The sequence below is a fragment of the Suncus etruscus genome, chromosome 15, assembly GCF_024139225.1.
Source record: "Suncus etruscus isolate mSunEtr1 chromosome 15, mSunEtr1.pri.cur, whole genome shotgun sequence".
Classification (NCBI taxonomy): domain Eukaryota; kingdom Metazoa; phylum Chordata; class Mammalia; order Eulipotyphla; family Soricidae; genus Suncus; species Suncus etruscus.
In genome coordinates this window covers 35,831,096-35,971,655 of record NC_064862.1, presented here as the reverse complement: position 1 = coordinate 35,971,655, position 140,560 = coordinate 35,831,096, and the positions used below count along the sequence as shown (strand labels likewise).

The following is a 140,560-nucleotide window of genomic DNA, read 5'->3' as shown; positions in this document are numbered from 1 at the left end:
GGCTGCCACTGCCGCTGCCGCTGCCGCCAAAGTTCCAGGCAAAAATCAGATCTACAATTATACCTGGCAAGTCATCATAACCTGGTGATGTTATCAACTCTTCCACAACTATTGCCGCTGCTCCCCAGGTTCCCTACACTGGAAGTCAACCTCTGCGCACTCACCCTCAGCGCCAGACCTCGGTGGGACACTCCTGCTCATTTCTGGCCTCAACCACGCCCGGTCAATGTTGCTGTTGTCATGGACGACCCTAAATACACCTCTCGGCCCATGTTGCCTCAGCCTTTGCCTTTGCTTCTAAACCGTCCAATTGTGGCAACACCAATGGTCGCTCTGACATCAGCGAGACTGCCATCTATGTTTGCCCTGGACATCATCGTACCCGTTCCTGGAATTACAAGTGTGGAGACGTTTCTGACTTTTTCTGTGCCTCATGGGGCAGTGAAACCACTGGGGATGGTTACTGGAACTCTACTTCTGATTGGAACTACATTACTGTCAAAAAGAAAACTCTGGGTCCCCAGACTGCTCGAGAATGTACTCATGCCTGGTGTAATCCCCTTTTGACCTCCTTTACTGCCAAAGCCCAATACAATTATACTGTTTTCCACTGGTCTTACATGGGGACTCAGACTTTACAAAAAGCCTTCTACGGCTGGACTTCTTGCCACCATTCGCCTTCAACAATCCTTTCCCCAATACCAACATGTAGCCATTGGCACTAATCCCTTCTTTCACCCACCCCCAACCCCTTCTCTGCCCCATCCTTTACCGCTCCCTTCTCCCTCCCCCTCTTCTCCTTCCCCCTTTCTTCCCCACACCCCTTCCCCTCCTTCCACTCCTTCCCCCTACTTTCACCCCACCATGCCCCCTGGGCCCCCTTCCTCGGGACAAATGTTGTTTGATCTGATTAATGCCTCTGCTGTTGCTGTCTGACCACCATTAGGATCACTGTTGGATTTGTTTATCTGATCAACCACCCTTTTATGAGGGCGTGGCTTCCTTCTCTGACAACTTGCTCTTTTCCAATATATCTTCTTCCCTCCATTGGGATTTTAATCACCCTGCTTCCATTACCCTGGGCCAAGTTGTTGGCTCAGGCCTTTGTCTCGTTGGCCCCTTATGCTCCCCCCTCTGGAATTTGAACCTGTTTGTAACACCTCCCTTTCTATCTCTCCTCAGTCCTTGTATCTCATTGCCCCTGCACATCTGTTCTTCGTCTGCTCCTCTGGCCTAACCCCCCACATTATTGTTCCTGCTTTCCTTAAGGATCATGATTATTGTGTCCTCCTTCTTCTCCCCCGTTTCACTATTCACTCCCCAATGACTTTCTCTGGTATCACTCCCCATAGCCCTTTCTAGAGCCCATAGGAAGCCTGTTACAGCCATTACTCTTGCTGTTGTTCTTGGTCTTGTTGCTTTGGGCACTAGCACTGGCATTGCTGTCCTAGTTATTTCTCAACGAAACTTTGACTTTCTCTCCCTAAAGGTTCAGCAAGACATCAAAACAATTCAAACTGGTCTTAATGCTCTTGAGCATTCACTGTCCTCCTTTGTGGAAATGGTTTTGCAAAACCGCCATGGTCTCAACCTCCCCTTTTTCAAGGAGGGAGGAGTCTGCGTGGCCCTCAAGGAGGAATGTTGTTTTTATAAAGATAAGACTGGTATTGTTAGAGACAATGTTAAAGAGCTAGAAAAAAGCCTCGAGGAATAGAACCAAGTCACTAAACAAAGTGAGTCCTGGTACAAAAATTGGTTTTCAACTTCTCCATGGCTCACTACCCTCATCCCCACCATTATGGGGCCCTTATTGGGTTTTCTTTGCCTCATCTCATTTGAGCCATGGGCCTTTAGGAAATTAACAGATTTTGTTAAACATCAAGTAGACAGTGCCACAAAAAAGCATGTAGCAGTTCATTACCAGCAATTGGCTGTCATTCCATCTGAATCTTTAGATTTTGACGAATTTCAGACTCTGTGGATCAGGCTTCTCCCTGGTGGGACCGGCTGCGATGTTGCCCACGACGGGATTTGCTTGGGCCCACATGGTTGATGCAACACTTGCCCCTCTCTCAGATGCCCCTTGTGGCAGCAGCCCAGGTAGCCTAAGACAGGCACATCGCCCATAACTTTGTACTGACCTTCTGCTTTACTATACTAGAGAGGGGGAACTGTAGGGAGCCAGATTCTTCCTCACAGTCTTAGCACAAACACAGCCATCTTATAGCAAACTGCCTTTTTCTAACAGGCCTGTCCTTTAGTTGAGCTATACATTGTGTACGTGCCAACTGGCCATGAGTTGACGCAGATCAAAAGAACCACAAGGTCACACTCTTCTGGCTCAGGACACTCAGATCTATAGATAGAGCATTTGGTGTTACAATAGGATGTTCCTCAAGAAACTTGTATCAGATTAACAGGCACATGCCAAAACTTTTGAACTGAATGCTTGACAAATGTATGCTTGACAAATGTTTGCATTGTCCCCTTCTCCCTTTGTGTAAAAACTATATAAGTCATGGCATTTCAAAAATAAATTGACGCCATAATTAGAATACTTGGTGGTCCCCTTTTTCTCACCCATTTCTTTTTCAGGTGCAGACCATTTCCACGACCACGAATAAACTGAAGCTACAGGCCAGCACATCACCTGGAAGGTCAATGTTGGACAATAGGCAAAGAAAATCTTATGGAAATGATTTCATATACAACAATCTAGTGCAAGGTCTTGTCTAAAATGCTGATTAAAAATGACTACTAACCCGTCAAATTCCAATGAAAACCAACATGCTATAATTTATAATCTCTTACTATTATAATGCCTATATCAAGGACTTGGCTAAATTAAGATTTACAGTCTTTCTTTTTTGGTATAAAAATGAAGAACAAAGTCTTAGAAATTTGCTAGACATTGATAGGTAATGCTATCAGGGATAAAGTCAATAAATTTCTTCCAGAAGAAGCATCACTAATGAGGTCCATTCACACTAAGAGTAAGGAAACATTCTTTTTATGTATCTATAGCTTCTGTTTTATTAGAAACATTAAATGCATATAAATAATACTGAAATTAAATAATATATACAATAATATTTGAATATTCACTCAAATTCCACCTTCTGGTCATTAATTTCCAAAAAATAATATTAATATTTTGAAATAAACTCAAAATACCTGTAATTCAATCAACAATGAGCACGGATGTCTCCTGATTACTGATTTTTTTCCTTTTATTATTGCCCTAGTGAATGCTCTCCACATGGTAATTGATGTTTAGATTCTGGAGCCCCTTATTATTTCCATAAGGGATTCATAATTTATGTCCCCCATCCCCAACAGCAAACAAGAATTCCCTTATTCCACCTTCTCACCAACAACAGATGTCGTCTTATCATTTTGTACTAAATTAAATAAACACACACAGAGAAAAGGTCACATCATACTTATGTGTGTACCTTAAAAATTTGTAAATGTATATGGACATTCACCCAAAACCTAAGAATTCATTTCCCACATGACTGAGGATTTCGACCCAAAGAGCACAAAAAACACCATGCAGTATAGGTAACTGTACCCTTATTTTCAATGCAGAACTATTCACACTAGGCAAAATCTGTGCACAACACAAGTGTCCTTGAATAGATAATTGGGTTATAAAGTTATGTTGCATATACAGTCTAAAATATTTATCAGATATAAGAAAAGACGAAGTCGTGTGATTTCTTGGCACATGGATGAATCTGGAAAGTATGCTAAATGAAAGGAAGCTGAGGGAGAGGGACAGACCCAGAATGATCTCATTCACATGTGAGATATAAAGAAGCATAAGCAGAGAAATAACGAACACCTAAAACAATAGAGCAAAGAGCAGGAGAATTGGACCTTAATACAGAATGTTCCATTGGGTCAGAATGGAGGGCTATAGGAGGGGATCACTATGACAATGATAGGGGGAAGTGTCTCTCTGAAACAGGGTTAGGTGCTTAAAGGACATACATAACACCCTGTCATTAGGTATGCCACAGTGCCTCAAAGTGGGGAGGGGCTGCCAGGGGGGAGGAGAAAGAAAAAGAAAATAGTGCTTTCCAATAGGCTTGAAAGAAAACTGTACTTTGGTGAATTGAAGTGGAAAAGAGGCCAACATATTGGTGCTGGATATCCAACTTTGATTGGATACCTGAAAATAAATCATGAATGATTTTTTCACTCTGTAATTCACTATGATGTAATTAAATTTTTTACTAAGTCTAGCGGTATCATATATATCACAATGGTTACAGTTAATAATAAAGTGTATCAATGATCTATAGTTAATGGACATTTTCTAAGAAAGTCTCTTTTGTGTTTTCATCTCAGAAAATGGTAACTATATTAAAATTTACTTTTATAACAAGCACTTCACTATAGTTTATGAAGCAAAATATTACATATATACCTACCATCTATATAATTTTAAAAACAGAATTACAGGGGGCCAGATTGATAGGACAGCAGGTAGGGTATTTGCCTTGCATGCATTCAATCCAGTTTTAATCCCCAGCATCTTAGATGATCCCCAAACCATGACAGGAGAGACTCTTGAGTGTAGAGCCAGGACTAAGTCCTGAGCACCTCCTGTATGACCTAAAAACAAATATACAAATAAGCAAAACAAAAAGCCAACCAGAAATACATACCTCTATAGTGTGTGTTGAATATAAATGTGCAGCTATTCTGTAAACAATATGAATAATTTTTTTCTTTTTAGTAACTAAATTCACTTACTAAGGATACCACTTATATACATTCTGCCATAGGTAGAAATAAAAAGTTTTCAGGTAGAATTCCTCTACTCTCTGATGTCTACACATGACATGTAATATATTACATTCTTCTCTCGTATCAAAAGTCAGAAGGTAGGGCTCAGAGCGAGAGCACAGTGGTAGGGCATTTGCCTTGCAAGTGGCCAACTCCAAGAACCTCAGTTCAATTCCTGGCATCATATGGTCTCCCTAGCCTGCCAGGAGCGATTTTGTTTTTTGTTTTCTTGTTTGTTTGTTTTTTGGTTTTTGGGCCAAACCCGGCGGTTGTCAGGGAGTACTCCTGGCTCTGTGCTCAGAAATCACTCCTGGCAGGCTCGGAGGACCATATGGGATGCCAGGATTCGAACCAATCTGGGTAGACTGCTTGCAAGGCATACTCAGCTGTGATATCTCTCCGGCCCCACCAGGGGCGATTTTTGAGCACAGAGCCAAGAGTAACCCCTGAATGCTGTCGAGTGTGACCCAAAAACTATACACACACACAGAAGTCAGAGAGTAAATCTCTTGTTTAATGAAATAAGAACTGTGAAAATATTTTCTACCCAATCTTTACTTTCTCTATATTGCTTATAGGATCCTCTTTCCATACTAAGGTAATTTTTGAAGGAAACTTCATGCACACAACCCTGGAGGTAGTCACACTCACTTGAGATTGCAATATTGGATCTATCAGCACCAATGAGATGTGTACTGATTCCAAAAGAAAGTCTATCTTGTACCCTAAAGTTTGACCCAATTCACATATATTTTTGTGTCATTGAATGATCTTTGACTCCCTCCATGAACCCAAAGATGCTTTGTCCATCACAAGGATCCACACTGAAAATGAAGCATTTTACTACTACGGTATTCTCTCAAAAGCTGAGCAGCACGGCACTCATCGCTGGGCGTGGGGCCAACTGGAGCAGGGGCTGGAGCCGGGGCGAAGGCAGGGCCAGCCGCCTCGGCTTCTGTGTCCCTTCCATCCTCAGGGACGGGAGGCAGCCCAGCCTGATGGCAGCTGGAGCAGTGACCCTGAGGTGCAGGGTCAGCCATGGCAGGAATTCCCTCTGGGACAGGACCGGGGGAATGGGTAATAATAGGGAAGGTGAAAGCAGAATTAGAGACAGATAGTTGTTGCATGAGTCTGAGCCTCCGCCTGCAATTCAGCGAGGCAGCAGAGGCATGAGACATGGTTCTGAAGAGCAGATTCCTGAGACTGAAGATCCTCTGCAGGATTAGTAGGGGGAGGATTTGTAGAATCAGAAGGCTGAGAAAGCAGTGGAGGAGCAGAAGCAAGGGAGCGCAGTGGCCAGTCGGGGTGAGGGTAGCAGCCGACTCATCTTCCAAAGTGGCCCCATCGCCCAAATCAAGGGGCTCATCAGGCGGAGGAGGATCAGAGAGAACAGGATAGATCTTTTTTGGAGGAGGAAGTGAAGAGAGTTCTGAAAATGGGGAGACTTGACAGGAGCGACTAACAAGGGTGGCAGGGGGAACAGAGGAGATGAGCGGGACAGGGGAGGGAGAGACAGAGGGAGAAAAGTGGTGGAGAGCAACCGAAAGGAGATGTTTGTGTTTAGGATCAGTCTCTGTGGCATCAATGATGTCGCGAATGAGGCCCCAGTAAGAGGAGAGAATGTTAGAACTATTGTCATCATGAAGACCCTCCTCTGCAAGGAGGAGATTAATTTCGCAGCCCACTTTTTGCCAAGCTTGGCGACTATTCTGGGCTGTTTTCCTGGGACCGCCAATGAAGAACCAAGAACATTTCTCATGAGTAAAGAGAAAGAATTCCAAGAGATTTTTCTTTTTAACTCTTATACCTTTCTCCCTGAGAGTTTGTTTGACGCCAGCTATAGACTGCACCTCTTTAGACAATTCTTGATCCATTCTATCGGACACAATGAAAATTATGTGAGATCTTACCTTCTCCAAGCCTTCTGAAGAGGCCCGTAGGGTACTTTCGGTGTCCGGTGGTGAGCCGTTTTCCACGCCACACGTTGGGCGCCAACTGTGCCGGCCTGCAGCTTCAGTTTTTTCATGGCCGTGGAGAGAGTCTGCACCTGTAAAAGAAATGAGTGGGAAAAAGGGGACCACAAAGGATTCTGATTATGGCGCCAATTTATTTTTGAAATGCCATGACTTATATAGTTTTTACACAAAGGGAGGAGGGGACAATGCAAACATTTGTCAAGCATGCATTTGTCAAGCATGCAGTTCAAAAGGTTTGGCATGTTCCTGTTAATTTGATACAAGTTTCTTGAGGAACATCCTATTGTAACACCACATGCTCTATCTATTGATCTGAGTTTCCTGAGCCAGAAGCATGTGACCTTATGGTTCTTTTGATCTGCATCAACTCATGGCCAGTTGGCACGTACACAATGTATAGCTCAACTAAAGGACAGGACTGTTAGAAAAAGGCAGTTTGCTGGGGCCCGGTAGGTGGCGCTAGAGGTAAGGTGTCTGCCTTGCAAGCGCTAGCCAAGGAAGGACCGCGGTTCGATCCCCCGGCGTCCCATATGGTACCCCCAAGCAAGGGGCGATTTCTGAGCACATAGCCAGGAGTAACCCCTGAGCATAAAACGGGTGTGGCCCAAAAACCAAAAAAAAAAAAAGGCAGTTTGCTATAAGATGGCTGTGCTTATGCTAAGACTGTAAGGGAGAATCTGGCTCCCTACAAGGTGGGGGCGCTGTCAATAGCCAAATAAATAGTAGGAGAGTGAGGAGTTCAGGGTCTTTTGGCAGAGTTTACTGGCTGCCTCAGGTGGGTTTTTTGTTTGTTTGTTTGTTTGTTTGTTTGTTTTTTGGAGCTGGTAGTAGGCTGACAAAGGACTGTCTGCACCCAACCTTTTCACCCCTTTACCCTCCTGTTTTTGTGGATTATTGGCTACAGATAAATATTACCAAGATCTCCCCCCACGAGGGGATAAAAGGATGGGAATCAATTTCTCATTCTAGGAGCTCTTTGAGGATACACAAATAACCAATAAAGGAGTAAATGGGACCCAACACTAGATAACTTCATTAGAGGACCTGCTGTACACAGTATAAAAATGATGATGTAGCTTGAGGTTCATGTCTCACTTCCACAAATGCATCCGTTACTGTGGAAATGGTTGCCGAGCAACAGAGCACAGTAATACTCAGCTTTATCCTCAGACTGGGCTCCTGTGATGGTGAGGGCAGCCTTGTTTCCAAGCAAGGAGCCAGAGAATCAGGCAGAGACATCTGAAGGCCTATGACTGGTTCTACCTATTAGTCCCCACGCACCTAGTAAGGCTTCTGTTAGATTCAGTTGGCATAAATAATGGTGGTAATAGCCCCAATACTACACCACAGGTCAGTGTGACCATTCTCCAGGAATTGTGGACAGTGACGCTCTTTGACACATTATGGGAAGTGAATCCTGAAAACAGATGAGAGACCAAGGTCAGAGTATGAGACAAGGGGCAGGGTGTCCTTTGCATCTTCTCCATCATCCCAGAAAATTCCCATTACCTGTGTAGTAATATAGAAATAGGAAGAGGGGAAACCAGGCCATAGTGAAGACACCCCAATGTTGTACTTTGCCAGATGCTCTTTGCTCAGAAATAGCCTCCAGGCTCTCCTTCTACCAACTTCCACCTGTGGAGGTGGAACTGTTATGCAAATTAATTCCTCAGCTTCACTCAACTGTGTGACCCCATCAGTCACACTGTTATTTGTTGCAAACCTGTGACATGTGCTAGATGGCCCTGGGCCTGGTGGGATATTTTATTGCAGATTATATGCTCCCACAGTGTGGTATACTGCCCCCTCAAGCATCAGCTATGGGAAAGATTTATAACTGCTTGTTTGTTTTTCTAGTTTACAACTGATCTGGAATTTTTAGGCCTCAAAGTAGCTAAATTTATTTCCATGATGCCCCAGGCAGGAACTGAATGAATGTGTTTTGAGAATGAGAATTCTGCATGAATGAGCGCTGTTCTTCTTCTTTACCTATTCTACTTTCATTTTTAATTATATTTTTTATCTTGGGCTTACAATATTAGTGTTAATGGTTTATTATGGGCATAAATCTGACACCAAATCAATCACCATTGTACTTAGCCCCCTACTCTTCTTCACACCCACTCCTTAAACTCAATATTATGTTTCAGTTCCCCCATTATGTTGCTTTGAATTGTTGCTGCTTTGCCGCATATCTTCCTGTCATGAGAGAGAGAGAGAGAGAGAGAGAGAGAGAGAGAGAGAGAGAGAGAGAGCGCATTCTATATTTGTCTCTTTCATTCTGATAGAATTCATTTGGGATGATATCCTCTAGCTCTATCCATCTTGCTTCAAATTGCATGATCTTGTTATGTCTTAGGGCTGAATAGCATTTTATTTTGTAAATGGAAGACATGTAACGATTTTGTCATGATTCATCTGTCGTTGGACATTTGGGATGTTTCATATTTTGGCTATTGTAGTAAATGCAGTGATGAACATAGTTGTGCATATATTTTTCTGAATTAAAGTTTTTGTGTTTTGGGGATAGATGCTAAAAGTCATTGTTGGATTATTTAGGAAGAGATGTATGCCTATGTTTTGGGAAAATCTCCATATTGCTTTCCGAAGAGTTTGAGCCAGATGGCCTTTTCACCAAAAGTGAATGCCTTTGTCACCACAACCCCCCCCCCCAACACTGGCTATTTCCAAAAATTTTGATATTGGGAACTACCATCTTTTGCCATTTTCTAGTGTTTACCAAACCCAAATCCCTTGGTGGGGCCTTACTTGAGAATTTCAGGTTCACTCTGCAACTTATCTTCTGTCTAGAATTCAACTTCAACTTCTTGATGCTTTTTCTGGGGGGTGGGGTTCATACCCGGCAGCACTCACGAGTTACTCCTAGCTCTGCACACAGAAATCACTCCTGGCAAGTTTGGGGGACAATATGGGATGCCGGGCATTGAACCGGTGTCTTTTCTGCATTGGCTACATGGAAGGCAAAACCCTACCACTGTGCTATTTACTTTGGCCCCATTCTTGATGCTTTTTTGAAAGACAGAAAACATATCTGGATACGTGATTTTAATTTTCTGTCTTCTTTGTTCTCAGGCATGTTCTAGAAAGCATTTCTCTCCCAAGAAAAGTTTACTGTGTATTTTCATAATTTTTCTTCTCTCCACCAGAAATGCAAAGAAAATAACTGTCAACTTTTTTGCATATATAAATTTTAACAGCCCATACATATCAACTAATCTTTCATCCAGAAAAGAAAGGCTTTTATTTTTTTCAGGGGTTAAGGTTATCTTTTTCTAATAATATCTTGATTTAAGCACTATGGTTATAAAAACGCTTGTAGTTGGGTTTTAGTCTTAAAAAGTACACCCCCCCATCACCACTGAAAACTTCTTGCCATCAATACCCTCCATCTGTCTCCTCCCCCACTTACCTGTCTTAGAGAGGCATTCTATTTCTCTCAATCATACCATTGTCATGATAGATATCAGTGTAGTTATTTTTCTAACTGCACTCACCACTCATTGTGCTAAGCTTCATATTGTGGGCTGGTACTTCTAGCCCTCATTTCTGTTGTCTCTGGGTAGTATTACAATAATGTCTTTTATTTTTTGTAAAAACCTATAGATCTGTGAGACTATTATCTTTGTTTCTTCCTCTGACTTTTTTTCACTCAGCATAATAGTTTCCATGTCCATCTATGTATGGGAAATGCCATGACTTCATTTTCCTTAATAGCTGCAGAGTATTCCATGGAGTAGCTTCTTTAGTCATTCATCTATTGTTTTTTTTTTTTTTGTTTTTTTTTTTTTTTTGGTTTTTGGGCTACACCCAGCGGTGCTCAGGGTTTACTCCTGGCTATCTACTCAGAAATAGCTCCTGGCAGGCATGGGGACCATATGGGACACCGGGATTTGAACCAACCACCTTAGGTCCTGGATCGGCTGCTTGCAAGGCAAACACCACTGTGCTATCTCTCCGGCCCCATTCATCTATTGTTAGGCTTCTGGGTTGTTTCTAGATTCTGGCTATAGTTAATAATACTGCAATGAACATAGGCATACAGAGGGCGTTTTTATATTGTGTTTTTGTGTTCCTAGGGTAAATATCTAGGAGTGATATTGCTGGTTAGTATGTCATCTCAATTTCCAGTATTTTGAAGAATAAACATATTATTTTTACATATTGGCATTCCCATCAGCAGTGATTAAGAGTTCTTTCCTCCCCACATCCCTGCCAACACTGATGTTCTTGTTCTTTGTGATGTGTTCTTGTCTCTGTGGTATGAGATGGTATCATATTGTGGTTTGGATTTTCATCTCCCAGATGATGAATGCTCTCTAGTGTGAAGCATTTTTCACGTGCATTTTGGCCATCTGTATTTCTTGTTTAAAGGAGTGTCTTTTAATTTCTTCTCCCCATTTTTAATGAGGTTGGATGCATTTTCTTGTTAAGTTCTCTCAGTGCCGTGTATATCTTAGTTATTAGCAACTTATTTGATGGGTATTTGGTGAATAATTTTTCCCATTCTGTTTTGTTTCTCCCATTTTGTACTAGTCATTATTGACTTTCAGATGCAGAAGTTTCCTGGTTTAATGTAGTCCTATTTTCTTTTTTATTTCTGGTTCTACTTGTTTGGACAGTGATATCTCCTCCTTAAAGATGCCTTTAGTCTCCATGTCATGCATGTTTTACCTATATTTTCTTCTATATACCTTATGGTTTGGGGTCTGATGTCAAGGTCTTTAATCCATTTGAATTAAAGATTATAATCTTTGTGCATGGTGTTAGATGAAGATCAGCATTTGCTTTTTTGCATGTGTCTGACCAGTTGTCCCGATAGCACTTGTTGAAGAGGTTTTCTTTGTTCCAAGTTGTGTTTTTGCCACTATAGTAAGATTAATTGAATGTATGTCTTGTGAACATTCTCTGAATATTCAAGTCTATTCCATTAATCTGATGGGCTGTCATAATTCCAATACCATGCTGTTTTAATGACTATTGCTTTGTAACACAGGCTAAAGTTTGGGAAACTGAAGCCACCTACCTTCTTTTTTCCTAAGGGTTGATTTAGATATTCGTGGGTGTTCCAAAAGAATGTCAGGAGTATTTGACCCTCTCTTTGAAAAATGTCACTGATATCCTTAGAAGGATTGTATTACTGTATTTTCTGGTGTATAAGATGACTTTTTAACCCAAGGAAAACTTCTGAAACTTACTCCAGCTTCAGGGATGAGTGAACTGCCCCCCTCTTACCATCGCATTCCATCCAGCTTCCAGGTGTCATCACTCAGTCCTCTGCTTGTCCTGAGTCATCTTTCAGGACACACAGAGGAGCTGAGTTACTGAGTGCTGCATCTCATCCAACTGCCGGGTATGCGGCTTTCTGTTGCTCAGTCCTCTGCGAAGCTTTTATGGGACAGAAGAGATGCTCTGACTCCCTCTAGATGTCCTATTAATCACTGCATCCCAGTCAGCTCCTCTGGGAGGAGCCCCCTCTCCCAGCTCTCAATGTAGATCAGATTAAAAAAATCACAATCATTCACTGCAAATGACAAATATAAAATGATTGTTGGCACTCCAAAGTCTAGCTTTATTAAACATATACTGTTAACCTTTGAAGGTTCTACTCTTTTTTTCTCTTACCTTTTTTTTAATTACCATTAGGTGTGCATTAAAAGATATGTAGTCTATATAGCAAATATAGCCCAATCCCTATATTTTAACAGAAAAGTAGAGGGTCGTCTTATATGCCCAGTCACCTCTTATGCCGGAAAATATGTACATTTGTAAAATGTTTTGAACAGTATTAATGATGTTAATCCTCCCAATCTATGAACCATGTATTGTCTCCATTTTCTTATATACTCTTCTAATTCTTGAAGCAGTATTTTGTAGTTTTCTTTGTATAGGGCCTTCACCTCTTTAGTTTCATTGATTCCAAGGTATTTGAGTTTCTGTGGCACTATTGTTAATGGGATGTACTGTTAAGTAGATGCCCTAAGATTCAGGATTCTTCAGTGTTAATTAATGCAAGTTTCTGAGAAACTCACAAAATATATCAATATTTCTATCTGGATAATAGATTGTTATATATGCTTTACCTCAATCATGTGTATATAGTTTATATCAAATAGTGATTTAGATTTGAGCACTATTCATGAAACATAGAGTGGCTATTTTTGTCATAAAATAGTAGACAAGATCAGAAGTATAGTAAAGGAGGTAGCACCTGGATGTAGTCAATAAAGGTTGACTCCCTGGCACCCCATCTGGTCCTCTGAGCCCTAGCAGGAATGATCTCTGACCACAAGTCATGAGTAAGCAATGAGCACACCTAGATGTAGCTGCAAAAATGAAAACAAAGGAAAAATAAAAATGAAAATCAAAAGGCAAAATGTTTTTGTAGTCGATATAGTCACATAGTTTGTCTGGAATTTCAGAAGGTTAATTTAAATATGATCCTCCATTTCTGCCATTGCATTTTAATTTTCAGTTAAGAATAACCTTATAATTATTATTTCAAAATGCCATTTATTACTTCTATTCAACATAGTACTGGAAGTACTTGCTATAGTGATTAGGCAAGAAAAAGATAATCATAGTAAAAAAAAATAAAGAACTTATAAAAATATCATCAGAAGGAAAAATTGTACATGAGTAACTATGCTCATCCATTTTTTATCCCAGTTTAACCAAATGATTAATAAAGTGAAGTTCTAAAAAGTTATACAATGTCTGGAGAAGCAGAACCTTTATTGAGAGAGATTGGGAGAGACACTGGAGCAGGTTTCAGTAGGTATATGCAGGAGTCAGGGGGGGGCTTGTAACAAGCAGAGAACTTTGCTAAAAGCAGAGAGCCCTGAGAAGTAAGTAAAACCATTTAAGGTTTGAATAGAGACAATGAGAGCCTAGAATTTTAACACTGGAAAATTGAGTCTAACTTATATAAAGTTCCCTTTATCTGTACACTCCGACCTGCCCAAGATGGTTTCCATTATCTGTACATTTCCACCTACTCACGATGAGCCCTATTATATAGGTATTTCTGTCTGTTCAAAGTATCAATGCCATATCTGCATGTGTATGGGCAGATTCTTGCCTGCACAAGATAAGCCTGTACCTCAAAAATGTATTTAAACTGAACTTCTTGCTTCAATAAATGGAATTTTTCTCCCAGCTTTTTTCTGTCTCTGTGTCTATTACTTGTTCTGTGTGTGTCTGTCTAGACTTTCATGGCCCTCTGAAAAATGCCCACCTGAAAGTGTCCCACTGGACACAAGTGTAAATTAGATCATATGCATATCTCCCATTACTTTGATATGTATGGAGGTAGGATGCACTCTAATAACAAGCTGGTGCATAGTTAAAGTATTTCCTCTAGAAAAGTAAAGGGACACCAGGCAGGAAAAATCCATGCCCTTTACTGCTGTAGATGTGTTAGCATCCCTAAGCAAACACCTAGTGGGTTAGATAAATCTCACTAGGAATAAGAGGGTACACAAGACAGACGAATATGAAATATGAAAATGAAATAAACGAGACCACACAAAATGAATTGTATGGGGACAAGAGACAAATTTATGTTTCAGCTGATGACATTTTTAAGCACGAGCTCTGGTATGCAGGGTGTCGTCAGGGAGAACAAAGAGTAGGAGAGCAGTACAATGGGGAAACAGGCCTAAAATCTACATATCAAATGACTAGCCTATAGGTGAGAAAGACCCCTGTTGGAGGTTGATGATGGAATTGTTTTTGGATAAGTAGAAAAACAGGTTTAACAAGGAAACAGGAGGAGAGAGAAAGAAATATCTATGATGGTTATCTAGTTGCTGGAAAATAGATTTTTGGGGGGACAGAAATAATTGTTTACCATCATAGAGCTAGACTCAGAAAAACAAGCTGCTAGCGCCAGGTTATACTAGAAATATGAGTCACAAATAAACTAGCCAGCAAGGAACTTTTGGCGGGCTTTGGTATCGACATTTCTTTGTTTGCAGGAAAGCTGAGGCCGAATTTCTGTACAAGAAAAAGAACAAAATTTAAATAAAGAAAAATGTAATGTCACAGAATTATAGCCAATAATCCACGTAAAGGGTCAATGTTTGACTTCTTTGAACTGGCCTTTTGGCAAATAATTCTTGGGAGGAAAAATTAGACACTGCACCAGGAAGGCAAAAAGCCACGTGTGGTGCGTGACCCCCTAAGTGGGGGGGGGGTAACACTTTACTGCTGTTGAAATAGATAATCTCCAGCAATGATAGGCACCAAAATCCACAAAAAGCCAATAAACAAAACTATAAGGGGGTAAATCCCAGTTCTGTGATTAAGAGGTGCCTGAAACTTGAGATCTTTTCATAGAACATTATCATGGAGCTTGCAAGGGTGGTGACTAACAATTAACCTATGACCTCCAGTTAAGATGGTAGAAATACCATTTCACTAGAAATACTAGTGGAGTTGGATTGTGGAACTTGTAGAGAACTGAATAAAATTCTATTTTGTGCCCAACTCAGAAGCTCATCTCTGTATCTAGTCTTCTGACATGAAGAGAATCTGTTGTATCCATGCCTTTGAACATTACTGGGATTGTATTCATTTACAGAGACTCCTTTCTTCAGATCTAGAAGAGCATTCTTTTTTTTTTTTTTAATTTTTTTTATTTTTAATTATGAGAACAAGGATGCAAAGAAAGAGGACAAGGTAAAGTTACAGTGGAAGGACAATACATAACATAATTCTCAGAAGTCCCCTTGCTGATATCCCAACTTTGAAATTTCATCCAAAGAACATTAAGATTGTAACACACTATAATATTTCTTAACAGCACACAAGGCAATCTAAAGCCATAAAACTTACATAACTCCTTAAACATTACAGGCATAGCATTTTTTTTACATTTCCATATTCATGCATAATAGCTTAAGTTAACCTCAAATCTTAACTGGGTTCTTTTTAAGGATTAGAGTCAAAGGAGCACAGCAAAAATGGTGTTAGAGTGGCAATTGTTGTTTGCATAGGCCCACCAAAATATGAGAGACATGGAAAGAAATAACCTTGGCCTAAATACAAAAAGACCAGACCCCTGAAGGTTCCTGGCACAAGACCAACTCTAGGCTCCAGGCAAGCTAGATCGTCCAATCCAAGACATAGTCTGTAGTGCCAACACACTTATATTTTTCACACAGTCTCTGTTGTTGGTATCAAGCTTCTGTATTTAAGATCCTGGAATCTGTGTATCCAACATTGAAGTCAGGATGTGGAGAGTCCTCTGGTTTCACCTTACAATCAAAGGGCAATGCAGGGAGCCCTGTCTTGTAAGCAAATCGTTGTTGTTGTTAAGTCTTCTCAGTGTTAATGAAAGTCTCTTTTGAGCAGGACAATGTCTGAGCAGTGTAGAGTCTTCCTTGGTAGAGGATTGCTTCCAGGTGATGTTATAGACCAGCCTGGATGTTTTGTGGATGGCTTCGCTGGTTCAGGGAAATGCCCTTTCTTCTGAGGTCTGTGCCAGGTCGTTATGTCAATGTTCAGGGTGTAAGGTCCCTTTGCACTATAAGATTTGTCTGTACCAATCTCTATTAGATAGGATCTTATTTATATGTATAGTATTTTCCCATTTTAATGTGCCTATGCAAAAAAGGAGCAATGCCACATGGTGTTCTTGGCCCATAAGGGGGTGATAAGAACAATTATGGTTCAATCATAAGCATTAATCTGGGGGACTCTTTCTCTAAGATTCCTTGTTAAACAGCTCAAAAAGAGAAGATGAAAAGTGGTTAGAATCGTCACTATATAAGACAACATTTAGTAAGAATTATAGCTGTCAGAGAAAAAACACAAAATATTCTAAAGAAATACGTGTCCATTTTATGTATCTTGAAACAGTTTGGGGTTGTTACACACAATACACGTCTTTGGTCTGTGATAAGGCTTGTACACTACTGATTAAAAAGAGTAATGTAGATTAGAGATGTTTGGGGGGGATAGAGAATAAAGGAATAAAAAAGAGCTTTGGAGCAATGTGGAAAAGGGCACGATACAAAATAAAGATTCTGGATACGTAAAACGTAACATAACAGTAAGGAATACTCTTAATATATGAAGTACGCACGGGGGCGCTAGCCCCCGCGGTTCTGTAGTTTTGGGATGCATAGGGCGGGATTTCTCCCCCCCTCCCCCCAGGGCCCGATTAACCAGGCGTGGCCCTGAAGACCCACCAGGTTTGGGGGGATCCTGGCCCCCTGGACTAGGAGTTCAGCCCAGGGGACCTGTGGCTAGCTGTCCTGCCCAGAGCCCCCAACATACCAGTCAAAGACACCCAGAAATCCTGGCATGTGGAGTGGTCTGAGCCCAGCTGTGCCTCTGTAGTTTTGGGATGCATAGGGCGGGATTTCTCCCCCCCTCCCCCCAGGGCCCGATTAACCAGGCGTGGCCCTGAAGACCCACCAGGTTTGGGGGGATCCTGGCCCCCTGGACTAGGAGTTCAGCCCAGGGGACCTGTGGCTAGCTGTCCTGCCCAGAGCCCCCAACATACCAGTCAAAGACACCCAGAAATCCTGGCATGTGGAGTGGTCTGAGCCCAGCTGTGCCTCTTAGAAGAGCATTCTTAAACACATGGGCTGGTGCTGAAACACAGATAGAAAAAGGTGGAAAACTAGTGGTTTACCCTCTTGGTAGTATTGCCATACATAGATCTACATTCAGGAGGGCTGCTCTTTCAGACATAGATATTTAAAAAAAAAGTTTGAATACACTGATTTGTAATACTTAAAGTAAAGTCCAGCTTCTAAAAGAGAATTTAGAAAAATATGATAGCTTTAGGCTTTAAGAATCCTGTTACTGTATCTGTACCCTGATTTTCATTGAGCTGCAGCTGAGCTAATATCCTACCTGTATATCTTCTAGATCAATATCACTTCTATACAAACCCTGTCAAAGATTTGAGAGTAGAACTTACATCAGGACAAGACCAAAAATAGAGATTACTAATGACATAAAGTGACTGGGAAAGCAAGGACCATGAAATTTTCTATGCAAAGGAAAGTTGCAGAGCTTTGTCCCATCGCTCAGTTCAGCTCAAATTTTATGCTATATTCCAGCAGGTACCTCTCTGTTGCCTTCATTTCTTCCTGTGTTGATACTAGACTTCTAATCTATGTATGTAACAGTGTCCAAATACCACAGATACCACAGAACTCTGATTAAGTTCTCAGATAAACCCTTCAGTCTACAATTTCCATATAAAATGTTAAAAGCATAGAATAGGCACCCAACTCAATACACAATAATTTTAAACAAAATTAGGAAACAGAAACATGATACCAATAATGAACAAAATGAAATCTCAAGGAAAATTTCAAAAATGTAGAATTGAGTTGAATTTACTAACTCTAAATGACCAAAGAGTGACAGCAATTCAACAGTAAAGTTATTCAAAAACCTACTGCTTGTTTTATTTTTGCCCTACCCACTTTTTTCTTCTTTCCTTCTAACAGAACTGCATAACTTTGAACCACCTAGTTCTACCTCACAAATTGGAGGAGAAATACGGGAGGGTACCAAGACCAAACAGTCGTATGAGCATCAAGTAGAAATAAAAAATGATCAGACTTAAACACCATATCCAAAGCCAATGACAACAGAATTGATACCCAATCTACAACAAGCTAGACACAGAGGGGACCACTTATACTACCAGCCCGGGGGAAAGGGGGTGGGGGTTATGAGATGCATGCTGGGAACAGGAGTGCAGGGAGGACAACATTGGTGGTGGGAATACCCCTGATTCAATGTCACTATGTTCCTAAAATATTACTGTGAAAGATTTTTAATCCATTGTGGTAAAAAAAAATTTTCTCAAAAAAAATGTAGTACTTTGCCAACATCTTAAGCAATATGAGGAAAGTTGTCTTACATAATAAATTGCTTCATCAAAAGAAAAAAACCTACTGTCAGCAAGGGCAGGTTTTTGTACTGGTTCCTCATCTGAATGTGGCATGGTGCCCCACACCACTGTACCATAACAAGCAGTAGTAATCAGCCTCATCCTCTGCTTCAGCCCCTGAGAGTGTGAGGGCAGCTTTGTTTCCAAGGAGGGAGCCTGAGAACCGAGCAGGGGTCCAGGACAGTTTTTGGTTTGTGTTAAAAATGAGTGTTCTGGGAGGTTGACCATGTTTCTGCTGGATCCAGTATGGGTAGTGATTATTAGTGACTGCGCCAGTGCTGGAACCACAGGTGAGAATGACAGTTCCTCCTGGGTTCACGGTCAGTGAAGGCTCCTGAGTCACCACAGCCTGAGAGTTGGACCCTGAAATAGAAACAGACACATGTGAGGAAAAAAGACTGAAGTCAGAGACAGAAAAATCCCTTCAAAGGCTGGTCACTGAAAAATCCATGAACCTGGGCACTGAGTAAAGAGGAAGGTGAGAAGGAGGAGAGGAGTCCCACTCATGGTGCAGGCTAAGACACTCTGGGCTCACAGCTGGCATTGGACCTCTGGGGCCTCTTTTATGCCCCTCAGACTTTGGGGGAAGGGTATTTTGTGTTTGGGTGTGCTTGTTGCAAATCTAGCTCTTTAGCACACTCCTTTACCCAATCTGTTTCTTCAATGCAGGTCAAACTCTGCTGTGATAGGGGAGACTCCTGTGGTTAGAAGCTGGGTGAGTACCTTGGGAGGAAACACCTGTTGGCACTTTTAGTTCAGACCTCTGAGCTTCAGTCAGGCTGGGGTTCAATCACTGTGAATTTATCGTAGGCCTGTTCACTTCCAAAGCATCAGTGCCCCCTGGTGACAGCCTCCAGATGTCAATCACGTATTTCAATTATTCAGAGCAAAAGTTCCTTTTGCAAATAATTTTTTTTTTTAAAGATACTCAATTTGTCACATAAAACTAGATTTTTTTTGTCACACCCGGTGGTGCTCAAGGGTTACTCCTGGCTCTGCACTTAGAAATCGCACCTGGCAGGCTCAGGGGACATTATGGGATGCCAGGGATCGAACCTGGGTCTGCTTCGTGCAAGGCAAATGCCCTACCGCTGTGCTGTAACTCTGGTCCCCTAATTATGAATTTCCTAGTTCTTTTTATTTTAGAAGCCACTTCCATGAAGCATTTTGGATTTTTAATTAGTACCTCAGATACTAGCACCATTATTCAGGCTCTTACCTTTGCTAATTTTTGTTGCTACTTCTTCACTTTTGGCCAATATCTTGTTCATAGCTGAAATTCTGCCTTGCACCCATTTAGCAACTTTTACATAATTTATCTTTGTATTTTTAATTTTGTTTTTAAAATATTTTTATTGACTTAGACTGTCCAACCAAGTGACATCATACTTTTCATAAAAAATCCTTATTTTGTGGTGGTGAAATTATACAGAAATTAAAATGCCTTCCTTGCATATGGTGAGCAAGATTCAATGCCCAGAACTTTGTATAGGCTCAAGCTTGTCAGGAGAGATTCCTGAGCATAGAGGAGTAAATCTTGAGTACTTCTAGGAGTTGCCAAAATTTTTTAAATTCTATTCTAGTACTGAGTACATTACAAATGTTGGTTGAGGAATCTTAAATATAGCCACCAAAAAATATAACTAGTTATTTTTTCACACATGTTTATGATTTTTCCATGTGTTTGTGGTGTGAACTTTATTTCCATAACAATTTGACATTTATAGGAAAATATGCATACATTTTATAGGTTTATTATATATTATGTATAATCAAGTATGAAATATAAATGTTACAACCTAGCACACTTGATTGTAATATAAAAACTAAGAATTTACATTAATAACATGATTCTAACAAATATAATTTATGTATATATATAAATAAGTTTTTTCCACTACATTCTTTGTTAATATGTGGAATTCAAGTATTATTACATTGAACACTTATTTATCATTTCTTATTGAATTCCTGTAAGTTAGACAGTTTTCAATCTGTTATTCTCAATGTGATTTTAAAAAAGACTACCCGTATTTTCAGCATATAAGACGACCCTTCAACCCATGAAAAACTTCCTAAAAGTCTTAAAAGTAAGTTACTTCTTAAAAGTAAGAGGGGGCAGATCACTCGTCCCTGAAGCTGGAATAAGTTTCAGCATGCTGTATACTGGCATTTAAAATGACTCCCGACTTTTAGGAAGTTTTTCATAGGTTGAAGTGTTGTCTTATATGCCAGAAAATACGGTATATGGTATTTTAAAGAATATACAGAATTAAGGGGCCAGAGTAATGCTACAGAAGGTAGAGCATTTGCCTTGTATGCAGCCTACCTTGGTTCAATCTTGGGCATCCCCTATGATCCCCACAAGCCTACCAGGAATGATTACTGAGCACAGAGCCAGGAGTAAATCCTGAGCCCATTGGTGTGTCCCAAAACAAAACAGAAAAAAAATACAGAATTTAGTTTTGCTATTTCCTCTTATTACATGGAGATTCTGATTTTAGATGAACTTTAGCATAAAGGTGAGATATTTATAACTTATCACACAAAAGAAAAGAAATGGGGATATGGCTCAGTGCTAAATTTGCATGCTCTACACACACAAGCTCAATAATCCCTGAATCAAAAAAATAAGAATGAATATAAATTCTGAGAGTGATTTCATCACTCATGTTATATATGATCACATCAGTTATTTAGTATATATTTTTCTTGCAGTTATAATTTCTCCCCCTTTTCATTATTTAATTGTTTTCTGTGTGCTAAACTTTTTCAATTCTATTAAGTGTGCAGTGATATCTAATTGATGTTTTACATTATAATTTACTAATTTTATAGGACTTAAGCTCATATATTTATTTCAATACATCACATATTGTGATTATCTCATGAAGTTTCTGATTCATTTTAATAAAATGATTAATATTTTAATTTTTTATTGTCTTTTTTGCTACTTCTTGACTACATATTGGTAAATTCTATAGAGATTTGCTAAAGAATTTTAGATATATTTGTATTTTATTCACTTGTCTTCTCTATGAGTGTTTTTTGTTTGTTTTGTTTTGTTTTGTTTTTGTTTTCTTGACCACACCCAGTGACACTCAGAAGTTCTCCTGGCTATGCGCTCAGAAATTGCTCCTGGCTTGAGGGACCATATGGAACTGGGGGATTGAACCGAGGCCTATCCTAGGCTAGCATGCATATGGCAGATGCCTTACCGCTTGCACCACCACTTCAGTCCCTCTCTATGAGTTTTTATATTTGTGATTATTTAAAAGGAACCAGAAAGTGTGACATTTGTAGGCATTTAGATTCAGTTCTTTCAATCAGTTAAATGATATCAAATATGAATTATTTGTTCTGTCTTCATTTGTAAAGGTATTCCTGGATTTTCCTGTATGTGGTGTCTTTCATCACAATCTTTCTATTTTGAATTGGCTATTATGTAAGCTTTCCTTCAAAATTGGGACCAGAGAAATATTATTAATCAGAAGCGATCAATAGAACACAGAAAGTGTTTCTGTTTTTGTTTTTGTTTTGTTTTTGTAACCTAGCTTTGCTCTGAACCTAAGTACAGCCATGACAGGCTCAAGTTTTAGGTTCAAAGACTAGACCCAGAAGAACAGTCAGTTCCTGAAACCAGACCATAGAGTACATGCTAGGAAATACAGCAACAGACAAGTGGCCAGGCAACCACATGCTGGGTCTAACAGCTGCACCCTGGATCTGGAGACCCATGATTTCCTTTCACTGAGCCTACAGCGCACCCTAGACATTTGTCTGATGCAACTTTGGACTAAAACCTATAGTTTAAAAAATCAACTACCCAGAGGCAGGAATTCCCTAAATTCTCTATAAAAAAGATTCTGTGAATCCACCTAGGGTCATAATTTCTTAGTAGGTGGTCAACCACAACATGCTGGAAATAAAAGCTCCCTAGCTTTCTTGCAGAGGTGTGTCTATCTCCTTCACTCTGTGAGATGGGTCTTGAGTCTGCACTTAACAGCCCTGATTCCTATGATTGCTATTGTGATCTTGTCTTCATGAGTGAGTCATGTAATTGTGCAGGATCCTGGGCCCTACTTTTCGATATCTTGTCTTAGAACCTGGGGTAGTTGAACTGATGTTTTCTGTTGGATTCTGGTGACAAAGTTGGCAATGTGAACTCAGTTTATTTATTGTTATTACTTAATGTTAATACTTTACTGTTATAATCTACAATTAATATCTATGGATGCACGTGAATTCACATATTATTTATTTTTTCTCCAGTCAGTTGAGATATTGATGTCTCCTGAATTACTAATTTATGGAAAAAAACTCCTAAATCCCAAAATTTATTGATGATATCAGGTGAAGGGACAGTGACTGCACAAATCCTCAGAGAGTGTCTCCCAGTAACTGTGTTAGAAGCCCCCTTGATAAGAGGTGAGAGCTCTCAAACCAGAGTAATCTTATTAAGAGACATCCTTTAGTTGCTCAACCCAGAGAGATCCACCTCAGGTCTAACTTAGAACAACTGCAGGCAAGATTCTTCTAGGTGATATTGCAGCTCTTCACATCTGATCATGCAGGTTACTTAGCTGTATGCAACTTCCTGACCTCCCCCTCTTCAGCCTGGATATTCATTTTGAAAAGAGGCACATTATTCAAGTATTATAGGAGCTGAATTTGAAATTTATTGCAGATTGAATGCCGTGGCCACATTTCCATCTTAATACAAGAAACAGAAACCACAAGATAAATTCTGGAAAGGCAAATGCAGATATTTTTGCTCATGGTAAATCTAAATATTTTGACATTTAATCAGCACTCTTAGGACACATATCTCCATTAGTTTTTATCTCCAAAGAAAATTTAATAAGTAAGTCAGTAAAAAAGAAGATTTATTTTTACTTTCACTGGAAGATTTAGGTTAAGAATATAATTTTTTGGAAGCCTGGGCTTCTCACATATGCTTCAGCACTTTTCATTGTCTCCTTGGCCCAAGGTTATAGTCTTTAATGATGCCATGGGTCCACTGAATTAGTCAACTCATATTGATATATTATACACCAATAGAATGAAATATTTGAGTTTTATATACCAAAAGAGGCAAAGGTGGCTTTCTATTTATTATGATTCAACATTATTTTTCTTTTTTTCTCTCTTTTTTTTTTTGGGGGGGGGTCATACCCAGCAGTGCTCAGGGCTTACTCCTGTTTTATGCTCAGAAATTGCTCCATATGGGATGCCGGGATTTGAACCACCAACCTTCGGCATGTAAGGCAAACGCCTTACCTCCATGCTATCTCTTTGGGACCCTCAACATTATTTTTCAACTATTAGAAAACAAAGGAGCTGGAGCCATAGTACAAAGGTAGAGGGATTAACTTGCACCTGGCAGAACCAGGTTGGATCCCTGTCATCCTATATGTTCCACCATCTTTCCAGGGCTGATCCCTGAGCATAGGTGCTGGAGTAAATCCTGAGAATCACCTTGTGGTCCCCTTCTATAAAAAGAAAATTAAATACATTGGGTCAATAGTAAAATTTAATTTTTTGTTTATTTTCATTGGGGGGGCACACCCAGGGTACTCAAAGCTGACTCCTGAGTATGAACTCAGGAATAACTCCTGGTTGACTCAGGTGGTGAAGGTCCATATGGGATGTCCAGGATATAACCCCAATTGGCCGCATGCAAGGCAAGTGCCCTACCTGATGTTCTATAGCTCAAGCCCCTAAATCTTAGTATTAGGGTAGTGGAAAAGTGGTGCTTCTTAAGGATCCTAATGAATGGCACAATCAGAAAATCTGGTTGTGGGGGCCGGAGCGACAGCACAGTGGTAGGGCATTTGCCTTTCACTTAGCCCATCCAGGACAGACCTTGGTTCATTACCCACGTCCCATATGGTCCCCCAAGCCAGGAGCAATTTCTGAGCACATAGCTAGGAGTAACCCCTGAGTGTCACAAAAAGAAATAAAAACCAAACAAATAAAAATCTGGTTCTAATACCAAATGGCAGAATTTAGCTCCTCGATTAGTGATTAGTCACTGACTAGTACTTGTTAATGGAGAAATTAAAGAAGGACTTGAGAGGGTCAAGTGTCATCAGAAAAGACAGTTTACTCTCACTGCACTCAGCTAGCAGGTCCAACACCCATATTCTGAGGATACTACATTGACCCTGCCTGGCTGCATGGCATCACATGCTGCAGAATCTGCAATGTCTTTACAAACACATCCAGAACATTCCTTTGATATTTCTACCAAAAAAGAGGAGAGAAAGCATGTTATTCTGACTCCCTGGAAGCAGGGTGTCTCACAGGCAACTTTTATCTTGATTAAATCTGTCACTTTTTTCAAATGTTAGTCTTTGTCCACTGTAACCCTAGATATTGCATGTGACATGTGAGGAGACAGTAAGAGAAGCAGCAGAAAATGCACCTGTTGATGGACATAGAAACTATTATGCTGAGTGAAATATGTTAGAGGGAGAGAGATAGATACAGAATGGTCTCAGTCATCTATGAGATTTCAAAAAAAAGACATTATTATAATAATTCACAGAGACAATAGAGATGAGGGCTGGAAGGACATGCCCACAGTATAAAGCATATCACAAAGAGTGTTAAGAGCAGTTAGAGAAATAATTACACTAACAACAATCATGACAATGGTAGTGAGTGAGAAAAATAGAATGCCTCTCTCGAATACATGCAGGTGTTGTAGTAGGAGGCAATGGAGGTGAGAGTGTTGCACTTGAGAAGGCGGGTGTTCTTTTTATGGCTGAAACCCAACTACAAAACATGTTTGTAATCATTGTGCTTAAATAAAGATATAATAATAGTAATAGTAATAATAATAATAAATAAAAATAAAATCTAAGCAAAATAAGAAAAATATAAGGTTATCTTAGGATCAGAGAGGCAAATGCATCCACAATCCAGACAAATATTGAAGAATTTTCTAATAAAATAAACTTGGTGATTATTTGAGGAGATGACTGCTAAGAGTAGAACTGAAGGTAAAGGACAGTGTCTCCAGAAGGCACATTTGTATGTGTGTTCTGATGGGACTAGAACAGAGCAAGGTTCTAGAGAAGATATTAAGCAAGAACAGTAAGGGATCTGAGTTCAGGGCAGGGATACTGGGCAATCTTGTGAGGATTATGGTTGCTGCATGGGGCCAATGAGATAACATAGGTATTAAGACATTTGCCTTGCAAGAAGTCAAACTGAATAATTCTGGAACCAAATGTGGTCTCCTAAGATCCACCAGAAATAAGCCCTAAGTTTTATGCCAGAAGTCAACTGTAAATACAGCTAGTTCTGGCCATAATTCACCCTTATCCAGAAAACTAATCATGTATATTGGCTTCCCTTTATTCTTTTAGAGTCTGTTTTTTGTGTCACACTTAGTGGTTTCAGAGAACAAGTTGTGTACAGGATCAAACCTGCAGTTCCACTATTAAGCATTTCCTCCAACCCTTTGAACCATCTAACCCAAAATTTATACTAATATTTGCAGATTTGTCACTGTCATTTCAGATATATCTTTTTATAGATTAATTTATTTATTTTGATTTTTGGGTCACCCCTGGCAGCATTCAGGGGTTATTCCTGGCTCTACGTTCAGAAATTGGTCCTTGAAGGCTCAGGGAACCAGATGGGCTGCCAGAATTCAAACCACTATCCTTCTGCATGCAAGGAAAATGCCTTAACTCCATGCTCTCTCTCTCTCTCTGGCCCATCTCTTCTGATACATCTTAATTAAGATGGTGGTCTCCTTTTTAATTAGATTTTTTAATTATTTCTATAAAATTTCTATTTTGTTTCTGACTGCATTTAATTCTTCCTCTTATTCTACTTTATTCTTCAGCGTTGGGTAAAATTTAAACTGGAGTGTAGGCAAATTTCAGACTGATAACAAATGATTATAGGCACCAACGTCTCTTCATCTATAAATGTACAACTAAATCAAAAGAAATAAAATGTTGGCTTCTAATGTTGAGATAGCTGGAATAGTTCTAGGATAGAGAATGACCAGGGGATCATTTAGACTCGCAGTGGTCCTCAAACTATGGCCTGCGGGCCACATATTATATTTGTATCTGTTTTGTTTCTTCATTGCAAAATAAGATATATGCAGTGTGCATAAGAATTTGTTCATAAGTTTTAAGCTACTCAGGTAAGCTCCTTCTTCCTTCCTGATGTGTGCTTGCAAAGCTATAAATTTACCTCTCAGTACTGCTTTTGTTTTGTCCCATAAGTTCTGATAGTTTGTGTCTTTATTGTCATTTGTTTCCAGGAACCTTTTTATTTCCTCCTTGATTTCATCTCGGACCCACTGGTTATTCAGTATGAGGCTGTTTAACTTCCAGGTGTTAAAGTTTTTCTTCTGAGTCCCTTTGGAATTCACAAATAATTTCAGAGCCTGTGGTCAGCGAAGGTAGTCTGCAAAATTTCTATCCTCTTGATATTATGGAGGTATGTTTTATGTGCCAGCATGTAGTCTATCCTGGAGAATGTCCCATGTACATTGGAGAAGAATGTGTATCCAGGTTTCTGGGGATGGAGTGTCCTATATATATATCTACTAGGACTCTTTTTTCCATTTCTCTCCTCAGGTCTAGTATATTCTTGTTGGGTTTCAGTCTGGTTGACCTATCCAGTGTTGACAAAGCCGTGTTGAGGTCCCCCACAATTATTGTGTTGTTATTGATATTATTTTTCAGATTTGTCAACAGTTATATTAAATACTTTGCTGGTCCCTCATTCGGTGCATATATGTTTAGGAGAGTTATTTCTTCCTGCTCTACATACCCCTTGATTAATATAAAATGTCCATCTTTGTCCCTTACAACCTTCCTGAGTATAAAGTTTTCATTATCTGATATTAGTATGGCCACTCCAGCTTTTTATGGGTGTTGTTTGCTTGGATAATTTTTCTGCAGCCTTTTATTTTGAGTCTATGTTTGTTCTGACTATTAAGGTGTGTTTCTTGTAGGCAGCAGAAGGTTGGATTGAGTTTTTTTTATCCATTTAGCCACTCTGTGTCTCTTAACTGGTGAATTTAGTCCATTGATGTTGAGAGAAAGAATTGTCCTGGGATTTAATGCCATCTTTATATCAAAATTTGGTGTGTCTTTTGGTTTGTCTTGTCTTAAATTAAGTCTTTCAGTTTTTCTCTTAAGACTGGTTTTGAGTCTGTAAAGTTCTGAGCTGTTGTTTGTCTGTGAAACCATGCATTCTTCCATCAAACCAGAAAGTGAGTTTTGCTGGGTACAGTATTCTAGGGGAAGCATTCATTTCATTCAGTCTTGTCACAATATCCCACCACTGCTTTCTGGCATTGTGTGTTTCTGGTGACAGGTCTGCTGTAAATCTCAAGGATGCTTGCTTGAATGTAATTTCCCCTTTTGATCTTGCTGTTTTCAGAATTCTGTCTCTATCTGTGGGATTCGTCATTGTGACTAGGATGTGTCTTGGGGTGGTTTTTCTGGGATCTCTTTTGGATGGTACTCTTCGAGCATGTAGGATTTGATCACATATATTCTTTAGCTCTGGAAGTTTATCTTTAATGATGTTCTTGACCGTTGATTCTTCCTGGAAATTTTCTTCCTGGGTCTCTGGGACTCTAATGATTCTTAAGTTGTTTCTGTTGATCTTATCATAGACTTCTATTTTCATATGTTCCCATTCTTTGACTAATTTTTCCATTGTCTGTTCATTTGCTTTAAGTTTTTTTCCCAATCTGTTCATACTGTTGTATTTGTTATGTATCTCATCTTCCACAGCACCAAGTCTATTCTCAGCTTCTGATACCCTGTCCCAGAGCTTATCCATTTTGTCATTCACTTCGTTTACTGACTTTTTCAGGCCTGTTAGTTGACATGTTATTTCAGTTTGGAGTTTTGTGATTTTTTTTTTTTTTGGTTTTTGGGCCACACCCTGTGACGCTCAGGGGTTACTCCTGGCTATGTGCTCAGAAGTTGCTCTTGGCTTCTTGGGGGACCATATGGGAGCCGGGGGATCGAACCGCGGTCTGTCCTAGGCTAGCGCAGGCAAGGCAGGCACCTTACCTCCAGCGCCACCGCCCGGCCCCGGAGTTTTGTGATTTTTGTCTTCATATTTTCTTGGTTCTTATTAGTGTTATGTTCAACTCAATCCATGGTTTCTTTGAGTTCGTTGAGCATCTTCCATATTGCTAGTCTAAAGTCCTTATCTGAGAGGTTGATTAGTTGGTTGGTCATTATCTGGTCATCAGAATTGTCATCTTCATTCTCTATGTCTGATGCTGGCCTGCATTGTTTCCCCATTGTCACACTTGTATTGTGGGTTTTTCTACGTGTTGTGGTGGTATTCATTGACTATATGATGCAGGCAGCACACTCCTCTGGCTCCGCCCTTTCTGGATGGGCCAACTTGCCTCTAAGGGAGGGGAGTCCTCCGTGAATGAAGCCTCACACAGGATCAAATCTTAGGCCTGAGCACACAGCAGAGAAGACAGTCCGGAGAGAAATGCTTGCTTCTGTGATCCACCACAGTTCTTAGTGTGATTTTTTCTTCTTGTTGCAATGGTGTTCTTTTCTTAGAAAGAGCGCATGGCCGCGTAGCAAAGCAGAGCCAAAGTGCTCTGCTGGAGCCTCTTTTCGGCCCACTCCCAAGAGGTTCACGCAACAGGATAGTAGACAGACACACACAGGCAGCACTCACAGTTTTTCACAGTAGGGCCCCACTGGGGAGGCATAGTTTCATGGATTTTCCCAGCCTGACATCACAAATAGAGGACCCGGCTTCTGCAAAGCCTAGCCAGTTTTCAAGTTATGGAGTCTCACCCTGGAATTGGCCTCTGGGAGAGTGAGTTTTCTGGAGCCTCTTTTCAGCCCACTCCCAAGAGGTTCACGCAACAGGATAGTAGACAGACACACACAGGCAGCACTCACAGTTTTTCACAGTTTTTCACATTTGGGCCCCACTGGGCAGGCGTAGTTTTGTGGATTTTCCCAGTCTGACGTCACAAAGAGGAGACCCGGCTTCTGCAAAGCCTAGCCAGTTTTCTGTTCATAAGTTTTGTTTTTATTATAGTCAGACCTTCCAATGGTCTGAGGGACAGTGAACTGGCCCCCTGTTTAAAAAGTTTGAGGAACCCTGATAGAGGGTAAGATAAACAGTAAGAAACTGAGTAGTGTTTGGTTTTTGGTAACAGATGCTAGGGAAGTCGTTAATCTGGATTTGGAACATGCTTGATTGGGGTTAGTCCTTATTTAATCTCACGAGGCATGATTCTCTGTTTCTATAGAAATGCATTAATTGTATTTTACTATGGGAGACTTCCATTGAATATTTTTCATATGATATTCCCTAATGAGCTAATATATATGATATTCCTCTATGTTATTGCTTGCTATCTGAAATCTTGTCACAGCCTTCAACTATAACTTGATTGGTTATACTCCATTTTAGTATTCCCAGATTTAGCTTATATTTTCTTTCTTTCTTTCTTTGTGAAAGCTTGAGTCATTGATGTTATTCTGACAGAATCTTAAACATAAATTCTTTTTTTTTTTTGTTAGGTTTTTTGTTTGTTTTTGTTTTGGGGCCACATGCAAAGACACTCAGGGGTTACTCCTAGCTTTGTGTTCAAATAGCACTCTTGTCAGGCTTAGGGGATTACTTGGGAAAATGAATCAAATTTCAGTCTTCTTTGTACAAGGAAGAAGCCCTATTCATTGTGCTTTTGCTCTTGTCTCATCAAACATACATTTTTATAAAAATTTTAGAGAAATATCCTTGCTCTTTAAGCTGTAGATTTAAGCTTAAATGATCCAGAGAAGATCAATAAACTAATGTTAAAATATTAAAGACCCAATATCACAAGTCAGGAACCTCGTTTTGCTGCAACACCTTTCCGGATAAGTTTAAGGCTGACATCTCAAGCCTATTGGAACTGGAGGCAGATTTCCTCTCTTCAAGTTGGGACCCAGAGCCTCCACATCTAACCTCCACCATATTGTCAAGCCCTGCACCACATGTCCTGACCTTGTCTTCTCTAATCAGCAAATTTCACACTGCTCTCACTTAGACTTCCTGTCACTAAGTGAAGGCAGAGAAGTCAAAAAGCAACTCAGTGGCCCAGACATCACTGGCACTTACAATTGGATTTGAGGATTAAGATAATGCATCTGTAGAGGGAGAGATTTTTTTTTTTAGGAGTAATATGCTTGCCTTGCAAGTGTTAAACCCAGTCTGAACCCCAGCAGAGCAAATGGACTTCAAATCATTGATCTGAAGTTAACCTTGATCACTGCCACATGTCAACCAAAATTCAAAGAAAGTAAAATCACCATAAAACTTTTGCAAAAAGATTATGTACATTAAAGAAAAACCCAATGTTCTGGAACTCATCTTGAATTTCAGAAGAAGAGACCAAAGCTCTTTTCAGATTTGTATGCGATTCTGCTTTGTGCAGGTTAGGTGTTTGCTTATGCTGAATTTTATTTGTAATCCCTGATGAAAAACACTAATACAAACTTGCACACCTCACTATGATGGCAAAGGTATTGATGACACACCCTCATGAGTGACACTTGTCACATCCTTCATGTTGCAAGATCACAGGGATCCTCAGATTACCTCCTTGACTGAAATGTTTGACAAATGACTCAATATGTTTCATAGCTTTTCTCCACCAAAGTCTTTGTTTGCCAAAATACAAAGGACTCTTGTGTCATTGCAAATATTCCCTGAGGTAAAGTTAAATATTGATTTGAAAAGAATTCCATTTCGTCATATGCAGAGGATTTTCACAATGGTGAAATTTGTCTTTATAGTTCACCACTGATACTGTACTGTTTCTATCTAGTGCAAGAGCTTTGTTAGAAAAATCATGACTAATGTTCAGATGTTCTTTATTTTATGCTTTATCAAATATCTGAGCTTTCAAATCATCGAGGAATCCTACTTCTTGTTCACTTCTCTAAGGACTCAAAAACAGTATTTTAAAAAATAGTCATTTCTACTCCTTTGCTTATCACAACACTATTCTCTATAGCCCAAATCTAGAAATAGTGCATGACCCTAAGAACAATTGAGAGGATAATAAATTGTGGTATATGAACAAAGAAAAAAATGGGTGGGGTGGCTGGAGAGAAGAGATAGCATGGAGGTAGGGTGGTGGTTCAAATCCCAGCATCCCATATGGTTCCCCGAGCCTGCCAAGGGTGATTTCTAAGTGTAGATCCAGGGGTAAATCCTGAGTGCTCCTGGTTGTGACCCAAAACAAAAACAAAAACAAAAACACAAATAAATTGTGGTATATGTAAACAGTGGAGAGTAAATTGAGAGTTGAAACAGTGAGTGGTGTCCAAGAATGGGAATAATGTGAAACAAAACCATTACTGTCAATCAACAAATAAAGGGGGGTATGTAGGAGTGGAAGGATGGTTGGACCTGACAGAAGTGATATAGGGAAAGGTTTAGACAGTTGTGGGGACTTTGGTTGTGTGCAATAATTATTCACATTTTAGATTTATAGTACCACAATGTAAATTTAATTATAAACCTATTACTTAAACTAACAATGCTATTTAAAACCAGTTCAGTAAAATTAAAGAAAATAATGAATTTGAAGATGTACAAAAATTCAGACTAGATCACAATGATATAGATAACATGAACTTCATTGACTAAGGACAACAAGCATTTAAAAAAGTATCAGCAAAGAAAATCATGACAATAAGTGATTTTATAATAAAACAATTTAAAATAAAACAAAGCAAGCCAGAGAAATATTTTGAAATCTATACAATGAGACAAAGACTTATAGTTAATTTACAAGTTACTGAAGAATATGAAGATTATAGGATACAATAGCCACCCACTGAGTGGGAGAAACTATTCACCCAATACCCAGTAGATAAGGGGCACTGATAGAACTTTACAAGAAAAAAACAACATCTAATCCCATCAAAAAATGGGGAGAAGAAATGGACAGACAATTTGACAAAAAATAAATGCAAATGGCCAAAAGGCACATGAAAAAATCACTAATCATCAGGGAGATGCAAATCAAAACAACTATGATGTACCACCTTACACCACAGAGATTGGCACACATCACAAAGAATCACATTGCTGGCGGGAATGTGGAGAGAAAGGAACACTTTTTCACTGCGAGTGGGAATGACGTCTACTCCAACCTTTATGGAAAGTAATAAGGAGATTCCTCCAAAAACTGGAAATTGAGCTCCCATATGATCCAGCTATACCACTCCTAGGGATATACCCTGGGAACACAAAATACAATACAAAAATCCCTTCCTTACACCTATATTCAAGACTCTGGAAACAACCAAGATGCCCTTCAACAGATCAATGGCTAAAGAAACAGTGGTACATATACACAATGAAATATTATGCAGCCGTCAGGAGAGATGAAGTCATGAAATTTTCCCATACATGGATGTACACGGAATCTATTATGCTAAGTGAAATAAATCAGAAGGAGAGAGAAAGACACAGAATAGACTCACTCATGTATGGGTTTTAAGAAAAATGAAAGACATTCTTGCAATAATTTTCAGAGACAAAAGAGAGGAGGGCTGGAAGTTCCAGCTCACTTCATGAAGCTCACTACAAAGAGTGATGAGTGTAGTTAGAGAAATAAGTACATTGAGAACTAACCTAACAATGAGAATGAACGAGGGAAGTAGAAAGCCTGTCTAGAATAACAGGCGGGGGTGAGGTGGGGAGGAGGGAGATTTGGGACATTCTGGGTGGGAATGTCATACTGGTGAAGTTTATATGACTGAAATCCTATCATAATTATGTTTGTAATAAAGGTGTTTAAATAAAGATATTAAAAATAAGATTATAGGTAATTTGCCTTATGAAAATGACATCCTCAAACTACTACAACAGTATTTTTAGAATCATAGTAAAATGAATATATTTGATAAGAGATTTTTTTTTTTTTGGTTTTTAGGGCCACACCCGTTTGATGCTCGGGGTTACTCCTGGCTAAGTGCTCAGAAATTGCCCCTGGCTTGGGGGGACTGTATGGGACGCCGGGGAATCAAACCGTGGTTCTTCCTTGGCTAGAGCTTGCAAGGCAGACAACTTATCTCTATCACCACCTCTTCAGCCCCTGTTGATAACAGGTTTAATACCTTTCTTTAATGGAGTAATGGTTCAAAATTTAAATTCAATGCAGGAAACATATCAACAATGAACTTTGTGTAAGATAAGTTCATGTGACACACGGGAACGGTTTTTGCCTCACTTCTCCTCTGCCTGTGTCACTGTGGATTACACATAGCTACTCCCACTGCCTTAGGGAACCCCACAATAGTAGTCAGCCTCATCTTCTTCCTGGATGTTCTGGATAGTCAGGAACCGATCCGGGCCCGAAGATGAGCCTGAGAAGCGATCTGGGATCCCATCTCCCTTGGATCCTACCAGACCACTGGTACCCACACTCATGATATATCGGATGCCTTTTCCTGGGCTCTGCTAGAACCAGTTCACATAGTAACTACTGTGGCCACTGATCAGGGTACAGGTGAGCTTTACTGAGGTTTTCAGGGTGGCAGATGCAGAAGGTGACTGAGTCAGAGACGATTGAGAGAGGGACCCTGAAAAATATAAACATTTATTAAGTGCTTTTAGAATAGCAGCCACAACGAAAAAAATAACCACTTTCTGCTGAGTGAAGCAGTCAGTTTTGTATAGATTATCATAAAGATAAACTCCCTCACCTGTCCAGTAAATAAGGGTGAGAAGAAATAGTGGAATCCAGGCCATGGTGCAGACCTGCAGAGCTCTAGTGAGACAGATATGCTCAGGTCTCTTATACTTTCAGGCTCAGGGGAAAAGGCCCATCCATGTAAATGTGCACCTCCCCTCTGGCCAACTAACCTCCCTCCTGGTCCGCTTGTGCCCTCCCAGTGTCTTGGCCTTACATCTTGTAGCACTGCCTCTGAGAGGGTCTTGAAGGAAAATACTCATGGGACTAAACAGCAACCAGTTGCTGGGTTCATTGAACACTTAACTTAGCCCAGATGACAGGTGTTTGATTCAAAGGCCAAAAGCCTCCTACTCACCCTAAGCAAAGGTGCACAGCGCCCCCTGCTGCACAGATAGAGAATATTATGACCTGAATAAGTCCTTGTCTCTGAAAGACATTGACCTCTTCTGATTTCTTTACAAGGACACAGACCCAATCCCTCTCCACACTGAAATATCCTGTTTATCTTTCTATAGTTTTGTTTCTCTGAGCCTCCACCGCAATCAACAACATTTATTGCAGGAATGTGAGGCTTCATAAAAAAGGAATTAAGTGTAGGTATGAACAGTGAAAGGAAAGTTTAGACATGAAATGAGTTCTCTGGCTCTTCAGCAATCAGATTTTTCTTTTTCTGCACGATTTTTACTTCATCTATGTAAAATACTGTACTGGGTGTTTGGGAGAACAAATGAAGGATATCCTGGGACAGAAACAACAAGAATGCTCCTGGAAAGATAGGTAGGTCAAATAATCAATTAGGGTTATATAATGAAGAAATATAAATGGCCAAAGGGCACATAAAAATGCTACACATCACTAATCATCAGAGATATGCAAATCTAAACTAGAATGAAGTACCACCTCACACCACAGAGATTGGCACAAATCACAAGAATAAGAACAATCAGTGCTGCCGGGAATATGGAGAGAAAGGAACACACATTCTCTGTTCAAGGTATTGCCATCTACTCCAGCTTATATGAAAAACAATATGGAGATTCCTTAAATGACTGGAAATTGAGCTCCCATGTGATCCAGCTATACCACTCCTAGGAATATACCCTAGGAACACAAAAGCTCAATACAAAAATGCCTTCTGCATACCTATATCCATTGCAGTTATATTTACAATAACCAGTTCTGGAAACAACTAAGATGCCCCAAAATTCAGACGAATGGTTAAAAAACGGTGTTTTATATATATATATATATATATATATATACACAATGGAATACTATGCAGCTTTCAGGAAAACAAAGTTATATAATTTTCCTATACATGGATGGACATGGAAACTATTGTGCTGAGTTAAATAAGTCAGAGACAGAGAGATAGATACAGAACAGTCTGAGTCATCTATGGGAATTCAAAAAAATAAAGGACATAATTATCATAATACGCAGACACAACAGAGATGAGGGCTAGAAGGACTGGCCCACAATATGAACCTTACCACAAAGGATGGTAAGAGCAGTTAAAGAAATAACTACAGTAACAATTCTCATGACAATGGTGATACTGAGAGAAATAGAATGCCTCTCTCAAATCTAGGCAGGTGTGTTGTGGGATGAAGGTAATGAGGAGCATTATTGGCATGGGAATGTTGCACTTGAGATGGCGGGTGTACTTTTTATGGCAGAAACCAAACTACAAGCATGTTTGTAATCGTGGTGCTTAAATAAAAATATTTAAAAAATAATAGTAAGTAAAATATAAAATCAAAGCAAAATAAGAAAAATAAAAGTTATTTTAGGGTTAGAAGCAGATGCATCCACAATCAAGACAAATATTCAAGAGTTCTCTAGTAAAATGAACTTGGTGATTATCTGAGGAGGTGACAGCTAAGAGTAGAGCTGAACCTAAAGGATAGTGTCTCCAGAGGCATATTTGTTTATGTGTCCTGATGGGACTAGAACAAAGTGAAGTTCTAGAGAAGACATTAGGCAGGAACAGTAGGATTCTAAGTTCAGGGCAGGGATACTGAGCATTCTTGAGAGGATTATGGTTGCTACATGGGCCAATGAGATAGCATAGGTATTAAGACATTTACCTTGCAAGAAGTCAAACTGAATGATTCTGGAACCAAATATGGTCTCCTAAAATCTCCCAGAAATAATCCCTAAGTACTGAACCAGAGTCAACTGTAAATACAGCTAGGTCTGGCCATAAACCACACTTATCCATAAAACAAATAATGTATATTGGCTTCCCTTTTCGCTTTTTAGAGTCTAGTTTTTGTGTCACACTTAGTGGTTCTGGAGAACAAGCTGTGTGCAGGATCAAATTGGCAGTTCCATGATTAAGCACTTTCTCCAGTCCTTTGAATCATCTCTTTAGTCCAAAATTGATAAGAATATAAAGTCTTTTTGCAGCTTTGTCACTGTCCTTTCTGATATATCTTAATTTAAGATGATGGTCTCCTTTTAATTTAAGAATATTTGATCATTTTTATCAAATTTATATTTTGTTTCTGGTTGTATTTAATTCTTCCTCTTATTCAACTCCATTCTTCAGAGTTAGGTAAATTTTAATCTTGTCTGTAGGCAAATTTCAGACTGATAAGAAATTATTATAGACACCAATGTCTCTTCATCTATAAATGTACAACTAAATCAAAAGAAGTAAAATGTTAGCTTGTAAATGTTGAGATAGCTTGAGTAACTCTAGGATAGAAAATGAGCAGTGGATCTTCTAGAAGCTAGAGGGTAAGATAAATTTTAAGAAACAGTGGTTTTTGGCCTTTTGGAAACAGATGCTAGGGAAGTTGTTAATCTGGATTTGGGGTGTGCTTGATTGGCGTTTGTCCTTATTTAATCTCACGAGGTGTGTTTCTCTATGGTTCTATAGAAATACATTAGTTGTGTTTTAATATGGGAAACTTCCATTTGAATGTATTTTATCTGATATTCCCTAGTAAACTAATATATATGATATTCCTCTATGTTAGTTCTTGCTATATGAAATCTTGTCACAGCTTTCAACTATAACTTGATTGATTATTCTCCAATTTACTATTCCCAGATTTATTTATTTTTCTTTTCTACTTTTTGCGAAAGCTTCAGTCATGTATTGTTAGTCTGAAAAATCTCAAACATGAATTTTTTTTGTTAGGTAGTTTCTTTATTTGGGTGGGGGGACCGCAAGCAAAGGCACTCAGGGTTTACTCCTGGCTCTGTGTTCAAATATCACTCTTGGGAATCTTATGGGATCATATGGTAAAAAAGGATCAGATCTCAGTCTTCCTTGGGCAAGGATTAAGCCCTATTTATTGTGCTTTTGCTCTTGTCTCATCAAATATAAACGTTTATAAAAACATTTTAGAGAAATAATCTTGCTTTTTAAACTGCAGAGCTTAAATGATCAAGAGAAGATCAATAAACTAATTTTGAAATATTAATGGCCCTACATCGGAAGTCATGAACCTCTTTTTGCTGCAACACCTTTCCGGATAAGATTAACCATTTGGCTGACATCTCTGGCCCTATTGCAATTGGAGGCAGATTCCCTCTCTTCAGGTTGGGACCCAGAGCCTCCACATCTAACCTCCACCATATTCTCAAGCCCAGCATCACATGTCATGACATTGTCTTCTCTAATCAGCAAATTTCACACTGCTCTCACTTAGACTTCCTTTCACTGAGTGAAGGCAGAGAAGTCAAAAAACAACTCAGTGACCCAGACATCGGTGGCACTTACGAGTGGAATTGAGGATTAAGATAATGCATCTGTGAATGGAGAAATTTTTCTGGAGTAATATGCTTTCCTTGCAAGTATTAAACCCAGTCTGAACCCCAGCAGAGCAATTGGACTCCCAAGTCATTGATCTTAAGTTAACCTTGATCACTGCCACATGTCAACCAAAATTCAAAGAAAGTACAAAGCCCATAAAACTTTTGCAAAAACATAATGTACATTAAAGCATAACCTAATATTCTGGACCTCATCTTGAAGTTCAGAAGAAGAAACCAAAGCTCTTTTCAGGTTTGTATGTGATTCTGCTTTTTGCAGGTTAGGTGTTTGCTTATGCTGAATTTTATTTGTAATCCCTGATGGAAAACACTAATACAAACTTGCACACCTCACCATGATGGCCAAGGAACTGATGACATCCTCTCATGAGTGACACTTTTCACATCCTTCATGTTTCAAGATCACAGGGATCCTCAGATTACCTCCCTGACTGAAATATTTGACAAATGACTCAATATGTTTTATAGCTTCTCTCCACCAAAGTCTTTGTTTGCCAAAATACAAAGGACTCTTGTGTCATTACAACTATTCCCTGAGGTAAAATCAAATATTAATTTGAAAAGAATTCCATTTTTTCATATGCAGAGGACTTTCACCACTAATACTGTTCTGTTTTTGTCTAGCTTTGCTAGAAAAACCATGACTTATGATCAGATGTTCTATATTTTGTGCTTTATCAAATAGAGGAGCTTCCAAATCATCAAGGAATCCTACTTTTTGTTCACTGCTCTAAGGACTCAAAAACAGTATTTTGAAAAATAGTCATTTCTACTCCTTTGATTATCATAACACTATTCTCTATAGCCCAAATCTAGAAATAACGCATGACCCCAAGAACAATTGAGAGGATAATAAATTGTGGTTTATGTAAACAATGGAGATTAGGTTGAGAGTTGAAACAGTGGGTGGTGTCCAAGAATGGGAATAATGTGTAACAAAACCATTACTGTCAATCAACAAATAAAGAGGGGTATGTAGGAAAGGAAGGATGGTTGGACCTGACTGAAGTGATATAGGTAAAAGGTTAGACAGTAGGGGGGACTTTGGTTGTGTGCAGTAATTTTTCACATTTTAGATTTATAGTACCACAATGTACATTTAATTATAATCCTATTACTTAAACTAATAATGCTATTTAAAACCAGTTCAGTAAAATTAAAGAATTGAAGATGTACAAACATTAAGACTAGATTACAATGATATAGATAACACGAACTTCATTGACTAAGCATTTAAAAAATATCAGCAATGAAAAGCATGACAATAGTGATTTTATAATAAAACCATTTAAAATTAAACAGAGCAAGTCACAGAAATATTTTGAAGTCTATATAATAAGACAATGGCTCATAACTAATTTACAAGTTACTGAAGAAAATGAAGTTTACAGAAATTTGCCTTATGAAATTGACATCCTCAAACTACACAACATTAATTTTAGATTCATATTAAAAATGATCATAGTTGATAACAGGTGGAATATATTTCTTTAATGGAGTAATGGTTCAAAATTAAAATTCAATGCAGAAAAATATCAAAAATCAACTTTGTGTAAGATAAGGTCATGTGACACACAGGGAGTGTTTTTGCCTCACTTCTCCTCTGCCTGTGTCACTGTGGGTTACACATAGCTACTCCCACTGCCATGGGGAACCCCACAGTAATAGTCAGCCTCATCCTCTTCCTGGATGTTGTGGATAGTCAGGAACCAATCCAGGCCTGAACCTGAGCCTGAGAAGCGATCAGGGATTTCCTCTCCCTTGGATTCTACCTGACCACTGGTACCCACCCTCATCATATACCAGATGCCTTTTTTGGGGCTCTGCTGGTACCAGTCCACCACATATCTATCATAGCCATTATTCAGGGTACAGGTGAGCTTTACTGAGGTTTTCAGCGTGGCAGATGCAGAAGGTGACTGAGTCAGGACAGGCTAAGAGAGGGATCCTGAAAACATAAACATCTATTAAGTGCTTTTAGAATAGCAGCAAAAAAAGAAAAAATAACACTTTCTGCTGAGTGGAGCAGTCAGTTTTGTATAAATTATAATGAAGATAAACTCCCTCACCTGTCCAGTGAAGAAGGGTGATAAGGAATAGTGGCAACCAGGCCATGGTGAAGACCTGCAGAGCTCTGCTGAGACAGATCTGCCTCTGGTCTCTTATACCTTCAGACTCAGGGGAAAAGGACCCTCCATATAAATGTGCACCTCCCCTCTGGCCAATTAACCTCCCTCCTGGTCACTTTGTGCCCTCCCAATGCCTTGGCCTTGCATCTTGTAGCACTGCCTCTGAGAAGGTATGGCAGGAAAATACTCATGGGACTAAACAGCAACCAGTTGCTAGGTTCACTGAGCACTGAGCAGAGCCCAGATGGCAGGTGTTTGATTCACTGGCCAACAGCCTCCTACTCATCCCTAAGCAAAGGTGCACAGCACCCACTGCTAAACAGATCGAGAATATCATGGCCTGAATAAGTCCATGTCTCTGAAAGAGGTTGACCTCTTCTGATATTTTTTACAATGGCAAAGAACCAATCCCTCCCCATACTGAAATTTCCTGCTTATCTTTCTATAGTTTTGTTTCTCTGAGCCTCCACTGCAATCAACAATATTCATTGCAGGAATGCTAGGGTTCATAAAAAAAGGAATTAAATGTAGATTTGAACAGTGAAAGCCAAGTTCAGACATGAAATCAGTTGTCTGGCTCTTCAGCAATTCAGATTTTCCATTTTCTACACGAGCTTTACTTCTACCTAAAATACTGTACTGGCTGTCTGGGAGAACAAATGAAGGATTTCGTGGGACAAAAACACCAAGAATGCACCTGGAATGATTGATAAGTCCAATAATTAATTTGAAATTATTTTAGGATCAGAGACAAACAGGCATCCATTTTTAAGTACAAATATTTCTTTGTCCTTGAATTTTCTAAAACAATGATCTTGATGATTATCTGAGGAGGTGAGTGCTGAGAGTATGCCTAGACCTAAAGTACCTAGAGGACAGTGTCTCCAGAAAGCACATTTGTATTTGAATCATGATGGGACTAGAACAGAGCAAGGCAGACACCTTGGTCCAGAGAAGACTTTAGGAGAGAGGTAAGGAAACTGGGTTTTGGGCAAGTTGACTTCCTTTTGGTTGGGGGAGGAAGGATCCCTTACCTTTGGTTCTTTTTACCATACCCTCTGCACAAGTGGAAGGGATTCTTGCCTAAAGTTGCTCTCAAGATTTCAACCCCCTTACTACTACCTTCATTTCATTCTCTTTGGAGCCTCCTAATGCCTTTATAGAAAATGCTTTGGAAATTCAATCAAGTTATTCAAGGTATAACTGATTAAATATTTGTTATTGTGAGACAGTGATAAAGTAGTTGTTATTTTATTTATTAGAAATTAAAATACTGATAAAAGAGGCCGGAGAGATAATATGGAGGTAGGGCATTTAGCTTGCATGCAGAACTAATCAGTTCAATATGTCATATGAACAATTAATAATGTAAAAATTATGTTAATTTATAAATGCTGAAAAAGTCTAGACAAGATTAAACAACTTTTCCTAACATGTATGTTTATTGAAGTTGAAATATAAGCTAAAATGTCTCAGTTAAATACAGGATACTTTTGAAAAGCCCTGAATTAACACACTCAAAACATACTCCTTGCATTGCTTCTGGATATTCACTTTTACCACCTTTATTCAATATTTTATCAGATGCTTTGATATTTGCAAAGACACAGAAAAAAAGATAAATATCAAGAACTTAGGAAGGAATATTTGTATACAAACACATAGTTTATAGTATACAAGTATACCATGTGAATGGACACATGTATTTTTATACCATTCCCAGTTAGAAGTAATAAAAATTTCACCAGAAATAACAAGAACCATCACAAATAAAGATCAATTATATTATAGACATAGCTATTGACAATCTGAAAAAATTTCTAAATGTCTTAGTGATGACTGCATTTGTAGTGACGCAGGTAGGTCTGTAGGTAGGGGAGTTCCTCTCCTTACCCACTAGGAAGGAACCACAGAGACATGAAGACACCAGAGCTATATAGTTAAACAAAGAAGTTTATTAGAGAGCTCAGCAAAGAGGGCCCAGGGCCAAATAGGCACAGAGGGCTCTGAGTAGTCTTTTAACACATCTTTATACACACCCTTTATACCCTTAAGAGGGAGGCAAAAACCATATTCCTAACTCAGTGACTAATGGTGGAGTTATAAAAATGAAAACAAAGTTAGAGTACCCTAGACATATCCTGGCAGATTTTTATGATACTTACCCAATTGATGAGTTTTCCTTCCCTATTTTCATGCTGATGAGGTAGTTTTAGTCTTGTGAGAAAGTCCTTTTTTCTTGGGAATTGCCAATTGCTCCTGGGCTGTTTTTCTTACCTCTCATTAACAACTCACCAAAGGAGTGTCTTGTTGAGGCTAGTATTTGGTTGCAATATCCTACTCTCCCTCTCAAATTTTTCACTGGGCTAAGTTATGCTGTTCATGAACACTCACAAAATAAGCAACGCATGGCAGTTAGGATATCTTGACATATATCATGTCCAACTTAGGTTCAGGTAGTTCTAATTTTGGCCTCCAAATAGGAGTTGCCTTTATTCAGGGCTAACTCCTATAAATGGGGGCTATACTGTTAATTCTTGTGCATGACAACCCCCCAAGGCAATGAAATTATAAGATGCAGTAAAACCAAGAGACAGAGAAGAAGTTACTTCATCATCCTTAATACTCTCATCTGACTCCATCTCTGATACAGAAAACACTGAATCCCTTCTGAAATAAGCTCCAGCAGAAACAAAGTAAAAAAGATATCAAAGAAAACCATTAACTACCCACCGCTAAGTCCTCCCTCCTGGAAACCAGGCCATCAACAGGTTTCTTTCCTGGTAGAAAGCCACACATGGGAACACCCTATAAAGGTCAACTTGAAACCTAGTTACCTCTGTATCACCTGGAAATTTTCATGGTGGTGGACTGATTTCTAACACTGACTTACAATCTTCCAAAAGAATAAAGTCCAATTCAGTGTGATTGTCTTTTCTTTCTTTTTTTTTTCTTCCCTTCTCCCCAAGGTTTTCTTTTCATTATGTGTTTTCTTAGTCTGTCACATTTTGGCTGAGGGTCCTCATACCTCATACCTAGTTTCAAATTCACTATTTATTTTCTACTTAGGACACTTGCCATGCTTAACATCTTTACCAAACTTGCTATCTCTCCTTATACTTTCTTCCACAGCAAAGATTTGAACTAGATGTTTGGACCAGATGGTCCAGTTCTTTGAGAGCCTTTGAAGAGTATTATCCCTCAGAAAGATGGTCCCCTGAACCAGGAGAGATTTTTGAGCACATAAATCAGGAGTAATCTCTGAGCATCACCGGGTATGGCCCAAAAAACCAAAAAATTAAATAAATACATAAAAGAGCTTACTTAGTCAATGACAGTTGAGTCATTCATATCCAGATTTTGACTGGTACGAATAGTTTGGCAATGAATATTGGGGGTCCAGATGCCTTTTCTGCATTGTGTTTTTGGGCCTTTGGTGTACATTTCCTAAATTATATAGAAAATCAATTCCTAGGTTTTGGAGCAACGTCCATACATGTGTACAACTTTTTAGGGTACACATAAAAGTATGATATTAATTTTTCTCTGTGTGTGTTTTATTTAAGTTACAATAAAAAAATCAAAAGACACATAATGCTGGTGAGAAGGTGTAGTAAGGAAATATTTTTACATTGTTAGAAAGAGGGAATATAAATTGTAAATCCACTATGAATATAGAAAAGAGGCTACAAAATCTAAACATGAACTACCATATGAAGAGCAATCACTAAGGTAATAATAAAAGAAAATAAAAATCAATCTTCAGGAGACATCTACTATAATATGTTGATTGAATTACATATAATTTTGAGTTTATTCCAGAAATATCAAAATTTTTTTCTGGAAATTAATGACCAGAAAATGTAATATTGTAAGGCTCAGTAGTCCAGACGCTGCTCCGATGCAGAGAAATAAAGACAGTCACTCAGGCAAAAACTCAAGTGGGTTCTTATTCTGGCCGGCCAGGGTCCAATGCTCGTTCAGAACCAAACAGAGGCAAAGGACCACGTAGCTTTCTTTGTTCATCCTTATATACCATAAGAAGGGGAGGGGGGAGAAGGGGTAGGGATGATTTCCTTATAAGGTTATAATATCCGCTAAGGTAATATGAGTTCTTTAGGACAAAAAGGGTTAGATACAAAAAAGCAGATATAATCATAGAAAATTACAGAATTCTGGTTACAAAAACCTGAGCTTCAAGTTCTATGAGCTACAAGAGTAGGAGGGGCTGGTGTAACTAGTTGTTGACTTCCCTTTTCAATCTCCACTTCTTGTAGTAAGGCTTCGATCCTAGAAGCCATTGTGATAGGGGGCCTCCATCTTCACATTTAAAATTAACTGTTGCAGTTATGGTTGCTGCTGTAGGAAGACCAGGACTGTCTGCCTTCTGTTCTGGCCCAAGAGCTGACTTAGCTGGACTTTCAGGGCTTTCTTCTTATTCAGGCTGTGAATTTCACCACGAAGATAAGGAGGTTTCTGCTTTCTTTTCTTCAATCCTGCAACTTAAAGGGCTGTTGGGTGTAGCGAGAACAATAGAGCCCTAAACTTCAGTTGCCTTTCCTGCACTGGGTTAGACAGAGATGAAGAAATTTCATATTTAATAATAATTTCATAATTAGTAATAATTTTTTTACTTTTAACATTACCAAGGGAAGCATAAGTTTTGCTTCTTTCCTTATACTACCCATCTTTGTTAAATGTTATGGTTGGTTTATTTTTGCTACCTGCTTCAGCCTCTGGGATAGATAGGCATAATGTTATTTTTAATTGTCAACTTGGCTTATGAATTTCGGTAGCCTTTCTTTTCCCTATATTTTCCTGGTAGCTTTTTCTGATGACCATTCTGCTTCAAAATTTTTTTAGAGATTTCATCACCCTAAAAGTTATTAAAGGGAATGTGGTCGAAGATCAATTTTCTGTAGCTACTTCAGGCTGGCAAGGGACTGTAGTTTCAATTTCTAGATAGGGTGAAATCTCATATTTTTCTAAATGAGCAGTTAACTGTTTACTTCTGCAGTCTTAACACCTGAAAAGAATTAGATTAATTAGGTAGGGGAATATTACTTAACCCAATCAGGCCCTGGAGCAGTAAATGGAACAACTTGAATGGCACAGCTGTCCTTATTGTCTGTAATGATAGCACAAATTAAACACCAGTAATTAAAGCATCATAATATTATTAATAAACACAGCTTTGAGTTACTTTAGTCAGACTAATGCTTGCATTTGCAATTTATATCTGATCTAGTACTAGTAAGAACATTTTCACATAAGTTACTTCAAAGAAGTGAATTTTAAGTTAGGTCCACTAGAATTTTAATTAGCTACAAAAATAGTTTTTCTCTTTACCTTTACCTTGTACCTTGCCTGATATTTGAATAACTTTTGGCTTTTTCCTTTTGCACAATATACAGCATTGTTGGAGAAATCTCCATCTGGGGCACCCCCACTACTTACAGAGCTTTTTTGAGGATAGGTTGTAGATACAGCAGGTTTATCATGTCACAGTCACTCAGGTTTGGCTGATGAGTTGGTTAGTTCAGCGTGATGATCTTGAATGGCTGTGGGCATTTCACCCTCTTGCAGGAACTTTCAGAGGTGGCCTGTCTGTTCCACTTCTCTTCAGACTTGCAAGAGACTGACCTTGAATCCTCTTCTCTTGAGACTGAGGGTGGAGGGTGAGAGCAGGGCCCACAGGCTGTGGCCACTTAGTGCTGCTCCAGAATCTCCTAGAAAATCTTCAATTTCCTTACTCAGGCCATTCATCTCGGTATCTTTCTGGTCTTTACAGCCAAATGCTTAAGGGTGCCTGCTTGTCACACCACCTCAATTCCAATTATTCCTCTGAAAGAGGGCTTTGAGGTCCCCTCACTAATTTTAGGATTTCTTGTCTGCGTGGGGATTACTCCTCATGCAGAGAGGAAAGCCATCTGCTTGTATTTTGTGCAAAGCAACCTGATGCCATGACATAAAATGATACTGAAAGATTCTAGGAAAAGAAAAAAGGCAAATATTACTTAACCATATAGAAAACAGAAGTTTACTTAGTCTTCTGTCCTTGGTTTATAGGCAGAAGGCACCAGCAATTTACATTACACAAATTAATTTTGAATACCAGGAAGAATACTCACTACTTCTGGCAGATTTAAACTTTTAAACTGAACCTTAATGATTCTTTTAAATTCTTGACTATTTTCCTTAAAAATAGCTTCTATTTTTTAGATGTTCATAAGATTTCTTTTCTTTTTTCTTTTTTTTTTGGGGGGGGGGCCACACCCGGCGTTACTCAGGGGTTACTCCTGACTGTCTGCTCAGAAATAGCTCCTGGCAGGCACAGGGGGCCATATGGGACACCGGGATTCGAACCAACCACCTTTGGTCGTGGATTGGCTGCTTGCAAGGCAAACGCCGCTGTGCTATCTCTCCGGGCCCAAGATTTCTTATTATACCATTTTTTTTTACTCAATAGCATGAAAACACTATAACATGCTTAAAAACAATTACACTTCTTTTATGTTAACCTAAAGGCATTTCAATAGCAATAATTTAGTTTGATTATACAGATTTTTTCCTAGTACACATTTTTAATTCCTTTTGCACATTCTTAAGCTTTTTACATTTAGCCACTTTCCTTTCTGCATGCAAGGCAAACGCCCTACCTTCATGCTATTTTCTTTTCGGCCAGATTAGCTCATGTTAACAGCCTAGAACCTGGCACTTGGGCCCTAGGAACAGAAGCTTTAAATTGTTTACTGCCAATTTGGAAAGACTTTGCTGAGCTTTCTTGTTTAATACAGTTATGTTGATTTCTTTCTTTTAGATATTTACAACCTAGTACCATCAACATTTTCATTAAAGCTACCTTAAAACCCACCATTAAGTTTGGTGAGATAAATTTGACATGGAATTGAGATACTTTAACAATAACATGCATTCGCAAAATTAACAATATTGTTTAAAAAGGCTAACCACAATAATTTGCAACATTTTTCACCCAATTGTTCATTTTAAGAAACTTCTAAGCCAGAAATTTAAATGCTCAATTTTTTTTTCTTTTTTTCTGACTTCCAAACCATTAACTAAATTCTTCTTTGATATGTAAAGGACTCACTAGAATTACTTTGTCTACACTCACATTTCCCAGCCAGGTGAGTCTGGGAGGACAATAGCCGTTGCCCTGGGGGCTCAGTGAATTCCTTCAGGCTGGGGAGTTTAAAAAGCACTTTTTTTTGGTTTGGTTTGGTTTGGTTTGGTTTTTCTTTCTCTTCAGCCAAAAAGCAGCCAGTTAGCCTCGTTTCTTTTGGCCTTAACACATGGCAGGAAAGCTGGGAGATTTCAAAGTCCAGAAATTCTCCAGGGAAAATTTATGCCCGATGGCCATTGAGAAATCTGGAGTATACGACCTCCATCACCCTCTGCCATGTCCTTGAATTACAAAGCCGGTTTAACACACAATTTTTTACTTAGAATTTCCCTCCATGTTTAAATCAGACAAAGAAAACACAGAACACAGAACCACAGACAAAGATCTCCAATTAAAAGAAATAGGGTTCACCATGGCAGTTCACTACCACCCGGAATCCACGTTGAGTGGGGACTTTCAATAACTTCCCACTGCAACAAAATCAAACTCCTGGGTGCCTCCAGGGTTGTGACCTATAGTTTTTGAACCCGTCAGTTCACTACCACCCGGAATCCACGTTGAGTGGGAACTCTCAGGTCCTTGGTCACACTACCGTTTCCCTATTTCTATTCCAACATGCATCAAATAAAAGAAATAGGGTTCACCACGGCAGTTCACTACCACCCGGAATCCACGTTGAGTGGGGACTTTCAAGCCCTCAGTCAAACTACCATACCCCTATTGCTATTTTCAACCCACATCAAATCATGACCAACAACACAAGACACATTGCTATTTTCAACACACATCAAGTCACAATCAACAACACAAGACATACTGCTTAGAGCCCACCGAGTCATCGGTTCACCACTTCACTCTGGACATATCAAGGACTCCTGGCTGGCTCACCAAAAATGTAAGGCTTGATGCTGCTCCGATGCAGAGAAATGAAGAGACAGTCACTCAGGCAAAAGCTCAAGTGGGTTCTTTATTCTGGCCGGCCAGGGTCCAATGCTCGTTCAGAACTGAACAGAGGCAAAGGACCACGTAGCTTTCTTTGTTCATCCTTATATACCATAAGAAGGGGAGGGGTGAGAAGGGGTTATAAGGTTATAACATCCACTAAGGTAATACAAGTTCCTTATAAGGACATGACATCGGCTAAGGTAATACGAGTTCCTCTTTAGGACAAAAAGAGTTAGATACAAAAAAGCAGGTATAAGCATAGAAAATTACAGAATTCTGGTTACAAAACCTGACCTTCAAGTTCTATGATCTACAGAAGTGGGGGGCTGGTGTAACTAGTTGTTGACTTCCCTTTTCAATATGAGTGAATTTACAATACAATTTTAAATACAATGTATAATTATTTAATGTTAGTATTGCTTATATGCATATGCTTCTAATGATACATAATTTATATATACATAAAAAGATTGTTTCCTCACTCTTAGTAAGAATTGACCTATTTTAGTGATGCTACTTCTGGAAGCAATGAATTTGGCTTTATCCCTGATTGTATTTCCTGTTCATGCCTAGCAGATTTCCAAGATCTTGTGCAGCATTTTTATACCAAAGAAGAAAGGGTCTAATTCCTAATTTAATGTCAAGATAGGCCCTTGATATGGGTATGATAAATGCAAAAGATTATCACTTTCTAGAATAGCTTTCTTTTCATTCAAGTTTGCAGGGTTAGTAGTTATTTTTAATCAACATTATAAACAAGATCTTGCTCTAGATGACTTCTTTAGAGGACCTGCTGTACACAGTATAAAAAGATGATGTAGTTCAGGATTATGTCTCACTTCTGAAACTGCATCTGTTACTGTGGAAATAGTTGCCGAGCAACAGAGCACAGTAATATTCAGCTTCATCCTCAGCCTGGTCTTCAATGATATTGAGAGCAGCCTGTTTCCAAGCAGCGAGCCCAGCATCAGGCAGAGACATCTGAAGGTATATGACTGGTTCCACCTATTAGTCCCCATGGAACCTAGTAAGGCTTCTGTTAGATCCAGTTAGTGTAATAATTGGTGGTAGCAGCTCCAATACTAGAACCACAGGTCAATGTGACCAACCCCAGGTGTTGTTGACAGTGATGCTTCTTCAAACATCACATTATAGGAAGTAAGTCCTGAAAACAGATGAGAGACCAAGGTCAGAGGATGAGACAAGGTGCAGTATTTCCTTTCCATCTTCTCCATCAACCCAGAAAGTCCCCATTACCTGTGTAATGATATAGAAATATGAGGAGGAGGGGAAACCAGGCCATGGTGAAGGCACCCCAATGTTGTACTTTGCCAGCTGCTCTCTGCTCAGAAATAGCCTCCAGACTCTCCTACCAACTTCCACCTTGGAGGTGGAACTGTTTATTTTATTTATTTATTTATTTATTGGTTTTTGGGCCACACCCAGAGTTGCTCAAGGGTTACTCCTGGCTGTCTGCTCAGAAATAGCTCCTGGCAGGCACGGGGACCATATGGGACACTGGGATTCGAACCAACCACCTTTGGTCCTGGACCGGCTGCTTGCAAGGCAAACAGCGCTGTGCTATCTCTCCGGGCCCAGAGGTGGAACTGTTAAGCAAATTAATTCCTCAGCATCACTCAACAGGGTGACCCTGTCAGAGTTACTAAATTATTTGTTTCAAATCAGTGACATATGCTGGATGGCCCTAGGCCTGGTGGTATATTTTACTTTAGATTATATTCTCCCATAGTATGGTATACTGCCCCCTCAAGTGTCAGCTATGGGAAACATTTGCAACTGCTTTTTTTTTTCTAGTTTCCAACTAATCTGGAGTTTTTAGGCTTCAAAGCAGCTAAATTTGTTTCAATGATGCCCCAGGCAAGAACTGAATGAATGAGTTTGAGAAGGGGAATTGTGCATGATTGAGTAATGTTCTTCTTTTTACCCAAACTACTTTCCTTGGACAGCATAGTTGAATAAATGCATTAAGGTCTAGGATTCTTCAGTATAATTAATGCAATTTTCTATAAAACTCATGAAATGTTAATATTGCTACATAAGTAATTACTTATATAACATTTTACCTCAACCATGAATTTTATAATTTATATCTGATTCGTATTTTTATCTCAACACTATCCATGACTTTAAATATAGAATGACAATGTTTGTCATAAAAGCAGTAGACATGATCAGAGTGATAGTATAAAAGGTAGGACAGTTTGGTGCAGTCAATCCAGATTTGCTCCCTGTCATCTCATCTTGTCCACTAAGTCTTGCCAGTAGTGATCTCTGAGAACATACTTAAGAGCAGAGCACCAGTAGATGTGACTACAAATCCAAAAAAAATCAAAACGCAAAAAAATAAAAATGAAAAGCATGAGGCAAAAAGCATTTGGAGCTGACAATTTCACAGAGTCTGTCTAGAAATTTCAGAGGCTAATTAAAATATTATCCACCATATCCACCACTACAGTCTGTTAAAAAGTTAAGATAACCTTATAAACTATTTTTCTTAAGTTGCCTTTTAACTTTAGTTGTAAAAAGTAGCAAAAAAAGTGATGTAAAGTATTTATTAACCTATCAGGAGAAAAATTATAGATGAGTAACTATACTCATGATATCTAATATCAAAAAATAATTAATGATGTAATTATTAATCACTAATCATTAATCAGAAAAGTTTATCAGATTAATCATTAACAAGAAAAGTTATCAAAGGACTGGAGAGCCAGAGGTTTCATAGAGAGAGGTTGGTAGAAACTCTAGAACATGTTATAGTGAGTGTAAATTAGATCATGGGCATATCTGCAGGTTATCTTGATATGTACAGTGGTATGATGCACTCTCATCACAGCCTGGTGCATAATTAACAGCTTTCCTAGAGAAAGCAAAGGGACACTAGGTAGGAGAAATCCATGACTTTTATTGCAGTTGAAAGAGCTTTCAACAAATGGTGGGCACCAAGCAACCTACAGAGAGCTAATGAGTCAATACTATAAGGGGTAAAACCCAGTGCATAGATTCAGGAGGTTCCTGAAGTCTTGAACTATTTATAGATTGTTAAATTGGAATTTTTCCAGGACGGTTACTACCAATTTTAGACTGTGACCCCCCAGTGGAGGCAAGTAGAATACAAGCTGGTGTATGAGAGCTTTACATTTTGAAGATCCTGTCACTGGATCTGTATATACTCTGATTCACATTGAGCCTGCAGCTGGTCTGATGTCCTGCATATTTATTTTCCAGATTAGTCACTCTTTTATACTAACACAAGATTTGAGCAGTAAAGCCTAATTGAGGTCAAGACCAAAGACAATGATTGCTAGTGACTCAGATTTACAAGGAAAGCAAGGACTAGGAAACTGCCTATGGAGAGGAAAGTTGCAGAATTAGTCCTATAGCTCATCTCAGCTCAAAATTTATGGTTGTAGTCTGTCAGGTACCTCTCTGCTGCCTTCATTTTTTTGCTATGTTAATATTAGATTCCAAATCAATCTATGTACCAGTGTCCATATATAAGTTAACATATAATACACACTCTGACTAAATTCTAAACACAAGTTTTTAAATGCCTCATAAATTGTAAAAAGCAAACAATATATAGGCACCAACTGAATTCACAGTAGTTTTGAAAAATAATTAGGAAACAGAAATGTGATAGAAATAATGGGCAAAATAAAATCTCAAGAAAATTTCAAAAGTGGTAGAATTGAGAATTTTTTTTCTTTTTTTTTTCTATGGCTGGCTCTCTCCTGACTTGCTTGGCTTATTATTTTTTCGCAGATACTCTTCCTCAGACCCAGCTGTGTGATCTCACAATTCATAGAGAGGATGTGATAATAGCTATTGTGTGTCCATGTGCTTTTACTATTTGACTCAAAAATTTATACTTCTACCTACCCGTTCATCTATATACCTTATGTTTCTGGGTCTGATATGAAGATATTTAATCTATTTGTTTTTTTTTTCACTTTTTTTTATTATGAATTATGAGAACAAAAGATGCAAAGAAAGAGGATAAGGTAAAGTTACAGTGGAAGGACAATCACCCATAACATAATTATCTGAAGAAGTCCCCTTGCTGATATCTTAACTTTGAACTTTCACCAAAGAAAGTTAAGATAAATAAAACAGAATCCATGTGCAATTACTTTTTCCCTCAAGTCCCCAGATTGTAGCACATTATAATATTTCTTAACAGCACACAAGGCAATCTAAAGCCATCAAACTTACGTAACTCCTTAAACATTAGAGGCATAGTATTTTTTACATTTCCATGTACATGCATATTAGCTTAAGTTAACCTCAAATTTTAAGTGGGTGTGTTTTAAGGATTAGAGTCAAAGGAGCACAGTAAAAACGGTGTTAGAGTGGCAATTGTTGTTTGCATAGGCCCACCAAAATATGAATGGAAAGGAATAGCCTTGACCTAAATACAAAGAGATCCTTACCCCTGAAGTTTCCTGGCATAAGACCAGCTCTAGGCCTCAGGAAAGTTATCGTTCGCTCCAAGACATTGTCCGTAGTGCCACTTATCACACAGTCTCTGTTGTTGGCCTCATGTTTCTGTATTAAAGATTCTGGAATGTGCATGTCCTACATTGAAGTCATGATGTGGAGTGCCTTCTCATTTCACCTCACCATGAAAGGGGAATGCAGGAAGCCCTGTCCTGTAAGCAGGTTGTTGTTGTTAAGTCCTCTCAGTGTTAAGGGAAGTCTCTTTTGAGCAGGACGATGTCTGAGCAGTGGTAGGGTCTTCCGTGGTAGAGGATTGCTTCCAGGTGATGTTATAGACAAACCGCACCATAAAGGGGCAATACAGCAAGCCCTGTCCAGTAAGCAGGTCATTGTTCTTGTTGTCTTCTCAGTGTTAAGGGATGTCTCTTTTGAGTAGATCGATGTCAGAGCAGCTGTAGGATCGTCCCTGGTACAGGAATGCCTCCGGGTGATGTTATATACAACCTTGGATGTTTTGTAAATGTCTTCTGTAGATCAAGGGGTAAATGGAGAATGCCCATTCTTCTGAGGCCTGTGCCAGGTCTTTATGTCAATGTTCAGGGTGTAAGGTCTCATTGCACTACAAGATTTGTGTGTTCCCATTTCTATTAGATAAGAACTTATTGGTATGTATCGTATTTTCCCATGTTAGTGTGCCTACGCAAACAAGATATAAAGCCACGTGGTGCTATCAGATATATGGGGGCATAAGAACATTTCCAACAAGACCCATGACTTGGTTCAAACATAAGTATTAAACTGAGGGATTCTTTCACACCAAATTCCATATTGAGCAGTTCACAAAGAGAAGATAAAAAACATGGGGGGGGGGATCATCACTGTATAAGAAAGTATTTAGCAAAAGTTATAGCCATCAAAGAAAACACCCATAAAATGTTGAAAAGATATGTGTCCTTTTTATGCCTTTTAAAATAGTTGGGTGGGTGTTAACTCTAGGGCATCACTTTGGTCTGTGAATTAGGACTCAACAGTACTTAAGTTAGAAAGGGTAAAAAAGGAGTAATGATGATAGGAGTTAAAGAAGTTAAAGAGAAGTATGAACTTATGAAGGGGTATGCAAAAGGGCAGAGTACAAAATGGATATTCTGCATACATAAAAACATAATTCAATGATACTGAGTACTATTAATGTTTCTTGTGAGAGTACTATTAATGTTTCTTGAAAATGTAGACTGGACAGAGATTACCAGTGCCAGCCAAACCTCCTCCTGCTAGACTCCCGGCTCCTAGGAAGGAGAGATCCTTCAAGAAGCTGGGAGAACAGAAGTTCAGAGCCCCACCCAGACCCTCCCTAAGGAGCCGCATGGATAGTGGGGGAAGGCCTAGGGTACCTTCAAGCTCCACCAAGGGACCCAACTCACCGGCTTGCCCAGGCGTGTGGCCTGGGGAAGCCCTGGAGATCTGGAGCAAGGTGGCCGAGGGGTGCTGGGGTTACCCAAATCCCGCACCCCCCCTAGGCCTGGCCAAGCAGGCCTCCGGCATGGCATGGGCCTACCAAACCTCCTCCTGCTAGACTCCCGGCTCCCAGCAAGGAGAGATCCTTCAAGAAGCTGGGAGAACAAAAGTTCAGAGCCCCACCCAGACCCTCCCTAAGGAGCCGCATGGATAGTGGGGGAAGGCCTAGGGTACCTTCAAGCTCCACCAAGGGACCCAACTCACCGGCTTGCCCAGGCGTGTGGCCTGGGGAAGCCCTGGAGATCTGGAGCAAGGTGGCCAAGGGGTGCTGGGGTTACCCAAATCCCGCACCCCCCCTAGGCCTGGCCAAGCAGGCCTCCGGCATGGCGTGGGCCTACCAAACCTCCTCCTGCTAGACTCCCGGTTCCCAGCAAGGAGAGATCCTTCAAGAAGCTGGGAGAACACCCAGACCCTCCCTAAGGAGCCGCATGGATAGTGGGGGAAGGCCTAGGGTACCTTCAAGCTCCACCAAGGGAGCCAACTCACCGGCTTGCCCAGGCGTGTGGCCTGGGGAAGCCCTAGAGATCTGGAGCAAGGTGGCCGAGGGGTGCTGGGGTTACCCAAATCCCGCACCCCCCCTAGGCCTGGCCAAGCAGGCCTCCGGCATGGCGTGGGCCTACCAAACCTCCTCCTGCTAGACTCCTGGCTCCCAGGAAGGAGAGATCCTTCAAGAAGCTGGGAGAACAGAAGTTCAGAGCCCCACCCAGACCCTCCCTAAGGAGCCGCATGGATAGTGGGGGAAGGCCTAGGGTACCTTCAAGCTCCACCAAGGGAGCCAACTCACCGGCTTGCCCAGGCGTGTGGCCTGGGGAAGCCCTGGAGATCTGGAGCAAGGTGGCCAAGGGGTGCTGGGGTTACCCAAATCCCGCACCCCCCCTAGGCCTGGCCAAGCAGGCCTCCGGCATGGCGTGGGCCTACCAAACCTCCTCCTGCTAGACTCCCGGCTCCCAGCAAGGAGAGATCCTTCAAGAAGCTGGGAGAACAGAAGTTCAGAGCCCCACCCAGACCCTCCCTAAGGAGCCGCATGGATAGTGGGGGAAGGCCTAGGGTACCTTCAAGCTCCACCAAGGGAGCCAACTCACCGGCTTGCCCAGGCGTGTGGCCTGGGGAAGCCCTGGAGATCTGGAGCAAGGTGGCCGAGGGGTGCTGGGGTTACCCAAATCCCGCACCCCCCCTAGGCCTGGCCAAGCAGGCCTCCAGCATGGCGTGGGCCTACCAAACCTCCTCCTGCTAGACTCCCGGCTCCCAGCAAGGAGAGATCCTTCAAGAAGCTGGGAGAACAGAAGTTCAGAGCCCCACCCAGACCCTCCCTAAGGAGCCGCATGGATAGTGGGGGAAGGCCTAGGGTAACTTCAAGCTACACCAAGGGACCCAACTCACCGGCTTGCCCAGGCGTGTGGCCTGGGGAAGCCCTGGAGATCTGGAGCAAGGTGGCCGAGGGGTGCTGGGGTTACCCAAATCCCGCACCCCCCCTAGGCCTGGCCAAGCAGACCTCCGGCATGGCGTGGGCCTACCAAACCTCCTCCTGCTAGACTCCCGGCTCCCAGCAAGGAGAGATCCTTCAAGAAGCTGGGAGAACACCCAGACCCTCCCTAAGGAGCCGCATGGATAGTGGGGGAAGGCCTAGGGTACCTTCAAGCTCCACCAAGGGAGCCAACTCACCGGCTTGCCCAGGCGTGTGGCCTGGGGAAGCCCTGGAGATCTGGAGCAAGGTCCCCGAGGGGTGCTGGGGTTACCCAAATCCCGCACCCCCCCTAGGCCTGGCCAAGCAGGCCTCCGGCATGGCGTGGGCCTACCAAACCTCCTTCTGCTAGACTCAGAATTGAGAATTTAATTCTAAATGACCAGAGAGTGATAGCAACTCAACAGTAACATTATTTAAAACCTAATGTCAGCAAGGGCAGGTTTTTGTACTAGTTCCTCATCTGACTGTGCCATGGTGTTGAGCACCATTATACACTAACCAACAGTAGTAATCAGCCTCATCCTCTGCCTCGGCCCCTGAGAGTGTGAGGGCAGCTTTGTTTCCAAGGAGGAAGCCTGAGAACCGAGCAGGGGTCCAGGAATGTTTTTGGTTTGTATTATAAATTATTGTCCTGGGAGCTTGACCAGGTTTCTGCTGGAACCAGTATGGGTAGTGACCATTAGTGACTGTGCCAGTGCTGGAACCACAGGTGAGAATGACGGTTCCTCCTGGGTTCACGGTCAGTGAAGGCTCCTGAGTCACCACAGCTTGAGAGTTGGACCCTGAAATGAAAACAGACACATATAAGGAGGTAAGACTGAAGTCAGAGTCAGAGAAATCTCTTCAAAGACTGGCCACTGAAATCTCCATGAACCTGGGCACTGAATAAGGAGGAGGGTGAGAAGGAGGAGAGGTGTCCCATTCATGGTGCAGGCTAAGACACTCTGGACCCACAGTTGACATAGGATCTCTGGAGCCTCTTTAATACCCCTGGGACTTTGGGGGAAGGGTTTATGTTTGGGTGTGCTTGTTGCAAATCTAGCTCTTTAGCATACTCCCCTCCCCCAATTTTGTTTCTTCAATGGAGGTCTAGCTCTGCTCTGAGAGGGGACTCCTGTGGTTGGGAACTGGGTCCCCTGGGAGGAAGCACCTGGAGGCACTTTTCAGTTCTGTGAACTTCAATCAGGCTGGGTTCACTCATTGTGAATTTGCTGTAGGCTATTTACTTCTAAAGCATCAGTGTCCCCAGATGATAGAGCCAGCAGATCTTGTTAATCATGTATTTGTATTATGAGAACAAAGAGGCAAAAAAAAGAGGACAAGGTTAAGTTATAGTGGGATGACAGTCACCCATAAACAGAATTCTCAGAAAAAATCTCCCTGCTGAAACATTAATTTTGAAATTTCAGCCAAAATAACACTAAGAAAAATAAAACCAAACACATGCACAATGACTTTGTCCCTCAAGTCCTCAGATTATAGTACATTATAACATTTCTTAGCAGTACACAAAGCAATCTAAAGCCACAAAATTTATGTAACTACTTTAACATTAAAGGCATAGTATTTTTTTACAGTTCAATGCACATGCATATTAATTTAAGTTTGAAGGAATAAAAATCTATAAGAATTGTGGAATATGGAATTATGGAATGTGAATTAAGAAGAATGGCTTATGTTAGGAGACAAATAGACACTGGACAACCCCTAGTTTTGACATCAGTATTATAACTTGCCACAGGGGGACGAAAATGGTTTATAGTGATGATTCCTATAGATGACCAGAAAAGAAATGGAGGAAATGTTAAAGTTCTTTTTAAGCAGTTCTATAGTTTTATTAAATAATAGAGAAAAGTTAAAATGAATGTAACCCAGTTTGATTTAATGTTAAACATTTGAGTTGTTTTTCTAAATGAAAAGTTAAAAATGGATGTAACCTAGTGTGATTTAATGGTGAACGGAGTTGTTTTTCTTATTATTTTAATGCTTTACTTAAGTTGTCTTTCTGATGAGTTACTGCCTAAGCTGTCTCTATTTAAGTTGTCTTTTTTGATGAGTTAGGGCCCAGATGTAGTCTTTAACTTCCCGTGTTTTACAGCCCCTGCGCAGGCAATTCCCTTTATCTAAATGTCACAGGTATGTTTGAATGATGCATTTCCCTTATCTTACAGCCCGTGATGTGGTCTGTATTCCCCGCCCTTTATTGCCTGTTTCTCTTCAAAGCTTGTCTTGATCTTTAACAATTACTGACTAAGAGTGACTTTGCTTTTGCCTGAAAAGTATATAAACAGACTGGACAAAGGCTCAGGGTCTTTTGCCTCTGTCCTGTTATGGACATGCTTTAGACCCTGACTGGCCAGAAATAAAGAACTCGCTTGAGCATTTGCCTGGGCGTCAGTCTCTTCATTTCTCTGCGTCAGGCAGCTAGATTAGGACATCCAGAACTTTTAATAGTAAGTTTATAGTTTTATTTAGATATAACCATGCTGTTAGCTTCTGATTTTTAAATTCACTGTCCTGCTTATCCCAGGTTCCCAGGCCCCTTTGGCCCTGAGGACCCCTGGCATTTAAGTAATAAAGAAATTCACTACCATTCCCAGGGCCCTCTGATGCTGAAGGTATCTGATACTTCCTGTTGCTCCCAGGTTCCCAAGAACCTCTGGCCTTGAGGAACCCTGGCAGACAGTCAATAAAACAATTTACCAGAGTCAGGACATCTCCAAAAGACCATCAGGAATGTGAGCTAAGTGGCACCAGAAAGGGGGATTGTATGGTGTGAACTAAAATTTATGTAGACCTGTGGAATATTTGAAATGTAACTTTTACGTTGTTTTGTGTAACTGACAAATGATGTAATGGAATGATCTGAAGAGTATATAAACTGCTTGAAAGCTTGGGTCAGGGTCAGTCTCCAACCTCTGGGAAGGAGTAGGCCCTGGCATGCCAGAAATAAAAGTGTGCTTCCTTGAGTCCTGGAGTCTCCTGATATTTCCTTGGTCATGAAGCAGCTTGCTTCTAACAAAGTTAATCTCAAAAGTTTAAGTGTTTTTATTAAGGATTAGAGTCAAAGGAGCACAGCAAAAACTGTGTTAAGAGTGGCAATTGTTGTTTGCATAGGCCCAGCAAAATATGAGGGACATAGAAAGGAAAAGCCTTGGCCTAAATACAAGGAGACCTTACCCCTGAAGTTTTCTGGCATAAGTCCAACTCTAGGCTCCAGGCATACTAGGTTGTCCAACCCAAGTCATTGTCTGTAGTGCTAATACACTCTTATTTTTCACACAGTCTCTGTTGTTGGTGTCAGGTTTCTGTAGTTAAAGATCCTGGAATCTGTGCAGATCCTACATCAAAGTCAGGATGATGTAGAGTGTCCTCTTGTTTCACCTCACAATTAGAGGGCAATGCAGAGAGCCCTGTCCTTAGGCTAGCTCATGTATTTTAATCCTTCAGAGCAAAGGTTCCTTTTGTAAATAAGTAGATTTCAATTTCTTAAAAGGTACTTTATTTGTCACATAAAACTGGATTGTTAATTCCTGATTTGCTAGTCCTTTTTATTTTAGAAGCCACATCCATGAAACATTGTTGGGTTTCATGTCAGAACCCTTCAAATACTAGTGCCATTACTTGGGCTTTTATCTTTGCTAAACCTATTGTTACTTCTCCACTTTTGGCTAATCTCTTCCTTAAAGTTGAAATTCTGTCTTAGTGTATACCTATCCTTGCACCCATTTAGCTAATTTTACTTACATAATTTTTCTTTGTATTCATAATATTGTTTTTGAAAACTTTTTATTGGTTTTGAATATCCATCATGATGACATTATATTTTTTCTTAAAAATCTTTGTTTTGTGATGGAGCATAATACAGTAAGTAGGATGCCTGCCTTGCATATATGCCTGAGCAGGGTTCAGTACCCAGACCTTGTATAGGCTCAAGCTTGTCAGGAGAGATTCCTGAGCACAGAGGAGTAAGTCTTGAGCAATGCTGGGAATTGCCAAAATATTTTAAATTCTATTCTGGTACTATGTATAGTACAAATATTAGTTTGGCAAAATCTTAAGCACAGACATAAAAAAGAATCAATATTTATTCTTTTACCACATATTTATGACTTTTCCATGTGTTTGTGATATGAACTTGATTTCTGTAATAATTTTATATTTAAAGATAAATGCAGAAATTTTGTAGGTTTCTTATATTTATTTTATGCATAATCATGTATTGAGTGTAAATGTTATGACATAGCACACTTGATTGCAATATAAAATCTATGAATTTACATTATTACCATGATTCTAACTAATAAACTTCATATTTATTTAATAAATTTATTCCACTAATGATAGTCTTTTGTTTTTTGCATGGAATTCAAGTATTATCACATTGTACACTTATTTATTATAACTCTTTAAATTCCTGTAAGCTGGATTGTTTTTAATATGTTATTCTTAATGTGATTTTGAAAATGACTATGTGGTAATTTAAAGAATATGTGGAATTTAGGGACTGTAGTGATAATACCACAACAGGAAGGGTATTTGCCTTGCATGCAGCCTACCTTAGTTCTGTTCTTGGCATCCCCTATGATCCTCCGAGCCTGCAAGAAGCAAATTCTGAGCAAAGAGTAGCCCATGATATTTGTGGGTGTGGCCCAAAAAAAACAAAACAAATCAAAAAGAATACACAGAATTTATTTTATTTTATTTTTCTAAACTTTATGCATTAATGGATTGGTTAATTAATTTATTAAGCAATTAATTGATTGATTGATTAAATTTTGGACCACACCAAGCAGTGCTCAGGGGTTATTCCTGGCTCTGCACTCAGAAAAAAAACTCTGGCAGGCTGGAGGACCATATGGAATGCCAGGAATCTAACCCAGTCCTTCCCAAGTCAGCTGCATGCAAGGCAAATGCCCTGTCACTGTACTACCTCTCCGGTCCCACAGAATTTAACATTAATATTTCCTCAGATTACACTAAGATTCTGGGTTTAGATGAACATAAAGGTGAGCAAAATTTATATTCTAGAGAAGACTGTAGGAGAGGATACTAAGAACTCTGTTCAGGGAAATCTTGTGAGGATTATGCTGACTGCATGAGGCCAATGAGATAGCATAGAGGTTAAGACACTTGGTTTACAAGCAGTCAAGCTGAATGAATTCTGGAACCACATATTATCAACCAAGCTATACCAGATGTAAGCTCTAAGTAAAGAGCCAGTAGTCAACCCTAAATAGCAATAGGTCTGGCTAGAATCCTGCCTTTCTTCCAAAAAAGGTAGAGTGTATGGTCATCCTTTTGTGTTTTTTAGACTCTGGTTTGTGTGCCATACCCAGTGGTGCAAGGAGACCAAATTGTGTCCATGATCAATACTCAGTTTCATTATAGAGCATTTCCTCTGTTAGGATCTAAGATTTAGAATTAACTGTATGTTAGGATCTAAGATTTAGAGTTAACTGTAATCTAAATGTTGAGGTTAGAATATGGTGTGCCTTTGGAGGAAACATTGCTTTGGCTTCTGTACTCTGCTTGCTTGAGGAAGTTAATTATTGTAAACCTAACTTTGCTGTGAGCCTAAATGCAGTCATGGCAGTCTGCAGTTTTAAGGTATAAAGATTAAGCCAAGAACAGCAAGTTCCTGGAACCAGACCATAGGGATAAATGCCAGGAAATACATCCATATAAGGCTAAACAGCAGCTGACAGATTGCCAGATGATAACCTTGCATCTGCAGCAATGGACAGATAGCTCAATGAGACCACAGTCTGGATCTGGAGGCATGCAGCCCACCCAGCTGTCTGTCTGATGCTACATTTAAATTACAACTAACCAATCCTAGTCCAACTTTGTACTAAGGACCAGTAATTTTAAAGATCAAATACACAGAGGCGAGAATCCCCTTACTAAGCCCTTGGTACCCTTTCAATTTGCCATGTGAGCCATTCTTGGGGTCCTCATTTTTTAGGAGATTTTGGACCCTGGCGTGCTGGAATAAACTCCCTTGTATTGACATTACTGCCTGTCTCCCTTGTGATCTTTTTGGTGGCTAATCCTGATTTCTGGACTTAACACCTCTAGACCTTTGAATAATCTTTTATATGCAGCATTTTCCTTTTTAAGTTATAAAAATATAGGGCTGGAGTAATAGGATGTTTGCCTTGTATGCAGCTGACCCAGGACAGATCCGGATTCGATTCCTGGTTTTCATATGGTTCCCTGAACCTACCAGAAGTGATTTCTCAGTGCAGAGCCAGAAGTAATCCCTGAGTGCCATCAAGTGCGGCCCCAAACCCAAAAGAAATAAATAAGTAATAAAAATATAGTCTTTTTCAGCTTTGCCACTGTCTTCTCTGATACATCTTAATTTAGGAGTATTTTCTCTTCTTTAGTTAGGAATCTTTAATTATTACTATTATATTTCTATTTTGTTTTTATTTAAGCTATTTTATTCGATTTTGTTTCTGGGTGCATTTTAGCTCCTCCTCTTATTCTACTCTATTATGCAGAGTTTGGTAAAATTTAATCGTGTGTAGACAAATTCTAGAAGGTAACAGATGATTATAGACATCAAAGTCTCTTTCTCTTTAAATTTACAGCTAAATCTAATGAAGTAAACTATTGGCTTGTAAACAACCAGATAGTTTTAGTAGCTGTAGAATGGGAAAAAAGCAAGGGATCTTTTAGAGGGTAAGAAAAACTATAAGAATATGAATGGTGGGGCCAGAGAGATAGCACAGCAGTAGGGCATTTTCTTTGTATGCTGTCAACAGAGGATGAACAATGTTTCAAATCCTGGCACCCCATGAAAGAGTCTATGTTGGTGTGCCCACTCAATTAGAGACCACAGCAATTCTAAGAATGCAATTAGCAAGGGCAGATTTATTGAACTGACTAGTCAGGGCTTCGGATCTGCCAACAGACAGAGGACTGGAGCCCCAAACAGCAAAGTAAGAGGGTTTTTATAGGGTAGGGGCTCATAAGGACATGAGGGTAGGCAATGTCCAATCAAGAGTTCATTTGTACTTTCTTCTGCTTATATGGCTCAGGGTTCCAGGAGAGTTGTGAAGCAACTTTATTATCGCATTCTTCTGACTTTGCTGAGATAGGTTGCTTATCCTGTGGTCGGCCAATTGGAGTGGGAACACCTTGTGTTAGGAATATTCAGTTAACATAACATACATCTTATGATAAGGGGGAACCATCCTGTGTCAGGAACATTCTGTTGGTACATCATACATCTTATGATGGGGGGGGGGGAGTTGGACAAATAGCAGAACTTTAGCAAGAGTTCAGCAAACTTTAACACGTTATTGCTAAGAGGCCTTTTCCATTAACTGATATTTCTAAGCAAGCCTTTTCTAACTTTATTTCTAGTTCTACTCTATTTATTTTACACACACACACACACACACACACACACACACACACACACACACATTACAAATTCTACCCCCACACCCATATGGTCCCCTGAGCCTGCCAGGAGCAATTTCTGAGTGTAGAGCCAGGAGTAACCCCTGCCAGATGTGACCCAAATACGAAAAAAGAAAGAAAGAAAGAAAGAAAGAAAGAAAGAAAGAAAGAAAGAAAGAAAGAAAGAAAGAAAGAAAGAAAGAAAGAGAGAGAGAGAGAGAGAGAGAGAGAGAGAGAGAAAGAAAGAAAGAAAGAAAGAAAGAAAGAAAGAAAGAAAGAAAGAGAGAGAAAGAGAGAGAAAGAAAGAAAGAAAGAAAGAAAGAAAGAAAGAAAGAAAGAAAGAAAGAAAGAGAGAGAGAAAGAAAGAAAGAAAGAAAGAAAGAAAGAGAAAGAGAGAGAGAAAGAAAAAAGAAAGAAAGAAAGAGAGAGAGAAAGAGAGAGAGAAAAAGAAAGAAAGAAAGAAAGAAAGAAAGAAAGAAAGAAAGAAAGAAAGAAAGAAAGAAAGAAAGAAAGAAAGAAAGAAAGAAAGAAAGAAAGAAAGAAAGAAAGAAAGAAAGAAAGAAAGAAAGAAAGAAAAGAAAGAAAGAAAGAAAGAAAGAAAGAAAGAAAGAAAGAAAGAAAGAAAGAAAAAGAAAGAAAGAAAGAAAGAAAGAAAGAAAGAAAGAAAGAAAGAAAGAAAGAGAAAGAAAGAAAGAAGAGAGAAAAAAGACAGAAGATAGAAGAAAGAAAGAAGAAAGAAAGAAAGAAAAAGAAAGAAAGGAGGGAGGGAGGGGGAGGGAGGGAGGGAGGGAGGGAGGGAAGGAAGGAAGGAAGGAAGGAAGGAAGGAAGGAAGGAAGGAAGGAAGGAAGGAAGGAAGGAAGGAAGGAAGGAAGGAAGGAAGGAAGGAAGGAAGGAAGGAAAAAAAGAATATGAATGGTAGGGCCAGAGAGATAGCACAACAGTAGGGCCTTTGCTTTGCACACTGCCAACACAGGATGAGCAGTGTTTCAAATCCTGGCACCCCATATGGTCCCCCATGCCTGCCAGAAATAATTTCTGAGCACAGAGCCAGGAGTAACCCCTGAGTGCTGCCGGGTGTGACCCAAAAACAAAAACCAAAAAGAATATGATAGTGTTTGGCCTTTTGGTAACATATGCTCGGAAAGCTGTTAGTCTGGATTTGGCATATGTTTGATTGGATAGTCCTTATTTAATCTCTAGGTGTATTTCCTTGAATTTCTATCATAAAACATTAGTTGTGTTTCTATATGGGATATTTACAGTTGCAAAATTTTTCAGCTGATTTTCCCTCATAAACTTATGTGATATTTCTCTAATTAATTGCTTGCTCTATGAAATCTTGTCTCAGCTTTCACCTATAACTTGATAATTACTTTTCCATTTTGATATTCCCAGATATTTTTTGCCACACCCAGCAGCACTCAGTGATTACTCCTGGTTCTGTGTTCAGAAATCACACTTCTCAGGCGAGGGGTCTATATAGGATGCTGGGAATCAAACCAAGATTGGCTATGTGCAAGGAAATGTCCTACCTGCTCTGTTTTGGTTTACTAATTCTTGTGGTGGCCTTGCTTCAGACCCATTCACTAGGGTTGGATTATAGCGAATGGAGCATGTACATCTGGTGCCTGAACAAGGACCTGAGAACAGAGACCACTACATAGGGATAAAAATGGTCAATGAGATACAACATGGTCTTCTGGTTGATCACTATGATTGCCTCCTTACACTGAAGTGCCTCACCCTTTAACAGAGCTGCTGTATTAATGAACTTCTTTCTGAGCTGTTTCACACTGCAGTGGTGCATCTAACTGCATTTTTTGCACTGGAATGAACTAGCCATGCCCTGTAGATTCTCCCACACACTTGTCCCAAGAGCACTCTACTCTCTTTTATATGTGAGTCTACCGAAGATCCACAATAAAGTTGTTCACAACTTTTCCCATGGCTATGGGAGATATTGAAGGTAACTTCAGAAAGGTTTGAAATGTTGTATATCACCTAAAACGTGTTTAGGTTCCACTCACATGAGACTTCCTAGTGTTGCTAGCTGTTGCTCATGGTTATACCTTTTTCTTGTTCCCTGCTAACCTTAAATCCACGATTTTGCTATTCATATACCATTACTCAAGACAGATCAAACATGGATGTAAATGTCAGAAAATGAGGATCACTGAGGCCTATCTTGTTAAAAATTAGCTGTCTCACACCAAGGTTCAACAATCTCACACAGCAAGATTGTTTACTTTTGCAAGAGATGCTCCTTTCCTAAACCCTGTGCTTGTCTTTGTAAACAAATATTCGCATAATGCATTTTCTTATATACATAAAAAAATTTTCTTTATAGCAGTGCTTCTCAAATAGTGGTGCATGCCCCCCCGGGGGGAAGTGAGGGTCTATAAAGGGGGGCGCGATTTACCTTGGCAAACACTGTCATAAAGAGCTAAGCCCTGTATTTAAGTCTCTGTATGTCTCTGGAGCTGAGATTTGCTGTGTCCTGCTTCAAACTCGCTTTGAAAGCTATGCATTACAAAACATGCTCATTGTAGGCATTAATCCAGACATCACCTCTGATTAAAAAATCAGCTCAAAATATTTTACATGTCTTTGTTTTGCAAGTTAAAGTTTTTTTTTTAATATAATTTTTATTTTAATCATAATGGCTTACATATCGTTCACAGTAATATCCCAGGTACATATTAACATTGAATCAGGGGAATTCCCACCACCGAATCGTCCTCCTTCCACTTCCGCTCCCATCCTGGCTTCCATATCCTTCACTCTCACCCCAGGGGCTGCTAAAAGTTTTTTTTTAATGAAGATACTATTACAGTTGCGCAGGGTCGGGGCGCAAGAAATGTTTTCTTCTTCCTAGAGGAGCATGACAGAAAATAATTGAGAAGCACTGCTTAATACACACACACACACACACACACACAATTAATGTAATATTAGATTCTGGGGAACAATTATTTTATAAGAAGTTGTATTTAAAGTTCTGGAATAGATTTATTGCTTCACTGTTGGCAGAAATAGTTTTCTTTCTGTTTTTCAACTTATAATGAAAAGACTACAGACTGATATTATTATAGCACACAGTATCGTCAGGCACAGAGGGTGAGGTAGAGTGTGGGTTTATGTCGCACTTCCCCACCTGCATCTGTCACTGTGGAAATGGTTGCTGAACCACAGAGCACAGAAATACTCAGCCTCATCCTCAGCCTGGGCTCCTGTGATGGTCAGGGCAGCCTTGTTTCCTTGCAGGGAGCCAGAGAATCGGGCAGGGGCACCAGGATACCTATTACTGGTTGCACCTATTAGACCCAGTGGCACCTGGTAAGGCTTCTGTTGAACCCAATTGGCATAGTTACTGGTGGTAACTGCCCCAGCACTGGAGCCACAGGTAAGTGTGACTGTCACTCCAGGAGTAATGGATAGTGATGGATCTTGAGTTACCACATTCTGAGAATTTACCACTGAAAATAGATGGGAGACCAAGGTTAGAGGGCAAGACATGGCCATAAAGATAGAGGATATCCTTTCCCAGTTTTCCCCCCCTAACCCAGAAAACTCCAGACCTGTGCAGTGAGTCAGAAGTAGGAGCAGGAGAGGAGTCCAGGCCATGGTGCAGACACAGTGCAGATTTCCCAAACTTTGGAGCCCAGTACCAAACTTAAATTCTCCTTATACCTCCTACAGCAATGGATGTGGTGATTCATGCAAATAGGCTTCTCAGTTTGTGATCCAATTAACTGAATTGTTCCACTTTAGGTGACTATGGCATGGGGTGCATTTCAATACTGAACCTGGTTTTCAACAGCCTGTTGCCTTGCTCCCTCTGTTGTCCACTGATGGACATGCACTCTTGCAAGTATGTCTCAGTACATTGCTTAAAATGGAGTTTTTTGATTTATAAGTAAGTCAAATTAGTGCAACTGCCTTTCTTTTGCCTAACCTTCCAACATACAAAAAGCTTCTATGGGATATATATCACTTTAACACCAAAAAACTGTGAGTATTTCTCTAAAGAAGAACATGAAAGAATTTGACCCATGGTGAACATAGATTCAAAGAACCTCAACAAATATTAATGAACCAAATTCAATAATAAATCTGGAGGAAGAAGAATTTAACCAAAAATTCCAAGGATATTTTAACAACTCCCCTGTACATGGATTGAAAGGTTTTATATATGCCAAAATGACTTCCCTAGAATAGCTATATAGGTTTTATTCAGTCCCAATAGAAATGCCAATGGCATTGTTTTGAGATACAGACCAAATACTATTAAAATTTATATGGAGGGGACAGAGAGGTGGTCTAGCAGTAGAGTGTTTGCCTTGCACACAGCTGACCTAGGATGGAGTGTGGTTCGAATCCCTGGAGTCCCATATGGACCCCCAAGCCAGGAGCGACTTCTGAGTGCATAGCCAGGAGTAACTCCTGAGCAACACCAGCTGTTGCCCAAAGCCCCCCAAAAATTATATGGAAGAACCACAGAGATAGGAGGCAAGGCTAATATTTTGATTAGCATTTGACTTCTTTGCAAGTAATTGGTCATTTCAACTGAGCCTTTCCCCCTTTTATTTTATTTAGGTACAATTATTGGTGGTATCAGTGCTTAGGGTTTATTCATGGCTTTGTGCTGGGATTACTTGTGGCTCACTCAAGGGACCATATGAGGTGTCATGAATCAATCCCTCATCAGCCATGTGCAATGCAAACAACAACCCATTGTACTATGCCTCTGGCAAGCTATTTCCTCTTGATTCCATCTTGGACAGTTATTTTTTCAAGAAAATCATTTCTCTAGGGAACTGTAACTGCAACTCACAGACATAATGTAACTTTTCTTCAGCAAATATAGATATTATTAAAAAAAACTATGATGAACTTGACTGAGGGTCCTTACCTGCTTAGAGTTCTTATATTATTAAGTCTGGAACTCAGGATCCGCCACCCAAATGACCACCAGGGAGACAGGCAGTAATGTAAATGCAAGGGAGTTTATTCCAGCTTGCTAAAGTTTAAAATCTCCTAAGAAACGAGGACTCCAAGAATAGCTCATAGACCAAATTTAAAGGTGTTAAACTAGGGGATCCTTGACTCTGAGTAGTTGATCTTTTAAAATTATTAGTCCTTAATTTAAGGCTAAAGTTTGTTGTAGTTCAAATGTAGCATTAGACAAATGGTTATGACAGGTTGTCAGCTAGGAGGCATCTCCAGATACAGGGTACAGTGTTATCTGGCTGGCTGTGAGCTGCTTTTTAGCCTCTGATATCTGAACAGGAGGCTGTTCCTGGACATATCCCCATAAGATCTGGTTCTAGGAACTGGCTCTCTTTTAGGCCTACTCTTTATAATTTAAAACTGTAGCCTGTTATGGCTGCCCTTAGGCTTACAGCAAAGCTAGGTTTACAGCAGTTGACTTCCTTAAGCAAGCAGAGTACAGAAGCCAATGCAATGTTTTCTCTAAGCAAAGGCACATGATATTCTAATCTCAACATTTAAGTTACAGTTAATTCTGAATCTTGGATCCTAACATTATAAAGCAACTTCTGCACTCAGTTCAGAGCACTTATCTTGACCAGTAGGACTATATCTGTTTTCCTATTCAGCTGTATTGTAGTGAAGCAGAAAGCATAGTAGTAAATGCCTCATCTTCAGTGTGAATGTTTGTGATGGATAGAGCATCCTTGGCTCCATAGAGAGAGTCAAAGATCATTTAAGATGAATGATATATATGGGTGGGGTTAGACCTTAGGGTACACCATTGAGCCTCTATTTGTTGCATGTGCATAGTCACTGGTATTTACAGATCCAGCACTCCAATCCCAGATGAATGTGACTACATCCAGGTTTGTGTGTATGAAGTTTCCTTCAAAAATTACCTTATTCAGGAGAGAAGATCTTATAAGCAATGTAGAAATAGAAATGTCATAGGCCAATCAGGAAGAAATGATGGGCTAGAAAATATTTCACAGTTCTTGGTTTATTTTATTTTATTTTATTTTATTGGTTTCTGGGCCCGACATGGTGATGTTCAGGGGTTACACCTGGCACTGCGCTCAGAAACCGCTCCTGGCTTAGGCTACCATATGGGACACCAGGGATCAAAACACAGTTTGTCCTAGGTCAGCCATATGCAAGGCAAATGCCCTTGCATTTATTTTTATTAAAAAATAAAATTATCCTTTGACCTATGAAGTGAGAATTACTTTAGGAGGAATAAATTGCAGGTCATGGTATAGACTGGCCAAGTATAGCTATTTCTACCTGCCAGAGTCTTTTTTCCTAAATTTATGGCAGAATGTGTGTAAATGGTCTTCTCAGTAAGTGAACTTACTAAAAACGAAAGACTTATTCATAATAGATTAGAAATGATTCCTGAATATAATCTGTATCCACTAAAGAAGGTATCTCTAATTTTTATTTTATGTTTATTTTAAGAATATTTTAGGTACTATATAAGGTATGCAGGGGTTATTACTGGCTCTGTCCTCAGAGGTCACTCAAAGCAGGCTTGGAGACTACATGGGATGCTGGGGATTGAACCTGAGTTGGATGTGATTTTTTTAAAAATGTTATAAACGTAAGGTATATAATGTTGTGGTTTGGTAAGTCTATGTGTATAGTGAAGTGATTATTACAAGAGTAAAATTTTAATCTAGTCAATATTTTCTGAGATGAAATCACACAAAACATACTTTTTATACAATTTTCATTAATCATAGAACATTGGTACACTGTTATTAACTGTAATCATCATAATTAATATTATACGTCAACACTCAGTATTAAATTTTTTATAATATCTTTAAACACCTTGATTACAACATGATTGTGATTAAGTTTTAGTCATCTAAAGACCACCCCCCTTCACCAGTTCATCAATCCTACCACCAATGTCTGAAATCTCCCTCTATCCCACCCCACTCCCATCTGTAATCTAGACAGGCTTTTCAGTTCCCTCATTCATTTACATGGTTATGATAGTTCTCAATGTAGTTATTTCTCTAACTGCACTCACCACTATTGTGATGAGGTTCATAAAGTGAACTGGAAGTTCCAGCTCTCCTCTCTTGCTCTCTGAGGATTGTTGCAAAAATGTCTTTCATTTGTCTTAAAACCCATAGATGAGTGAAACTATTCTGTGTCTATCTATCTCCCTCTGACTATTTCACTCAGCATGATAGATTCCATGTACATCCATTTATGGGAAAATTTCATGACTTCATCTTTCCTGAGGGCTGCATAATATTCCATTGTGTATATTTACCACAGTTTCTTTAGACATTCATCTGCTGAAGGGCATCTTGGTTGTCTCCAGAGTCTGGCTATTGTGAATATAGCAGTAAATATAGGTGTGAGGAAGGAATTTTTGCATTGTATTCTTTTGTTCCTAGGGTATATCCCTCGGAGTTGTATAGCTGGGTCGAATTGGAGATCAATTTCCAGTTTTCAGAAAGAAAGAAAAGAAAAGAATATGAATAGTAGGGCCAGAGAGATAGCACAGTGGTAGGGCCTTTGTTTTGCACACTGCGAACACAGGATGAACAGTGTTTCAAATCCTGGCACCCCATATGGTCCCCCGTGCCTGCCAGAAATGATTTCTGAGCACAGAGCCAGGAGTAACCCCTGAGTGCTGCGGGGTGTGATCCAAAAACAAAAACAAAAAAGAATATGATGGTGTTTGGCCTTTTGGTAACATATGCTCGGAAAGCTGTTAGTCTGGATTTGACATATGTTTGATTGGATAGTCCTTATTTAATCTATAGGTGTATTTTCTTAAATTTCTATCGTAAAATATTAGTTGTGTTTCTATATGGGATATTTATAGTTGCAAAATTTTTCAGCTGATTTTCCCTTGTAAACTTATGTGATATTCCTCTAATTAATTGCTTACTCTATGAAATCTTGTCTCAGCTTTCACCTATAACTTGATAATTACAAAAAAATGTCTGGGGATATCCCAGACATTTTTTTTCCAGCACTCAGGGATTACTCCTGGCTCTGTGCTCAGAAATCACACTTCTCAGGCGAGGGGTCCATATGGGATGCTGGGAATCAAACCAAGATTGGCTATGTGCAAGGAAATGTTCTACCTGCTCTGTTTTGGTTTTTTAATTCTTGTGGTCCCCTTGCTTCAGACCCCTTCTACTACGTTTGGATTATGGCGAGTGGAGCATTACACCTAGTGCCAGAGCAAGGACTTGAGAACAGAGACCACTGCATAGGGATAAAAATGATCAATGAGATACAACATGGTCTTCTGTTCGATCACTATGATTGCCTCCTTACACTGAAAGTGCCTCACCCTTTGCCAGAGCTGCTGTATTAATGAACTTCTTTCTGAGCTGCTTCACACTGCAGTGGTGCATCTAACTGCATTTTTTGCACTGGAATAAACTAGCCATGCCCTGTAGATTCTCCCACACACATGTCCCAAGAGCACTCTACTCTCTTTTATATGTGAGTCTACTGATGATCCACAATAAAGTTGTTCACAACTTTTCCCATGGCTATGGGAGATAGTGAAGGTAACTTCAGAAAGGTTTGAAATGTTGTATATCACCTAAAACGTGTCTAGGTTCCACTCACATGAGACTTCCTAGTGTTGCCAACTGTTGCTCATGGTTATACCTTTTTCTTGTTGCCTGATAACCTTAAATCCACGACTTTGCTATTCATATACCATTACTCAAGACAGATCAAACATGGATGTAAATGTCAGAAAATGAGGATCACTGAGACTTATCTTGTTAAAAATTAGCTGTCTCACTCCAAGGTTCAATAATCTCACACAGCAAGATTGTTTACTTTTGCAAGAGATGCTCCTTTCCTAAAACCTGTGCTTGTCTTTGTAAACAAATATTAGCATAATGCGATTTCTTATATACACAAAAAATCTTTCTTTAAACACATACAAAATTAATGTCATATTAGATTCTGGGGAACATTTTTTTTATTGGAAGTTGTATTAAAGTTCTGGAATACATTCATTGCTTTACTGTTGGCAGAGATAGTTTACTTTATTTTTCTTTCTGTTTTTCATCACCTTATAATGAAAAGACTACAGACTGATTTTATTATAGCACACAGTATCTTCAGGCATAGAGGGTGAGGTTGAGTCTGGGGTTTATGTCACACTTCCCCACCTGCATTTGTCACTGTGGAAATGGTTGCTGAACCACAGAGCACAGTAATACTCAGCCTCATCCTCAGCCTGGGCTCCTGTGATGGTCAGGGCAGCCTTGTTTCCTTGCAGGGAGCCAGAGAATCGGGCAGGGATACCTGAAGGCCTACTATTGGTTGAACTTATTACACCCCGTGGCACCTGGTATGGCTTCTGTTGAACCCAAACAGGATAGTTACCGGTGATAACAGCTCCAGCACTGGAGCCACAGGTGAATGTGATTGTTCCCCCAGGAGTAATGGATAGTGATGTTTCTTGAGTTACCACATTCTGGGAAGTAATCCCTGAAAACAAATGAGAAAGCAAGGTTAGAGGGTGAGACAAGGCCATAAAAGTACAGGATATTCCTTCCCATATGTTCCCATTAACCCAGAAAATCCTCCTGACCTGTGCAGTGAGCCAGAAGCATGAGCAGGACAGCAGACCAGGCCATGGTGCAGACACAGTGCAGATTTCCCAAACTTTGGAGCCCAGTACCAAACTTAAATTCTCCTTATACCTCCTACAGCAATAGATGATGTGATTCATGCAAATGAGCCTCTCAGTTTGTGATCCAGTTAACTGAATTGTTCCACTTTAGATGAGTATGGCATGGAGTGCATTACAGTATTGAACCTGGTTTTCAACAGCCTGTTGCCTTGCTCCCTCTGTTGTCCACTGATGGACATGCACTCTTACAAGTCTGTCTCAGTACTTTGCTCATAAATGGAGTTTTTTGATTTATAAGTAAGTCAAATTAGTGCAACTGCCTTTCTTTTGCTTTACCATCTCCAACCCACAAAAAGTTTCTATGGGATATATATCACTTTAACACCAAAAAAAAATGTGGAGATTTCTCTAAAGAAGAACATGAGAGAATTTGACCCATGGTGAACATAGATTCAAAGAACCTCAACAAATATTAGTGAACCAAATTCAATAATAAATCTTGAGGAAGAAGAATTTAACCAAAGATTCCAAGGATATTTTAACAATTCCCCTGTTCATGGATTGAAAGGTTATATGTGCCAAAATGACTTCCCTAGAATAGCTATATAGGTTTTATTCAGTCCAATAAAAATGCCAATGGCATTGTTTTGAGACACAGACCAAATACTGTTAAAATTTATATGGAGGGGACAGAGAGGTGGTCTAGCAGTAGAGTGTTTGCCTTGCACACAGCTGACCTAGGATGGAGCGTGGTTCGAATCCCTGCAGCCCCATATGGTTCACCAAGTCAGGAGCAATTTCTGAATGCATAGCCAGAAGTAACCCCTGAGCATCACCAGGTGTGGCCCAAAACCCCCCAAAAAACTATATAAAAGAACCAGAGAGATAGGATTAGCATTTGACTTCTTTGCAAGTAATTGGTCTTTTCAACTGAGCCTTTTCCCCCTTTTATTTTATTTAGGTGCAATTATTGGTGGTATCAGTGCTTAGGGTTTATCCATGGCTCTGTGCTGAGATTACTTGTGGCTCACTCAGGGGACCATATGGGTTGTCATAAATCAATCCCTCATCAGCCATGTGCAATGCAAACAACAACCCATTGTACTATGTCTCTGGTAAGCTATTTCCTCTTGATTCTATCTTGGACAGTTATTATTTCAAGGAAATCATTTCTCTAGGGAACTGTAACTGCAACTCACAAACATAATGTAACTTTTCTTCAGCAAATATAGATATTATTAAAAAAACTATGATGAACTTGACTGAGGGTCCTTACCTGCTTAGAGTTCTTATAGTATTAAGTCTGGAACTCAGGATCCACCACCCAAATGACCACCAGGGAGACAGGCAGTAATGTAAATGGAAGGGAGTTTATTCCAGCTTGCTGAAGTTTAAAATCTCCTAAGAAACGAGGACTCCAAGAATAGCTCACAGACCAAATTTAAAGGTGTTAAACTAGGGGAACCTTGACTCTGAGTAGTCGATCTTTTAAAATTATTAGTCCTTAATTTAAGGCTAAAGTTTGTTGTAGTTCAAATGTAGCATCAGACAAATGGTTATGACAGGTTTCACCTAGGAGGCATCTCCAGATACAGGGTACAGTGTTATCTGGCTGGCTGTGAGCTGCTTTTTAGCCTCTGATATCTGAACAGGAGGCTAGTTCCTGGACATATCCCCATAAGATCTGGTTCTAGGAACTGGCTCTCTTTTAGGCCTACTCTTTATAATTTAAAACTGCAGCCTGTTATAGCTGCCTTTAGACTTACAGCAAAGCCAGTTTTATAACAGTTGACTTCCTTAAGCAAGCAGAGTACAGAAGCCAATGCAATGTTATCTCTAAGCAAAGGCACATGATATTCTAATCTCAACATTTAAGTTACAGTTAATTCTGAATCTTGGATCCTAACATTATAAAGCAACTTCTGCACTCAGTTCAGAGCACTTATCTTGACCAGTAGGACTATATCTGTTTTCCTATTCAGCTGTATTGTAGTGAAGCAGAAAGCATAGTACTAAATGGTTCATCTACAGTGTGAATCTTTGTGATGGACAGAGAAGCTTTGGCGCCATAGAGAAAGTCAAAGATCATTTAAGGATGAATGATATATATGGGTGCGGTCAAATCTTAGGGTACACCATTGAGTCTCTATTTGACACATAGTCACTGGTATTGACAGATCCAGCACTCCAATCCCAGATGAATGTGACTATGTCCAGGTTTGTGTGTATGAAGTGTCCTTCAAAAAAAAAAAATCACCTTATTCTGGAGAGAAGATCTTATAAGCAATGTAGAGATAGAAATGTCATAGGCTAATCAGGAAGGAATGATGGGCTAGAAAATATTTCACAGTTCTTGGTTTATTTTATTTTATTTTATTTTATTGGTTTTTGGGCCACACCCAGTGATGTTCAGGAGTTACTCCTGGCTCTGTGCTCAGAAATCACTCCTGGCTAGGGGGACCATATGGGATGCCGTTCTAGGTCAGCTGCGTGCTTGGTAAATGTCCTACTGCTGTGCCACCGCTTCAACCCCAGTTCTTGTATTATTGAAAAGGAAATTATCCTTTGACCTATGAAGTGAGAATTACTTTAGGAGAAATAAATTGCAGGTCATGGTATAGACTGGCCAAGTATAGTTATTTCTACCTGCCAGAATCTTTTTTCCTAAATTTATGGCAGAATGTATGTAAATAGCCTTCTCAGGAAGTGAACTTAATAAAAAGGAAAAACTTATTCATAATAGATAAGAAATTATTCCAGAATATAATCTGTATCCACCAAAAGAGGTATTTCTAATTTTTATTTTATGTTTATTTTATTAAAAATTTTAGGTACTATATAAGGTGTTCAGGGCTTATTATTGGCTCAGCCCTCAGAGGTCACTAAAGGCAGGGCTTGGAGACTACATGAGATGCTAGGGATTGAACCTGAGTTGGATGTGATTTTTTTAAATGTTATAAACATAAGATATATAATGTTGTGATTTGGTAAAGTCTATGTGTATAGTGAAGTGATTATTACAAAAGTAAACTTCTAATTAATATTTTCTGAGATGAAACCACAAAAAAGCATCCTTTCTTAGAAAATTTTCATTAATTATAGACCATTAATACACTATTATTAATTCTAATCATCATAATAAATATTGTAAGTCTAGACTCAGTATTAAATTTTTAATTGAATCATAGTGAACTACAGAGTAACAAAGTTATTTATGATTAAGTTTCAGGTATTCTATCCAAGTTCCAACATAAAAATATTAGCCTGTTTTCTACTTCAGTCCAACTGTGAGCAAATAGTATGAGGAGAAAGGTAAACCAGGCCATGGTATAGATATAGCCATGCTTATCCATCTTTTATCCAAATTTCAATCAAATGATTAATATAGTGAAGAAAGAATTCTAAAAAGTTACTAAATGGTTAGAGAAGCAGAGGCTTCACAGAGAGGGGTTGGGAGAGACTGTGGAAAATGTTACGGTAAGTGTAAGTTGGATCAAAGGCATAGAGAAAGTTTGAAAACTAGTTGTTTACCCTCTTAGTTGTATTGCCAGTTTATAGATCCAGTGTAGAAGTCCTCATTCAAATATATTTTTAAAAAAAGTTTGGGACTGGAGAGATAGCATGGAAGTAAGGCATTTGCCTTGCATCAGAAAAACGGTTTCAAATCCCAGCATCCCATATGGTCCTCTGAGCCTGCCAGGAGTGATTCCTGAGCTTAGAGTCAGGGGTAATCCCTGAGCACTGCCGGGTGTGACCACCTCCCCCCAAAAAGTTTAAAAACACTGGCTTAGAATACCTAAAGTAAATCTAGCTTCTGAAAAAGAATTTAAAAATATGATAGCACCACATCACTGTATTTTTACTCTGATTTTCTTTGAGACTGCAGCTGAGCTGATGTCCTACATGTGAATTTCCTAGATTACTATCACTCCTAAACTAACCCTGTAAAAGATTTGAGAGTGGAACTTACATTAGGACAAGGCCAAAGATAAGAGATTACTAATGACCTGAAGTGACTGGGAAAGCAAGGTCCATGAAACTGCCAATGGAGTAGGAGGTTGCAGTGTTTTGTCCAGGTCAGCTAAAAATTTATGCTGTAGTAGATTATGTTTGTACAGGTAGCTTGGGGTTAAGGTCTTTTCTAGATGATTTTAATTGGAAAGTCACATTTGAAAGATGGATGTTTCCAGAGAATGGAGGAGTCACCAGTCACCTGCTTGATAGAAGATGGGGTTAAGAAACTTCCCCTCAGGGGGGCATTGGTGGTGCGAATGTTGCTCTGGTGAAGGGAGGTGTTCTGCTTATGATTGAAATCCAACAACAATCATGCTTGAAATTATGGTGTTTAAATAAAGATTTTATTAAAAAATAAAAATAAATAAAATATTGCAAATTACTATGAAAAAAAAAAGAAACTTTCCCCCTATCAGGGTTGTTGACCTTCTCTAACCTTTCTCTTTCTCTCCCGCCTAAAAGGCTAGACAATAAAAATGAAGAGATGGAGCTGGAAGTATTAAAGTATTACTTTATGAGTATTGCCTGGCACCTTTCACCATCCCTCTCCCAAAAATGAATCTATGAGGGTTGGAGACAGACCATGGATTTGTTCAACCCACGTTTGATTCCATGTATTCCATAAGGTCCCCTGACTTTGCAAGGAATGAACCCTGAGCTTAGAGGTAGGAGTAAGCCCTAAGTCTATGAGGAGGTTTGATTGTAATTCTCCAGGGGTACACATTACTGTATGATATCCATTACCTATACAGATATCATAGACATTCACCTCAATCTGAATGATGTGAGCAGCTTTGTTTTCATATATAGATTTAAATGAGTAATACTGGATCCCAGAGACCAATTGTTTAGTGTGATATATTAGTGCCTGGGAATACAGCCTAGTGTCTACTAACAACATCTTGAATTGTGACCTGGAGAAACTAACTGCTAAAAGTATAATTTTCTGTGGACATGGATACATGACTTTGGGGTTACTACATTCTGGGAATCTGCATCTAAAACAGAAATACAGTAGATTTTAAGGGGGAATAAACTTATCCTGAGATTCTCAAATATACAGAATTTATTCCCTTGACTTGAACCATATGTAGGGAACATGAGTAAAAACAGTTACATGATGAGGATAGTGATCAAAACAGCCTTATCAATGTTCTGCTTTGTGTTGAATATCCTGGAACCTCTTCGTGCCTCATAGTCTCATTAGAAGAAGGAGTCCCTTTCCCCTTATTTCCTTGTATCACCTTGTTTTCTCCTAGATCTTGAAAAAGGCAGATGATGGGACATAATATAGAAAGTGACTCTAGAGTGATAGATACAGAGTGATGAGACTTTACATGTGTCACTATTTCTACAGCTATGTGGTGACCTTATTCATTTATTTTTCCCTAGAAAATCTTTAAACTGAATGATTTTTGTAAGGTTTCTTCTTATCCATTCATTCATATTTCCATCCCTCTGAATTATCTGACCACTTCTGAGTTATACTGTCAGATATGACAGCTCCATTTACTTGAAGAAAATATTACTATATGAAGTTACTCCAGTGTACCTGCAGATTTTTGAGAAGACACAAAACACCATCACCATACAAAATGATGATCATCCCAAAAAGTGACATTAAAATAAGAAAAACATTTTCTATTAATAAAATATATCTAAGCCAGATATAGGCAGCAATACAGTATCTTGACTACTTGGGAGTGAGCCACTATTTTAATTACCTTTTTATTAATAATCTTTGTAGATCAGGAGGAATGGAGGATAGAGGGAACATTAAATGTTATTAAATTAGGAAAAGTCTGATGTTTTGTCCAGGTCAGCTAAAAATTTATGCTGTAGTAGATTATGTTTGTACAGGTAGCTTGGGGTCAAGGTCCTTTCTAGATTATTTTAGTTGGAAAGTCACAGGAGTGATTTCTGAGTGTAGAGTCAGAAATTGTCAAAGCTGGTGAAGTAAAGACTTATGTTCATTTTAATCATACTATGAAAAAATCATGGTTTGCTATGTATTTCCCAACTCTACATTTTAAGATGTGTCGAAGGCATGCAGCACGCATGTCTTCATTATCAAGGAAGCATGCACCAGATGTGGCTTTTGGCTTTCCTGGTGCAGTGCCTAATTTTTCTCCCAAGAATTATTTCAGCCAGAAGGCTCATTAGAGAAGTCAATTATTGACCCTTGCGTGGATTACTGGCTATAATTCTAACACATCTGTGACATTTCATTTTCTCTTTTCCTTTTATTTGAAATGTTGTCTCTTTTTCTACTACAGAAATTTGGCCTTAGCCTTCCTGCAGCAATAAAGAAATTTCAGTACCAAAAGCAAGCTGCTAGAAGTTCCCTGCTGGCTTAGTATATTTGCAACTCAAGTCCAGCCAGCTACCTCTCTTTCTGTCAGCCTTTTTACTTCTGAAGGCCAAGTCAAAACATAGCATCTTCAAGACAATGGTCTTCTCTCCCTGCCTTTGAGCACAACAGCAAATGATTTCTGCCACAGGGACTTTTCCTGTTACTTTGAATACCTGCTTACAAACAGGTTTGGTCAATGTAGAATTAGGCTATTTTACTAGGTATAATTATGTACCCCTTTCTTTAGTTTTATCTCTTTCTATTACCAGATCATAGGAAGTGGGTCTTAGCCCCTGGCAAGAATACTATTTCCCTCAGGTTAAGAATATTTGTTATCAGGAGAAAACCAGGATTTCCTGCTATTCCTTAATTTACATTAGTAATGACACCCAGGGCCAGGAACTTCTTTGATATGTAAGAAATTAGCCTTCCTTTTATCCTCTAACTCCTAACTGAAACCTATTCTATGGTTAAAAACCATCTAAAGCTATGTGTATTTGTTCTAAAATCAAATAATGTACATTGCATTCCTTTCATGTTATGACTGCCTCTTTTTCCCTTTATATATTCCCTTGCCTGAAGATTAAATTTGTCGGACTTCTGCCAAAAATGTGTTGACCCCACACATACTGCGTGTGGTATCATTATTTTATATTTCATATTTGTCTGCTTTATGTACCCACTCTCTTCCAGTGAGGATTTTCTGACCCCACTAAAGTTTTGCTTAGGGACGCAAGCCATCTGCAGCAAAGATGAATGAAACACTCATTGATTCTTTTATATCGTATTATCATCATCAAATTTCTTACCTTATACATAAATAATTCCCAGGAAATATTTATGACTTTAATACAAATCATATCTGGTGCTGGAGCAATAGCACAGTGGTAGGGCATTGCCTTGCATGCAGCCAATCCAGGGTGGATCTTGGTTCAATCCCTGGCATCTCATATTGTCCCCTGAGCTAGGAGCAATTTCAGAGCACATAGCAAGAAGTAGCCCCTGAGTGTCACAGGGTGTGTCTCAAAAAGCAAAAAAAAAAAAAATCATATCTGAAACAGAGTATATGCTTCAGTACTGTCATGTGCATTGTTTGACTTTCATGATTAAAACATATCAAGATGTGTTCTTCTCATGCCCCTGGGTGCAGTCTTTTTATTTCATTGGGTTTCCTCAGAAGAGATTTTTCCATGGTGTCCTCTGGGATCATCATTTCAAATTTATTGATGTTGTACCCTGTCACTTTACTGTATGGGTGTCTTGTGCTTGTAATTTTTGTTTCAGTTGAAATTCAAAAAAATACCTCTAAATTTATTTTTTAAGGAATTATTCTCATGTCAAATTTAAACAAAGATAATATATGAGAATAATGAAATAACACTTCCTAAAAGTGTTGATGCACAATTATTTAAAAATGCTTGGATATTGGGGCTAGTGATAGCACAGTGGTAAGGCCTTTGCCTTGCATTCAACCAATATAGGACGAACCCCAGTTTGAATTGGGCATCCCATATGGTCCCTGGAGCCTGCTAGGAGTGACTTCTGAGTGCAGAGCCAGGAGTAGCCCATGAGCTCTGCCAGGTGTGACCCAAAATTCAAAAAAAAAGTTTGGATATAAAATTCAACAGTACATTGTAATAATTATGAATAATTAACATAAAATTAATTTCTGATATGTAAGAGTGATTTTCAATAGAGAAATAAATCAATTCAATATGCCACAAAACATAATTAAACAATAATCATGTTAATATATAAATGCTGAACACTTTTAGACAAGAGTCAACAACCTTTCATAGCACATATATTCAGTGAATTTGAAATATAAGTAAAATGCTTTGTTTAATACGGAATTCTTTTAAAGAGCCCTGAATTAACATACGCAAAACATAGTCCTTGCATTTATTCATTTTTACCACCTTTATTTAATATAGTATCAGATATCTCAATATTAGCAAATTGACAAGAAGAAAAGACATAAGTAAAGACTTAGGAAGGACTATTTGTTAATAAATGCATAGTTTATATATAGAATATTCAAAATGTACTATGTGCACATATATATTCTTTTGCCACCCCATTCGAAGTAATAAATTTATTAAAAATAAAAAGAACCATCACCAAAAAATAAAAGATCAATTGTATTTATAGACAAAGCCCTGAAAAGGAAATTATAAATATCTTAGTGATATAAGTAGTGAAACAGGCAGGCCGGTAGTTAAGGGAGTTCCTTTCTTTACCCATTAGGCAGGAACCACAGAGACATGGAGATACTGGAGATATATAAAGAGAGAAGTTTATTAGAGAGCTCAGCAAAGAGGACCCAGGGCAGAGAGGGCCTTGAGTAGTCTTTTAACACACCCTTTATACTTTTCTTGCAGTACAGGCAGCGGGGAGGTAAAGCCACATTCCTACCTCATTGACTAATGGTGGGGTTACTAGAAAACAAAGTTAGAGAACCACTTATCCAATTTATGAGGTTGCTTTCCCTATTGTTATACTAATGAAGGCTATGAGTCTTATGGGAGAACCCTTTTCTCATGGGTATTTTTCTTTTCTTTGACTCTTATTTACAATCTTCTAGGGGACTGTCTTCTTGAGTTAGTTCTTGGTTGGCATATCCTGCTCCCCCTCTCAAATATTTCACTGGGCTGAGTTATGCTGTTCGTGAATATTCACAAAATAAGCAACACATGGCAGTTAGGATATCTTGACAGCTTGTGACATATATCATGTTCAGCTTAGGTTCTGACAACTTTACTTTTAATCTCAAGCCAGGAGTTGTCTTTAATCAAGGCTAACTCCTCTAAAGGGAGGGGGCTGTACTGTTAATTCTTGAGGACCTCACAACTTCTCTCCCGCAGATGGCAAAGAAATCATGAGATGCAGTAAAACCAAGAGACAGGGCTTAGACTTAGAGGAATTACTTCATCATTGTTAAGTCTCACCTGGCACCACTGTAGTTGCAGAAAACACTGGTCCCCTATGGAGAGAAACTCAGGCAGAAACAAAGGAAAAGTACATCAAAGAAGACATTCAGCTACCTTCCCCCATACTCTCTCTCCTGAAAATCTGTCCTGCAACAGGATTCTTACCTAGGTAGAGAGCCCCACGTAGGGCATGTTTGGAAAACCCTAGAAAGGTCAACTTGGAAAGAAAAAGGTGCACACATTTGTTGCCTGGGCACCTGAAGCATGATCACATGTTGCCCGCATCTTCCTATTGAGAAGCAGACTTTAATACTTTCTAGAAAAACTTCAGGCATAGGCTGCATCAATAGCACAATGGTAGGGCATTTGACTCGGGCTAGATTCCCGGCATCCCACATAGCCCCTGAGCCTGCAGGGGCAATATTTGAGAGCCAGAATGACCCCTAAGCACAGCTAGGTGTGGCCCCAAACCTCAAACAAACAAACTTTAGGAAAGACTAGGACCAACTTTGCTTTTTTTTTGCAAGGTCCAAAGTATTTGATCTCCTCAGTCACTCCTGGAGTAGTAAAGGTGGGTAGAGAGAAGGCTGTAGGTTCTCTTCTCTGAGGAATTGCTGTTTTTCTCCTTCACACTTCACATATGTCACCCTGGGGCCCTTCATTAGCATCCGTTGTGTCAAATAATTAGGAATAAAATCAACAGATAAGTGAAGACTTGGATACTGAAAACAAACAAACAAACTAAAAAACTGCTTTCATTTATTCAAGATTGATTTGAGTAAATTAAAAAAATACCAAAAAATTTTGGCTGTGGTTTGAAAGGTAATTCAGGCCTGGCATGTACAAGTCGCATAAGTTTGATCTCTGGAAATGCATGTCCTCAATATATAAAGAATAAATCATAAAATATATAAAAATGATGTCAGGCACAAATTTAAAATGCATGTCCTCAATATATAAAGAATTAATCATAAAATATATAAAAATGATGTCAGGCACAAATTTAAAATGGACAAGTGATTTTAATAGACATGTCTCAAAGATTCTCTGTAATACAATGAGTACAGAATATAAAAGATGTTTAAATTATTTTTCATCAAAGAAGCAAACAAAAGAACAGTGAGGCTACTATACAAAATTCAAAAAAAAAGTTGTTTTTTTAAAGCCCACTCAATTGTTTGTGAAGAGGTGGAGAAAAAAAAAAGAAACTGCAGTTGAATCTTCCATCTTGCAAACAACAAGAACAACCCTATTTTACATTAATAAACAATACTGCTTCACCTCATCCTCAGACTGGGCACCTGGGAATTTAAGAACAATTTCTTTACCCAAGGAGGGAGCCTAAGGACCAGTAAAGATTCAAGAATGTTGATTGATTATGTCATAAATCAGTGCCCTGGGATGTTGCTAACATTCTTCTTAAATTAGTGTTTGCTTTTAATCATTTCTGACTGCTCCAGTGAAGGCCCCTCAAATAAGAGTGACTGTTCTCCTAGTGTCTTGGTCAGTGAGGACTCAATCTAAGAACTGGACCTTGAAACAAAAGACCAAAAACCAGTAAGCAATTAGGAATGAAGACAGGCACAGTACATAAAACTTTTAATTATGAACAATTACATGGACCTGGGATATGAGTAAGAAAGGCAAGCGGAAGGGGGGCGATGGTGTGTGGTGCAAGCAGTAGGGCATTTGCCTTGCACGGAGCTAACCTAGGACGGACCTCGGTTCTATCCCCCGTTCGGTCATCCCATATGTCCCCCAAGCATAGCCTTGAGTAAGCCCTGAGCATTTTTTGGTGTGGACCAAAAACCAAAAACAAACAACAAACAAAAACAAAAAGAAACAAAAAAAAGAAAAAACAGAAAGAAAGAAAGAAAAAGCAAGGCAAGAGGAGTAGGAAGCTAGTTTAGCCCAAGGTGAAAATTCCCTGACCCAAATCTGGTGCTGGAATCTCTAATGTGTATTTTATCTTTTCTTAAGCAACCTGAGATACTAGGGCTTTTTTACATTGTTTTTGAGGGCTTGTGTAGCATATGAAAAAGTTTCCATAAGATGATTCTTGGAATTGTATATAAAAGTGTCTCCTTAGGATTGTTCTGTGACTTTTGCCCCACCTAACCCTTCCAGGTGGGGCGCTGTGGAGTTGGGAATAAATAGCTGGAGGGACAGGAGTTAGGGGTCCTTCTGTGAAAAGCTGCTGGCTGCAGGAGGATTCTTTGGCTCTCCTTGCCCGATCTTTTAAACCCTATCGTTCTGGTCTGTGTGGATTATTATTTGCTGCGGATAAATATTTCCAAGGTCTTCCCCCGAAAGGGGACAAGGGGATGGGAAGTAATTTCTCATTCTGGGGACTGTTCTTGGATTCACAAATACCCAGCCAAGATAACAGCGAAGATATCTTGCAGGCTTGTACTGTATATTCCTTTGAGTGGAATTGCTGGGTTATATGGGAGCTCAAATTCTAGTTTTTTGAGGCTATTCCTATTGTTTTCGAAATAGGCTAGACTACCAGCAATGAATAAGAATCCCTTTCTTCCTGTATTCACACCAGCACTGGATGTTCTTGTTCTTTGTGATGTGTGCCAGTCTCTCTAGTATGAGATGATACCTCATTGTTGTTTTGATTCGCAACTCTGTGGCATCTGGCAACTGGTCTCTGGAAGAGGCCGCTGCAAGAATGGGTAAGGTCTCTTCCAGGCCGTGGCCTTGCGGCAGGACTCGGGAAAGAGAGGGAAGACTGTGTGAGCCACAGACCGCTCACAGGGAAGCATTGTCAGAGCAATGGACTTCATTTATTGAAGGTAGGAACAAGGCTTTTAAGGGTAAACTTTAAGCAGGAAACAGAATGTGGGTAATACAGTTTATATATTACAGCAACAAGATGCTATGCAGAGACAACAGTCGCAAGGTACATGGCATCATTGATTTGGATGGTATGCAAAGATAGCGGTTACAATTACCATGGCATCATTAAATCAGGAAGCATGTAAAGATAGCGGTTGCAATGCTTGTGGCACTATTAGCCTAGACAGGTTGTTTGTCCTGGATGCCTTTCTCCTGCATTCATAACAGCAGGGACACAAGTCTCTAAACAGAGACTTTCTTTTATATTCAAGGCCAGTTTGCAAAAATCTTTTTTCCCGGCCTCTCTCCCCACACATCTCCCTGATGATTAATGATATAGAGCATTTTTATGTGTCTCTGGCCATTTGTAATTTTTCTTTAAGAAAGATTATGCTCATTTCTTTTCCCAATTTTTATAATTGAGTTGCATTTTTTTCTTGTAAAGCAAAGCTTAATTTAATGTAGTCTCATTTGTTTACCTTTACTCCCACTTGCTGATCAGAAGATCAGCAATTAAATGAGATCCCATTAGCTTTGCAGCAAAAAATTTAAAGCAGGAAACATAATAACTTGATGAACGATTATGAACATGCTTAAAATAAATAAAAAGGGATGAAATATAAAATATACATGTAAATTATAATAATAAACAAGAGATATGTGCACACATACATATGTCAAGTACAATGGAGAAAACAAAATATTCATTACCTAAACTCAGAGAGAGGTACATAAACTTAACTTCATGCTGAAATATATATATATATATACATTTCATATATATATATATTTCACACAACTGGAGAAAAATAATACCAACAATGATTAGCAAACGCAAAGAAAAAATAATGGGCATCTTTAACATGGAAAATAAAGTGAACCATCAAAATAATTCCCCCAAATAAGTACTTACTTAATAGAAACGTGCCTTTTGCTATGAATAAATGCCACCACTGTTAATAATATCTTGAGAATGTCTCAAGGAGGCTGTGAATAATCTTTAGGAATCTCCTTGCTAAGGGATGTCTCTTCTCTTGAAGAGGCACCAAATGAGCTCAGATGAGTTCACTTCTTAGGCAATGAAGAAGACATGCTTGCATTTCCTCAGCATATCTCATCATGTTATAGACTTTTCCTTAAAAATCAGTCTGATGCATACTATTATATCTCATTAAACTGTTTTTAAAGTAGGAAGAAATTCCTCGCTGAGAAACAAAAATATTACAATAGAGATGATGATGAAAGGTCCGGAAGTCCTAATTTTAGCTGCCCGGCGCAAAGAAATGAAGAGGCGTATGAGTTCCAGCAGATGCTTTAAAAAGTGCTTTTAATACTGACCATTATGAATGGTCAGGGTCTATGAATTCCCACCAGAATCAAAGACCTCGTGGGTCCCTCGTTACCCCCTTATATAGGATGGGAAGTGGGAGGGGAAGAAGAGTCCTTGAGGGCTGGACTTCCGCTACGATAACACCAATGATTCGTGAGGTAGGGGTAGAGGTGGGGCCGAGGCAGTGACGACTTCCTTAAGGGGCAGGGCACCCACCAAGGTTGGTGGGGGGGGGGCTGATTTCCCTTTTCAATGATATGGTGGAAAGCTGATGATGAAAGAAGTGAAAAACATATTTTCCCCTAAGATTGTTCCTTTTTTCCCCCTTTACACATTCCTTATGGGAGTCTGTCTCTTTCTCATGCAATGCAATGTTTCCCCCCTCACCCTCCCCTCAATTTATCCTAACAGACCAATGAGTTATGTTAACTACCTGCTTGTCTCTTATCTACTGAGCTACAGGTGCTGATCCATTTGCTGGCTCCCCATGGTTTTACAGACCCCCGCATTAATCGTCTTGAAGACATCTTGGAGACTTGAAGTCTGGGTCCCTGCTCACACCTACCCTAAAAATCTCCGGATTCTCCTACATCAAAGCCCATTCCTGTTTCCGCTGTAAAAATAACACAGCCCACCTGAAAACTGTATAAAACCCCCCTGATTTCAGACCTCGGGGTTCGCAACCTCTGCTCTGCTCCGAGCACGTTTCGAACCTCTGATCGATCAGATTAAATGGAACTTGCTTGCAATTGCTGAGCACGTGCCTTTTTCACTATTCTGCGCTGGGCAATTGGGGGGACGGGTCGCTCGGACTTTTCAATGGTTCTGGCTGTACCCAAATATAGGGGTGACTTTCAGATGTATCTTTCTGGATGCTGTGATATAATTGAACCTAGGATCTCCATATAATGTATATGTGCTTTTGCTACTCAACTACCCTACACCATGGCCTTAAACTTCTAATCAATACCATGCACAAATATAAAATCAAAAATGGATTAAGGACTTTGAGTCAGACATGAAACTATGAAGTATATAGAAGAAAACTTAGGCAAAACACTCCATGTCATTGAAGCTAAAGGCATATTCAAGGAGGCAACACCACTGTCCAAACAAGTGGAAGCAGAGATAAACAAATGGGATTCCATTAACTTGAGAAGTTTCTGCACATCAAAGGATAGTGATTAGAATACACAGGCCACATATGGAAATGGAAAAACTATTCACCCAGTACTCATCAGATAAGAGGCTAATATTTAAGATATACAGGCACTGACAGAACTTATCAAGAAAAATACCTAACCGCATCAAAAAATGGGGAAAAGTAATGAACAGTCATTTCCTTAAAGAAGAAATACAGGTGGCCAAAAGGTGTATGAAAAAAAAATGCATCACATAGCTACTCTTTAGGGAGATGTAAATCAAAACAACAATGAGGTACCATCTCACACCACAGATACTGGCACACATCACAAAGAACAAGAACAACTGATGCAGGTGTGAATGTGGGGAGAGAGGAAATCTTATTCATTGCTTGTGAGGATGCCATCTAATTTAATCTTTCTTAAAAAAATATGGATATTCCTCAAAAACTTGAAAATTGAACTCACATATGATCAAGCAATACCATTACTAATGATATACCCTAGGAACATACACACAAACACAAAACAATATACTCTCTGCACTCCTATGTTCATTACAGCACTATTTACAATAACCAGAATTTGTAAACAAACCAGGTGCCTGACAAAAAAAATGAGTATTTAATGAAAAGGTTGTATATCTACACAAAGGAATATTATGCAATTATTAGGAAAATTGAAGTCATGAATTTGCCTATACATGAATGGACATGTAGACTATTATGCAAAGTGAAATCAGTCAGAGGGAGAGAGATAGATCCAGAATAGTCCCACTCATCTGTGGGATTTAAAAAAAATAAAAAACAGTATAGTAATACTATCCAGATACAATAGCAATAAAGTTTGGAAGAATTTGCCTCTGGTATAAATAATACCACAAAAGGTGGTAACTACAGTTAGAGAAATAACTACTTTAATAACTACCACGACAACGATAGTGAGAGAGAAATAGAATGCCCAAATATAGGCAAGGGTGAGGAGAAGGGAATTGTGGGTTATTGATGGTGGGAAAGTTACACTGGTGAAGAGGGCATGTACATTTTGATAAAAATTCAATTATGAACATGCTTCTAACAATGGTGCTTAAATAAAGACATTGTTCAAAAGTATTCCAAGGAAAATAATTTCTGGTCTCCCAATGCTGAAGGCTAGCTGCTCTCTGGTGATCCTACAGCCTGATAAGCCTTGGAAACCTGGTTTTAAAAATTAATAAACAAATATTATATAACATATAACAAAAGGAAAAATACAATAACACAAAATGGTTACAATTGGCTTCTAGTTTCAGAACTAGTTTTAGAACCACTTGCATTAAATTATATTTTTAAATTCTTTAAAAAAATGTAGGTGTTGTAATAAAAGCAAATTGCAAAAAGTGTTCAGAAATAGTAACTACATACAGCAAATGAGGGAACCATTTTGAAATCTGTACAATAAGACAATGGCTCATAACTAATTTTTCAAGACACTGTATCATATGAAGATTATAGGAAAATTGCCTTATAAAAATAAATATGACACCCTCAAACTACTACAACATTAATTTTAGCATCATGTTAAAATAATTACAATCCATAACAGGTGGAATTTATTTCTTTAATGGAGTCACGGTTCAAAATGTAAAATTCAATGCAGTGATCATATTAACAATGATTTTTTGACAGTGGTGAGCTAAGGGCATGTGACATACAGGGATGGTTTTTGCTTCACTTCCCCTCTGCCTGTGTCACTGTGGGTTACACATAGCTACTCTCACTGCTCTCGGCAGTCCCACAGTAGTAGTCAGCCTCATCCTCTTCCTGGATGTTCTCAATTGTCAGGAAACGATCCAGGCCCAAAGCTGAGCCTGTAAAGCGATCAGGGATCCCATCTCCCAAGGAGACTACCATGCCACTGGAGCCCACAGACATTATATACCTGATGCCTTTTCCTGGGCTCTGCTGGAACCAGTCCACAAAGTTACTACTGTAACCACTGTTCAAGGTACACTTGATCTCTACTAAGGTTTCCAGGGTGGCAGATGCAGAAGGTGACTGAGTCAGGACAGGCTGAGAGAGGGACCCTGAAAACACAGACACCTATTGAGTACTTTTAGAATGCAGAAAAGAAGAAGAAGAAGAAGAAGAAGAAGAAGAAGAAGAAGAAGAAGAAGAAGAAGAAGAAGAAGAAGAAGAAGAAGAAGAAGAAGAAGAAGAAGAAGAAGAAGAAGAAGAAAGAAGAAGAAGAAGAAAAAGAAAAAGAAGAAGAAGAAGAAGGAAGAAGAAGAAGAAGGAAGAAGAAGAAGAAGAAGAAGAAGAAGAAGAAGAAGAAGAAGAAGAAGAAGAAGAAGAAGAAGAAGAAGAAGAAGAAGAAGAAGAAGAAGAAGAAGAAGAAGAACCCCAATTACCGCTGAGTTGAACAGGGAGTTTTGTGTAGTTTGTGATGAAAATAAACACCTCACCTGTGCAGTAAAGAAGGCTGAGAAGAAAGAGTGGAGTCCAGGCCATGGTGCAGACCTGCAGAGCTCTGCTGAGACAGATCTGCCTGAGGTCTGTTATACCTTCAGTCTCAGGGGAAAGGCCCCTCCATGTAAATGTGCACCTCATCTCTGACCAACTAACGTCTGGCTTGATCTCTTTGTGCCCTCCCAGTGTTCTGACCTTACAACTTGTAGCACTGCCTCTGAGAGGATCTGGCAAGAAAATACTCATGGGACTAAATAGCAACCAGCTGCTGGGTTCACTGATCACTAGAGACCAGATGGCAGGAGTTTGATTCACTGACCAATAGCCTCCTACTCACCCCTAGGCAAAGATGCACAGAGCACCCTGCTGTACAGAGCGAGAATATCTGTGACCAGAGAATCAGTAACCTGATTCTGTAAAAATCTGTAAGATAAATTGTCTCTGTAAGAAATTGACCTCTTGCAATTTCTGTACAAGAGCAAAGAACCAATTCTTTCCCACATTGAAATTTCCTATTTATTTGTCTATATTTTATTTCTCCGAGCCTCCACTTCAATCAACAAAATTCATTGCAGGAAATCGAGGCTTTATAAAAACTACAGGGAGTTAAATGTATGTATGAACAGTGAAAGAAAAGTTCAGACATTAAATCAGTCTTCTGGATTTTCAGCACTGCAGGATTTTTATGTCCTACATGATTTTTACTATATCTACTAATAAAGTGTACTGATAATTTGGGAGAACAATCAAAGGACTTCCTGGGCAAAAACACCAAGAATGCACTTGGAAGGATAGGTAGGTCAAGTAATCAATTTAAGGTTATTTTAGGACCAGAGAGGCAGAGTTATCCACTGTCAAAGGTAGATATTCCTGAATTTTCTAATATAAAGAACTGGGTGATTATCTGAAGCGGTGACTTCTGAGAGGGAGGCTGGACCTAAAGGATCTAAAGGACAGTGTCTCCAGAAAACACATTTGCATGTAATTCCTGATTCAGAGTTGAGACTAAAAAGGAGCAAGGTGCATATCAGGAGAATACTGTAGGAGAGGATAGTAAGGGATCTGGATCCAGGGCAAGTGTTCAGGTCAACCATGTGAGGATTATGGTTGTTGCATGGGGCAAATAAGATAAAAATGGGGTTAAGACAGTTGACTTGCAAGTGGTCAACCTGAATGAATTCTAGAACCATATATAGTCACCCAAGCTTCACCAGAAGTAATCCTGAATTACAGAGCTAGGAGTAAACTCTAAATACTACTATGTCTGGTCACAATTCAGCCTTCCCCCCCAAAAAAGATAATGTATATGGGCTTTGCTTTATGTTTTTTAGATTTTGTTTATTTATTTTGGTTTTGGGGTCACACCCAGCAGTATTCAGGGGTTACTCCTGGCTCTACACTCAGAAATCGCTCCTGGCAAGCTCAGAGGACCATATAGGATGCCGGGATTCGAACCACCATCCTTCCGCATGCAAGGCAAATGCCCTACCTCCATGATATCTCTTCAGCCTCCTAGTTAGTTAGTTAGTTAGCTAGTTAGTTAGTTAATTAGTTTTTGCTATACCCCATGGTGCAGGGAGGTATAAGTTGTGTCCATGATCCAACCTACAGTTCCACTATGAAGCATTTCCACCAGCCTTTTGAATAATCTCCTAACCCAACATTCTCACTTTTAAATATTAATAATATAAAGCCTTTTTCAGCATTGACACTGTCTTCTCTGATACATCTTTTTTTTTTTTGCCACACCCAATGATGCTCAGGGGTTACTCCTGTCTATGCACTTAGAAATCACTCCTGGCTTGAGGGACCATATGGGATGCCGGGGGATCGAATCACAGTTCGTCCTAGGCTAGCGTTCACAAGGCAGACACCTTACCACTTGCACCACTGCTCCGGCCCCTCTGATACATCTTAATTCAGGAGTATGGTCTTTTCTCTAGTTAGGAATCTTTAATTATTTCTATTAAATTTTTATTTTGTTACTGGCTGCATATAACTCCTTTTCTTATTCTACTCAGTATATTCTACTCAAATTATTCAGAGTTTGGTGGAATTTAATCTTGCGTGTAGGTAAATTCCAGACAGATAACAGATAGGCATTAATATATCTTTCTCTTGAAATACACAGCTAAATATAAGGAAGTAAAACATTGGCTTGTAAGAACTGAGATGGCTTGAGTAGCTGTAGGATAGAGAATGAGCATGGAATCTTTTAGAGTGTAAGATAAACTGTAAGAAAGTCAGTAGTGTTTGGTCTTTTGGTAACATATGCTAGGAAAAATGTTAATCTGGATATGAGTTGTGCTTGATTGGGTTAGTCCTTATTTAATCTCAATAGGTGTGTTTCTCTAAGTTTCTATAGAAACACATTCAGTGTGTTTCTATATAGGATATTTCCATTTACAAAATTTTTCATCTGATATTCCCTTGTAAACTTATGCATATTATATTCTTCTAAGTTATTGCTTGCTATATAAAATCTTCTCATAGCTTTCAACTATAACTTGATAGTTGATCTTTCATTTTAGTATTCTTAGACTCTTTATTGCTTTTTGGGAAAGCTTAAGTCATGGACTGTTACTTTGACAGAATATCAAACATAAATTATTTTTTTCTATTTGTTTTTTTTTGGGGGGGGAGGGCCACACCTGTTGACACTCAGGGGTTACACCTAGCTATGGGCTCAGAAATTGCTCCTGGCTTGGTCCCCATATAGAGTCCTGGGCGATCTAACCACAGTCTATCCTAGGCTAGCACATGCATAGCAGACACCTTACCACTTGTGCCACCGCTCCGGCACCTCAGACATAAATTCTTAAAATAACTTTTATTAGAGAACTAAACTTGCTTCTTAAACCGTGGTGCTTAATTTATTCAGATAAAATCATTAAATTTGTCTTGGCATATTAATGCCAACATCACATGTTGTGAACCTCTTCATGCGCCAACACCTTTCCAAATCTGATTATGCTCTTGACTGACATCTCTTGCCCTGTTGGAAATGGAGGTAGTTCAGTTTGGAACCCAGAACCTCCACATCTAACCTCCAGCATATTCTCGGGCCTTGCACCACAACTCCTGGCCTTGCCTTCTCTACTCAGCAAATTTCACACTGCTCGCAGTTAGACTTCCTGTCACTGAGTGAAGACAGGAAGAGAAGTACAAAAGCAACTAGTGGTTCAATGATCAGTGGCACTTAAGAGTGGAATTGAAAATTAAGATAATGCATATGTGGTGGAGAGATGTACATTAAGGTAAAACTTAATGTTTGGAAACTCAGCTTGATTTTATGAAGAGGAGACCAAAGCTCTTTTCAGGTTTGTATGTGATGCTGCTTTATGGAAGGTATTTGTTTGTGTTGATTTTCATATTTTAATTCCTGATGGACAACACTGATGCAAACTTGCATACTTTACCATGATGGCCAGTGTATTTATTGATGACACCCTCTCATGAGTGATTCTTTTCACATCTTGTCATGAATCAAGATCACAGGGAGCCTCAAATAGTCTCTCCCTGACTGAGAGATCTCAAATGTTTAAATATGTGTCATATTGAACATATTCTCTCCACCAAAGTCTATATTTGCCAAAATATAAAGGACTCTTGTGTCATTGCAAACATTCCTTGAGGTAAAGTCAAATATTAATCTGAAAAGAATATCATTTATACTTATGTAGAGTATTTTCACAATGATAAAATTTGTCTTAGTAGTTTATATCTGATACTGTTCTGTATTTATCTAGTGCCACAACTTTGCTAGAAAAATTATGAGTTATGATCAAATGTTCTCTATTTTATGCTTTATAAAATATCTGAGCTTCAAATCATCAAGGAATTCTACTTTTTATCTACTCTAAGGACTCAAAGACAGTATTTTAAAAAATCATTTCTATTCCTCTGCTTATTGCAACACTATTCTCTATAACCCAAATCTAGAAACAGTTCAAGACCCCCAAAACAATTGAGAGAATAATAAATTGTGGTATTTATAAACAGTTTACTACTACTCAAATATAAGAAAAAGTAGAATCATGCGAATGGAATTAGGGGTACTGTACTGAGTAAATTTGATCAGGAGAGATACAAATAAAAATGATTTTTCCTGTGGGGTGTTATAAAATGCATTTAAATTAGTAACAAATGGTCAAAGCAAAACAATTTAAGAATTGGTCCCACTCTCTAAAGATACCCATGACATTCTTCAAAGAAGTGAATCAAACACTCCTGAAATTAATTTAGAACAATAAATGCCTGCAAATAGCTAGAGCAACCCTTGAGAAAAGGAATATGAGAGGCATCACTTTCCCCAACTTTAAATTGTATGACAAAGCTATAGTCATTAAAACAGCATGGTACTAGAATAAAGACAGATCCTCAGATCAGTGGAATAGACTTGAGTATTCAGAAAATGTTCCCCAGACATACAATCAATTAATTTTTGATAAAGGGCAAGAAATGCAAAATGGAGCAAGGAGGCCTCTTTAACAAGTGGTTTTGGGGCAACTGATCAGCCATCGGCAAAAAGGCGAACCAGACCTCCATCTAACACCAGGCACAAAGTCAAATGGGTTAAAGTCCTTGATATCAGCTTCAAAACCATAAGTTATATTGAATAACACATAGGTAAAACACTCCATGACACTGAGAGTAAAAGGAAGAAACAGCATTCTCCAAACAAGTGGAAGCAGAGAAAACTGATGAGACTATATTAAGCTGAAAAGCTTCTGCACCTCAAAGAAAATAGTGCCTAGGATACAAAAGGCACCTACAGAATGGAAGAAACTATTTATCCAATACACATCATAGAAGGGGCTAATATTCATCCAATACCCATCAGATAAGGGGCTAATATCAAAAATATACAAGTTACTGACAGAACTTAACAAGAAATTGAAAAATCCGGACGACCCGACCCCCCAGTTGCCCAGCACAGAATAGTGAAAAAGGCACGTGCTCAGCAAATTGCAGGCAAGTTCCAAGTTTAATCTGATCGATCAGAGGTTCGAAACGTGCTCAGAGCAGAGCAGAGGTTGCGAACCCCAAAGTCTGAAATCAAGGGGTTTTTATACAGTTTTCAGGTGGGCTGTGTTATTTTTACAGAGGAAACAGGAATGGGCTTTGATATGGGGGAATCCGGAGGTTTTGGGGGTAGGTGTGAGTAGGGTCCAGACTTCAAGTCTCCAAGTGAGCGGGATCCAGACATTAAGTCTCCAAGATGTCTTCAGCACAATTAATGCAGGGTCTGTAAAACCATGGGGAGCCAGCAAATGGATCAGCACCTGTAACTCAGTAGATAAAAGACAAGCAGGTAGTTAACACAGAGGGGAGGTTGAGGGGGGAACATTGCATTGCATGAGAAAGAGACAGACAACTCCCATCAGGAATGTGTAGGGGAAAATATGTTTTTCACTTCTTTCATTTCCCACTCCTTCTTGTTAATAATTCTATTCTTAGAATTAACACAGAAGTAACCGAAGTAACCACTGCTAGCCAAGAACATTGAAGGGATTTTGGGCAGACGTCTCTTCTGTAACTACTTCCTGCTGAGGTGGGGCGGAGTTGGTTTCAGGGGTTAAGTTCAAGGTGCAGCAAGTGGTTACTCAGAGTTTTGTGGGTACTTCCTGATATTGCTGTCTTAGCACCATTAGCTTAACTTCCCCCACTTGAGTGCGGATAAAAGTTACAACTCTGTTTACGATACAGGGTCCTACTGCAACTATTAAGAGTACACTTAGCAGTGGACCAAGTAGAGGCAGGAGGTAGGGGAGGATTCCTCCCCATAGAGACCATAACGGTTGATCATAGAGTTCCTCCCTTCGCTTTGCTAATTCTTCCTGGTGTTTCTTTATTCTGTCTCGTACTATTCCGGATTTATTAACATAAAAGCAACATTCTTCTTGTAAAGCTACACACAATCCTCCTTTCTCGGCTAGGATTAAGTCTAGTCCCCTCCGATTTTGCAGGACCACCCGGGCGAGTGAGTCATGCTGGTCTTGTAGGTCCTGGATAGACTTGTAAACCTGCCGGATGTCTGAGGCCAGTCGATCAGATAACTTATTATACCGGTCCAATGAAACTCCTAACCCTGCAGCTCCCATTCCTAATCCTCTGACCACCCCTAACGCAGCCAGCAGGGGTAGTAATACTACAGCCCTACGAGTTCGAGTTCGGTGTCCTCCCAGGAGGTCTATGCTGGGAAGAGGGACTGGTTCAGTTCCTGGGAGAACATCAATGTTGGGTAGCAGGAAGGCAGGTGCACAAATGCCTGTGCTATTTCTGGGTAACACTGGATAAGCCAAATTTCCTCCACAGACCCAGACCTGTCCTGGGGGGAGGCATCCCAAGTCCAACGAGACTTCGGAGATGTTAGAGCACCTTGTTGTTGGTACTTGCCCTAAATCTATGGTTAGTGAGTAACATAGCAAGTGGAGGAGTCAAATTCCTGAGGGATTACCTTAAAGGGCTTGGTATAGGTGCAGTTTGAAAAGCTACTTATATTTGGTTTAGGCACAGGTATTGCTAATGGCCAATCGTTACTCATTTTCATGCATAGCCAGCAGTCAGCCGCTAAGCTTGGGTTGGTTAGAATCTCGTGTATATTTGAATCCAGATCCTCATTTAGCACCCTAGCTTGAAGGGAGGGGTGCTTGGGCCAGTTTGGCATTAGGTTATAAACTTCCTTTTCGGCCCATTCTATGGCTTCCTTTTCTTTTTCTTGATCTGTGGGCCCTCCCCCATCTGATATATGTAAAGGGGCCTTTAGAGGCCAGCAGACCACATCTCCAATATTTGCTAGACAATGTGCTGCCCCGTATGGAGTTTTAAAAGTTTCAGGACCCCATTCACCTCCAGTGCTCCCCTTGTAGGTATCAGTTAGTTTCGCCACCAGGTAGAGTTGGCCATTTTTAACGCACTGCTGATAGGTTTTATAGCACCGTGAGTGTACCTGAGTTAGCTCTACACATCCTGGGGGGCAGGTTCCTTTCGTGTCCGGGGGAAGGGGTTGGGGTTTTTGCTTACATACCCACTGAGCCTTGATTTCACCTGTGGAAGCTGTTGGCTTGAGCTGGAGATAGGCCGTTTTAGTGCCACAGTCGACTGCCTGTGTAGCTCGGTACTCAGGTTTGAACTGATGACCTCCGGGGCAGTCACAGGGGTTACCGTAGAGAGTCCTTAGCAGCTTTTGGTGTTCCACTGGCCGATCAAACCCCCCTAAGACTGGGGGCATTAGAAGTAACCACAGGAGTTGAGGCAGGAGGAGCAGTTTGCTGGCGTTTAAGCCGGATTTTGAGCGGGTTTTCTGCTCGCTCCACTGCCCACTCATTCTGATTAAATTCTATTGGTGCTGGCTTTAAATGTGAGGCGTGTATCCACGCCGCAATACCGTCTACCTTAACTGCAGTAGGGGTCGTGAGGAGGACAACATACGGTCCCTTCCACCTGGGTTCTAGTGTTAGAGCACGATGTCGCCGCACGAGGACTGAGTCTCCTGGCTTGTAGTTGTGTGGTACTGTCAGGTCCCCGGGCTCGTATGCCTGCTGAAGATTTTTCCAGATGCACTTTTGCAGCGTGGTGACAGCAGCCAGTCGGGCAGCCAAGGGGGAAGAGGAAGCAAGAGAAGGTTCATAAGTATCAGTTATAACTTTTACTGGGGGAGGAGCCCCATATAGGATTTCAAAAGGGGTTAAACTACACTGGGAGGGGAGAGGGGTGTTTCGAGCCCGGAAAAGGGCTGAAGGGAGGAGGGAAATCCAGTCACTTACGCCAGTCTCTAGAGATAATTTAGTTAAAGTCTCCTTAATAGTTCTATTCATACGCTCTACCTGTCCTGAGCTGTGGGGATGATAGGCACAATATAGCTTCCAATTGATTCCCAGAGCCCTGGCCAATCCCTGACTTACCTGGGCCACGAAAGCAGGTCCGTTATCGGACCCGATTACCTGGGGAAGTCCGAACCTGGGGAAAATATCATCTAGAATTTTCTTAGATACCATTTGCGCAGTTTCATTTTTACAGGGGTAGGCTTCTACCCAGCCGGAAAAAGTGTCCACAAAAACTAATAGGTATTTCAGTCCATATTTGGTGGGCTTGATCTCGGTGAAGTCAATCTCCCAGTGCTGTCCAGGTCGTGTTCCTCTTAATCGTTTTCCCATTTGGATTCTTCCAGGGTAGGCATTTACCAGCTGACATGGCTGGCACAACTTAACAACTTGTTCTGCAAGTCTTTTTATTTCCTCGGGGCGCGTGTCCCCCAGCCAGTCTCTTGCAATTTCTAACATTTTCCTGGGCCCTAGGTGGGTGAGGCGATGGAGTGTTTTTAGGTACTCTTGAATTCTTGAAGTTTTCTCTTGTCTAGGTACTTCCTTGAGTGGCAACAACCTTCTTGCCTCTGGGTCAGGCTCTTCTATTTCTTCCGGATCTAGTTCAGCAATTTTTGTAGTTTTCCACTCCGGCTTGAGTGGAGGTATAGGGATGTCTTCTCTGACCCATACTAATGCCTCCTCCTGAAGTGGCCTTGGTCCTGCGACGGGGCAGGGCAGTAGTCCCTCAGCTGCAGCCTTTGCCTCTGCATCTGCTTTTCGGTTCCCTGCTGCTACTGCTCCATTTCCTTTTTGATGTCCGGGGCAGTGAACGATGGCCAGTTCTTTGGGGAGTTGAAGGGCAGATAATAATTCCAGTATTTCCTTTTTATTTTTAATGTCCTTTCCCGCTGAAGTCAGCAGCCCTCGTCTTTGATAAATTATGCCATGGACGTGGGCGGTTCCAAAAGCATACCGACTATCTGTGTAGATGGTGGCTTTCTTCCCCTTTGCTAATTTTAAAGCTTTTGTTAATGCAATTAGTTCTGCCCGCTGAGCAGAAGTTCCATCTGGCAGCCGTTGGGCCCAAACCACTTTATGATTGCTTACTACTGCTGCTCCGGCTCTTCTTTCTCCTCCTTTTACAAAACTGCTCCCGTCTGTAAACCATATCACATCTGACTGCTTTAACGGCTGGTCCTGGAGATCTTTTCTGGTACTGCTTTCCTCAGCCAGTATGTCTTGGCATTTGTGCAGTACCGGCTCTGCTTCTTCTTCAGGCAGCAGAGTGGCCGGGTTTAAGGTGGCGGGTACTCCGATATGAATTCTGTCTTTGTCTAGCAGAATACTTTGATAGTGTGTAATTCTTGCGTTTGAGAGCCACCGGTCCGGAGGCTGGCGGATGATGCTTTCCAGTGCATGTGGGGCTACTATAGTTAGCTTTTGCCCAAGGGAGATCTTGTCAGCATCTTTTACCAAAAGGGCCGCGGCTGCAATTGCCCTAAGGCACTTGGGCCAGCCACTGGCTACTGTGTCCAATTTCTTTGATAAGTAGGCAACCGGTCTTTTCCACGGCCCGAGTGTTTGGGTTAAGACGCCTCTGGCCACCCCGCCTCTTTCTTCCAGAAATAAAGTGAATGGCTTACTCACATCAGGTAGAGCCAGCGCTGGGGCGGACAGCAGGGCCGTCTTGATTGCATCGAAGGCTTGTTGGCAATCAGGAGTCCATTCAAATGCTGCATCTCCCTTTGTGAGATGGTATAGAGGTGCTGCCAGGTTGGCAAAACCCGGAATCCATAAACGGCAAAACCCTGCTGTTCCCAGGAACTCACGCAGCTGTCGCCGTGTTGTTGGTGGCGGGATTTGGGCAACTACTTTTTTCCGAGCCTCCGTCAGCCATCGTTTGCCATCACGTAGGGTATATCCTAGGAACGTTACCTCCTGTCTGCATAATTGGGCCTTCTTGGCAGAGGCCCGGTATCCCAGCTGGGCTAGCTCTTGTAGCAAATCTAGAGTGGCTTGCCTGCAACTGCCCTCGGTTTCGGCAGCGATCAGCAGGTCATCGACATACTCTAACAGAGTTACCTGTGGGTGTTGTTCGCGAAAAGCACTTAGGTCCTGATGCAAAGCTTCATCAAAAATGGTGGGGGAGTTTTTAAATCCTTGCGGGAGTCGTGTCCATGTCAGCTGGCCTGAGATGCCGGCCTCCGTGTCTGTCCACTCGAAAGCAAACAACGGCTGGCTAGCTGGGTGCAAGGGTAAGCAGAAGAAGGCGTCTTTCAAATCCAACACAGTGTACCAAATTCTGTCTGGACTGAGGGTACTAAGCAGATTGTAGGGGTTGGGCACCGTAGGGTGAATGTCTTCCACCCGGGCATTAACTGCCCTCAAGTCCTGTACTGGTCTATAGTCCCCGGAGCTAGGTTTCTTGACAGGGAGGAGTGGAGTATTCCATTGGGACTGGCATTTTACCAGAATTCCTTGCTTATAGAGCTTTCTGATGTGGGGAGTTATTCCCTGCTTTGCTTCTTGACTCATGGGGTATTGCCTGATTCTTACAGGGGTTGCGGTTGCCTTTAATTCCACCACTACTGGTGCCTGTAGTTTTGCCAGCCCTAGTCCAGCAGTCTCGGCCCATGCTGCTGGTGCTATTTCTAACCACCAGTCCAGATCTGTTTTGGAGGTATGGATTTCTTCCTCAAATATTCTATACTCGTCTTCAGCTCTCATGGTTAAAATGGATGTTCCAATAGGTTGGACTTTTGGATTCCTAAAAATTACCTCAGGGCCTGTTTCCTCAAAAGTAATTTGTGCCCTTAATTTAGTTAATAGGTCTCGACCCATTAAAGGTGAAGGACAGTCTGGAATGACCAGGAAGGAGTGCTTTATTTCTCCTCTCCCCAGATCCATTGTACGACTAGTAGTCCAGGGTCTGTACTTGCTTCCATTTGCTCCCTGTACTAAAGTTATTTTGTTTGCCAATGGCCCTAGTGGTTTCTTCAGGACTGAATATACTGCTCCTGAATCTAACTCAAAATCCACGGGAGTCCCCTCCACTTTAAACTTAGCCCTGAGCTCCGGGAGGGGATTGGAGCCCCGACCCCCTCATTCGGAGTCTATTGCTAGGGTCTTTGTTGAGCGAGGTTTCGGGGGTTGGGAGCACTCCCGTGCCCAGTGCCCTATCTGTCCACATCGAACACACTGGTCCTTCTCGAGCTTGCGCGGCTTCCATCGTGATCCTAAATCGCGACGCGGGCCTGAGCCCCATCCCGGGTTCTTACGTGGGCCCAGGTCCCTGTCTGCCCTTTCTGCACTGACTGCTACGGCCAGGGCTCTTGCTATTTGCTTAGTTCTCCTGTAATCTCTCCGATCTTCCTTCCGCTCTCTCTCTAATCTTTCTTTCTCTTCCTCTTCCTTCTTACGCTTTTCTCTCTCTTCTTCCCACTCTCTACGTTCCTTTTCTAACCTTTCTTCTCTCTCTTCTTTTGTTTCTCTTTTCTCATATATCTTTTCTGCCTCTTTTAACACATCCTGCAAATTTTTGCCTTGTATGTTTTCTAGCCGCTGTAACTTCCTTCTAATATCTGTTGCTGACTGTCCTACAAAAGCCATGATTACTGATGCCTGATGGACCTCAGAAGCAGGGTCAAATGGGGTATATCGCCTATATGCCTCCATTAGTCTTTCTAGGAAGACAGCTGGTGGCTCCTCTGGCCCTTGTATTATTTCTTTTACCTTGGCTAAATTTGTGGGTTTCCTAGCAGCTTCCCGGAGACCTCTCATGAGTGTCTGGCGATAAGTGGACAGATGTTCCCTACCTCCAGGAGCGTTGGGGTCCCAGTCAGGTCTGCGCAAAGGAAAGATGTCATCTATTTCATCAGGCCTGTCGGTGATTAAACCACCATTCCCAATCACATTTTTCCGTGCTGCGGCCAGGATTCTATTTTGTTCCTCAGTAGTAAAGAGGGTTTTTATCAGTTGTTGGCAATCATCCCAGGTTGGTTGATGAGTGTTCATTAGGGAGTCAAAAAGGTTGATTAATTTAGTAGGGTCCTCTGAAAAAGAAGGATGATTTAGCTTCCAATTGTACAAATCAGAGGAGGGAAAAGGCCAGTACTGTAAGGTAGGCATATTTCCACCATGCCCATCGGGCAAAGGAACGTTGGGGACCACTGGTCTTAGTGGCATTATAGATGCTGCAAGAGGGGCAGAGCTTTGTCCTCTTAGCTGGCTCCGGGTCCCTGCAGCTGGTCCTGTGCGTCCATCCCCTCCCTCTGAGTCAGGGGGGGGAGGGTGGATAGTATGATTCCTGTCCGTCTGTTGTTAAAACAGAAGGCAGGCAAGGGGCCCGGTCATGCCCCTTGGTTAATAGTGGTGGTGGTGGCTGGGGAGGGGCAGTGGGAGCTGACAGTGTGGATGGTTCCCCTCTCCCAAATGCAGGCGCTGTGGTGAGCCGCCGCGTCCCCTGGTCTGCACTTCCTGCATTCCCGCAGATCGAGGCAGGCGCTGGGGTGACCCACCACGCCCCCCCCCCCCGTTTGCCCTTCCCTTCTCCGAACTTTCACAAGTTGAGGGAGACGCAGGTTGGGCAGACGCTCCCCGCTCTGCAGACCCGGGAAGCGGCCACGCCCCCTGACCTGCTCCCTGCTTCTCTGAACTTTCGCAAGTTGAGGGAGACGCAGGGGAGACAGGTGCCTCCCGTTGTGTGGATGCAGGCTGGGCGAATCTCCGTTCTGTGGGCCTGTAAGGGGGGGGGGGCTCGAAAAGAAGAAGATCAGTTGTATCTGGATAAATGTTGGGGAACTGTGGTGGGCATAGAGGTGAGCCGGGAGGGGCTGGCTTCGTTATCTCCTCCGGGGCGCCTCCTTCTTGGGTTCTTACGGGAAGAATGCTATGGTTAGTAGGTGGGGGTAAGGAAGAGCGCTCAGGGTCAGGCGGCAAGGCGACCAGGCTGTCGGGAGCTGTTGGAAACAGAAAGGGGCGCATCCATTCCGGGGGGCTTTCACACAAATCTTCCCAAACAAGAATATAGGACTCCTGTTCTGGGTGTCCCTCGGGTTTGGCACGGTAGATAACGCTTTTTACTTTCCGTACCGATGGCAAATGAAAAGAGCCTTCCTTAGGCCACCCTACACCAAAGGAGGGCCATTCAGAAGAGCAAAATGCCTGCCATTTTCTCTTCTTTATAACCCAAGACTGTTTTTTTGCCCTTTTATTAACTTCTTTCCAGTGCTCTAGTGTAAGAGCAAGTGGTGTGGATTGTACCTGTCCCATTGCTGCCTGGTCTCACCAGCCTTATGCACAAACAGCTGTTACCAAGCCTCTCTTTCACACAGCAATATATCAAGCCCTCTTTCCACACCTAACAGTGTAACAACCAACAAGGAATAAAAAAAACACAATACAGAGTCCGATTTGGAACACGAAAACAAGGGTAGGGTGTTCCGTAGAGAGAAAACAACAAACTGGGATGAGTGTACCAGAATATGAGGCTGGATTAGTCCAGTTACAAGTAAGAGGACAGAAAGAACTAGTCACAGAAGACATAGAAAAAGAGAATGTCCGACCACTTGAGGGAGAAGTGTATTGCTTAAACCAATGTGTTCCTAACCGGAGCTCAGTTTGTCTTGCTGGAGGGCAAGTCTATCTGGAGAGACTTGACTGAGACCCTTTATTCTTCACCAGGATTTATCTATCGGACCACGTCTTTTATGGAGAAGATGGGGTACCTGGCTCCGGGGGACTTTTGCGGTCGGACTCAGTAGCGTTAGTTTAGATACAGTTAGTGAGAGATCTTAAACAGAAAGTTTTTCGGCTCAACAATCAAAGGACGAGCCCCAAGGGACTCACAATAGAGAAACACAATGACGATATCAGAATTGCCAGATATTCAACTCAAATCGCAAGCCAATATTCCAACAACAGTTTCAAATTCAATAATAGCGACAGAAAGCAAACCTACGACGCAGACAAACCTTTACACAGACAGACCTCCTTCCTGCAACCAGGGAACGTCTTCCCCGTTGCTTTAAATCGCCTCCTAGGCACCCTGGTGCGCGCGGCCAGGGATGTGACTTTGCGTTGGAGTTCGTCAACTCCTTTGCCACTCGGTATACGCATCGAGTGGGAACCTCAGTCTGGGATTCCAAAGTCACACACTTCCACGACTAAGCCCCTTAGTCGATTACCAGGTCTGTTTGCAATAGCGCTTCCCACAGATAAACCCAGAGCAAAGCACACGGGGAACTAGAGAGTGAGCTAAGGGGAGGAGGAGGGAGAAGGGATCCCAGGGAACTCACCAAGCAGACCTTGTTCACTCGTCCGGCTCGGGTGGGGTGTGTAAGGGTCTCCTGGTGGCTCGCCAAAAATGAAAAATCCGGACGACCCGACCCCCCAGTTGCCCAGCACAGAATAGTGAAAAAGGCACGTGCTCAGCAAATTGCAGGCAAGTTCCAAGTTTAATCTGATCGATCAGAGGTTCGAAACGTGCTCAGAGCAGAGCAGAGGTTGCGAACCCCAAAGTCTGAAATCAAGGGGTTTTTATACAGTTTTCAGGTGGGCTGTGTTATTTTTACAGAGGAAACAGGAATGGGCTTTGATATGGGGGAATCCGGAGGTTTTGGGGGTAGGTGTGAGTAGGGTCCAGACTTCAAGTCTCCAAGTGAGCGGGATCCAGACATTAAGTCTCCAAGATGTCTTCAGCACAATTAATGCAGGGTCTGTAAAACCATGGGGAGCCAGCAAATGGATCAGCACCTGTAACTCAGTAGATAAAAGACAAGCAGGTAGTTAACACAGAGGGGAGGTTGAGGGGGGAACATTGCATTGCATGAGAAAGAGACAGACAACTCCCATCAGGAATGTGTAGGGGAAAATATGTTTTTCACTTCTTTCAAAATAAACATCTAACGCCATCAAAAATTGGGGAGAAAAAATGAAAAGACAATTCCTCAAAGAAGAAGTACAAATGGCCAAAAGGCACATGAAAAAAATGCTCCACATCACTAATCATCAGGGAGATGAAAATCAAAACAAAAATGAGGTACCATCTCACACCACAGAGACCAGCACACATCACAAAGAACAAGAACATTAAGTGCTGGTGGGGAGAAAAAGGAACTCTCATTCACTGCTGGTGAGAATGCTGTCTTGTCCAGCCTTTATGGAAGGCAATATGGAGAGTCCTCAAAAGACTGGAAATTGAGCTCCCGTATCATCCAGCAATACTACTCCTAGGAATATACCCTAGAAACACAAACACACAGTACATACCTATATTCATTGCAGTGCTATTTACAATAGCCATACTCTGGAAACAACCAAGATGCCCTTCTGTAGAAATGCATATTAATTATTGAGTCCTGAATGGTTGTGGATGGTGATGGATGTATGTGATGCCTTTCTCTGCCAGCCTGGGCCAGGGTGCCTGCAACTCCCTCCAGCTGGCAGTTCTGAGAGTTCAGGAGAGCAGTGAGGAAATAAATGATCCACGGCAGTCATGAAGTTTCAGGAGAAATTAGCTTTATTCAGTCCCTAGTCATCATGTTTGGCTTCTAAGCTTAAACCTTTTAAGCATGCTACTTCAGCCACCCAGCATCTCAACCTTTTCTTAATCCTCCATCCTGCCAACCTCTCCTGCTGCTTCTCGCTGAATCTCCCTGGCAATCCCCTCTATACCCCTGAGGCAACCCCTTTGTTACCTTCCTAAGACCCCTGCCTAAAATGGGCTGGTCTGACCATCAGGTAAAATTAGCATTTTGCCCTGGGAGAGGGTGATATCCTTCAACAGATGAATGGCTAACGAAAGTGTGGCTCATATACACAATAAAATATAATGCAGCCATTAGGAGAGATGAAGTCATGAAAATTTTCTATACGTGTAATCTATTATGCTGAGTGAAATAAGTCAGAGGGAGAGAGACACAGAATAGTTTTACTCATCTATGGATTTTAAGAAAAACAAGACATTATTGTAATAATACTCAGAAACAACAAAGATAAGGGCTGGAAGGACTGGCTCTTGATGTAAAGCTCACCATATAGATTGGTGAGTTTAGTTATAGTGTTGACTACACTAACTATCATGACAATGTTAATGAGTAAGAGAAGTAAAATTCCTGTCTCAAATATAGGCAGAGGGAAGGAGGAAGATGGGGGCATTGGTGGTGGGAAGGTTACATTGGTGAAGGGTGTTCATTTTGTGACTGAAATACAACACAATCATGTATGTAATCATGGTGCTTAAATAAAGAAAAAAAACAAAAAGAATTGGTCCCAGAACTGAGTTTACTAAGGCAGAATATAATGGATTTAGGTTTGTCTTTAGAAATGAGTTTACATGGAAAGGGTAGTGGCAGCTAAGGAGGTGCCCTTGTGACATTGATGGAATGGTACACAGATAATAGTTGTGGTTTGGGTTTGTTGCATACAAGAGTTTACCATTATTATTATTGTAAATGATAGTGACTCAATAAAAACAGGACATTTTATTTTCTTTGAGTTACTATAATTTATTTTTGTTACCATTTTTGTGGTACCGGGAATTCAAATGTTGTGAATTATTCTTTTTAGGCTATCAGATTAATCTTTAATATTAAGATTACACTCACACATTTTTAATATGGGCACTCCAAAAATATGTTTAGTTCACATGTGCCTCCTTTATACATACCATGAAATTTTACAGCCTTTCTTTGACCACAGATGAGTAATCGATGGACAAATAAAATCACACTAATGTTGTTTCCCATGTCCTCTATCTGACCCAGAGACCCCAGTCTGTGGTGCTGATATCCTGTGATCATGTAAGCTTTTCTTATTTCTTTTCACCCAAATGCTTTCTACTCTCTTTTATGTGTGAGTCTACTATTGGTTCTGCTGACCCACAATGAAGTTGTTCTCAACTTCACCTGTAATAATGAGATGTGGGGAAGATAAAACATAAAGGTGTTCATAAAAATGTGCTTATCACTGTTTATAGGTTTGAAATGATGTATGTCACCTAAAAGGTGCCTAGGTAGCACTCACATGAGACTTCCTAGTGCTACTGTTGTTCGTGGCCATGCCAATTTCTTACTGCCTGAAACCCTCAAACCCACTATTCTGTTTTCATATAGATTGTACTCAAGGCAAAGATCAAATATTGACATAAAAGTAAAAAATGAGGATCACTGGGACCTTTCTTGTGGTTATTACAATTCTACTGTCTCACCCAAGATTCATTACTCTCACACCCCAAGGTTTATTACTTCTGCATGATAAGCATCTTTCATAAACTTTGTGGTTATCTTGGTACACACAAATATTCACTTTATGAGTCTTGATTTTATACACTAAAAGGAAAACTTCATGTCATATTGGGTTCTGGGGAACAAAATTTTTAAGAAAAGGATCTGGAAACATTTTGTGTCTACACTGTTGGCAGAGATAATTTTCTTTTTTTTTTTCCTTTGGACATCCTTATAATAAAAAGAATGTAACTGATTTTATTGTAGCACACGGTGTAGTCAAGCATAGAGGATGAGATTGAGCCTGGGGTTTATGTCCCACTTCTCCATTGGCATCTGTCACTGTGGAAATGATTGCTGAGCAACAGAACACAATAATATTCAGCCTCATCCTCAACCTCTGCTCCTGTGATAGTGAGGGCAGCCTTATTTTCTTGGAGGGAGCCAGAAAACCTGGCAGGAACACCTGGATGCCTATTACTGGTTTCACCTATTAGACCCTGTAGAACCTGTTAAGGCTTCTGTTGAACCCAATAGGCATAGTTATTGGTAGTAACTGCCCAGCACTGGAACCACAGGTGAGTGTGACTGTTCCCGCAGGAGTCGTGGACAGTGATGTTTCTTGAGTTACCACATTCTGGGAAGTGACCCCTGAAAACAGATAAGAGACCAAGGTTAGAGGATGAAACAAGGTCATAAAGGTACAGGATATCCTTTCCCATCTGTTCCCACAAATTCAGAAAATCCAAAACCTGTGCAGTGAGTCAGAAGTATGAGCAGGAGAGGAGCCCAAGCCATGCTGCAGACACCATGCGCAAATTTCCCAAATTTTGGATCCCAGTTTCAACCCCCAAATTATCCTTATATCTCCCACAGCAATGGAGGTGACGGTTCATGCAAATGAGCCTTTCAGTTTTGATTAAATTAATTGAGTTGTGAATATGTCCTGGGGTGTATTTCACTACTGATCTTTGTTTCCTACAATCTAGTGCCTTGCGCCCTCTGATGTCTACTGATAGACATGCACTTGCAAGTGGTCTTCAGCACTTTGCTCAGGAATGGAGGTTTTTTATTATAAGTCAATTTGTGCAAATACCTTTCCTGTATCTTATCATCTTCAACCCATAAGCAGTTTTTATGAAAAAAATATATATCACTTTGACACCAAAAATGGGTAGAGACTTCACTAAAGAAGAAACATGAGAGTCTTTGTTCCATGGTAAACATTGACTCAAAGAACCTCCACAAATATTAGTAAACCAAATTTAACAATATAACCCAAGGAAGGAGGATTTATCCATATTGCAAGGATAATTTAGAAAATGCCCTGTTCATGGATTGGAAGGATTCACATACCAAAATGTCATCCCTAGAAGAGCTATATAGGTTCCATGCAGTCCTGATTTTTTTAAATGGCATTATTTTTACATAGACCAAATATTGTTAAAATTTATATGAAAAAAATGAAGAGATAGGAGGCAATACTAACATTTTTAATGACATTTGGTTTCTTTGCTAGTAGTCTTTTCAACTGTGCTGTTCCAATTTTTGGTTTTGTTTTTGTGGTGGGCATGCTAGATGGTGTTCATGCTTAGGGTTCTTTTCTGTGTCTGTGCTGGGGATCATTTATGTAATATGGGGTGTCAGTGATCAAACATTCATCAGCCATGCACAATACAAATATGTACAATGTCTCTAGACAAGGTTTTTCCTCTTGATTCTATCTTGGACAGTTATCTGTGCAAAAATTAACCATTTCTTCTAGAGAAATAAAACTGCAGTTCACAGGCAGATGTAACTCAGGTTCAGCAAATATATATATTATTAAAAATAAAACTCTATGGCCAACTTGATTGAGAGTCATTGCCTGCTTTGAAGCTGAATATTATAAAGGAACCTCTGTGCTTAGATCAGGGCACTTAACTGGGTAAGAAGGACTCAACCTGCTTTCCTATTCAGCTGTGGGTTGGGTCAGATTTTAGGGGACACCATTGAACCTGTATTGAACCCAGTGTGCATGTCACTGGTGTTCATAGATCCAGAACTCTGGTCCAGGTGAATGTGACTATCTCCAGGTTTGTGTGCTTGAAGTTTCTTTCAAAAATTATCTTAGGGGGCCGGAGAGATAGCACAGCAGCGTTTGCCTTGCAAGCAGCCAATCCAGGACCTAAGGTGGTTGGTTCGAATCCCAGCATCCCACATGGGTCCCCTGTGCCTGCCAGGAGCTATTTCTGAGCAGATAGCCAGGAGTAACCACTGAGCATAGCCAGGTGTGCTGCCCCGCCCCCCATAAAAACCAAAAAAATCATCTTAGTCTGGAATGAGGATTCTATAAGCAATGTAGAGATAGAAATGTCATGGGCTAGAAATATTTTTTGTTTCATTAAACAAGAAAATTATTCTCTGACCTCTGAAGTGAGAGAATTACCCAAGGAGAAATAAATTACAGGTCATGCTGTATTCATGGCCAAAAATAGTTATTTCTACCTACCAGAACTTTAGGGAAGAATAATATATGTAAATTGGCTTCCCAGTAAGTGAACTTAGTTACTAGAAAGAAAAGAGCTTTTTATAGTAGATAAGAAGTGATTCCAGGGGCCGGAGCTATAGTGCAGCAGTAGGGCATTTGCTTTGAACAGAGCTGACCCAGGACAAACTTGGATTTGATTCCCAGTGTCCCATATGGTCCCCCAAGCCAGGAGCAATTTCTGAGCACATAATCAGGATAACTCCTGAGTATCATTGGGTGTGGCCCAAAAACCAAAAACCGAAAAAGAAAAAAAAAAGTGATTCCAGAATACATTCATTATCCACTAAAGGAGGTATGTATTTTTGGTTTTTATTTGTTTGTTTATTTTTTAGTTACAGGGGGTGCTCATACTGGCTTTCCACTCAGAAGTAACTCCAGGCTGAGCTTGGGTACCATCCAGGATACTGGGGATGTTACTTGGTTGAGGTGATTCTGTTTTTTAAATTATATAAATGTAAGTTATAAACTATTGTGCTTTGGTAAACTGTATAGTGAAGTGATTACTACAAAAGCAAGTTCTTAATATAGTCATCATTTTCTGAAATGAAAACACACAAACATACTTTCTTAGAAAGTTTATATTAACTATAGGTCATTAATACACTATTATTTTTTCTTTTCATTTTCTTTATTTTTTAGCGGGGGGAGGGAGGGCACACCTGACAGCACATAGGGGTTACTCCTGGCTCTGTGTTTAGATATTGCTCCTGGCAGGCTCAGTGGACCAAATGGGATGCTGGGGATGGAACCTGGGTCTGTAGCTTACAAAGCAAACCTCTATCAGCTGTGCTATCAGTCTGACCCCTATTGTTACACTATTATTAACTGTAATCATCATAATAAATATTATACCTCTAGATACATTATTAAATTTTTAATTGAATCATAGTGAACTACAGAGTTAACAAATTATTCTTGATTTTCTTCAGATATACAATCTTCAGGTATACAATCAAAGTTCCAATCCCTTAGCCACTTGTCCACTTCCCTCCACCAATGCCCCTAGTTTCCCTCTCAGCCCCTTCACCTACTGTCAGCCACTATTTTCCTTTTTTATTTTTCTTCTCCAGTGCCTACTCTCCCTCCTTTTAGATACTGTGGCTTACCCAATGATAGGATATTAAGCCTGTCCTTTCAGCACTTATCCTCGAGTTAGTGACCATTTCCCCCATCATTGTCATGGTGATTCCGTGCTTGACCTATGTCCCTCTCCTGCCCAATGGCAAGTTTTCTATTAAGGACTAGTTTTCCTGTACATTGCTTCCATTGCCTTTGAGTGTTAGTTATTCCCATGCTAAGCTTCTTTATATTTCACATATAAGTGAGTTCTGGGTCTGTCCTCTTCCTCTGACTCATTCCACTCAACATGATACTTTCCAGTTCCATTCATGTGTCAACAAATTGCATGGCTTTGTCTTATGTCCGATCAATATTCGACTCTAGATATGTACCATTGCTTTGTAATCTAGTCATCTATTCGCAGACGCTTGGGTTGTGTTCGGATTTTGCCTACTGTGAATAGTTCTGCAATGAACATATCAGTTAGATGCCTATTCCTTATGGTATTTTTTGGCCCTTGGAGTATATTCCCTAAGTCATTGGACAATCAGTTCCTAACTTTGGAGAAATGTCCATACACATTTACAAAATTTTAACACACACTTATAAGTATGATATGATTTTTTCCTCTCTTTCTGTGTTTTATTTATGTTTGTATAAATAAAATATCAGACTACTGTTGGTGAGAAGGAGGAGTAATGGAACTCTTGTGGGTGGGGGAATATAAGTTATGAATCCATTATGGAAATAGTAAGGAAGCTACAGAACCTAAACGTGAACTACCATATGAAGATCATTCACTATGGTAATGAAAAACGGAAATAAGGGCCCGGAGAGATAGCACAGTGGTGTTTGCCTTGCAAGCAGTTGATCCAGGACCAAAGGTAGTTGGTTCGAATCCCGGTGTCCCATATGGTCCCCCGTGCCTGCCAGGAGCTATTTCTGAGCAGACAGCCAGGAGTAACCCCTGAGCACCGCCGGGTGTGACCCAAAAACCAAAAAAAAAAAAAAAAAAAAGGAAATAAAAATCAGTATTCGGAGACATCTATACTCAGATGTTGCTTGAATTCCATATACTTTTGAATTTATTTCAAAAATGTTAAAATTATTTTCTGAAAAGTAATGACCAGAGGGTTTAATTTGAGTGAATTTCCAAATACTACTGTATATATTATTTCATATCTATATTATTTATATGATACAATGTTTTAATAAAATAAATGCTATAAAATATAAAAAGTTTTTAACCTTAATCTTAGTGAGAATGGATATTATTAGTAATGCCATTTCAGGAAAAACTGTATTTGGCTTCATCTCTGATAGCATACCCTGTCAATACTTAGTATATTTCTAAGACCCTGTGGTTAGCTTGTGTACCAAAGAAGAAATACCAAAAGTCCTGATTTAATGTGCTGTCACTCCCTTCCTTGGCATGGGTATTATAAGTTCAGGAGTTTATCAAGTCCTGGAATAAGTTTGTTTCTTTTGGAGATTGCAGGAATAACTGTTGTTATTTTTCATCAGCATTATACAAAAGACCTTGGACTAGATGACTTCATTAGAGGACCTACTATACTCAGTAGCAAAAGATGTAGCCTGAATCTGTCACTGTGGAAATTGTTGCTGAACCAGAGAGCACAGTAGTAGACCGATTCTGAGCCTGTGCACCTATAATGGGGAGGGCAGCTTTGTTTCTGAGCAGGGAGGCACAGAATCAGGTAGGAACATCTGAAGGCCTAATACTGGACCACCTATTAGACCCATGGCACCTGGTAAAGCTTCTATTTAATCTGGTGGCATAAGTACTGGTGGTAACAACCCCAGTTCTAAAAACACAGGTGAGTGTGCTTTTCCCTCAAGAGTTGTAGGCAGTGATGCTTCTTGAATCATCACATTCTGCTCAATGATTTCTGAAAACAGATGAGAGACCAAAGTCAGATAATGAGACAATGTTGTAAGTTGTATGGTATTCTTTCCCAACTTCTCCCACCAATCCAGAAAGTTCCCATGACCTACTCAGTGAGCCAGTAAAAGGAGGAGGAGGGATCCCAAGCTATGGTATAGATATAGCCATGCCCAACTATCTTTTATCCAAATTTCAACCAAATGATTAATGAAGTAAAGGCTGGGTTCTGAAAAAGTTATCAAATGGCTGGAGAAACAGAGACCATAAAGAAAGAGGTTAGAAGAGACTCTGGAACAGTAGTGTAAATTAGATCATAGGCATGTCTTCAGGTTATCTTGAAATGTATGAAGTCTGGACTCTGATCACAGCCTGTGCATAATCCATGGTTTTTCTCTTGTGAGTAAAGGGAAATCAGTTAGGAAAAAAATACATGGTCCTCTACTCCAATTGAAATAGATAATCTTCAGCAATAGTGGGCACCAAGTGAGCTCATAGAGTACCAATGAGTCAACAGTACATGGGGCAATTCCCCAGTCTCCTAATATAGGAAGTACTTGAAGACTTGAGCTATTTTCATAGATGGTTAGCATGGAACTTGTCCAGGGTGATGTTTACCAATATAGCCTCTAACCCCTAGTAGAAGCAGTAAATACAAGCTGGCGAAGTTTGATTATAGAATTTATGGGGAACTGAATAAAATTTTATATGGTGGCCTCCTCATAAGAGAAGCTCATCTCTGTATCTAGTCTTGTGTTATGAAGAGAATCTATTGTATCAATGCCCTTGCACATTACTGGGACTGTATTCCTCTATAAGGTTACATTTTTTTTTCAGATCTAAAACAGAATTCATAAACCATGGGCTGGTGCTCAATCACAATTAAGTTTAAAAACCTGTGGTTGATCCTCTTGGTGGTATTGCTTATCTCCTGCATGCAGTGGAAGTGCTTGTTCAAACATTTAAAAAAAAGTTTGAAAACACTGATTTAAAATGCTTAAAGTAAATCCAGTTTCTATAAGAGAATTTTAAAAAAATGATAGCTGTAGACTAAGTATCCTGTCATTTTATCTCCACTCTGATTCAGAGCCTGCAGCCTGTCTGATGTCCTGCATGTGTATCTCCTAGATCACTCGTTCTCTTATACTAATTCTCTAAAAGATTTGAACAGCAGAATTTACAGATCAGGACAAGATCAAAGGTGAGTGATTCTTAGTGACCTGAAGTGACTGGAAAAGCAAATACCATAAAACTTCCTATGGAGAAAGGAGTTTGCAGAGTTTAGTCCCATGAGACTAAGGTTCAGCTTAGCTCAAAATTTATGCTGTAGTTTGTCAGGTACTTTTCTGATGTCTTCATTTCTTGCAGTGTTCATACTAGACTTCTAATCCATCTAAGTGCCTAAGTGTCCATATATAAGGCAACATATACCATAAAACTTTGAGTAAATTCTCAGGTAAACCCTTTAGTCTACAGATTCCACATATAATGTAAAATGCAAGCCATTGTATAGGCACACAACTCAATACACATAGTTTAAAACAAAATTAGGAAATACAGAAATGTAATACAAATAATGAGCAAAAAAAAACCTCAAGAAAAATTTCAAAAGTGGTATTGTTAAATAGAATTTAATTCTCAATGACTGGAGTGTGAAAGCAACTGAACAGTAAAATTATTCATAAACCTAATGTCAGCAAGGGCAGGTTTATGCACTAGTTCCACATCTGAATTCTCATGGTGCTAAGCACAACTGTACACTAACCAGCAGTAGTACTCAGCCTCATGCTCTGTGGGGCCCTTGAGACTGTGAAGGAAGCTTTGTTTCCAAGGAGTGAGCCTGAGAACCAAGCAGGGGTCCAGGAACGTTTTTTGTTTGTGTTATCAATGAGTATTAGAACCATTATGAGTAGTGACCATCATTGATTGCTCCAGTGCTAAAACCACAAGTGAGAATGACAGTCCCTCCTAGGTTCAAGGTCAGAGAAGGTTCCTGAGACACCACAGCCTGAGAGTTGGACCATGAAATAAAAACAGGCTCATGTGAAGAGGAAAGACTGAAGTCATAGTCAGAGATATCCCTTCAAAGACTGATCATTGAAATTTCCAAGAACCTGAGCACTTGTTGGACGCCAACTGTTGCATTAAGGCCCTTTGGATGGGCTGGGATGGTGGTGGATGGTGATGGATGGTGATGGAGGCATAAGAGGTCTTTTTCCTCCAGCCCAGAACCACGTGTATGCACCTCCCCCAGCCATCGGGGCTGCAGCTTCAAAATAGCATAGGGTAGAAAACTCACAGGCAGACTTCAGGGTATATCATCTTTATTCATGCCTTAGCCACCACATTTTTGGTTTATAAACCTTTTACGCTGGATCTCTCCTGAGCCCTGCATTGTACCTTGTTTTTCAGCCATCTTTTCTCCTCCAGCTATCTCTCTTGCAGCCCCCTCAATCCTCCAAAATCCCCTCATTAATCCCCTCCTGGCCTTCCGGCCAATCCTTTTGTAACCCCTCAAAGACCCCACCCAGAAATGGGCAGGTCTTTCTTGTAGGTAAGGTTACACAGGAAGAATGAGGGTTGGGCAACAAGCACTGTGTAAGGAGGGGGAGTGAAGAAAAGAATTTCACTCATGGTGCAGGCTAAGACATTCTGGACCCATAGTAGACATAGAACCTCTCGGGCCTCTTTTATGCCCCTTAGTCATTGGGGGAAGAGTTTGTGTTTGGTTGTGTTTGTTGCAAATCTCGCCCTTTAGCACACTTCCCTCCCCCAACTTTGTTTCTTCAATGCAGGCCTAATTCTGCTTTGAGAAGCGACTCCTGTGGTTGGGATCTGGGTGAGTTCCTTGAAAGGAAACACCTGTTGTCACTTTTAGTTTAGTACTGTGAGCATCCATCTGGCTGGGGCCACTTATTGAGAATTTACTGTAGGCTTTTTCACTACTAAAACATCAGTGCTGCTAGGTAAAAGCCTCAAGATAATGTTAATCATGTATTTTAATTATTCAAAGCAAAGGTTCCTTTTGCAAATAAGTACTTTTTAATTTTATAAAGTACCCTAAAAGTCTCATACAACTAGATTGTTAATTCATGATTTACTAGTTCTTTTTATTTTAGAAGCCACTTTCATGAAACATTGCTGGGTTTCAAGTCAGAAACCTTGAAATACTCACTAGTATATATAAGTTCACTGAGTTCTTGTCTTTGCTAACCCTTGTTGCTATTTTGCCACTTTTGGCCAATATCATCCTCATAGTTGAAATTCTTTTTATTTTTAATAATAATTTTTATTTTGACCAAAGTGAATTATAAATCTTTCACAGTAATATTTTAGGTACAAAGTGACATTGAATCAGGGTATTCCCACCACCAATATTGTCCTCTTTCCACCCCTGTTCTCAGCATGCATCCCATATCCCCTCCTTTGTTCCCTGGGCTGCTAGTATAAGTGGTCCCGTCTGTATCTAGCTTGTAGATTGAGAATCGATTCTGCTGTCTTTGACTTTGGATTTGGTATTTAAGTCTGATCATTTTTTATTTCTACTCAATGTTCATATGACTGTTTGGTCTTGGTGCCCTCCATTATTTTCCACTCAATTTGTGAAGCAGAATAAGATGGTTAAACTTATGTGGTTCTGTTTGAAGGAAAGAAAAACTAAAATGGGGCAAAAATCAAATAAGCAAAAAATGAGAGGAGTCCTTCCAGAGGCTATAAATATCAATTTAAGATAAATGAATAAACAAATAAATATCAATTTAAGAAAGCAAAAAAGGAAGAAAGACATAACAATACAAAAAAATCAAACAAAACCCCAAAAAGCACCACCACAATAAAGACAACCACACAATAACCACGGTCCCAAAATAAAAACCAAACAAAGCACAAAAAAAAACCAAAACAAATAAACAAAGAACAACAATAACAAAACCAAAAAATTAATTTGTGCTTTTTTTTGCATAGGCACAGTAAATATTGGGAAGATTAGAAAGGAAATTCCCTTGGCCTAAGAGATAAAGGGTTTCTCCACCCTTGAAGTATACTGTCATGGGAATAACTATAGGCTCCATATATGTTCTTTTACTCTCCCCTAGATCCTTTTGTGGTATCTGGAAACTTTCCACTTCATCATGGATGATAAAATCAGGCTTCTGTAGCTAGAGATCTTGGTATTTGCACAAGTCATAGGATGGAACCTAGGATGAAGTCTTTCTTTATGGTTCTAGAAGTTCTGTTTCATCACTGTTGTTTTAATCAGTCTTCTGTAGTTGGTGGTCTTGGTTTTTGCACCGATCCTAGGACAAAGTCTAGGATAGTCTTTCATTATGTTTCCAGAAGATCTGCTCAGTTGCATTTGTCTCAGTCAGACCTCTAGAATTAGAGATCTTGGTTGTTGTACAGATCACAGACATAGTTGAAATTCTATCCTTGCACTCATTTAGCTAATTTACTTACATAATTTTTCTTTGTATTCATAATATTGTTTTTAAAACTTTTTTATTAGTTTTGAATGTCCATCAAAATGACATCATGTCTTTTCCCTAAAAATATTTGTTTTGCTGCAAAGTGATAGTGCAATAAGAAGAATGCCTGCCTTGCATATGGCTGAACAGGGTTCAATGCCAGAATCTTGTATAGTCTGAAGCTTTTGAGGAGAGATGATCCCTGAGCACAGTTAGAAGTAAGTCTTGAGTACTTGTAGAAATGGCTAAAAATTCTTAAAGACTATTCTGAAGCTGCCTACAGTACAAACTTTTGTTTTGAGGAAACATAAACACTGAAACAAAGGATAGTTATTCTTTTTTCCCACATGTTTACAATTTTTCCCATGTGTTTTTGATGTGAACTTTATCTGTAACAATTTTACATTAATGGGGAAAATGCAGACATTTTATAGGTTTCTTACATATTATTTATATATAATCATGTATTAAATGTAAATGTTATAATCTAGCACATTTGATTGCAATATAAAAACTACAAATTTACATTAATACCAACTTAGGTCCTGCATCTGCTGCTTGCAGGGCAAACACCGCTGTGCTATCTCTCCAGCCCCTGTTTTTTATATTTTTTGTTTTTGAACCTGGAGAAACTGAGCTGATATATTTTCTGGTGGATACAGGTGACATAGCTGGCAGCATAAGTCTCCTACACTGGATTCACTTGATTCTTCAAGTCAGTGAACAGTGATGTCTCTGAGTTACCACTGCATGGAAAAAGATATTGATGACATCAAGCGGAGGGACATTGGGCTGTATATATGTCATCTGTATTCTCAGAGTGTCTTCTGGGAACTGTGTTAGAAGCCCCTATGATAAAAGGCGAGAGCTTCCAAACCAGTGTCCTCCCTATTAAGAGATATCCATTAGCAGCACAATACAAAGAGGTCCTCCACAGCTCTAACTAGCACAGCTGCAGGCAGCATTCTTCCAGAGGGTTTCTCACATCAGGTGATGCTGCAGCTCCTCACATTTGGCCAGGCAGGTTACTCAGCTGTATGCAATTTCCAGAGCTCCAAATCTGCAGCCTGGAATGTACATGTGGCAAAGCAGTCGATTATACAAGTACTATAGAAACTGGATTTGAAAACTTATGCAGATTGATAAAAGTGGCAACGTTTTTATCTTCATACAGGAAACAGAAACTACAAGATACATTCTGGAAAGGCAAATATGGCTATTTTTTTCTCATTGTATACCTAAATGTTCTGATATTTAATCAGAATGTACAAAAACGCATAACTTTCCCTAGTTTTGTATCTCCAAGATTAATTAAAAAGTAATTCAGTAAAATAATTTTATTTTTACTTTCAAGAAAGATGTAGGTTCAGAATAGAATTTTTGGGGGTTGGAGAGATAGCACAGCTGTAGGGCATTTGTCTTGCACACAGCCCATCCAGGAAGGATGGTGGTTCGAATCTGATATGGTCTCTTGTGCCTGCCAGAGCCATTTCTGAGCACAGAGCCAGGAGTAACCTGTGAATGCTGTTGGGTGTGACCCCCCCCAAAAAAAAAAAAGAATAGGATTTTTGTGAAGCCTGGGCTTTGTGCATGCAAGAAAATACTCCAGCACTTTCGAGTTTTTTCCCTGGCCCAATGTTGTAGTTTTTAATGATGTCATGGAGCCACTTTATTAATAAACTCAAATGATAATTTTTACATCTACATAAAAAGTATTTACATTTAACATACAAGAAGAGTCAACGATGACATTCTCTTCATTATTATTCGTAATGTTGAATAATGTAAAGTAATGCTTGACAATCATTGGAAAACTAAGGATCTGGAGCCATACTGCAGAGGTAGGGGAACTGACTTGCACATGGCAGACCCAGATTGGATCCCAGCATCTACTATGGTTACCCAGGCATGCTTAGGGTGATCCCTGATCATAGAACCAGAAGGAAACTTTGAAAATCACCCTATTGGCCCATTCTAGAAAAATAAAATTAAAGTCTGGTCCTTAGGAACATTTAATATTTTTGTTTCTTTGTATTCATTTTGGGGCCATGCCCAATGGTGTTCAAGCTGTCTCCGAACTATTAATTTAAAATCATCCCCAGTTGTTTCAGCTGGTAGGGAAACATATGTCATGCCCAGGATTGAACCCATGTTGGCTGCATGCAAGGCGAGTGCCTGACCTTTGGTACTATCATTTAAGCACCTATATTTAGTATTAAGGGTATATATTTAGGATTAAGTATAATATATTTAATTTATGGAAAAGTAGTGCTTTTTAAGGATCCTAATGGATTGGTCTTCAAAGTCAGATTCTAGTACTAACAGACAGAGTCTCCTCAATGAGTGATTAGACACAATTTATTAATGGGTAAAGTAAGAAGGACCTCAGAAAGGCCTTAAGTATCATAAGAAAGGACAGTTTACCCAATGCCCTTAGTTGGCAGGTCCAACAATCCACACTATAAGGACACTACATTGAACCTGACTGACTACAGAACTTCAAATGCTCCAGATTGCAACGTCCTTAATTTCACATTCAGAAAATTCTTGTGATATTTCTACCAAAAAGAAGAGAAAAAGCATTTTATTAGGATCCCATGGAAGTAGTGGTTTCTCACAGGCAAATTTTTTCTTGATTAACTCTGTCACTTTTCTTAAAATATTAGTTTTTGTCCACTGTGATCCTACACTCCATGCTAATTATGTGACATGTGAGGGAACAGTATGAGAATCAGCAGCAAATACCTCTGTTAAGGCAGCTGAAGATGCACCTCATGATGGGCACAGAGCACGAGAGTAGAAGAGACTGAGTGGAGCTGTGAGGTGCAAGATGGATCTAAGTTTGAGTCAGTTGCTTTTACAGATCTGGAAGTGGGTATCCCTCCATCAGAAGCCAGGTCAGTACCAAGGACAGAATTGGAGGGTTAGGCTGACTCTTGGTGGCTTTGGTGAACAGAGCTGTGGAACATGTAATCTCTCTTTTTATTTTAATCCAGCACCTCCAAACAGACTAGTGAATAAATACCTGATAGCATAGTTATTCTTTATCGTAAAACTTAAAATTTGGGCAGAGAGATGAGTACAGTGCTTGCCTTTCACCAGGTGGACCTGGGTTTGATTGCTTGCATCACATATAGTCCCTATGCACTGCCAGGAGTGACTCCAGTAACCCTGAGCATTGTTGTTAAGGTCCAAAGACAAAACAAAAATAAATAAAAACAATAAAACAAAAAGCCTTTATAAGGTTTTTTACTCTGTGGCAATTCTTGGGACTAGAATTTAGATATGTATGTATTTATTTAATAGCAGGATGTAACAATAGAGACACGTCTTGACACATATCTTAATATTGAGTCATTTTCACTCTGATCATTTTCAATTTAGATCACTTATATCAGTTGTAGTACTCTTGCAGCATCTTTACTTATTTTTGTTTGAACCCAGCCTTTGTCTGCTCATTGTTCAAGTTGAGGCTGTTTTGTATGTTCCCCATGAGCTGCTGAGAACCAGGGAAGCTGGTGGGTTTTTGTCTCACTTCCTCACTTCTCTGCAGCACAGTGCAAGCACTGAGGCTGCGGTCCCACGCCGTGCAATAATAATCAGCCTCATCCTCTGGTCTGAGCCCAGAGATGGTCAGGGAGGCCACACTGCCTCCCCTAGAACCTGAGAACCTGTCAGGAATCCCAGAAGGCCGGTTGTTGTTCCTGGCCATCACACTTCTGGGTGCCTGACCTGGATATTGCAGTATCCAAACTGCTCCTTCATACCCAACATTGTCATTATTTCCAGTGCAGCTTAGTGTGACCGTCTGTCCGGGGGGACTGGTGACGCTTGGCTGTTGAATGAGTCCTTCCTGGGCCATAGACACTATCAGAGAGTAAAAGGAGAGGTTTAGATCACAATCTCAGCCAAGGAGAAGAGTCAGTAAGATTGAATACATGAAACAAGAGTAGCAGGCACTCACCTGTGCAGGAAGTGAAGAAGATGAGGAAGAGAGGCACCCAGGTCATGATGGGACCTCAGACTCTGAGCCCCAAAGCTTGCTATGGATAGAGAAGTGCTGCCAACATTCTCTTAATATCCCCCAAGTTTACACGGGGGTGGAGTTATAGCATCCAAATAAGCCCTTTCTCTATGGGGACACACAGGTGACAAGAAGAAAAAGGCAAAGGATTTGGGCTGGCTTAGCCTACAGAGAACCCTACTTCACTGTCACCTTAGTCGTGCATGTGTAGGTTCATAATGCAAAGGGTCCTTTATATATTTAATACTTCTATAATAATACCCCCTAGTCTGTTTAATCCCACATATAAGTTAACCTCTTTTTTTTTTCAAGGGAAGAGCGCGAATGCAGTTCCCCACTACCACAAATTATGCAGTTGAGTTTCCCACTTTTGGGGGAATCACAGGGGTCAGCACACCCAGAATGCAATGGGTGAGCCTCACCCTGGGGAAACCACCTTCGTGGTCATGGTATATCCCCTCCCAGGTAAGTATATGTTAACCTCTTAAACAGCATTTTTTCTTTACTTCCTTTTTTGAATTTATTTTTATTTATTTCTTCTATTATATGCATATATATAAATTTTCTTTTCATTTTCTTTTTTTTCCTTCCGCATTTTTCTTCTTCCTTATCGTTTTGTATATCTACAACAGAACCATATCATCTTGTTCAGCCTCAGAATTTAAGGGGAAATAATGGATGGTACCAAGATCAGACATTCAAATGAACATTTAATGGAAATAAAAAATGATCAGACTGGAACACCAAACCCATAGTCGATGACAACAGATCGATACCCAATTTACAACAAGCTGTACAAGTGGGGAACAGTTATATTAGCATTATGGGGATAAAGGAGGGAGATATGGGGACAAGGGTAGAGGGAAGACAACACTAGTGGTGGGAATGCCCCTCATTCATTGTCACTATTTGCCTTCAATATTTCTGTGTAATAATTGTAATTCACTTTGACCACCATAAAAATTAAAAAAAGAAAAAAAAAAGAACAGAGGACACCAACGAAGAACACATGTATTCATTTCTCTCAGCACAGACATGAGGCTCATATTGAGCCACAGAGCCACCTGCTGGCCTTGTTGATGTTTAGCCATGTTTGCAGATCAAGTTGACCTCCTCTTGGTTGGGGGAGATGGGGCCCCTTAAGCTTTGTCTTTTCTACCATTCCCTCTGCACAGATGGAAGGGAATCTCCTGGAGTTGTTCTCTAGATTTTAACCTCCATACAATAGCTACATTCTGTTCTGCTCGGAACATTGTAATGTCTTTAACTTAGGTGCTTCAGAAATTCAATCAAGCTATTCAAGTTATTCAAGATATAACTGATAATATCTTTGTCATTGCGAGACAATAATAAAGTGATTGTTGTGCTTATTTTTTAAATTACAATGCCGATAAAAATAGTATTTATATGCAATATTCCAATTCCCAACCACCAACAGATCTGAGTACCCTTTCAGCAATAACTCACTTAAAATCCAAAATAGCTAACTTATAAGTACTTCAACTGGCATATATTTTGTAGTATGCAATTTTTCAATTTAATACATGTATATACATATCTATATTAATCTGATGGTTAATATGAGCATATTTAGATACTCCCTTTGAAATAATGTGCCATAATTTTTATTAATTCTCCGAAAGTTGCTTTAGAGTGACACTAAATTGAACTGACAAGATAATCAGTTATAATATTTTCAAACATCATTACTTAGTTTTTAATTGTCAGCATATTTAATTAACTTGATACATTTAATTAACTTGATACATTTTTTAAGAAATGTCTTAATATTCCATTATTATAACCTGAAATACTCTATGTATAATATATATATATATAATTTTAAGGGGGTTTTAGGGTCACACCCAGGAGCTCTCAGGGGCTACTCCTGGCTCTACACTCAGAAATCACTTCTGGCAGGCTCGGGGGACCATATGGGATGTCGGGATTCGAATCACTGTCCTTCTACATGCAAGGCAAACACCCTATCGCTGTGCTATCTCTCCAGCCCTGTATAATATTTTTATGAGTGTCAGATAACAGAGTACTAAGCACTATATGATCATGGCAAATAGTATGTAGCATAGCTTGTTAAAACTTGTGTCATAATACTCTATGGAGTCATCTAACTACCTGAATGTGGTGGTATCTTGAAACACTTAAATAAAGGGTTTCTGAACATACATTGGCCAAACTTTACATCAAATTCACATTCCCAATGAATCTGAACTATTTCTTGGAGTGCTCATCTATTTGTATTTCTTGAAAAAGGTTTCCAGTTTAAAAATAACTAAAGAACTCTTGCTCCACATAAAAGTTTAACTACAGAATAGTTTCCCTGAAGTAAATCTCTCTCATATTTCACAATATTTCTTCCTTTGCCAACTCTGAAAACCTTTCAGTTTTCCTCTCTATATCATTAGATAATTCTCTTTACTCCAGAATCATGTAATTGAGGTAGTATATCACATATCTCTATTATAAATTATAATTAGTAATGTAGCCCTTTTACAACCTGATAACTAAATCTTTTTTGTTTGTTTGTTTGTTTTTGGGCCACAACCCATGATGCCAGGGGTGACTCCTGGCTATGAGCTCTGAAATCACTCCTGGCTTGGGGGACCATATGGGACCCCAGGATCGAACCGTGGTCCATCCTCGGTCAGTGTGTGCAAGGCAAATGCCCTACAACTAGTGCCACTGCTCTGGACCCTAACTAAATCTTTTAAATCATAGAATAATATGGTGTGGTATGAATTTAAAAAATATTGTTTATCCATTCATTTTGTTTTGGCCAATCTGGCAATGCTTAGGGGTTACTTTTGGTCTGAACTGTAGAATTCCTCTTGGTAGTGATTGGGGAACTATACAGGATGCTGGGCATTGAAGTTTGGTCTAATGCAGACAAGGAAATGATTTACCTGATCTACTATCTCTCCAGCCCTACATTCACTTTTTGAAGTACATCTTGGTTATTTTTAATTTTTGGTAGTTATGAGTTAAGATATAGAAAACATTCACCTGTGGTTTTCTGTATGAAAATAATTTCAGCATCTCACATAAATAAATAAAACCAGTACCAAATTATTCAATTATATGGTAAAAAAGAGATCTTTATTTGTAAGTAATTGGTACAATTCACCAAAAAAATAGAATAGGCATAATTTTTTTACTATTAGAATTGACTTATTTATTAACTAAATATATTATTAATCAAGGAATCTATTGTGTGAGCTTTGTAAAATGATTTTCTTCTGATAATAATTGTTTTTCCTTTCTATGATAGTATGGAATTGTTTATAATACTTCATCCTGTTTTGGTTTTGGTTTGGGGCCACACCCAGCAGTGTTCAGGATTTCTACTTGCTTTCCACTCAGGGATCACTCTAAGCAGTGTTCAGATGCCAGAAATTGAACCTGGGTCAGCCATATGCAAAGCAAGTGACCTACCCATTGTATTATCAGTGTCAATACCTTCCTTTATTATGAAATCAAGCTGTGTTTCCTCCTTTTTATACACTTGCTAGAGTAATTTTATTGCTCTTAAGATTATATTAAGTGGTTCAACAAAATTGAACTTAAGCAGTTTCTGTATTTTACAGAGGCCTAAGAGAAGGAGACCCTAGGGAGATCGGAGAGTACTCAACTGCTGAGTCTCCACCAACAAACAAGCTCCAATGGCCAACCCTGAGGAAATGGAGGCCGACTGTCAGTACCTACCCCAGGGAGAACCCCAAATCTCCAGAAACTTCTAGTTGGAAGTTGGCACTAAATAGAAATAACATAAGGGAAAATTGCCTGAAACATGGTCATAATAACATCATAAACAATTATGGACATTGCTTCCAGCTGTGGACTGATTTACTCTTAAAATGTGTTTGTCTATGTCAACACATTATTTTTCTATGAGTGTCAGTTACTAAGTGATGAGGGTTTACATATATGTCACTATATCCACAGATATAGCTATATCATCTAGTACAGTGATCGTGATCAGCAACCTTTTTTTTTTCAACTGAGCCAAATCTCACCAAAACAACAATTGAAATTTACTTTGAGAGCCACATTTATTTTTTTTTGGTTTTTGGGTTTTGTTTTTGTTTTTTGTTTTGTTTGTTTGTTTTTTGGCAGTGCTCAGGGGTTACTCCTGGCTCTATTCTCAGAAATCGTTCCTAGTAAGCTCAGGGGACCATATGGGATGCCGGGATTTGAACCACCGACCTTCTGCATGAGAGCCAAATGCCTTACCTCCATGCTATCTCTCCAGCCTGAGAGCCACATTTTTAAAACCAAAAATACATAGGATGATACACTGTTTTTAGTTTCAATAAGTTTTTATTGAGAATATTCTGCATGCAAGTATCCACATAGGTAGGGAGTATACAAATAACACAACTAATAAAACAAAAACTTTAGAATATTATTTATCGATAACGTTAAATTCCATATAATTTGCCTTACAATGTAGTGAAAACTACAACCTGACAATGACTGACAACGTCACAAACACTAATGTGAATATTGGCCTTGCATTTCCTTGGATAGTTTGAGTAAGTCATGTTTGTATGTTGTTTTTAATTTTAGACACGATTCCAAGTTCTCATTGATGAGACAATTTCTCAATTTACTCTTGATAAGATTCATGCTTGAAAATGATTGTTCACATAAATATGTAGACCCGAACAAAGAAAGAACAGCAAACGCTAGCTTTTTAGTTGATTATATGAGTCAGAAATACTATTTCAGGTATTAAAAATCAACATGTCCTCCTTCTCCAGGTCTTTTTTCAAAGCAGACCACTTGTGCTGTAAACTAAGTTCACATTTGTGTTTCTCCAATCTTCCTAAATTAGCACAAAGACGTTCAAATGTCGAGCTCCACAGTTCTTTGTTTTTTAAATCCAGAAATTGCATTTCAAAGTTGCCAATGTCGGGCCTGGAGAGATAGCACAGCGGCATTTGCCTTGCAAGCAGCCAATCCAGGACCAAAGGTGGTTGGTTTGAATTCCGGTGTCCCATATGGTCCCCCGTGCCTGCCAGGAGCTATTTCTGAGCAGACAGCCAGGAGAAACCCCTGAGCACTGCTGGGTGTGACCCAAAAACAAACAAACAAACAAACAAACAAACAAACAAAAAACGAAGTTGCCAATGTCGATATTAAAGGGAGAAAAATTTAATTTTGTTACAGTGGCATTCAGAGTTTTGTTTTCTTTTTAACAAAGGCCAACGTCCCTTTTCTGTTTCTGAAATCCTGAAACCACTTGAGAAAAGCTTCCCTTATATTTAAAGGTGTTGTTTTAAAATGGTAATGACAATATCAGAATTATTTTGTTGGTGATGTTTCTTGGAAGGTGAATCAAAGTTTCTCTGTCAAAATCTTGAGCAAAAACAGATAATCTGTTTTCAAACGAAATGACTTCTTAGTCTAACATAGAAAAAATTGTGTTTCCTTTCCCCTGTAGTTTATGATTAAGCTGATTTAGATGTGAAGTAACATCCACCATGAAATACAGTTTTTGAATCCACTGATCATTTGTTAATTCTGGATAGTGAAAACCCTTCTCGAGGAAAAATGCTTTGATTTCTGATAATAAGTAAGCAAAACATTTCAAAACATTTCCTCTTGATAACCAAAATGTGCTGAAAATTTGAAACCCTACAATATGGAGATGAAACAGGTAAAAAAGAAAAACCTTTTAACAATCTTTAAAAGCAAGGACAGTATTCAAGAGAAAAGTAGTGATTTCACTGAAAGGAAAAAAAATCTATTGACACTTTAGTGTGTGCTGCAAGAAACCAAACTAAAATACACACAAAAAACCAAAAAAACACACTTTGTTAAAGGCATAGGATAAATCATAAAGGAATTATGATAGAGTGCTTGAAACATTTTAAAAATATTTTTATTTAAGCATATTTGTTACAGAATTATTCATACTTGAGTTTCAATCATAGAATGAACACCAACCTTCACCAGTGCACTTTCCCCACCACCAATGTCCCTTGTTTCCTTCCCCTTCACCCTCTTCTGTCTATGTCAGGGGCAGGCATTTTGCTTTTTTCTCTATCTCTCTTTTCCTTTATAAAACTGACATTTTCAAATTTTCCTTTATGACACCATGGTTTGCAATATTGTTAATTAAAGGGTACCATGCATCCATTTTCAGCATCCGGTTCTTGTCCAGAGTGATAAGTTTCAACTATACAATCTGAATGTCAGTTCAGGTTCTTGGGAGCAAAGTTTTTAAGGGAAAAAGTATATAATATTCTAGAACATTTTGGTTCTTTCACTGTTTGCAAGGATAGATTTCTTTTTTTTCTTTCTATTTTTTGATCAACCTTATAGTAAAAAGTAATTATAATCACAGTGTACATGGTGTACTCAGGCTTAAAGGGTGAGGCTGAGTTTAGGGTTTATGTCCTACTTCCCCATCTGCATCTATCACTGTGGAAATGGTTGCTAAACCATAGAACACAGTAATAGTCAGCCTCATCCTCAACCTGGGCTCCTGTGATGGTGAGGACAGCCTTGTTTCCTTGTAGGGAGCCAGAGAATCTGGCAGGGATACCTGGATTCCTGTTACTGGTTGCACTTATTAGACCCCTTGGCTTCTGGAAAGGCTCCTGTTGAACCCAAGCAGCATAGTTACTGGTGGTAACGACTCCAGCACTGGAGCCACAGGTAAGTGTAACTGTCCCTCCAGGAGTAATGGATAGTGATGCTTCTTGAGTTACCACATTTTGAGAATTCACCACTGAAAACAGATGGGAGATCAAGGTTAGAGCACAAGACACAGCCATAAAGGTACAGGATATCCTTTCCCATCTTTTCCCACTAACCCAGAAAATCCCAGACCTGTGCAGTGAGCCAGAAGTAGGAGCAGGAGAGGAGCCCAGGCCATGATGCTGACACCACAGTGCAGATTTCCCAAACTTTGGAGCCCACCACCCACCTCCAAATTCTCCTTATATCTCCTACAGTAATGGACGTGGTGATTCATGCAAATAAACCTATCAGTTTTGACCAAATTAGTTGAGTTGTTCTACTTATCTCAAGATGAAAATATCTTGCGGGTGCATTTCACTACTGAGCTTGGTTTCCTACAGCCTGCTACCTTGCGCCCTCTTGTGTCCATTTATGGACATGCACCCCTGCTAGTGGGCCTCAGCACTTGGCTCAGGAATGGAGGCTTTTCATCTACAAGTAAGTCAGTTTGTGCCTTCCCTGTGCCGTACTATCTCCAACCCACAAGCAGTTTCTTTGAAACACATACCACTTTGACACCAAAACCAGCTGGAGACTTCTCTAAAGAAGAATATAAGTCTTCTCAACTGTGCAATTTCCTCTCTTTGTGTGTGTGTGTGTGTGTGTGTGTGTGTGTGTGTGTGTGTGTGTGTGTGTGTGTGTGTAAGCATAATAGGTGATGTCAGTGCTCAGGGCTTATTCCTGGCTCTGTGCCAGGGATCACTATGCGCCAGGGATGACTCAGGGGAACATATGGAATACCAGGAATCAAACCTTCACTAACTATGTGCAATGCAAGCCTATACTTACCATACTATATCTCTGGACCCACTTTTTCTCTTGGTTCTGTTTTAGATAGTTATTTGTGCAAAAATGTAATCATTGCTCTAAAGAACTATAATTACAACTCACAGAGAGAATGTACCCCTATTCTCAAATATATATTTTATTAAAAATAAAACTCTATGGGGCAGGAGAGATAGCATGGAGGTAGGGTGTTTGCCTTGCATGCAGAAGGACTACGGTTTGAAGCTGGCATCCCTTATGGTCCCCCGTGCCTGCCAGGAGGGATTTCTCAGCATAGCGCCAGAAGTAACTAGTCCCTGAGCACTTCCAGGTAACCCCCCCCCAAATTAAATAAATAAGTAAAATAAAACTTCGTGACCATCTTGAATGAGGGTCTGTGCTTGCTTCGAGGCCTCATGCCATGAAGCAATCTCTGCACTCAGATCAGGGCACTTCTCTTGGCTAGGAGGACTCTACCTGCTTTCCTATTGAGGTGTATTGTAGTAAATCAGAAAGCATAGTAGTAAAATGCCTCTTCTTCAGTGCAGATCCTTAAAATGGACAGAGCATCCTTGGGTCCAGAGAGGGTGTCAAAATTCATTCAGTAGTGAAAATGTGAACACAAACAACCAATTATGCTTATAACCTCTGGCTCTTATTACTATGTTTCTTTGGGAGTGTGAAAGTGTATTAGAAATCAGCCTGCCATGCTCAGGATTCTCTCTATCCTGAGGGATTACTTCTGACAGGGCTTGGATACATGTATAGAAGCAGAGATCAAATCCAGGTTGGATACATGCCAGGTAAGCAACTTACCTGTTTACTCTGTTTGATCCCTCTATTTTTGAAATATCTCAGCCATCAGTGCGATTAGCTATGTCCTTGATGCTATCATTTGTGCATATTTATTCATAAGAGAAATATTTGAATATCTTTTCCTGAACATTGGAACATTAGAAACTTATGATATAGAGGAATTCAGGTCATTATATCCATTATTCTTCCTTTACAAAAAATACATTTTTGGGAGGGCACACCTGGTGACACTTAGGGGTTACTCCTGGCTATGCACTCAGAAATCTCTCCTGGCTTAGGGGACTATTTGGGATGCTAGGGGGATCGAACCGAGGTCTGTCATAGGTTAGCTGCTTGCAAGGCAAATGCCTACCTCTGCACCACTGCTCTGGCCCCCAAAATACATAACTTTTAAGCCAGAGATGTGACTTAGTGGTAGAACCCTAGCCTTCAATGTGTGAGCATCTGAGCTAAAACATGGAACCTCTAACAAAATAAAAGTTAAGACTACATTTTCAGTGAGAGTAGATGATGATATGTGTGTTACAAATTAGGAAACACTTTCACAATAGCTTGGTCAGATCACCAGGACCAGATATGGTCTCTCAACTCCAGCCAGAAGTAATCCCTGAGCATTGTTTCAGGAATAGGCCATAATCACAGTGTGGCCTCCAAACCAAAATAAATAAATAAACCACAAAATATTCTGTGAAATTATTCATATCTTATATCTTGTGTATTCATTACATTATAGTATTTTACATTTTAATACATAAAATATTTCATCTTCCTAGAAAATTTAGTTTTCTTTCTCTCTTTTTTTTTGTTGTTCTTTTCTCGTTTGTTTTCTTTGGCCACACCCAGTGTCGCTCAGGGGTTACTCCTGGCTATGCTCTCAGAAATCGCTCCTGGCTTGGGGTACCATATGGGATGCCAGGGAATCGAACTGTTGTCCACCTAGGCTAGCGCTTGCAAGGCAGATGCCTTACCTCTAACGCTACTGCTTCGACCCCAGTTTTCTCTCTTTTTTAATAGGGCTATGTGAGGTGTCACTGGGTTGCTGCAGAATTTTCCTGTGTTCCCTGCTCAGTGAGGACCCTCCACTTCCAGAATCCCAGGCTTGGGCACTGGGCTCTGTGCTCAGTGATGGGGTCTCAGCATCTGAGAATACTCTGGCCTGTCAAAGACCCTTGAGTAGGGACTTTTTTGTGCTCTCAGCAGCTACTTTTTCTCAGGGATCTCCCAAAGGGGCAAGCAAATACCCACACTTGCCCTGTGGAAGAGAGCTGACCTCCAGCTCCAAGGCTCAAGAAAAGTTTGGCACATACTTGCATGAGCAATTCCTCCTCTGGTAGTAGGTGGAGAGGACTGGGAACCCTGTGTCACTCCATTGTGGGGATCAGAGATCTGTGTGTACCATGGCCTGAAATTTCTCTTGCTCTTGTTCTTTCCTACTGCACAGGTCAGGCTTAGATTCAGAAGATTGTCCCAAGGGAACTCTCCACAATTTTTTTTTAGCATCTGCATAAGCTTCATCCTGATCCTAACCTCAGAATTATGACTCTTTGCAGGTTCCTTGTTCCAGTCTTCTGACTGAGCAATACCTGTTATTTTGTCTGCTTCTCCAGGAACAACGACCAGACTCCTGTGTACTATGTGCAGGTTTCTAGTCTTGGGAACTACAGCATATATGGTACCAGCAGAAGACCACGAGTCTCCTTGGTGTCTCCAGTATTATTCCACAAGCTTACAGTTGATCTAGAGTCTTTATTGCTTTCTCAGATCCAAAGATCCCTCAGCCAATGAAGATTCCCGCACATCTCCAGGTTGTAGGTTGAAGATGAGACTATTACTGCCAGATTTATCATAGCAATGAAGCTCACAGTGAAATACACAATAGAGGGCGTGGGACAAAAACCTCATCCATTCAATAATACTAGTCAGTGACTTATTTCTAATTTAAACTTAAATCAAAAACTGTCTTTCTGCTGACATTACTCAAGATCCAGGGCATTCCTATAAAAGTTTTCCTGGCTCATTTTGTTGCTGTTTTGGTGTCTACCCAGTGATGCCCAGCAGTTTCTCTGGCTTTGCACTAAGGAATCATACCTGGTGCTTCCCATGGAACCAGATTGGATGACGGGGATTGAGAATGGAACTACTGTGTACCTGCTGTACTATCTCCCCAACCACTTCAATACTTTTCTTTAACTTTTATATTTCCTATGGATATATGTGGTGTTAATATTATAAGTACCTTAATATTATAAGAAACATAATATTTCTAAAAACTTAATAATATGTATAGAATTGCCTTTGTGGAAATCTCAGAAGACAAGGGGGAACTCTATTCTTTCATCATAAGTATAGACCTCTATAACACTACCTCTTATCCTGTTTATCCCCAAATGTAAAGTGATCTCCTTTATCACTTTCTCCCTTTTTCTTTTCTTTTTTATTCTTGTTAGTTTCTTTTGTTTGTTTGTTTTGTCTTGTTTTAGTTTTTTTATTTGATTTGATTTTTTTTTCCCTTTGGGTCACTCCTGGCGGCGCATGGAGGGTGCTCCTGGCTCTATGCTGGGAGAACGTCCCCAGTGGGCACGGGGGACCATATGGGATGCCGGGTTCTGAGCCACCGCCCTTCTACAGGAAGGACAGACGCCTGGTCTCCATGCTATCTCTCCTGGCCCCACTTTATCCCTTTAATTACGTCTTTTATTTAATCTTCTTTTTTTTTTTAAAGAAACTTTTTTCCCTTTAGATATGTGTGAGCATATATATTAGTTTTTGTCGGGTGTCTGTTTCCTTCTCTCTCCACCCCCAAATCCACCAGCAATATAATGTAGCACCACTTCCTCCTGCAAAGACATATTAAACAAAGGGGAAATTGTATGTATAAAAACAAGCTCTTATCTACTAGGGATAAGAACTCATACTTGTTTACAACACAAGGGCATCTCCCACCCTGAATGTATGTCATGTGGAAACAACCTGGGCTCCAGGGAACTAGACACTGACCGTTCAGCCTTAACTCCTGGATCCCAGACATAGAAATGACAGAGTTCTCCACAACAGCTCCAGGAACCAAATCCCCTCCAGGGCATTTACAATGCTGCTCTGACACCAACATGTGCCAGTTCTAAATTGATAACCTGACAATGAGGAAATGGGAACAACTTGCTCTAAGAGCAAGTTGTTCTTCCTCATCAGCTATCGATAAGACAAAATCAGAAGACATGTCACCCTTTGACCTGTGCAAAAGCCAAGGTCGCTATATACAGAAGACTGGTTGTTGCAACCGAGACTGGACAGTACTGATCCAGGGACTAACAACAACAACAACAGCAACAAAAAGCTCTAGCCTAGCTTTTGGTCTACGATCTGTTCAACAAACAAGAGCTCCAATTCTAGAAGTCTGACTAAGACAACCGCAACTGAACGGGTCTTCCAGAAATATAACGAAAGACTTTATCCCAGGTTCCATTCTAGGAGCAACATAATGATGACCAAGAACACCAACTACAGAAGATGGATTAAAACGACACTGAAGAAGCATAACTGCTAGAACCACAAAGAAAGACTTCATAAGCTCCATTCCCTGAGCTGCACAGCCACCAAGATCTCTAGATACAGAGGTCTGATTTTACCATCCAAGACAAAGCAGAAGTCTTCCACACACCTCGAAAGCAACAAGGGGAGAGTAAATGATCATGCAAGGAGTCTAGAGTTCATCCCATGACAGTATACTTCAGGGGTGGAGTAACCCTGTATCTCCTAGGTCAAGGGAATTCCCTCTACAATATCCCCAATAGTTACTGTGCCTATGCAGGGGGAAAAAGAAAAGGAAAAAAAAAAGCACAAAACAATCATTTTCCAACATGTTTATTTATTGATTGATTGATTTTATTTGACGTCTTTATTTTGGTGTGGAGATTAAGGTTGATGTCTCCAATATTATTTTATTTTATTTTGTCTTGTCTTTCTCTTTCTATTTGCACTCGAGCATGATTTGATTTCAGAACCGAGACTATTGTATGGTGCCTGTCTTTATTGCTGTAGTGCTCACCGGTTATTTAATTTGATATTTCTTTCTGTATTGTTGTGGTGTTTCAATTACCTTTTTCACATCCTCTCTCAAACTGAGGTTGGAAGCCTCTAGAGGGACTTCACCCATTTTCAGCATATTTGACTTTTGACTTCTTTTTTATTTTTTTTCCTCTTATTTTGTACCCCAATCTATTGCTTTTCTTTCCTTCAAACAAAACCACATAACTCAATTTATCTAGCTCTGCCTCTTAAATAGAGGGGGAAACAAGGGAGGGTTCCAGGACCAAACAGATATGTGATCACTAATAGTAAGCCAGACAAAGAGGGGTCCACCTACTCTAGTAGCCCAGGGGGTGATCGTGGGGTATTTGGGTTGTAGAAAGGGAACTGGAATAGGGGGAGGACATATTTGGTGATGGGTATTCCCCTGATTCAATGTTAATATGTACCTAAAATACTACTGTGAAAGATATGTAAGCCATTATGAAAAAATAATTTGTTTTTAATCAGAAACTTTCTTTGACTTACATGTATTATTATTATATCAATTATATTATATGTTATGTTATGTTACTATATTATGTTATGTTAGTTTACCTCATTATGTTAATCAATTTTGTCTCTTGAATAAATTCTTCCAATAAAAAAAGAATTGCCTTTGTAATATTTTTGTACTTATAAGAGTATGTCAATATAAGATTCTTTTAAAATTGACATGCTGATGTGAATCTTAAGCATAGCTTACTCAAAGTATAACTATAAGTAAGTAGATAAGCACAAATAAATTATGTGCTTATCCAAAGTAATATAACTATAAATATTTTATAGTGAATGTTTTATCCTGTGTATGCTTTCACATCCAATATTCTCTAAATAGTAGTACTAGATATTTATGCCAATGTATTTTTTTCTTTTTCTTCTCTCATACTCATGTATGGACAGTCACTCTCATTCGTTTGTTCCTCCTCCCTTTTAGACACTGCAGTTTGAAATATTTTTATTGAGGAGTATCATGTCTATCATTTTATGTCCTTGCAGCGACCAATCCTTCTCCAGAGTCATTATTTCCAGTTATCATTGTCATAGTGGTTCCATTGTGTAGATGTACCACCATTTCTTTATCAACTCATTTGTTGTTGGCTCTTGAGTTATTTCCAGATTCTGCCATTGTGAATAGTGTTACAATGAACATATAAATGCAGAGGACTTGACTACATTGTGTTTTTGTGCTCCTAGGGTAGATTCCTAGAAGTGGTAATGTTGGGTCAGATGGAAGCTCAATTTATAGGTTTTTGAGGAAGTTTATGTTGTTTTTCAAAAAGGCTGGACGAGTCATATCCACCAACAGTGAATGAGAGTCCCTTTCTCCCTGCCTTAGAGCCAGCACTAAAATATATACATATTTTATAATGAGATAATCTTCAAACTATCTTTTATATAACACACATAAACATACACATACAGGCAATTTGCTGTAAGAGGCCTGACTAGGATTGGCAGTAGTTCCTCTTTAAAGGTTTGAAAAATTCACTATGAAACAATATAGATCTGGGCTTTTGTTTGAGGGAAACCTTTTGATTTCTATTTCAATTCCCTTGGTATTGATAGGTCTACTCAGGTATTTCACATTCTCTTGGTTCAATCTTGGTAGGTAAAAGGAGTCCAAGGATTTATCCATTTCTTCCAGGTTCTCTTGTTTTGTAGCATAAAGATTCTCAAAGAAATCTCTACTTACCCTTTGAAATGCTGTAGTGTATATAGTAAACACCCCCTTTCATTTCTGATTTAAAATATTAAGTTTCTCACACTCTTTCTTTGTGTGTCTTGTTATTGTTTTATAAATCTTGTATTTTTTTTACAAGAATCAACTCTGTATTCATTGATCTTTTGCATTGTTCTTTGGATGTCCAGTTCATTAATTCCTGCTCTAATTTTTTTATTATTTCCTTCCTACAAAATATATAAATTAATTATTTCCTACAAAATAATTCAAAACAGCTTAAAGATGTAGACAGTATTCCAGGAAACAAAAAAATACATTGAGATTATTGTAGGCTGTACTCTCATGGAAATGGATTCCAGAGATGTCTTCAATGACTTGATTCCAGAGGCAAGGAAACCAGCACAAAATAAGCAAGGAGAACCACATAAAACTGAAAACCTTTTAAAAGTAAAAGACACTCAATCTAAGACATCCACTGAATAGAAGAAAATACTTGTGCACAAAACATTAGATAAAGGCTAGAAATCAAGAATTATGAAGCATTCAAAGAGCTGAAACAAAAAATCCAATAATTCCACTCAGAAATGTGCCACGGAAATGACAGACATATCTACAAAAAAGGTATATGTACATAACTGATCATTATTACATTCCTAGTGGAAATCAAAATGATGATTATTTTCTCTAATAATGTTAGATTTCAGTCAAACACTTTCCCTCAGGCAATTTGAATTTGATAAGTTTTGGACTCCTTTTTTAACCAATCCGGTGATGCTCAGGGGCTACTTCTAGCTTTGATCAGGAAGCCTTTCTGGCATGCTCAGGGAGCCATTTGGCATGCTGGTGACTGAACTTAGGTGGAGCATGTGCAAGGCAAACTTGCTGTTCTAGTGCTTGAGCCCCATGAATTTGATATTTTTTTTAAAAAATGTTTTTCAGTTATGATAACAGTTATTTTCCTGTATTTAAATTAGAGAATTTTTAATTCTAGTGTTTGCATGTGTATTTAATCCATTGCTAGTTTACATTTTAAATAATTTGAATTTGGGATATAACTTAAAAAAACCTTTTTGGGTTTTGTGTGTGTGTGTGTGTGTGTGTGTGTTTGTTTTGTTTATCTTTTTGGGCTATATCTGGAGACACAGGGGTTACTCCTGGCTATGCATTCAGAAATCACTCCTTGCTTGGGGGACCTTATGGGATCCTGGGGGATAGAACTGTGGTCCATCCTAGGCTAGTGCAGACAAGGAAGATTCCTTACTGCTTGTGCCACTGCTCTGGCTCCAACTTAAAACAACTTTTAAGACCATAAAACTTAAATCTATTTTGTTCAACTAATTTTTATTAGAAATGTATAAATTACAAAACCAAGGAGTCAAAGCAATAGCACAGCAGCAGTTTTGTTTGTTTCTTTGTTTGTTTGTTTTGCATTGCATGTGGCTTACCTGAATTTGATTGCCAGAACCCTGTATGGTGCCTTGAGCATCACCAGGTGTGATCCCAGAGTTCAGATCAGGAGTAATCCCTGAACACTGCTAAACACTGCCATGTCCCCAAATTTCCTACACTGCTTAGATTATTATCACATATTATCTTGGTAAATTTTTATTTCACTTATCATTTTAAATTCTGTAAGCAATATTTTAGCTGAATAAATTTCTCACTCTTAGAACATGGTCTTCTGTGTGGAAGGCTGAAACAATTATCAGAAGGAACTTTTTTCTTGCACAGAATCATGTCCTGGTGTTCATTTTAAAGTGGAATTCCTCCAGAGAAGATACACACAAAATATATCTTAGAGACATACAGTTACTTTATGTCTTTTAGTATCTGTGTGTCACTGTTGCTATCTAACACAGAGGATATCATTCCTAGGAATTTTCTATACATTGTCAAATGGATGAAAACTAACTTCTATCTTATTGGTATTTTACTATTGAAAACTGTTCAATTCTCTCTATTGAGAAAGTCATGGTCAGTTCCTAGCATTGGCATATTTTAATTTCTTTTGCAACAGCAATCACATATTGGTGCCAGAGAACACATGTGGCTGTGCTGGTGGTATCAACAATCAAACCTGTTACCTCACACACAAAAATAACCCTTGTTCTACAACCTAGAAAACATCCAAACCATGATGCAATGAGTGATGATGGAATAGAAATATTACATGAAGATGAAAAAATTGGGTCAGGGAAACTAAGTAACTGAGGGTTTTAGTCCCACTTCCTCATCTGTCTCTGGCACTGTGTGAGCATTACTGTAAGATACTTGGCAATAATAATCAGCCTCATCCTCAGACTGCAGACCAGAGATGAGCAAATAAGCTGTATTTGTGGAGGTATCTTTGGACCCAGAGACGCGATTAGGGACACCAGGTCCCAGCTTATTGTCTGTGTCCGAGTAATAGTACAGGAAAAACCGGGGCTGAGTTCCAGCCTTCTGCTGATACCAATACATGTTTTTTCCACTAACACTGATGTCACTTCTCAGGGTGCAGGGGATTCTGGCTGTTGTTCCCAGGGATGCAGACATGGAGGACTGCTGAGTCACCACAGGCTGGGAAAGGGAACCTACAAGGAAAGAGTCTCATTACTCTGGCACAAAGATCAAAAGAACATGTATCAAGTGGATGAACAAGAAGGAAGCTCTCTTGGAGATCCCTGAGCCCTGTTCATACCTGTGTAGTGAGAGAGGAGCAGGAGAGCTAGAGGAATCCAGTTCATGGTGCACACAGAAGCCTGATGCCCGGTGTGGCTGGGATGCTTCTGTGCTCCTTTTCTTCCCCATCCTCTGCCAGAGACTAGACTGTCCATGCAAATGAGCTTCCTTCCTGTCACTCTTCAGCTATGTATCAGCTCACACCCTAACTCATAAATAAGGAGAGAGGTTTGCTCACCCCTAGAGAAAGCAGTGAGGGAACTCTGCCAGGCCACAGAGGACACAGCTGCAGAGTCTCCCATCAGTGAGCACAGGCACAGTTCTAGAGCCAAGCTCCTTATTCAATGACCTCACTTAACTCTTTTTAATGACTTTAGCATAGATGCTTGGTTCCCCCTACTGGTGGAATGTAAAAAAAAAATTTTTTTTTTCAGAGCCTAAGCTTTATTATTGATTATATCAAAGACAGTTTTTCTAGAATCAAAAATCAAACCAAACTGTTGGAGAAAAAAGGCACAAAAAGGAAACTTTGAGAGTGACATCAAATAAAATAGGGAATATATCTATTCAGAATGGCATACTATTGATGATTTCACAGAAAACCCATGAGTTGTTACTGTAGTTGATTCATACCCATAATTTTAAAGATGAATAAAATTTGTCTATGTTTTAGGAAGCTATTTATAAGAGTTGTGGGGCCGGGAAGGTGGCACTAGAGGTAAGGTATCTGCCTTACAAGCGCTAGTGTAGGACGGACCGCGGTTCGATCCCCCGGCGTCCCATATGGTCTCCCCAAGCCAGGGGCGATTTCTGAGCTCATAGCCAGGAGTAACCCCTGAGCGTCAAACGGGTGTGGCCCAAAAACCAAAAAAAAAAAAAAAAAAAGAGTTGTAAATGCATTTTAATAGATTTGGTGTGAGGTCAGTTAAGCAGTCAAGGACACAACTGTCTTATGCTCTAGGTCTTGAGTTTGGACCCCGGCACCACATAAACTTCAAGCACCTCTTGGTAGCTACTTGGTAGCTCCTCCAAGCATCGCCAGGCGGCTCTGGTGTTCGCTACTGTGGCTGTTAAGAGCACCTCCGTTCCTAAGAACTTCACATTGAACTGTCGCTTAGAAGTTGCAGTCTCCTGAGTTATGCTAAGGAGGTCCCTGGATACCTAAAGGTACACATATTTGACACAAACATATTTACTCATGACATTAAATATTGATAAAATTCTAAGCAATATTTAACAGTATTTGGTGGATGATTAATGATTGTGCCAATTCCAGATGAAATTTATTATAGTGACATATGTTAGAATATTAAGAAATATTTTAATATGTTATATTGGGGCTGGAAAGATAGCATGGAGATTGGCATTTGCCTTGCATGCAGAATGATGGTGGTTCAAATCCCGGCATCCCATATGGTCCCCCGAGCCTGCCAGGAGCGTTTTCTGAGCTAGCCAGGAGTAACCCCTGAGCACTGCCGGTGTGACCCAAAAACCAAATAATAATAATAATAATAATAATAATAATATGTTATGTTATGTTATATTGATACATAAATAAGTAACAAATTATGTCTCAAAGAGATTTGGGTCAAATTATAATCAACTACCCAAAAGCTAATACATATGAAAGCATACTATTTATGATGTTCTCTCACTCTCTCACAGGCACCTGCTCAACCTTTGAGAAAAATAACGCAGCTCATCAGAATTCAGTCCCGAACATTGGTCATTGGTGAGTAAACATTAATTAGGAAATAATTTTTCATAGACTAGAGTGGCTGACACTCTAAAGAGAGATATTAGCATCTGTTGATAAAGGTGTAAAGAAATTGAAAGCTTCATACACTGATGGCAGACAACTAGGCAACTTCTTAAAATATACACCATTCAATTTCTTATCAAGTAGAATGTTAACATATACTTGGACTTTCTACACTTTGGGATGAAAACTTATGTTTATAAAAAGAAAAACTTGTTCCTGAGTGCTTTGTATAAAAAAAGGAGTAAACAGATAATCAAATTGCACAAATGAGTACTCTCACATCTGGACATATAAACAAAAATGTGTTATGTTCAGACAGTGGAATATGAAACTTGTATTTGGGGAGGGATTGGGCCACACCTGGTGATGCTCAGGGGCTACTCTGGGCTATGTGCTCAGAAATCTTTCCTGGCTTGGGGGACCACATGGGACACTGGGGGATTGAAGCCCTAGGCTAGCACAGGCAAGTCAGATGCCATACCCCATGTGCCACCACTTCGTCCCCTGTATTTGTTTACTATAGTTAGGGAAACTTGTCATCTGGAAAATAGGGATGCTATACACATCCCACAAAACATGAAATATAACCCAAAGAAGAATCACAACACAATTAAAGTATTTAGATTGAGAGAAAAGTTTGTTATGAGCAGAAGGGTCAATGTGGCTGGAATGGATGAATGGGGTTGATTAGAGAGAGGTGGGTAGAAAATAGTTGTGAGTCGGCAGAAACAGTGCAGTCTATAAGGAGAGATGTAAGGCTGCAGCACTGAAAGTTTTACAGGTGAAAAACCAATGTGAGGGGCCAGAGAGATAGCATGGAGGTAGGGCATTTGCCTTGCATGCAGAAGGTCGGTGGTTCAAATCCCAGCACACCATATGGTCCCCTGAACCTGCCAGGAGCGATTTCTGAGCATAGAGCCAGGAGTAACCCCTTAGCGCTGCTGGGTGTGACTCAAAGACTATAAAAAAATAAAAGAAATAAAAAGAAATAAAAAAATAAAGAAATAAAACAATGTGAGCTCAATTACAGAATTAAC

At 39.8% G+C, this 140,560-nt stretch overlaps 1 non-coding gene and 7 gene segments (V, D, J or C); all 8 read right to left on the bottom strand.

Moving 5' to 3' along the window:
- Positions 1-39,855: 39,855 nt before the first annotated feature.
- On the bottom strand, positions 39,856-43,004 carry LOC126029814 (immunoglobulin lambda variable 9-49-like). The segment is given in 2 exon segments: positions 39,856-40,167; positions 42,972-43,004. Coding segments are annotated over 2 exon segments (345 nt in total).
- Positions 43,005-51,744: 8,740 nt separating this feature from the next.
- On the bottom strand, positions 51,745-66,933 carry LOC126029813 (immunoglobulin lambda variable 7-46-like). The segment is given in 3 exon segments: positions 51,745-51,820; positions 56,392-56,674; positions 66,888-66,933. Coding segments are annotated over 3 exon segments (405 nt in total).
- A 5,515-nt stretch (positions 66,934-72,448) lies between these two features.
- LOC126029812 (Ig lambda-2 chain V region-like) lies at positions 72,449-72,938 on the bottom strand. The segment is given in 2 exon segments: positions 72,449-72,789; positions 72,893-72,938. Coding segments are annotated over 2 exon segments (387 nt in total).
- Positions 72,939-89,286: 16,348 nt separating this feature from the next.
- LOC126029811 (immunoglobulin lambda variable 9-49-like) lies at positions 89,287-90,036 on the bottom strand. The segment is given in 2 exon segments: positions 89,287-89,612; positions 89,991-90,036. Coding segments are annotated over 2 exon segments (372 nt in total).
- A 30,369-nt stretch (positions 90,037-120,405) lies between these two features.
- On the bottom strand, positions 120,406-127,906 carry LOC126029809 (immunoglobulin lambda variable 10-54-like). The segment is given in 2 exon segments: positions 120,406-120,848; positions 127,861-127,906. Coding segments are annotated over 2 exon segments (489 nt in total).
- On the bottom strand, positions 121,315-121,478 carry LOC126031712 (U1 spliceosomal RNA). The gene has a single exon (XR_007503545.1). It is a non-coding gene; the product is annotated as a U1 spliceosomal RNA (small nuclear RNA).
- A 9,393-nt stretch (positions 127,907-137,299) lies between the features above and the next one.
- On the bottom strand, positions 137,300-137,826 carry LOC126029808 (probable non-functional immunoglobulin lambda variable 11-55). The segment is given in 2 exon segments: positions 137,300-137,673; positions 137,781-137,826. Coding segments are annotated over 2 exon segments (420 nt in total).
- An 892-nt stretch (positions 137,827-138,718) lies between these two features.
- The window catches only part of LOC126029807 (immunoglobulin lambda variable 1-44-like), an 8,175-nt gene continuing 6,333 nt past the window's right edge, over positions 138,719-140,560 (bottom strand). The window contains 1 exon segment of the V gene segment in view: positions 138,719-138,922. Within this exon segment, the coding sequence occupies positions 138,719-138,922 (204 nt within the window).